This window comes from Babylonia areolata, chromosome 15 (genome assembly GCF_041734735.1).
Source record: "Babylonia areolata isolate BAREFJ2019XMU chromosome 15, ASM4173473v1, whole genome shotgun sequence".
In the NCBI taxonomy this organism is placed as follows: Eukaryota; Metazoa; Mollusca; class Gastropoda; order Neogastropoda; family Buccinidae; genus Babylonia; species Babylonia areolata.
Genome location: NC_134890.1, coordinates 30,247,581 through 30,382,969, shown reverse-complemented (window position 1 = coordinate 30,382,969; position 135,389 = coordinate 30,247,581). Strand labels below are relative to the sequence as shown.

At 42.2% G+C, this 135,389-nt stretch overlaps 5 protein-coding genes across 11 annotated transcripts in view; 2 read left to right on the top strand and 3 right to left on the bottom strand.

The window, feature by feature from the left end:
* LOC143290552 (membrane progestin receptor gamma-like) overlaps positions 1-5,810 on the bottom strand; it is a 56,738-nt gene extending 50,928 nt beyond the window's left edge. For both annotated transcript variants that reach the window (XR_013056415.1, XM_076600093.1), the window contains exon 1: positions 5,363-5,810. The gene's annotated coding sequence lies outside the window, so the exon portion shown is untranslated. The remainder of the gene's footprint in view (positions 1-5,362) is intronic.
* Positions 5,811-15,165: 9,355 nt separating this feature from the next.
* Positions 15,166-55,363, bottom strand: LOC143290551 (uncharacterized). Its single transcript, XM_076600092.1, has 16 exons — positions 55,271-55,363; positions 52,733-52,906; positions 51,097-51,221; positions 49,838-50,037; positions 47,725-47,934; positions 47,047-47,211; positions 46,042-46,251; positions 44,618-44,755; positions 42,253-42,885; positions 39,512-39,652; positions 38,912-39,098; positions 36,547-36,788; positions 35,303-35,475; positions 34,795-34,958; positions 34,180-34,252; positions 15,166-24,908 (listed from the first exon to the last, which is right to left on the bottom strand). Exons 2-16 carry the CDS (start codon positions 52,846-52,848, stop codon positions 24,671-24,673), a joined length of 3,015 nt encoding a protein of 1,004 aa, XP_076456207.1. The 5' UTR covers positions 52,849-52,906; positions 55,271-55,363; the 3' UTR covers positions 15,166-24,670.
* A 189-nt stretch (positions 55,364-55,552) lies between these two features.
* Positions 55,553-82,112, top strand: LOC143290550 (WD repeat-containing protein 37-like). 2 transcript variants are annotated; one of them, XM_076600091.1, is made up of 12 exons: positions 55,553-55,690; positions 58,395-58,636; positions 59,210-59,280; positions 60,570-60,689; positions 64,073-64,261; positions 68,119-68,306; positions 69,238-69,298; positions 71,986-72,174; positions 74,815-74,953; positions 75,974-76,108; positions 76,998-77,112; positions 79,246-82,112. In XM_076600091.1, the coding sequence occupies exons 2-12, from the start codon at positions 58,473-58,475 to the stop codon at positions 79,381-79,383; spliced, it is 1,509 nt and encodes a 502-aa protein (XP_076456206.1). In that variant the 5' UTR covers positions 55,553-55,690; positions 58,395-58,472; the 3' UTR covers positions 79,384-82,112. The 2 variants fall into 2 exon arrangements, with proteins under 2 accessions (XP_076456206.1, XP_076456205.1); XM_076600090.1 differs by having other exon boundaries at positions 55,597-55,836.
* A 6,896-nt stretch (positions 82,113-89,008) lies between these two features.
* Positions 89,009-102,761, bottom strand: LOC143290549 (chromobox protein homolog 1-like). Of its 5 annotated transcripts, none has more exons than XR_013056411.1 (6): positions 102,623-102,761; positions 101,827-102,001; positions 99,827-99,998; positions 95,658-95,758; positions 90,285-95,057; positions 89,009-90,218 (listed from the first exon to the last, which is right to left on the bottom strand). XR_013056411.1 is itself a non-coding variant. In XM_076600088.1 (5 exons), the coding sequence occupies exons 1-5, from the start codon at positions 102,666-102,668 to the stop codon at positions 94,910-94,912; spliced, it is 642 nt and encodes a 213-aa protein (XP_076456203.1). In that variant the 5' UTR covers positions 102,669-102,761; the 3' UTR covers positions 89,009-94,909. The 5 variants fall into 5 exon arrangements, 1 of the variants encoding a protein (XP_076456203.1); XR_013056412.1 differs by having other exon boundaries at positions 89,009-90,284; positions 90,353-95,057; XR_013056414.1 differs by having other exon boundaries at positions 90,353-95,057.
* An 11,214-nt stretch (positions 102,762-113,975) lies between these two features.
* Positions 113,976-127,656, top strand: LOC143290548 (heterogeneous nuclear ribonucleoprotein A1-like). Its single transcript, XM_076600087.1, has 9 exons — positions 113,976-114,116; positions 116,584-116,792; positions 117,920-118,040; positions 118,991-119,186; positions 120,512-120,583; positions 121,173-121,247; positions 122,643-122,738; positions 123,822-123,916; positions 125,398-127,656. Exons 2-8 carry the CDS (start codon positions 116,590-116,592, stop codon positions 123,881-123,883), a joined length of 825 nt encoding a protein of 274 aa, XP_076456202.1. The 5' UTR covers positions 113,976-114,116; positions 116,584-116,589; the 3' UTR covers positions 123,884-123,916; positions 125,398-127,656.
* The last annotated feature ends 7,733 nt before the right edge of the window (positions 127,657-135,389 follow it).

The window sequence follows — 135,389 nt, the reverse complement described above, 5'->3', positions numbered from 1 at the left end:
TGCTCATGGAAACAAGAGCTTTGTTTGCTTTCCACCCCCATGCATCAATGCACCCTCTTCATCCATCCATTTGCCTGCACACAGCATCTAATGCTCCTGGGCTCTCAAAGGCCGGAAGAGAACGAATTGCCATGTAGTAGGGGGAACACAACAGCAATCAGTGCACACCGCCCAGTCCATTAAGCCCCTTCTTTTTTTCCTTTTTTTTTTTTGGCTTTGTGGACCCGGGTCCCTATCGATTTTCCCTATGTCCCTCAGATTTGGGTAATTAAATCATCTCCCACTTACCAACCCTACCCAGCCATGATCATTACCCTGCACCATGTGTCACATACTGTTGACCTAGTGTCTTTAGGTACAAGCCATTTTGCTTGCTGGGTGTTACAGGGGTCATTTCAGAGCCAGACCTTGCATCACTGGCGTAGTACAGTCTTTTGAAAAATTACCTGCAAAACCGGGTCAGTACTACAACAGGGTGAAGTGATGTTTTATCAAGAGCATCAATGTTAATTTTAGAATTAAAATAATAAATAAAACTTTACATATTTTCATTGATACAAACTTGTCATCTGCTAGATCAAAGGGGGTGGGGGGGCTTATGCTACTCCCAGTAATGAATTCTTACCAGAGGCAATCTCATTGGTCCTTGTTTAAGTTGTTATGTCATTCTTGCGATGCCAGCCAATGAAATTAAGACTTTTCCCACAATCCACTGAAACATCTACTCCACACAAAGAATTAAAGATCATTCAGACACACATTTCAAGTATCCAAAAGTTTCAGAGAGACACAATCCAAATGTTCCTAAGACACATTGTCCAACTTCAACTTCGAGTATGCATGTAGAGTTTTTTTCAGAAAACAGACAGAAAGTGAGAGAGACAGAGACTGAGAGAGAGAGCACTCTGCAATGGTTAGGAAAATAACTATCAACTGGAGTGGCTTCTGCTCCTGACTTTCTACAATGGGTTAACAAGAGAGGCAAGGCCTTCAAGACTCACTTGTGATACACTTTTTTTTAAAATCCAAGCTTTTTATGTATTGAGTATAATGCATTTACTGTTATATTTATATTTTTTGTATTCTCTAAACTTGGCACTTTGATCTGATATTCGACCCAACAAAAGATCTGTCATTATTATCATTTTTTGTTCAAACAGGAACTTCTTTTGCTAAGCATGGAAGTTTTGTTTATTACAAACGTTTTGGTGCAGACAGTAAAATAAGGGAAATTACTCTGTAATTAATGCTAGGGATCTTTCTCATCTTAAACATTACATTTTGAAATTATACTCAATATATAAAAAGCTTGGATTTTTTTTTTAAAGTGTATCACAAGTGAGTCTTGAAGGCCTTGCCTCTCTTGTTTCAAAATGTAATGTTTAAGATGAGAAAGATCAGTTTAAAGCAAATTAACTCCCCTAGCATTACAGAGTACTTTCCCTTTTTTACTATCTGCACCAAAACGTTTGCAAAATAAATAAAACTTCCATGCTTAGCAAAAGAAGTTCCTGTTTGAACAAAAATGATAATAATGACTGCTCTAGCTGTTGGGTCAGAATATCAGATCAAAGTGCCAAGTTTAGAGAATACAAAAAATATAAATATAACAGTAAATGCAGTTTGCATATAATTAGGCTTCATTCTTTATTTTTTTGTGTCCATCCCAGAGGTGCAATATTGTTTTAAACAAGATGACTAAAAAGAACTGAATTTTTCCTATTTTTATGCCTAATTTGGTGTCAACTGACAAAGTATTTGCAGAGAAAATGTTAATGTTAAAGTTTACCACGGACACACAGACACACACACACACACACACACACAGACAACCGAAAACCGGGTTAAAACATAGACTCACTTTGTTTACACAAGTGAGTCAATAAAAATCAAAACCATACTTGTATTAGTGTGGGACTTTCTTCTCTTTTTTTTTCTTTTTCTTTTTTTTTTTAAAGTTTGCTTGTTTGATGTTTTGTTGTTGTTTTCCCTTTGTTTTGTTTTTGCAATATGCTCTTTACTGGAGGTCTGTGACCCCACCCTGGTGGTTTCATTCTCTCTCTCTCTCTCTCTCTCTCTCTCTCTCTCACACACACACACACACACACACACACACACAACACACACACACACACACACACACTGGACTGCCTTTTTAGGTAGTGTATACCTGAACTAATATATCAGTGACCCACAAAACCTGAAACTGATCCATTCAGAGGGTTCTAGAGAGGAACTGCTGAGCAACTTTTGGAGTTTCAGATGTGCCTAGTCCCTCTGTTGCACTTTTTTTTCTGAAACCATGCCATTTCTTTTCACAGCACCTTCCACTATCACTCTTTGTATTCAGAAAGCTGAAAGTTTCAAAGATGGAGACAACAGTTCATGAGTTACTGGAACAGATTGTGTAGATTTCTCATTTCTGAACAGTAAACTGCTGTGTCTGATTCCTTAAATCTCTCTCCCCTCTCTCTCTCTCTCTCTCTCTCTCCCTCTCTCTCTCTTTCTCTCTTAGTCTCTGCCAAGCCTATTTAAATCTAGTCTCGCTTACTCTAGTCTCTGGAACATATCTAGTTTCAATGTTCATGCAACATTACAATGGGTTGTTTGTTTGTTTTTTAAAAAGAAAGAAAAAAAATGTATCATGAGTATCTGATGGAAAACTTTGCTATTTCTGTCTATGAATTAAGAAATTCATATGATGGTACTGTTCTCAAAGATGTCTCTCCATCCTCCCTCTATGTCTCTGCTTTTCTGTATGTCTGTCTGTCTTTCTTTATTTTCTCTACATTTTTTCCGCACATATACGTTATTCTAAAGAGTGTGTTCGCATTTATGTGTACAATTTCCATGTAGTCGTTTCCATGATTTGTAATGAATGTGATGCTTTGATTTTTTTTCTTCCTTTCTTGTTTGATGTTGTGTGATGCAATTTGCAATTCATTTGTTTAAATTTTTTCCCAATTTTCTCCTTTAGGGGGCTGGATGAAAAAAAGGATTGTTGCTTATTCTATTACCCTCAGAAATAAAATTCATTCATTCAATTCATGTGCACATGGAATAGAGAGACTTTCAGTAATCAATATTAATTGAACTCACTTTTTTGACAGATTAATTTCCTCCAAAAATGTTATTACTTTTCAATCCCACTCTATATAGAAAGCAAGTATAAGTCTACTTTAATAGTTAATGACATGTGTTCTTATGATTTCAATTATCACATTGAAAAGAGAACACCTTTTATTTTCAAATATTATTATTTGTGACACATTCTCAAAACCTTTCATTAGAAAGAAGTCTTCATGACAGAACATGCGCATAAATACAAATGTACTCAAATGTCTGGGGTAAATTAATAAATTACAAGTGATCAAATTAAACAATGCCATTATGATTATGACACATCTGGTTCACATATAATGCATGCTGTGAAGTGAAGTAGATATGTAATCCCAAAGAAAGGAATAACCTCCCCAAGAAAAATGTCATAATGCATGCATGTGTTTGTGTGTGTGTGTGTGTGTGTGTGTGTGTGTGTGTGTGTGAAAAAGATAACATTTTCATGTTTGTCTAGATTTCTTGTGCATTTCTGTGTGTGAGTGACTGGGTGAACAGATTGTGGTCGGATTAAATTCAAACGTTATTACAAACAGTTCGATAACCACTCACTGCGCTGAATGCCCCAACCCCGTATCACAGAATCACAGAAATGTTTGGCTATAGGCTAAAAGCCTTTTGCCCTCATAATCAGTGTCCATTTATGTGCTTTTGGATCACTTGTTGTGAACAGACCCTTGTTTAAATCTGGCATAGTGTATACTATATTTATCTACAGCTCAATAAAGATTTAACTCTGTGGAAAATACATGGTTCTTAAACTTTTTGTCAATGTGATTTTTGAAGGCATTTACCGATGGTACATTGATGGTGTCATAGGAAAGGTTATTCCACAGATTTATGATACGGTTAGTAAAGAACTTGCGGAACCGGTTAGTTACGAAATTAGTTTTGTTTATTTTGAAGTTGTGCCCTCGAGTTTTATCGTAGTTAGCCATAGTAAACAAGGAAGAGGTGGTGCAAGGATCATAAATATTGTGCATGATCTTATATACTTCAATGAGATTACCTCTTAATCTTCTAAACTCTAGGCTAGGCATATTAAAAAGAGCCAGGCGCTCCTCATAACTAAGATCACGAGTACTATTAGTATTACTAGTTATACACTTGGTAAATCTGCGTTGAACTCCTTCAATCATATTTATGTGCTTTTTAAGGTAAGGGCACCATACTGAGTTTCCATATTCAATAATGGGTCTAACCAGAGCTTTGAACAATGGAATCATAATTTCGGGAGATTTATTAGTTCTAGTTCTCACAAGAAGACCAGAAATTTGATTTTCCTTTTTCACTATATTATTTATATGTGCCTCAAAGCTTACTTCTGGATCCATCGTGATCCCTAAATCTCTTTCCGCTGTTGTACTATCCATTGTTTGAGTTACCCCCTTTTCCTGTATCGTGTACTGATACTGTGGATTATTCTTTCCAAGGTGCAGAACTTTGCATTTCTCGCTGTTAAATTGCAACAGCCAAGTATTTGTCCATTTAACCAGATTATGTATACACATTTGCAAGTGATCTCTATCTTCTATATTTCGGATGGCAGAGTAAGCCTTGGTGTCGTCTGCAAAAATTTTTACTTTACAATCTACCTCACAAGGCAGATCATTTATAAAGTATATGAACAAGGTTGGGCCAAGAACACTACCTTGTGGTACACCACTAGTTTGCTTAACCTTTGATGATTTACTACTATTTACACTTACAAACTGTGATCTTCCATTTAGAAAGTCTCTGATCCACACAATAGTAGCTTGCCTTTTATCCCATAACCTCCTAGTTTATTCATGAGTCTGTAATGGGGAACTGTATCGAAAGCTTTCCTTAGATCAAGGTAGACTGCATCGACTGGTACCTTCTCATCTAGCATGACTAACCAATCTTGTAATGTAACAAGTAGTTGAGTAACACACGAGCAGATCCCCGTCAGAACTTTTCACTGAGATCATCCCCTACCACCTTCCACATACATCGGTTCCAACTCCTCTGCAGAGATTCACACACAAGTATCAACTACTACCCAAACACCCCTTTCTTTTCCATTAAGCTCACGATAGGCATTGTGGGGATCTAAAATCCAGATATCGGCAGCTTTAGGTATTCAGACTTTGATTTTGTGACACACATACAGCAAAGGCGAGCTCGATGTTCCCACGGTCGTAGTCTGCACCGTCACCCAGTCACATTCAGCGATCGATCAGCGCGGAAATTTCCATCAATGAACATCTCTAGACAGCCTCACCTGATCAGACAGACATGCGGTGCAGCGGTGTCGTCTGCAACCAATCTCAGCAGACGGTGGCGCCCAGTTCGTTCACTCAGTTGATCACTTAAAAAAACCGCTCTGTTCCTTTACCAGTAGTATGCTTCAGTCGTTGATCATCCACACTTCAGGCGTGCACGCGTTTTTTTCCCTAGCCAGAGCTTTAACACCTCTGAACCGTGTAGGTTCAAACTTGAATGGAAAGCTCTGAGCAGACGATTTTGTCGGCGCTGCATTCAGACTTGTATGTGTACTCAACAAACGGCAACTGTAAGAATAGCTCTAATATCAGTCCATAATTATCTCTCTCATCCCCTTTGCATTACATTTTCGAACAAGTGACACGCCCAGTTCGCCTACACGCTGAAATATTTGTCTGTCTCCAAGCGGCACAGTAGGCCAACATCCGGCAACACTGACTTGCCAAACGTGCTTGCAAACTTTGAGTGGCGGCGAAGCACGCTCTCGCGCAAAGCAGCGGGATTCATGTACCCGTTTTGAGTCTGTGTCTTGTGAAATTCTGTACCACTCCAGCTGTGATTTATCGGCGGGTGAGATGGGTGAATAGAAATTATGCAATATCATTTAAAGGGGGGGGAAATGATGGAGCCCACGAGTAAAAGGATAACTAACAAATAATGTAAGCATACAGAAAATTAATGACATATTGCGATTTGGTGGAGGATGAAAAGAGTTAAGTGCACGCAAACAGTAATTCAGCCGTCACTTTAAAAATTATTTCACAAACATATGCTTAAATTAGAGATGCTGATGAAAGGTAGGGATAGTAAAGACAGCTTAAATATCAAACAATTAGGTGACAGACAAAACAAGATTCGTTTATTTCAGGAAATATGAAAAAATAAATAAATAAAACACTGAACACGTCATCAATTTCCAAGCAACATTAAACTGGCAAAGTACAATAATAAAAAGACACGAAAAGAAGAAAACACCCTTTACGAAGGATTACACAACTGCAACTGCAAGCCTTCCGGACAAATCTCAATTTGTGAGGTGGGGTTTACTACTGGTGTTAAATGATGTTCGAAATTTTAACCGGCATTTCAACGTCTGCAGAAAACTGTAATCGGATATTTACTTCAGTGTTTGTCAAAAACTGAAAGAAAACTTTAAAATGTAACGATGTTCATCTTCAAGTTTGACATAGCTACACTTAAAACATAGAGTAATGGCGATTTATGCTTATTATTGATATGTAATATGATTTTGGAAGCTTCGGTCTGTGGTCAGCATTCACTAGATTAAACACACACACAAAAAACAAACGCAAAACACCTAGCATTCTGCGTCTTGCATGTATCTCATGTGAAACTTAGTCTTAGAGATTGAAATGAAATTTGATGCTGAACCGCCTCTCAAAGATAAGACTAAATTTCACATAGGCATAAAAAGAATTTGACCAGTACCTCGACTTTCCATTGACGCAAAATGTGTGTCGAACACACCGAGGGTCGTACAAGTTGACCTGGAAAAGGAGACGATCAGGGAGAAAATGATACAGTCAAAGTGAGAAGAAGAAAAATAAGAAAAAAAAGATAAATTTTAAAAAACCCACATGATAACGGGATCTGAGCTCATGCTGGCGAACAACTGAACTCAAGCGATGACATTTTTCAGTTACTTTATGGAAAAAGTCATCATGCATTGCTGTTTGAACGACTGGACTTTCAGGCATTGAATGATCGTGGGTGGTTGAGGGGGGGTTGGGGGGTGAGTGAGGGGGGGGGTCGCCCCGGAGGGGTAAGGGGCTTAGCGGGTTTGGGGGCGGTTGGAACACATTTAGGGCGGTTTGACCTGGCCTCTACGTGTGTAGATAGATCCATCTCTGTATAATATAATACATAATACAATAATAATAATATAATACACTGATTAACATAGTATAATACATAGTACAATGATATAACATATATTTCCGGCTGTGTGTGTTTGTGTGTGGGAGGGGGGTGCATGCGTGTGTGTGTGTGTGTGTGTGTGTGTGTGTGTGTGTGTCTATATTTATCTATCTGTCTATATGTGTTTGTGTGTCGTGGGTATGTGTGTCAGTGTGTGCCGTGTGAATCTATCTGTGTATCTCTCTCTCTCTCTCTCTCTCTCTCTCAAGTCTATATATATATATATATATATATATATATATATATATATATATATATATATATATATATATATATAATGTGTGTGTGTGTGTGTGTTTGAAGGGTACTCCTATATTACAGAAAATACACATAATTTTTTTTTAAAAACTATCACTGGATTATCAGTTGATTGCAAGGGTGGTTATCAGTCAATCACCTGATAAAATTCAAGCAGTTCAGATCCTGTGAAGAGAAGGCCCGCGGTCATTCATATGCTTCCGCTCAAACTGGCCGATTATACTGAGAGGAATATATATATATATATATATTTGTTCGTGAGATGCCACGAGTATGATCGCGTTTGCGTGCGCGCGCGCGCGCACTCTGTGACTGACATGCCATGTGTGTGTGTGTGGGCCGTGCCAGTGTGCCTCTGTGTGTGTCCGTGTCAGTGTGTGTGTGTCAGTGTGTGTCACGGTGTGTGTGTGTGTGTCACGGCGTGTGTGTGTCAGTGTGTGTGTGTGTGTGTGTCAGTGTGAGTGTATCGGTGTGGTGTGTGTGTGTACCAGTGTGTGTGTGTGTGTGTGTGTGTGTGTGTGTGTGTGTGTGTGTGTGTGTGTGCAATGTGTCAGTATCAGTATCGGCCTGTGTAATGTGTGTGGGGGGTGTGGGAGGTAGGGGGGGGGGGGTACCTTAGCGTTTGTGTACGTTCTTCTGTGTCAGTCGTATTAACACTGCATGGGGCGCGCGCATCAACGATGGATGGCCGCCGGGGAGTGCCACTGACCACTGAGCGCCGCGGGTAGCCCGGCCCAGTATAATTATGCATTATGTACAGGGATATATAATAATTATCATTGTGTGTGGCTGAGTATCCACTATGTGTGTGGCTATATGTGTGTCATGGCTGAGTATCCACTGTGTGTGTGGCTGAGTCAGTCAAAGTATATGTATGTGTAGCTGTTGGCATATACGGTGTTTTCGTGTGCCATACATATCGTGCACTGCCACTGACCACGTGACGCGGATCGAGGGACCGTCCCGCGCACGACAGAGTGACAAAGACTCAACAATTAATCATTCGCTTCGCAGAACACGGCAATTAAGACAGAGCCAAGCCCACACAATCACTGAAACTAACTTGAAAAACAACACTAAGAAGTTTTGCAGCCGGATATGAAAAGCCGGAATGCGAAGTGTGTCCGGAAAAACAACCGACGACTCCGTCCCGGAAAATCAGTCAGTAAGACGGCGATGGGTTTCAAGTCAGTGCCGAGTTTCTGTTTGACGTTTACGGCCTCGCCCCGGCAGAAAATACGCTTAGTTTTGTTCGGTTGTTGCTGTTGTTGTTGTTTTTTGAAATAGGCCCCAATGGAGCGGGCCGCTATGGAAAAGTCAGTATTTGTCGGCAGTAACTGTTACAGTAACAGTAACGGTGCTGTTACCGACTGAAGTGACGGTCACGGTGTGTGTCAGGGTCCGGCATACTAAGTACTGAAGTTTATTTACTGTAATTGAATGATATGGATACTTAAACACCGCCTATCCTCGGTCGGAAACCAAGCTCTAACTCTCTCCATACGAACGGCGAAAGAGACGACGTTGACAGTGTTTCACCCCAGTTACCATCATCAAAATATATCAGTGCAAGCGGAAGGCTCTTATACTGAAGAGGTGAATGTTGACAAAGAATACCACAATTCTGACGACGGAAGCTAAAGGTTGGGTCATTCAGACACCCACTGGACATCCGAGGGGTCTGTGTAGAGGAGAAGAGAGGACTGGCCGTACTGAGTGAGCTAAGCGCTTTACAAACACGGGGTCATTTGAACAACAGGCTGCAAACCTGCCAGTGGGTAGAGCCGACTGCATGACGGACGCTCATCATTTGTTTCCCGGCATGTGTCATTCAATCAGTGGCCAAGCAGATACTGCGGAGGAAGTGGGGCTGGATCGGACACACCCTCAGGAAGCCAGTGTCCAGCATCACACGCCAAGCCCTGACCTGGAACCCACAGGGGAAGAGGAAGAGAGGCCGGCCTGGCAACAGCTGGAGGCGAGATACCGAGGCAGAGCTGAAGCAGCAAGGGACAAACTGGACTGGAATGGCCAGAACAGCCCAGAACAGAGTGCGATGGCGAGGGGTCGTCGATGGCCTATGCTCCACCAGGAGCGATGGGCAAAATGAATGAATGAATGATGTGTCATTCAATCAGATTTCAGGCACGCACACATACACACTCTGACAAACATGTAATGTTTCACGTGTATAGTGACCATATTGTTTCTTTATTGTGACCGTGCCCGCCATGCAGGTAGTCACACTCCGTTTTCGGGGTCAGTGTGTGTGGATGGGGGTGCCCCAGTGGGGGAGGGGGTGCACATCAATGCTGGACATGTTCTTGTTTCCATAACCCACCGAAGCTGTAAGTCAGTGTGGGCCGATAGGCTATGTTCAGTTTTGCTTTGAGTTAGACACCGAAATCTAGTTCGTCTGACCATCTTTTAAGTCCCATATCCCGCAATAAATGCCACGTAATTGAAAAACAAAAAGGAAACACACACACACACTCACGGCACACACACACACACACACACACACACACACACACACACACACTGACGACACGGCACACGCACGCACACACACACACACACCACTGATGACACGGCACACGTACGCACGCACGCACACACACACACACACACACACACACTGGCACACACACTCGGTCACACACACACTGACACCGCCGGGCACACACACACACACACACACACACACACACGACACGGCTGACAACATGGTACACGCAACCACACGCGCGCGCGCGCACACACACACACACACACACACACACACACACACACTGACGGTGACACACACACACGCGCGCGCGCGCGCGCACACACACACACACACACACACACACACACACTCACACACACACAAACACACACTGACGGTCACACACACACACACACACACACACACACACACACACACAAACACACACACACACACACACACACACACACACACACCATGACGCCAACAGCACCTAAAGGCGTGGCATGTTGAAGTCAGTAACACTATCCTTTGAACTTGACGTCAGTGACTCAGTTGAGTCTTCGTGACACTTGAAGCGCGCCCAGTGGCACATCCCGTGTAATCATCCGTCGCCCACGTCAACGTGGTCCTATCACGCCATCAGGGTTGTTAAGGAAGAGTTCATTAATTAACGTGTGGGTTGTTTGCGTCAGTCATCGTCTCAGTTTTGGACTCCGCAGTGATGACATTGATAATCCTGGGCGCATCAACAGCTTACAGTGACCCGGCCTCAGTCGCTCAATAAACAATGTCTAATTGCTGTCTGTTTCTTGGTCAGCGTTTGCGGTGCATTAGCTCTTCTTCTTCTTCTTCTCTTATTCTTCGTTCGTGAGCTGCAAGGACAAATCCATATACGCTACACCAAATCTGCCAAGCAGATGCCTGACCAGCAGCGTAACCCAACGCGCTTAGTCAGGCCTTGAGAAAAAAAAAAGATAAAAAAAAAGAGAACTACTACTACTAATAATAATATGTATAAGGCGCAAAAACTTGATGAAATCAACTATAAGTGTACAAAATAAAATAAATAAAATGAATAGATATATAAATAAATAACTGAATAAATAAATAATAATAATAATATAATTAAAAAAATATATAAAAAAAAACCTCGCATGTTGCAAGCACTTCTCAGACGATAGCACGCTTATTTCCGAGGTCAAGTCGCGGCTTCTGGCGCAAGCTGCAGACTTCTTCAGGCAAGGTCTTCACAGCTGTTGAAAGCGATGAGAGAAGCGCCCAAGGTACAGCCCGTTAATGACAGGCCCATACACCACTCTGGATACAACACCCCGGAAGCCCTCCCCCTCCCCCGCCTATGTCCAAGTGCCTCTATATCCCAGTACCACTACGTCCCAGTACCACTTTTCCCTGTGCCTCTATATCCCAGTACCACTATATCCCAGTGCCACTATATCCCAGTACCACTATATCCCAGTACCACTATATCCCAGTACCACTACGTCCCAGTACCACTTTTCCCTGTGTCTCTATATCCCAGTACCACTATATCCCAGTACCACTATTCCCTGTGTCTCTATATCCCAGTACCACTACGTCCCAGTACCACTTTTCCCTGTGTCTCTATATCCCAGTACCACTTTTCCCTGTGCCACTATATCCCAGTACCATTTTCCCCTGTGCCACTATATCCCAGTACCATTTTTCCCTGTGCCTCTATATCCCAGTACCATTTTCCCCTGTGCCTCTATATCCCAGTACCACTTTTCCCTGTGCCTCTATATCCCAGTACCATTTTCCCCTGTGCCTCTATATCCCAGTACCACTTTTCCCTGTGCCTCTATATCCCAGTACCATTTTCCCCTGTGCCTCTATATCCCAGTACCACTTTTCCCTGTGCCTCTATATCCCAGTACCACTTTTCCCAGTGCCTCTATATCCCAGTACCATTTTCCCCTGTGCCTCTATATCCCAGTACCACTTTTCCCTGTGCCTCTATATCCCAGTACCATTTTCCCCTGTGCCTCTATATCCCAGTACCATTTTCCCCTGTGCCTATATATCCCAGTACCATTTTCCCCTGTGCCTCTATATCCCAGTACCACTTTTCCCTGTGCCTCTATATCCCAGTACCACTTTTCCCTGTGCCTCTATATCCCAGTACCACTTTCCCCTGTGCCTCTATATCCCAGTACCACTATTCCCTGTGTCTCTATATCCCAGTACCACTATATCCCAGTACCACTACGTCCCAGTACCATTTTCCCCTATGCCTATATATCCCAGTACCACTATATCCCAGTACCACTATATCCCAGTACCACTACGTCCCAGTACCATTTTCCCCTGTGCCACTATATCCCAGTGCCTCTATATCCCAGTGCCACTATATCCCAGTACCACTATATCCCAGTACCACTATTCCCTGTGCCTCTATATCCCAGTACCACTTTTCCCTGTGCCTCTATATCCCAGTACCACTTTCCCCTGTGCCTCTATATCCCAGTACCACTTTCCCCTGTGCCTCTATATCCCAGTACCACTATATCCCAGTGCCTCTATATCCCAGTACCACTATTCCCTGTGTCTCTATATCCCAGTACCACTATATCCCAGTACCACTTTTCCCTGTGCCTCTATATCCCAGTACCACTACGTCCCAGTACACGGAATGTGGCTGCCTACATGGCGGGGTAAATAAAGAAAAATGGTCATACACATAAAATGTGACGTCTGTGTGAGTATGAGGGCATGAGTGACTGAAACCTGACTAAATGACACAGGAAACGAATGATGAGTGCCCATTCGCAGCTGTCAGTCCACTCTGCACAGGTAGGAAGCCTGTTGTGTGATTTCACATTTGTAAAGCGCTTAGAGCTTGGTCTCTGACCGAGGATAGGCACTATGTAAGTATCCATATCATATCATTTTTCATATTGTCCCGTATTGATGAGCTACATCAGCTCCATTGACAGCTGGCACCCTGGACTTCCTTCACTTGGGCCTTTCAGCTCCAACACACATCTCTTCTTCCGATTCGCAGACCAATTCTGAGTTTAGCTCTCAGACTATTATAAAATTCATTACGGACCAAGTATTGTTCTAATGTCAAGTGCATATGCTTTAGTAACCTGACAACTGAGCATATAATTTTTCACTGTAGCTTGATGAAACCTTTTGTACACGAAAGTGTGTCTTCACAAGTGACTGAGAACGTTGATGTTTTTGACTTTTTGCATTCATTATCAGTTGTTTTGCTTGTCAGTTTAACGACTTCTCTTTTACGAAGTCCTTTAAGTAATTTCCTGTAACTGTATTTAGAGGGGGTTTTTTGTTGTTTTTTTTCTTCCAAATTTCACCCACATTTTTACCCTCATTTGCCCAGTTTCCCCCAAACCTCCATTTATCCACATCTCCCACCCCTTCTAACCGATAATATTCAGATGTATTTATAAATACTTAACAAAATGTCTTCAATCACCGATATGTGTGACGGGACATTAAACAAAAATTCCTTCTTCCTCCTTCTTCCCCTGTCCATGTTGACAGTCTTGTTCCTGTGTCAGTCAGCTGGGGTCAGACAACTTGAACTCCATATAACCAGTTTGTGTCTTCTTGCAGTCCGTCTTGTGCAGAGTGTTGTTTTGAACAGTCCCAAGGAATGATGATCGTCTTGGACAGAAAGCCACACATCTACATCTACTGGGCTGATCTGTTCCAGCTGAGCTTGATCAGTTTATAAATAAATGTGGATTTGTGGCATGATAGACTTAACATGGCACATATTCCTGTTCCTGTATAAATGTGGGAGATATGTTAAAAACGAAGTGAATGAAGAAGCATGGGAAAGACCTATTAATTCAAATGCTAGATGGATTTAGTGTGAGCTGACAGGTTAATTTTGATAGAATAAAAATGTCACCAACTAATAACGGGGCCCATCAGGTGTGCAGAAACCTGGGATCGAACTCCAGAAACTCAGGAGAAATTCCAGCGCTTTAACCATTCAGCCACTGCATGCACTGGTCTGTGTTCCCATGGTACACTCTACCTTGAACAGAAGCTCACCATGGGCCGAAAACTGCATGCACTGGTCTGTTCCTATGGTACACTCTACTTTGAACAGAAGCTCACCATGGGCCGAAAACTGCATGCACTGGTCTGTTCCTATGGTACACTCTACTTTGAACAGAAGCTCACCATGGGCTGAAAACTGCATGCACTGGTCTGTTCCTATGGTACACTCTACCTTGAACAGAAGCTCACCATGGGCCGAAAACTGCATGCACTGGTCTGTTCCTATGGTACACTCTACTTTGAACAGCTCACCATGGGCTGAAAACTGCATGCACTGGTCTGTTCCTATGGTACACTCTACTTTGAACAGAAGCTCACCATGGGCCGAAAACTGCATGCACTGGTCTGTTCCCATGGTACACTCTACTTTGAACAGCTCACCATGGGCTGAAAACTGCATGCACTGGTCTGTGTTCCCAGGGTACACTCTACTTTGAACAGAAGCTCACCATGGGCTGAAAACTGCATGCACTGGTCTGTTCCTATGGTACACTCTACTTTGAACAGATGCTCACCATGGGCCGAAAACTATTAGGTATATCTTTGTTTGGCTTCAAACATCAACTGTCTTCTTCTTCTGTGTTCGTGGGCTGCAATTCCCACGTTCACTCGTATATACGCGAGTGGGCTTTTACGTGTATGACTGTTTTTAACCCGCCATGTAGGCAGCCATACTCCAGTTTCGGGAATGTGCATGCTGGGTATGTTCGTTTCCATAACCCACTGAACGCCGACATGGATTACAGGATTATTAACGTGCGTATTTGATCTTCTGTTTGCGTAAACACATGAATGGGGTTCAGGCACTGGCAGGTCTGCACATGTTGACCTGGGAGATCGTAAAAATCTCCACCCTTTACCCACCAGGCGCCGTCACCGTGATTCAAACCCAGGATCCTCATATTGAAAGTCCAACGCTTTAACCATTCGGCTATTGCGCCCGTCAATCATCTGCTGTCAATCTGTGACAGTTTATCAAGGCCAGTTTTCTCTCTCTCTCTCTCTCAGCATCCACAGCATACACTAACCCAAAATCCATATCGACCCATCTTTATTTGAATCACAAATATATACAGATAACCAGGACAGCACAAAACCCTAAAGGTATATTACACCATACATTTCATCAACAAAACACCTAACACCAATAGTGTGGGGAAAAAATATACTGAGGGGGGAAAAAAAGTGCATGGCTTGTGGTTCTAATTCTGAGAATAATTCTAAATCGAAAGTTCCTTCAGCACATTTATGCCTGCTAATCTCACTCACCTCTCTCTATTTATTACAGTTTTATGGTTCTTATTCTGAGAAGATGAAATGAAAAAAAAAAGCATTTTACTGCTGTGTGTGTATGCTGTGCATGTTATCACACTGATGTGTATACATTTTACATAATGAATATACAGATATGTTGCAAAAAGAAAGAAATAAGAGAATGTTCAAACTTAATATAAAATCAAGCAATCATTGTGTTGTGATTAAAAAAAAAAGTCCTCACATTTGATAACATCATGGTTCAAATATTATTTGAACTTACCATTTATCCATACACCAGACAAAAAACAGTTCAACTTCTATGGTTAACAAAAATAGATGTTTAAAATTAAGAGACAATATTAAAAGAAAAACAAGTGTACATTTCACTGGAAAGATCCTGATTAAATGGCGTTTGCTTTCTAACAAGGCGCATGATTGTGTCTCAATGGCAACAAATTTTCAATCCATAAAAACTGCAAGAGGAAATGATCACAAACTTAAGAGATACATACTCCCTTTCTCTCTCACTTGTGTGTGTGTGTGTGTGTGTGTGAATGCATGCACGCATGTATATGCGTGTGCATGCATGTGTGTGAGTAAAATAAGTGACTGTGTGTGTGTGTGTGTGTGCGTGCGTGCGTGCGTGTGCGCGTGCGTGTGCGTGTGTTTGTTCCTAAAGATGCAAAACATTCTTTCTGTCATTAATTCTATGGTTATAAACAACCTGCCACACACAATGTCTACTTAAAGTAAATAACATTTTAAAAAGCATGGAGAAAATAAGTCACCCACACAAATATCTCACAAAACAAATTCAGCAACTTATTTTTCTTTTTCATAGACATACAAAAATGATCTTGATCCAGCGAAAATTTCTAAGAATGATCAAAACACTATAATGTAAACTTTCTACAGGCAGTAACAGTATGGAAGAAGAAACAACATGTTCAAAGAAATAAAGCAACCTAGCAAAGCCGTATGTGCTTTTCCTCCCTCTAAAAATCATGTCTGTGTATTCAGAACAGAAAAAAATACACGTTTTACATTATTTTAAAAATTCATTTTTTTACAGCAACCTCATACTTACACATCATTTGTGTGCATTTTCATTTGAAAATGTGCATCTCACTCATTGTGTATGCATGCACTCATATTATGTGCAAGTTTGTTTGTGTACAAGCATGTATGTGTATATATATATGATAGTCAGTCATGTCAGACTATGACCATCAGAACAGCAGAGGAGGCAACTGCTGTTCTGACTATTTGGGCTAGAATTTGATTATAGTGGAGAGTGTCTTGCCCAAGTACATCCCCACTCTCTCGGCCAAGAGGGTTTTAGGACAGTCAGCATTGGGATGGTTCCCAAAGGCCAACTAGCCCACAAGGCTGCAACATAAGAGCCAGCGCAATTTTGCCTCCTAGTTTGAGAGTCACAGTCCTTCACAAAAGACTAAACATGTATGTGTATGTGTTTGCAAATCAACATATGTTTTTAGTATAGTACAGCAATGCTCCAGACCATTATACTGATATGTCAACTCTCTGAACACTGAAACCAGTAACCGCTTTTAACTGCACACTCTGTACCCATCATCACGCATGACAGAACAATCGACACTGAGAACCAGTAACCACAAAAGTAACGGCATAATCTGTACCAGTCACACACGTGACAGATCAATCTGTCAGCAGCACCTCTCAGGCCTTCAGTTATGCAGGTGCAACACGACAGCATTTGTGTCCCAGTAATGTGGATGAGGCATAAACTGGTAATAATGAGAGCTCTTTTTTATTTTATTTTATTTTATTTTATTTTTTGTAGAATGGTTTCTAAAGTGGGAGCTCATTTTTGAAAGACTGTCACAGTGGCTTCCATCTTCTCTTCTTTTTGCACCAGTAGAGGAGGTTTTTTTTCTCAACTGGGTCTTCTACGTTTTTTCTTCATCCTAGTCCTGTGAATTTCAAACTTAGTACAGTTTTGTGATTTTGGTTTGGGGTTTTTTCTTTCTTTTTTCTTTCCTGCTATTGAATCTATTGAGATATCTAGTTGGTTGGTGGAAAAGGTTCAGTTGTTTTATTTTTTAAATATTTTTTATTTGATAACATAATAGAAGTTATGGTTCATTCTTTTCCCCTCCTCCATCCCACCCATTACCAGTGTACACTTCTTGAAAATTTCTTACATCGACATGAACACATTCAACAAAACGTCACAGTCAAATCAAGGAATGGGTATTGGAAATCTGTCAGGTCTCATGAAATGTAAAAAAATAGACTATATTTTATAACTTTTTCTTTTTCAGTATGAAAGCATTTTGCGGGTAAAATCTTTTCACACACACACAACCCCCCCCCCTAATCCCACACATACATGCATGCACTCGCATGTATGATATTTATGCACCAACTCCATACGCACTGGTTCACACTTTAACAACTGATTGTATAACTTGGCAAACGTTAACTGAAATTAAACTGATTCATATTAAACAAAATAAAGTGATGTCAATTATTTCTTTTAAAACTTGGCAAGATAAATAGATCTAAAACTGACATCTTCATGTCCAAACGTAACGAAAAACAACAACAAAAACCGAAAAGTAATCGTTAAAATAATAACTATGATGCTGGGTATCTCCACAACAGTCTGGGAAATGCTTTCACGACTGCTGACAAACGATGTGCATACTCACACTGACGGACACACAGACAAGCACATACTCTTGCCGGCTCGGATTGTTTTCAGATCATATGTCCAGCTCAAATTTAAGTAGCTGGTGCCACTTCCACCACAGGGAATGTGGTTTCTGTCCTGACCATTATCATTTTAACATCTTTCTCACATGCATTCACACACAGATTCACAAGTTTCAAAAAGAATCTTTTTATCTCAGTCATTCAATTTAGATTTTTTTTTTTTTTTTTTTGTTATTGTTTTTTGTTTATTTTTTTTCCTGAAATACATGAGCATGAAGACATGCCTACATTTATGATTCAAATATATTTGGCATCAGCGTTAAGTTTTTTTTTTTTTTTTTTTTTTAAACATATAACATTTGTATCATTCAAATATACTTTACATCACTGCATTTTTGTTTTAAATATAAATATGCAATTTTAAATTGTCAGATACATGTTGAGAAGAATCACAATCTTGCCTTCACACATGCACTCAGACTTTTCATGTTCATTCTTTCTCGTTTACCCTGTGACACGCTCACATATCTTCCTCAAACTTCTTGTCTACAAGCTCTCAACACTTACTGTGAACAGATGTTGAAACAATGAACAAACATACTCACAACAAACAGCACAGTAACATAACGAGCAAGCAAGCACACACACACTCACAAAGATAGACACATCAGCACAATAGCAAGTGCTGTAAACACACACACACACACACACGGATACACTGTCTCAGCTCCAAGTCACAAACTAACAAGCTACCAATTACCGCCTGACGAGCACCCGACACTGCAGTTTGTAGCATCCATCACACAAACCATGATCTGCCTTCAATCCAAATCAATATCTGCCAATGCACTTAGCTGCCCACTCTGGGAGAAGGAAGACAAGAGGGAGGGGAAGCTGGGAGAGTAATGTTCAAAGAGGAGGAGGAGGAGGAGGAGGAGAATGATGAGGAGAAACAAAAGCACACCTTCCTCTTTTCTAATGTCCATGTATGTAAGCACTTCTGTATGCTGTGCATTAAAAAAAAAAACCCAAGAAGTCGAACATTTATTATTTATTCCCCAATTCATCTCCTTTTCATTTATTTGAAAATCTGTATGCTGTGCATTTAAAAAAACAACACCAGGTAATGTTTGTTATTTATTTATTAATTTTTCTGCATTTCAGTTTTTTTGCAAGTCTGTATGACGTGCATTAAAAAAAGAAAAGAAAAAAAAGAAAGAAAAAAAAAGTGCAATATTTGTTGTTTATTTCTCAATTTATCTGCATTTCTCTTATTTCCAAGTCTTTTCTTCAGGTATAGGGCAGAGAGAGAGAGGAGGGGAGATGACTCGGTTATCAGTGGATACAAACGTGAGGAGCACATGCAGTTAACCCTTTCAACGTCAACACTATTTTATGTTCAGTGATAACTGTTTGCCAAGGGGATGTATTGAGCATGGGGGGTAATAAATTAAAAAAAATTAAAAATCTAAGATGCAAACTACTAAAAAGTAAGTATATACGACCAACACATTCCAAAAAAGGAAAATGAACACGCTATGTGACAACTTCACAAAGATTTACATGATCTTTGGATAGGAAGATTCCTACAATGATGTGGAGAGAAATTTCATTCCTTGGGCATGTTTTCGCACACCGGAAAGGGATGGAAATTTCCACTGAGGCACTCGAAAGGGTTAAAAAAAAAAATTCCATACAGTGTTGGTGGTCTGTAAAATGTTGCTTCAGTTCCATGATGACAGGCACTGGCTGGAAGTGAGACACAATGAGATAGAGAGACACATAGAAAGAGTAGACTGTGTTGAGTGCTCTTCCATTCCATAACTTTTTCTTTTTCAATGATCATTCTTCGACCTTCAGCATTGGAGAATATTGGGTGGTAGTATGTGTGCAACTGTGTGGGAGGGGAGCAGGGGGGCTGGGGGGGGTTAAAGAGTGAGCTGATTTGTGTGTGTGTGTGTGTGTGTGTGTGTGTGTGTATGTGTACGCAAGCAATGTGTGCCTGTGCCTTGGGGGTGGGAGGGCAAACTTTTTAAGCAAACCCAAAAAATCTACATGTGCACAGATATACCCAAGTAAATGGGTTAAGTGTGCATAATCCGTAATGGAAAGGAATCTGTGTATGCACCTATATATAAGAGATGTACATACGCATATGAATAAAGTGCCAGTATGTAGACACAGAGAGATCTGGGCATTGTGAACAGAATGACGCAAATGCAAGTGTGCCTATATTGCTACGTAGGGAATAGCAATGAACAGATGTCAATGAATAGAGATAGAAATAAAATTGTAATAAGTAAGTTAATATGAAAGTTGTATGAACCTATCCCGCAAGCACACACAAGTGTATACCGAGGGATAAGTATACATCTATAAGATAAATACATTTAGACAGATGCACATTTTGATTAAGGTGGTGGTCAATGTAAAGTTGTCAAGAGATAAAGGCAAACACTGAGAGAACAGAACAGATACTGTCAAAGAAAACTGCTAGCGAGGAAGTGCTGAAATCTAGTCTGCATGCAGTTCGAAGAAATCTGGTAGTGTAACTACCACATGGCTGAAGAAGGAACTTCATGGTGAAAAAAAAATCATTCTCACAATGTCAGAGCATGACCATAAATAAATGGATGGGGGAATAAGCAATGTTATGCAATTAAAACAAAACAAACAAAAAAACAACAACAAAACAAAAAAACAACAACAAAACTTATTCTTAAAAAAAAAAATCATTAATTTCTTTCTCATATTTCTTTATGCTCATAGCTGGAATGTAAAACTGCCGACACACACAGTTGTGGTAACTTATCCTTTACTTTCTTCTGGTAATAAAGAGTCTGTTCCTAAATCTACATCACTACATACCTGTTTTACTATTTTGCTCATTAGTTATCAAAAACACTTTAAATATATCAATATGTAAACCCATACAAATTACATTCAAAAGAATTCTTGTATCTGGAAAGACAAAAGAATTAACTGATGTTTGAAAATAGTGAACAGAAGCGTATAACTTATGCAAGCGGACCAAAAAATAAATGAAGAAATTTGCCAGCCAGAACTGGGCAAGTCACTGAGCATCATCACCTGGTCAAAATCCATTGCTGATCAATGGCTAAAAATCTGAACCAGTTCACTGGTTGGTTTGTATGTGTCAAACATTGCCAACACAGCGTCATGCATAGGAGAAGGGGAAGCCACTATGCACTTTATGACCTGGGTCCCCAAATGACACAACCGTCTTTCATTTGTCACATTTCTGGTTCATCATTTTGTGAGTGTGTGTGTGTGTGTTTTGTGTTGTGTCTCTGTGTGTGTGTGTGTGTGTGTGTTGTGGTGTGTGTGTGTGTGTTTGTGAGCACTGAATTTCTCAATTCTCTCATGCTGCACCATACAAGACAAACTGAAAAATTAATGTGTAGAAATTGAATCAAATACCAATGTCCTTCCACTTTTCACGAATTATTTGCATGCAAAGTATCGTCTCTGGTGTGTGTGTGTGTTTGTGTACACATGTGTACCCATCCGAGAGAATACAAAAGACTTTCTACATATATCATAAAGACACAAGTTACATATGCTATCTACATACACACATAAAGTGACACACCCAAACCTTTTAAACTGAAGTACATTTAAATGGTCCTCTTCTGCTACAATTAAGGAAAAAATAGTATTTGGTTCCAAACTCACACTCACAATTACAGCAAAAAACAAATCAGCTGGCATACATATACATCTACACATATAATATTCAAACCGGTATCAAGGAAACAAAAATAAAAGAAATATCAATATGCAGTTAAAAATACATGTAGGCAGCTTTATTCATTTCAAAAGAGGTACACAGATGGAAATGTTATAATCTCTTCAGTTGTTGTTCTTAGCGAAAAAACAAAACAAAAAAACTTCCAGCAAACTGGTGACGAATGATATAAACTATGCTACAAATCAAGCAACATTTTTTAATTTTTTTCCCAATGTTCAGATCAAGAGAAACATGGCTACATATGAATACACACAAATTGTATATGAAACCAGAAGAAATGAAAAAAGAACTAAATATGCATATATATGTCTATGGTTACCAAAGCACAGCACACAATAGCCAAAACAACAGAAAGAACACAAATTAACATTCAGTAACTGACATGCAGAGAAAAAGATTACAAGATACCCAATATGCTCAGAGAGCCTAAGATAATTTACTCCATTCACCGGCGTCACGAGTTTGTTCAACAACCATGATAATTCAAACAAAATAAAGAACATAAAAAAAAACATACAAGGGAAAAAAAAAGACAAAGTGAATGATCACTTTGATGATTCAAGTCAACGCAGGAAGAATGAGGAAAAAGTACTACACATGCTACTACATCTTCAGGACAGAATTTTCCTCGAAAAGACAGCTATTGCCATGATATTCTCTTGGAAAAAAGAAAAAGAAACAAAAGAAGAAGAAAAAAAAAGAAGTAATGGGACAAGACCCAGGGGAATTTAAACCCACACAATGAAAAATGCAGCAACACTCTGCACATTGGCTCAACACACACAAATACTAGTAATAAAAAGAAAGTCCCACGGGACACAGAACAAATTCTGAAGGTCACTGGTGTTCTAAATGTTCCCCTCATGTTCATTTGCTTGGTTTGGTACAAGCCTATGGGCAGACAGCATCCGTGTGTATGCCTGGAAGTGGGTTTGACTGTGAATGTGTGTGGACAGTCTCTCATAATGCACGTGTGATGATGATGACCAGTCTTGAATACTAGAGACAACAGGAAGGATATGCACTGTGTGTGTGTGTGTGTGTGTGTGCACGTGCGCGCGGGGGAGAGAGAGAGAGAGAGAGAGAAAGAGCTCATACACACGTTATCAAAGGACTGTGCCTTGAAGTTCAAACAACAAGATTATCAAATCATCTGCTTCATCACGGAGCAAAATGAAAGGAAGCAACAGCAGTGCAGACAATCAGCAAAATCACTAACAACATTGTCTTGGCATTCACTTAAGGACCTAGTATGTACATACATTTATTCATAACTTTATTTCAATTATACCTTTCAGTCTGGCATTTACTTTCAAATGTTTCACTCAAAGATTGAAAATATACGCAATTATAAGTTTATTTATAAAGTTTAATTATAGTCATATAACTCATTTATTGTACAATATTCACAGACAATAACTCTTGCCAAAATGAACTTATTACCAACAATACAAAATCATATTTCTAGAATGGAAAGAGCTGGTATTGTAGTTCCTCAAATGTTAAAAGTCTTTTGTTTTTCTTTCTTTCTTTTTTTTTTTTAAAGAATTTTGTTCATCACTGAATTGCTGGTATGTTCAGTACTGAAGGAAAAAGATGCAGAGTGTGTCCTTTTAGAGAGAGAGAGAGAGAGAGAGAGAGAGAGAGAGAGCGTCATTCTGATGCAGCAATAGGATCACAAACTCTTCATGATGTACATTCAACAGTGAAAGTAAAAAGTTAAAACAATCATTTTCAAAATGTGCACCTTATTTCCCAAAACATTCATCAGCTGAAATGAACAATCCATGAGTGAAATGTGTTCACCTCTAACAGATCCTTCTTAACAACCGTGGCCAACATGACATGACTGTCAACAACATGCTAAAACACCACAGCTCCACAGCCGCATTCAACCAGACAGGCGCTTCCCACCACATTCATCAAGCTCCATACACCACTGTCAGCTCCCAGCCATCATTTTGCATTCTGTGTGCACTGATACAGACAGTCAAATCACACTGATCCCAAGTTCACACCTTATCACTCTCTGAATATTGCACTCTATTTTCCATCACACACTTCCAACGAAAAATGTTGCCCTTGTGGTCAACTATGTTTCAAATCAAGAGATACATAGAAGTGTTGATGCATGGACTTGGGTTTTCTACACTGTGCAACACTCAGTGAGGAGACAATCCTGGCAGGAACATCGGACACTTACCTCCCCCCCCCCCCCAGCATGAGTGGAGTTTTTCTACAGAGAAAAACATCTTTATCTCAATGACAGTGGGTTTAATTTTTCAGCCACACGACAGGGACATTGTAAGACAAGTTACGAAACTTGGGGAAAGAGGGAAAATGAAGACAACCCCATCCACCACCTCCCTCAAATCATTATGCTGATCATGAGTGTGCATACATGTGTATGCGTGCATGTGTGTGTGTGTACTTTATACCGACAGTTGAATGCAAGTACAAACCTGTACACCAAAGATCCACGAAAAACCTTTGTCCAATGCAAGGATTGTACAAACGATCCACATCTGAATGCAAGTACAAAACTGTACACGAAATATCCACGAAAAAAAACAACAACCCAACAACCTTGGTCTTACGTAAGGGACTGTACAAAACGATAAAGCCCACATACACAACAACTCACGACCACACAAACCAAACAAAAAAACACGAAAGAAAAAAGTCACAGTGCTCTGCTCGCAAAAAAGCAAAGCAAAACAGCCAGACTGGTTGCTGCCCCCTTTTCCGCAGTGTGCGTGCATGCGGGGCAGGGTGGCTGTTGGTTGGTTGGTCGTCAGGTCATCAGAGTTTTACTGCGGGTGGGACTCCTTGGGGCCGGGGCCGGCACCACAGGCAGAGCCCTTGTCCAGGCAGCGGTTGACATGCTGCTGAAGCTGGTCGGGGCTGACGTTGTCATCGGCCTGCCGGCAGCACACGGGGCACATGCGACCCAGGTGTGTGGCCATGTGCTCCTTGAACTCGTTGGAGGCCATCACCGTGTGGTGGCAGAAGGGGCACACCATCCCTTCCTCAATGGCGTCCAGGAAGCTGCGACAGAGCAAGGGGGAGAGCACCGTGGGAGTCAGCATCACCCCCTGTGTGTGTGTGTCTGTGTGTGTGTGTGTGATCGTCAGTGTCACACCCACACACAATGAAGAGAATGAACGCTGGGGTGGTGGTGGTGGTAAGATAGGAGAGGTGAGATGAGGGAGGCAGGAGTTACTCAGACTGTGCTTCAAACCTCTGAGTCATTGTGACAGAGAGCAGATGGAGGAGGAGGATGGAGGAGGATGTGACATGCGTAGTGAAGTTGCATCCCCACAAGTGCACATACCTTCAGAGGTGAGCAAGGACTTTGTGTGTATGGAAGTGGTTTAGCAATGAAGAGAGAGGTGAAGGATAACAACAGATGAGGACTTTGTGCACGGAGGTGGTTTGGCAATGAATGAAGAGTGAGGTGAAGGATGACAACAGATGAGGACTTTGTGCACGGAGGTGGTTTGGCAATGAATGAAGAGAGAGGTGAAGGATGACAACAGGTGAGGACTTTGTGCATGGAAGTGGTGTGGCAATGAATGAAGAGAGAGGTGAAGGATGACAACAGGTGAGGACTTTGTGCACGGAGGTGGTTTGGCAATGAATGAAGAGAGAGGTGAAGGATAACAACAGGTGAGGACTTTGTGCACGGAGGTGGTTTGGCAATGAATGAAGAGAGAGGTGAAGGATAACAACAGGTGAGGACTTTGTGCACGGAAGTGGTGTGGCAATGAATGAAGAGAGAGGTGAAGGATGACAACAGGTGAGGACTTTGTGCACGGAAGTGGTTTGGCAATGAATGAAGAGTGAGATGAAGGATGACAACAGAGGTGCAACAAGCCATGTTGGGATGACAACAGGTGCAACAAGCCATGTTGGGATGACAACAGGTGCAACAAGCCATGACAACAGGTGCAACAAGCCATGTTGGGATGACAACAGAGGTGCAACAAGCCATGTTGGGATGACAACAGGTGCAACAAGCCATGCTGGGATGACAACAGGTGCAACAAGCCATGACAACAGGTGCAACAAGCCATGCTGGGATGACAACAGGTGCAACAAGCCATGACAACAGGTGCAACAAGCCATGCTGGGATGACAACAGGTGCAACAAGCCATGCTGGGATGACAACAGATGTAACAAGCCATGACAACAGGTGCAACAAGCCATGTTGGGATGACAACAGGTGCAACAAGCCATGACAACAGGTGCAACAAGCCATGCTGGGATGACAACAGATGTAACAAGCCATGACAACAGGTGCAACAAGCCATGCTGGGATGACAACAGGTGCAACAAGCCATGACAACAGGTGCAACAAGCCATGTTGGGATGACAACAGGTGCAACAAGCCATGTTGGGATGACAACAGGTGCAACAAGCCATGTTGGGATGACAACAGGTGCAACAAGCCATGACAACAGGTGCAACAAGCCATGTTGGGATGACAACAGGTGCAACAAGCCATGTTGGGATGACAACAGGTGCAACAAGCCATGACAACAGGTGCAACAAGCCATGACAACAGGTGCAACAAGCCATGCTGGGATGACAACAGGTGCAACAAGCCATGTTGGGATGACAACAGGTGCAACAAGCCATGCTGGGATGACAACAGGTGCAACAAGCCATGTTGGGATGACAACAGGTGCAACAAGCCATGACAACAGGTGCAACAAGCCATGTTGGGATGACAACAGAGGTGCAACAAGCCATGTTGGGATGACAACAGGTGCAACAAGCCATGACAACAGGTGCAACAAGCCATGTTGGGATGACAACAGGTGCAACAAGCCATGACAACAGGTGCAACAAGCCATGTTGGGATGACAACAGGTGCAACAAGCCATGTTGGGATGACAACAGAGGTGCAACAAGCCATGACAACAGGTGCAACAAGCCATGTTGGGATGACAACAGGTGCAACAAGCCATGACAACAGGTGCAACAAGCCATGACAACAGGTGCAACAAGCCATGACAACAGGTGCAACAAGCCATGTTGGGATGACAACAGGTGCAACAAGCCATGTTGGGATGACAACAGGTGCAACAAGCCATGTTGGGATGACAACAGAGGTGCAACAAGCCATGTTGGGATGACAACAGGTGCAACAAGCCATGTTGGGATGACAACAGGTGCAACAAGCCATGTTGGGATGACAACAGGTGCAACAAGCCATGACAACAGGTGCAACAAGCCATGACAACAGGTGCAACAAGCCATGTTGGGATGACAACAGGTGCAACAAGCCATGACAACAGGTGCAACAAGCCATGACAACAGGTGCAACAAGCCATGTTGGGATGACAACAGAGGTGCAACAAGCCATGTTGGGATGACAACAGGTGCAACAAGCCATGACAACAGGTGCAACAAGCCATGTTGGGATGACAACAGGTGCAACAAGCCATGACAACAGGTGCAACAAGCCATGTTGGGATGACAACTGGTGCAACAAGCCATGTTGGGATGACAACAGAGGTGCAACAAGCCATGACAACAGGTGCAACAAGCCATGTTGGGACGACAACAGGTGCAACAAGCCATGACAACAGGTGCAACAAGCCATGTTGGGATGACAACAGGTGCAACAAGCCATGTTGGGATGACAACAGGTGCAACAAGCCATGTTGGGATGACAACAGAGGTGCAACAAGCCATGTTGGGATGACAACAGGTGCAACAAGCCATGTTGGGATGACAACAGGTGCAACAAGCCATGACAACAGGTGCAACAAGCCATGACAACAGGTGCAACAAGCCATGTTGGGATGACAACAGAGGTGCAACAAGCCATGACAACAGGTGCAACAAGCCATGCTGGGATGACAACAGGTGCAACAAGCCATGCTGGGATGACAACAGAGGTGCAACAAGCCATGACAACAGGTGCAACAAGCCATGACAACAGGTGCAACAAGCCATGCTGGGATGACAACAGGTGCAACAAGCCATGTTGGGATGACAACAGGTGCAACAAGCCATGTTGGGATGACAACAGAGGTGCAACAAGCCATGACAACAGGTGCAACAAGCCATGACAACAGGTGCAACAAGCCATGTTGGGATGACAACAGGTGCAACAAGCCATGTTGGGATGACAACAGGTGCAACAAGCCATGCTGGGATGACAACAGAGGTGCAACAAGCCATGACAACAGGTGCAACAAGCCATGCTGGGATGACAACAGATACACCATATTCGGATGCCAACAGATGTAACACACCATGTTAGAATAACCAAAAGAGACTAAAAATAAATATCACTTGGTCGACTGGATAAGACAAGATTCACTGAAATGTTCACTCTACAGACTGGAAACCTGTGATTATCACTCAGTTATCAATGGATGACTCGATACCAATTGATGGCCAGGTACATGAAGAAAGCATGTTTAATTTTTGTGCATGTGTGCGAGAGACAGAGAGAGACAGAGAAAGAAATATGTACATATTTGTTACCGTTTTTTTGTCTGGACATCATTTCAGACATGATTTTCCGCTTTTGACATTACTCCTAATTCCCTGGTAAGAAACCCTACCACCTCCTGTTTTCAGACAGATTATTTCCAATACATGTACATGATTCTCTGCTTTGTTATACTGTTACACTCAATAACCTGAACAGGCACACACATACACACTTTAGCTCACTTCCACTTGTCACTGTTTACAGTCTCCAAAACTGCACTGCTAAAGCCTAAAGCCATTTCTGTGTGCAAGGACTAAAAGTTAAGACAAGATTGGCCAACAACAGGCTGATGAAGTTGGACAAAGCCCCTGATGGCGATTTTTTTTACAATTAACCCTTTGGCTGCCAGAGTTAACCCCGAGGCAAAACCCCTGATGGCGATTTTTCACAATTAACCCTTTGGCTGCCAGAGTTAACCCAGAGGCAAAGCCCCTGATGGCGATTTTTCACAATTAACCCTTTGGCTATGAGAGTTAACCCAGAGGCAAAGCCCCTGATGGCGATTTTTCACAATTAACCCTTTGGCTGCCAGAGTTAACCCAGAGGCAAAGCCCCTGATGGCGATTTTTCACAATTAACCCTTTGGCTGCCAGAGTTAACCCGGAGCCAAAGCCCCTGATAGAATTTTTTTAAATTAACCCTTTGGCTGCCAGAGTTAACCTGGAGCCAAAGCCCCTGATGGAGATTTTTCACAATTAACCCTTTGGCTGCCAGAGTTAACCCAGAGGCAAAGCCCCTGATGGCGATTTTTCACAATTAACCCTTTGGCTGCCAGAGTTAACCCAGAGGCAAAACCCCTGATGGCGATTTTTCACAATTAACCCTTTGGCTGCCAGACTATATGCACATCTCTATGAAAGGTAAGCAAGTAAGTACGCTCTAAATAATGAATCTACTTCTAAAGATATTAACTGACCCAAGTGGCTGCTTCATCAGCATGGGTTATTTACTAATCAAATACAGGATGAAGCAGCTGAAGGAATACTCTGTAACTGGCACAGCTCCATGCCAAAAATGATGGCTGAATATTCTGTCCACTGTCATCAAAAAGGTTAAAGGACAGTCCAATGTGCGGATGCATGCACACACACACACACATGCACACACACACACACATGCACATCAAACACAAAGTCAAGAATTACGCAAGGATGGATGACTTATCCGGGATGAAAAGATATGACCATTTATTGCAGTCTTGGCTACAGTGCCAGACAAGACACCACCATTTTACAAGCAAAAAAGAAAAAGAAAAAAAAAAGGGGGGGTGGGGGGGGGGGGGGGGTAACAAACCAATGGCAAGATGATGGGAAGATCAGTGAAAAGACAACTCAAGCAAAGAACGCAAGCGGCAGTGCACTGCCCTACATGCTGTCAATTACTAGCAGCAATGATGAACAGAACCAGTACATGTGTGCCTGTAAAACAACACGGAACAACAACAGCAGGGAGTAATAATCAAGAAAAACAAAACGACTGCGAGCAAACAAAAATACGGACAAAGAACAAATGCAGCAGTAATGATTAAGAAGAAAATCAAAAGTAACGATCAAGAAATGCTTGCACCAGCAATGATACAAGAACAAAAGCATCAGGGGATAATGAAGAAGAACAAAAACAAAGACGGCAATGTGCAGCAATTAAAACCAAACACAGCAGGAAATAATGACCATGAAGCAATGCAGCAGTAATGATTCAAGAACAAAAGCAGGAAGTAATGATTCAGAAAAAAACAACAACAACAACAATATAAAACCAGCAGCATGTGGAGAGATTCAAAACAAATGTAACAGGGAGTAATGTTCAAGAACAAAACAAAGACAGCAATGTGCAGTGATTAAAAACAAATGCAGCGATGTGCAGTGATTAAAAACAAATGCAGCAATGTGCAGTGATTAAAAACAAATGCAGCAAGGCATTATGATCAAAAACGATATGACAAAAGCAGCAGGAAGTAATGACTAAGAACAAAACAAATACAGCAATGCAGAGAGATTGGGAAGAAACGCGGCAAGGCGCAATTGATTCTGAACTTTAACAAGCAACAGTGGAGGTATCTGGTTGCAGCATTATGTGCCGCACAGCATACACATGAATCAACACAACATAATATGATAAAAAAGACAACATAAGAACAGAGAGAGAATTGGAAGATGAGGGCATTGGTGAAGTGAACATGTATCTTACTTCACACACATACGCTGACCCCTTCGGACGGACCTGGACTTCTCACTGTTTACACACATCCTCAGGGGTCAGCAATGTGCTTTTCTCTGGTCTTCTCTGATCCATACAAGAACACTGTGGGACTTTGTTTTGGGGTTTGTTTTTTTTGTTTTTTTCCTTTTATGTGTTTTTTTTGTTTTGTTTTGTTTTTTTACCCCCGTTTCTATTTAGCATTTTTGTCAACTAATCCAAACATCCATAAAAAAAAACTGGTTTAAAAAGTTTTGAGATTACCAAGTACACAAAGAAAAAACAAAATAAAATAATACAAATTGAGCATTTCGTCAGCGCTGATTTCAGGACTTGTCGACAACTGTTCATCATCCAGAGATGGAATGGACTCTTTCTTCCCGCTTCAGAATGACTTGTCGACAACTGTTCATCATCAAGACTAAATGGATTCAACAGGCCTTTTTCCTGCCTCTCTGACTGAACCTCAGTTCTCTTGAAAAGAGAGATTACAAAAAGATTTCCAAAAGATTTCCAAAAGAATGGCTATGATGAAAAGGAGAAGAAAGCCAAGATGAAACCTGCAAAGACCAAAAAATAAAATCATGACAAAAACAACAACAACAACAAAAAAATCAAAACAAATGATAAGGCAGGGACACATGATACACAAAAAACTTGCCGGAAAGCAACCAACATCACAAAATTAATGCTAAACTCTCCATCCATTGTCAAAGGGATTTCTATTAAACAAAAAAAAAACACTGACACGGACCTCGGAATCTTACACGTATGTTTGATGATCTTTCAATATGTATACAAGATAAGAAGACAGGCAGGCGTGCCTAAACACACATCGAAAAGAGACCGGGAAAATGTAGCCAACGTGTGAATAAAGATCTCTTAGACATACACTTATCACACCAACTACTGCCACGATAAATTTTGGCCGAGAAGAGCAAACAAACAGTTAGGCCTGGTTTGCATCAGTCTGACATGGTACAGTATATGACACCAAATACTTCACTAGCATACCTGTAATTATTATATTTATGTATATGGCTATCTTGACCTTGTCGCCAGTCTATCATCTGCAGTCATTACAAAGTGACCCTTGCAATCGTGATCTATACAGTGTCGCAGAGACAGTGATCTGTTGAGTCATTACAAAATTACCCTTGCAATCAAAAGATCTGTACACTGTCGTCACAGAGACAGTGATTCTTTCAGTCATTACAGAGACAGTGACCCTAACAGTCTATACAACCACGACCCAGATAATGACCCTGCAAGTCTTAAAGTAACCAAAGTGAGAAGATAGAGACAAGATATTGTGGACGATAATTTAGACCTAGTTTGCATCAGTTTGACATGGTACAGTATATGACACCAAAATTCCTTGTGACCCCAGTACAGTTGGTAATAAAGACATATTCTATTCTAATTCTACTAAGTATCATTATCAATTCAAGTTAGTTTTTTTGGGGGGTGTGGGGGGGGGGGGGGGGGGGGGGGGTATGTCATAATGTAAAAATTGAATAAAAATGTCAAAAACAACAACAACAACAACAAAAAAAAAAAAAAAAAAAAAAAAAAGAGAGAGAAGAAAATACACAAATAGTGACAAGCAGTCTATGATCTGCACAATGCCATCATTGAGACAATGACCCTAGTAGTCCAAAAAGTGTAAAACGCCATCATAGAGGCAATAACCACCACACCCACAGTACCATCAGTACAGTGTCATCATAGGAACAGTAACCACACCATCAGTACAGTGTCGTCGTAGAAACAGTAACCACACAGTGTTGTCACAGAAACAGTAACCACACAGTGTTGTCACAGAAATAGTAACCACACCATCAGTACAGTGTTGTCATAGAAACAGTAACCACACAGTGTTGTCACAGAAAACATAACCACACCATCAGTACAGTGTTGTCATAGAAACAGTAACCACACAGTGTTGTCACAGAAATAGTAACCACACCATCAGTACAGTGTCATCATAGAAACAGTAACCACACAGTGTTGTCACAGAAATAGTAACCACACCATCAGTACAGTGTTGTCATAGAAACAGTAACCACACAGTGTTGTCACAGAAATAGTAACCACACCATCAGTACAGTGTTGTCATAGAAACAGTAACCACACAGTGTTGTCACAGAAAACATAACCACACCATCAGTACAGTGTTGTCATAGAAACAGTAACCACACAGTGTAGTCACAGAAATAGTAACCACACCATCAGTACAGTGTTGTCATAGAAACAGTAACCACACAGTGTTGTCACAGAAATAGTAACCACACCATCAGTACAGTGTTGTCATAGAAACAGTAGCCACACAGTGTTGTCACAGAAATAGTAACCACACCATCAGTACAGTGTCAGAGAGAAATCTACAGGTTGTCATCATTGTCAGCGTCATCATCCCATGTGATATCTTATTAGTGTAATCATCCAAGGTGTTACCCCTCTAATCAACGGCATAAAACCAGCTATCAATCTCAGTGTCATCAACCCAGGTGGTATCCCTCTCATTGGTGACATCATCCGAGGTGGTATCCCTCTCATTAGAGACATCATCCGAGGTGGTATCCCTCTCATTAGAGACATCATCCGAGGTGGTATCCCTCTCATTAGTGTCATCATCCGAGGTGTCATCCCCCTCAATAGCGTCACCATCACAGGTTGTATCCCTATCACTAGCGTCATCAACCCAAGTGTCATCCCACTCAATAGCGTCATCATCACAGGTTGTATCCCTATCACTAACGTCATCAACCTAAGTGTGGTCCCCCTAAATAGCGTCATCATCACAGGTTGTATCCCTATCACTAACGTCATCAACCCAAGTGTGGTCCCCCTTAATAGCGTCACCATCACAGGTTGTATCCCTATCATGAACGTCATCAACCCAAGTGTGGTCCCCCTCATCAACCCAGGCGTCATCCCCCTCATCAGCGTCATCACCCTCATCAACCCAGACGTCATCCCCCTCATCAACCCTGGCGTCATCCCCCTCATCAACCCAGACGTCATCCCCCTCATCAACCCAGACGTCATCCCCCTCATCAGCGTCACCCCCCTCATCAACCCAGACGTCACCCCCCTCATCAACCCAGATGTCATCCCCCTCATCAACCCAGGCGTCATCCCCCTCATCAGCGTCACCCCCCTTATCAACCCAGGCGTCATCCCCCTCATCAACCCAGACGTCATCCCCCTCATCAGCGTCACCCCCCTCATCAACCCAGGCGTCATCCCCCTCATCAACCCAGACGTCATCCCCCTCATCAACCCAGGCGTCATCCCCCTCATCAGCGTCACCCCCCTCATCAACCCAGTTGTCATCCCCCTCATCATCCCTGGTGGTATCCCTCTCATTTGTGTTGTTATCATCATCAGAGGTACTATCACTCTCGCTAGTGTCGTCATCACTATCATCCGAAGAATCCTCCAGTGCCCTCTCTTTCACCCATCCCAAGAAATGGGAAATTTTTTGTCCCAAACTCTTCATGAAATGTGAACGAGCCTGACGAAACCACCTCTTCTTCTCTGACACCCTACTCCGTGAGGGGCAACCGGATCCAACATGCTCAGAGACAGAGAGGGGCACAGACCTGTCATCTGCGGGCATCGCTGAGGGGCAGTCCTCAAACACCTCAGGCACGCCTTCTTCAGCCACTGCATCATCTAAAACAGTCACAAAAAACAGAAGAAAAAGAAGGTTTTTAATTATTTGTGTGTGTGTGTGTGTGTGTGAGTGAAAAAACTTAGCTGTATGAAGAGCACAGGAACAGGAGTCAAGATGGCTGCCGGAAAAAGGGGGTGTTAGTCAGGGATACACAGGGGAGGTAACCTACTTTGGGAGGTTATCAGCTGTAGCTACTTTCGTTTTCACCGCATAGGCAGGTAGTAGTTTGCGCAGGACAGGAATCAGACCCCTGCCGGAGTCTGCACTAGTGGGTCAAGGTTAAGTATGTGTGATTAAAATGTAATTATGCATTTCATTATCACACTATTCTTGTATGTATATGCATTTTTGTTTGTGTGTTTCTTTTTTTTTTTTTCTTCCATATATGGCTCAATGTAACACAAAACGTAAGAGCAGTTGCTGGTTATTCAATTTACCATAAAGTAAGGAAATTTACTTTTTTCAACACTGACTCGCCCCCCCCCCCCCCCCCCCACCCCTATCCCCCTCCCCCCCCCTCCCACACACACAGAGGACTCACCAGCATCACAGCTGGCAGCGGCCCCATGGGCAGTCACCACCTCAGGCTCCAGGGGCGGGGGCAGCTGGTTCCCTTCTCCGGACGCCGCAGACATGGGGTCGGCCGACTCTGCCTCTGCCTCCTCCTCCAGGGTGGATCGGATGATGGTCTGCTGGCTGGGAGGTCTGGGGCGCAGGGTGAATGATGATGATGATGATGATATAGATACTTATATAGCGCCTATCCTCGGTCAGAGACCAAGCTCAAAGCACTTTACAAACACGCACACACACACACACACACACACACAGTGTACCTCCTCCCTTAGTTCCAGTGAATGGAACCAACCACCATGTGACAACACACACGCACACCACCATGTGACAATACACACACACACACCATGTGACCGTACACACACATACATACGCACACACACACATACATACACACACACACACACGCCTCTTTGCTCCAGTGAATGGAACCAACCACCATGCAACAGATACACAGAGAGAGGAACACTCACTCAGTGGCAGCTTCCACTTTAGGGGCGTACGGGTTGCCGTACATCAGCTGGACACTCTGGGCCTGTTCCTCCTCTTCTTCTTCTTCGTCTTCGTCAGTGTCCACCTCGTCCTGTGGCTGGGTCAGCTCCTCCTCCTGTGGTCTGCGCTCTGCCATCAGTTTGATCATCTGGTCCTGTTGACAGATGCACACACACACATAACACACACATACACAGACTGCTCTGCTCATTCCCTCAACTGCTAAGGTCGTTGGGGGGACATGAGGAAGATGTCATAGCTCGCCACGCCGTTCTGTTGGCAGCTGTCGTGAGGAGATCTGGCATCGTCATTTTGGTCCATTCCTTGACGTTGTCGGACCAGCTCTTTCTCTGCCGTCCCCGTCTGCGCCCTCCCTCTACAGTCCCTTGCAGGATGGTTTTGGAGAGGGTGTTATGTCGTATGACGTGACCTAACCATGCCATCTTCCGTCGTTTGACAGTCGCCAGCAGTGGTTCTTGGGGCCCAACAAGGTTGCTGACCAGGTTCCGCATTTTGTCATTGGTCTTGTGCTCCTTGTAGGAGATGTGTAGTAGTCTCCTCAAGCACTTGGTTTCGAATGCATATACAGACACACACAGCAAATAAACACAACCAAATACAGACACACACACACACATACACCACACACACACACACAACACAGACATACACACACACACCACACACACACAGAGCAAAAACATACACACAGCACAAACATACACCACACACACACACAAAAACAAACAGTGTTGGGACAATGTGTAAACACCATGTCTATGTGTTTCCCTTATCCCTAGAGGTCTGAATACCTGTAAAATCTTCTCTCTTTTTTTCTTCTTCTTTTTTTATTTTTTTTTTTTTTATCAGAAACTGCAGCAGTTTTCAGAAGTCATACACTTTTCAGTCACACAGCTTGTACAGAGATGGAGAGAGCAAGTGTGAAACAGAGACAGAGAGAGAGAGAGAGTGTGCGCGTCTGAGTGCGAGTGCTGAGTGTGTGTGTGTCTGTGTGTGTGTGTGTACCTGCGTGTGTGCACGCATGCATGCATTTGTGCATATGCGCATGCGCATGTGCGAGCATGTGTATGTACCTGCAAGAATTTGTTCTGGTTGCTCACGTCTTCAATCTGTGTGTGTTTGTGTGCATGTATGCATATGTGCATGCATACGTGTGTGCACATGTTCATGCATGTGCATGCGCCTGTGCGTGGCGTGCACATACCTGCAAGGACTTGATCTGGTTGCGCAGGTCCTCGTTCTCCTGCCTGTAGATAAAGTTCTCCCCCGCCAACTCCTGCAGCTGATCGTCCTTCAGCTTCAGCGTTTCCAGCAGGACCTCCTTCTCCTTCTTCTCCTTCTTATACAGCGACTTGTACTTCTTCGCACCATCCACCTCCACCATCACCACTGCGTCAGTGTCCGACAGGGATCCCTCAGGGCCGTTGTCCGAGGATCTTCGCACCTCTGTGGATGTTTTAAGCTACATTTAAAATTCTTTAGTATCACCTCTGTGGACGTCAAGCTACTACATGTAAAATTCCATAGTATCACCTCTGTGGAAGTTAAGCTACAACATGTAAAATTCCTTAGCATCACCTTTGTGGACGTTATTCTGTTAAGCTACAACATGTAAAATTCCTTAGCATCACCTTTGTGGACGTTATTCTGTTAAGCTACGACATGTAAAATTCCTTAGCATCACCTTTGTGGACGTTATTCTGTTAAGCTACTACATGTAAAATTCCTTAGCATCACCTTTGTGGACATTATTCTGTTAAGCTACTACATGTAAAATTCCTTAGCATCACCTTTGTGGACGTTATTCTGTTAAGCTACTACATGTAAAATTCCTTAGTATCACCTCTGTAAATGTTAAGCTATCATGTGTAAAATTCCTTGGTTTATGTATCAACCTACACACTGTCCAGAATCTTAATTTTGTGTCCTTTTTGTGTTCTTTGTGTTTGGTGTCCTTTGTGTTTGTATGTGTGTGTGTGTGTGACATCCATGATGAAAAATATAACTTCGAATTTGTTCACCTTTTTTTCTTTTCATCTTTTTCTTATCTCTTTAATATGCAGAATTTTATACAATACAGATTTGTCATATATTAATGGTAATATTTTATCACATGCACCAGACACAAAATAGAGGGCGCTAGTCAGGGATACACAGGGGAGGTAACCTACTTCAGGAGGTTATCAGCCGAAGCTACTTTTGTTTCCTCCGCATAGGCGGGTAGTAGTTTGCACAGGACAGGAATCAGACCCCTGCCGGAGTCTGCACTAGTGGGTCACGGTTAAGTATGTGTAATTAAAAATATGATTATGATTTAAACAAAATGCTAAAAAATGCTCTGTTCAACACTGATATTTCATACACAGTTCATGCCATCCACAACATTATATTTTAAAAGTTGCTTTTAGTATATAATGTTTTAGTCAAAGAAATCCGTACTTTGAAGGGAAAAAACATTGAATGTCTTTAAATCAAATGCATCTTCTCAGAATAATACCATTAATAGCAATGAATGTAATATTTTTCCCCATAATATTCAAAATCAAGATATAAAATGCAAAACGCATAACAAAATCTTACTATATTAGAAAGTAAGATTCAAAATATGAGTATCTGAATAGAAGTATGGTTGTTTTGGATAATTCCACTAACCAAACCAAACCAATTAAACATAATAACAAAAAAGAAACAGAAAACAAAAAATGCCGTGCTGATGAGAACTTCATGAAACTAAAAGATAAACTGTTTTTTTTCTTTATAAAGTCACATCAGCAGACAACCTAGCCTTCTATTTTGTTCGTGGGCTGCAACTCCAACATTCACTCACATGTACATGACTGGGGGGGTTGGCGTTGTTGAGAGGGCCAGAAGTAGAGGGCCCAGAGTGTCCGCGAATCGATTGCGATCGCGCCTTAATTTTAGCCTGATCTCCCAATCGAACCATATAATTATGTGACCTGGTTGAAGACAAAATTTGACCAAAAACAAGAACACCAGAGAATCGACAGACGGACAGAAAATACAAAAAAACTTAGCCGTATGGAGAGCACAGGAACAGGAGTCATAATGGCTGCCGGAAAAAGAGGGCGCTAGCCAGCGGGACAACAGGGAGGTTACCTACTTCCGGGAGGTTATCGGCCGCAGTTTTGTTTTCTCCACATAGGCGGATAGTAGTTTGCACAGGACAGGAATGTCAGACCCCTGCCAGAGTCTGCACTAGTTGGGTCACAGTTAAGTATGTGTAATTAAATGGGCTTTTACGTGTATGATCGTTTTCATCCCGCTATGTAGGCGGGGGTGTGCATGCTGGGTATGTTCTTGTTTCCATAATCCACTGAACACTGACATGGATTACAGGATCTTTAATGAGTGTATGTGATCTTCCGCTTGCGTATACACACGAAAGAGGTTCAGGCACCAGCAGGTCTGCACATATTTTGACCTGGGATTCAAACCCCAGACCCTCAGACTGAAAGTCCAACACTTGAACAACTCAGCTACTGTGCCTGTCACAGGCTAGCCAATCAATCATCCCCTGGCGTGGCGTGAGGAAAGAAGGAAGGACTCACTGCGCGTGGTTTCCTTCTGCAGGCGGCGGGCCAGCTTCTCCTTCTCCATGGCCTGGGTTTTGAACTCCAGCTTGCCCAGCTCCAAGCGGTTTGTCAGCTCCTCCACTGTCTGGGCCTGTTCCTCTATGAGGCTCTGCTGCCTCTGCACCTCCTCCTGTGCCTCCCGCACCTCCTCCCTCGCCTGACTCTGCAACGGTAAATACCACTGGTGAATAGGGGAGGAGGGATGGGGGGTGTGGGGGGGGGGGGTTCATGCCAGGTATGTTCTTGTTTCCATAACCCACCCAACGCTGACATGGATCATGGGTATTTGATTTTCAACATGCGTATATGCATGAAGGGGGTTCAAGTAACTAGCAGATCTGCACATCTATTGACCTGGTATTGAAAGTGGTGTTTGCAGTGTCAGTGTATTTGGAGCAAACAATGGCACATTTTGCACTCAAGGCCTGACAAGCACGTTGGGCTATGCTGTTGGCCAGGTATCTGCCTAGCAGATTATGGTGCAGCGTATATGGATTCGTCTGAACACAGTGATGCATGCTTCAGAAACAAAGTGAAGGCAAAAGCACAGAAGAAACGGCACAGCACAGCACTCACCAGCTCCTTCTCCCTAGCCTCCAGGCGAGCCTTGAGGGCGTCGTGGGCCTTCCACAGGCAGTACGTCGAGGCCTCCCTCTCCACAGCCTCCTCCTTCTGGGCCTTCATCTCCTCCAGGGCTTTCTCCGCTTCTTGGCATCTCTGCACACCACACCATGGCAGTCGGCTCTCAACACTCGCGCAGCATCTACATCTACTATCATCCACCTACAGCATTGCTCCTGGCCTTTTGCTTTGCTTTATAGTTAAACGATGATTGTGAATACAGGAAAAAATTTTTTCTTAAAATTACATTTATCTAACATACCTCACGTCAGCACTAGTGGGTCACGGTAAAGTATGTGTAGTTAAATAATTTTTTTTCTTCAATGCAGAATGGAGTATTCACATAAAATATATAAATAAACTCAAGAATCCAGAGAGCCACCAGCAACGCTGAATCCATGACTGGCACACAGGCTTCCCACCAGGACTATCTGTTTGCTCCTCTTGGCCAAAAATTTTCGCAGCAACTCAGTGTTAAGACATCTTGCCATTAGATCGACGTCTGCTAGCCAATGAAACGCCATTCCTGGCAGGAGGTAAATAATCATTCTAATGGCTGCCATTTTTCAGGTAAGTGACATTATCGATTTGCTCGGTCTTTGCCAATCTTTTATGCATTATACAGGAAATTTTTTAACTAAAATTACATTTAATCTAACATACTTACCATGACCCACTGGTGCAAACACTGGCAGGCGTCTGATTTTTAAAAATAAATTATGCATTAAAAATGTTATTTTCATGCATGTTTCAAAAAGGAAATTTTCTTCCTAAAATCATCACAAGAGGAAGCTAGTCAGGGATACAGAGGGAAGGTGACTTACTTCCGGGAGGTTATCGGTGTGACGAAGGCGTTTTAGAAGAGCTTTGAATTTGGGGGGTACTCCGAATGGAGGGGATTTTTTTTTTTTTTTTTTTTTTTTTAACCGCGAGTTCAGTTCCCCCATTTTTTTTTTTAGGAGCTCTTGCGGGAGTGAGAGTTTTTTGGTCAGTCGGTCGATTAACGTTCAGAGGTGAACACCCTTTTCAGAGACTGGCTCAAACGTACACATGCTACATGTTTTGTAGGTGAGTCCAGGTTGTTTACTTTTTGATATTGGGTTTGGCTGACGAAGTATTGTAAATGGGCTTTGGAAAAGAAGTTGGAGTTATTGGTCGTGTGGTGTTGTTCGCCGTTGCAGAGGGGTGAGTTTGTCGTTGGTAATAAAATCTTGCTTCGTCACAAAAAAAAAACCAGGTTGAAGTTGACAGGGAGCAGAAATTCACTGAAGCTTGTTTATTTCCAGTTCATTGTAAACTTATGGTTATAAATATGTTTTCAGCAGAGAGCCTTGGACGGGGCTTGCTTGATGCTGGCAGCTGGACCACCGGAAGAGAGGAACGCTGACATTCGGGTCTTCAACCTTCATAAAAGTTCATTCAACAGGGAGTGATAAATAAATTAAAAAAACTTTGAAGACAATGAAATAAAAAAACAAAACAAAAGGATCAAACATTATATTTACCTGCTAAACTTATGAGCAGAGGACATTATTAGTCTATGTTAAAAAAAAGAACAATCATTATATTTACCTGCTGAATTTGTGAGCAGAGGACACAAAGTTCTGTGTTGGGTGATGAAACATAATTTAGTTTTGTTGTTGAAGATGTATCATATGTATATTTTTTTGAGGTGGATGTGAATTTGGAAGACACTGCACAAGAGAAGAAAAGATTTTTGTTGTTGAGATTCTGCTTTGGTTGGAAAAGTGATGGTATGATAGATGAATCTTATTGAGTGCATGACTCTGCACTAGTTGGGTCACGGTTAAGTATGTGTAATTAAACTTAATAATTATTAATTAACATATGAAAATATATTAAGATTTGATGACTGAGCAGTAATATGTGGAAAATCATCTATGTTTTGTTTTGCTTGTGAAAAAAAATTAGAGTTGGCAAACACTACCAACCTTGTAGTGGACTTAATTTTGTAAATGAAACTGGAAGAGTGTGTGTGGTGCATAAGAAATACGAACATAACGCACGCTGAGAGTGCACACAGATTATTATATTCCACGCCCCATGTGCACATAACAATGCACAGGACAGGAATCTGACACCCTGCCAGAGTCTGCACTAGTGGGTCACAGTAAAATATGTGTAGTTAAAAGAAAACAAGAGAGGCAAGGCCTTCAAGACTCACTTGTGATAAATTAAGTCCCCTAGCATTAATTACAGAGTAATTTCCCTTTTTTACTATCTGCACCAAAACGTTTGCAAAATAAATAAAAATTCCATGCTTAGCAAAAGAAGTTCCTGTTTGAACAAAAAATGATAATAATGACTCCTCTTGTTGTTGTGTCAGAATATCAGATCAAAAAGCCAAGTTTAAAGAATACAAAAAATATAAATATAACAGTAAATGCAGTTTGCATATAATTAGGCTTCTTTTTTATTTTTTTGTGCCCATCCCAGAAGTGCAATATTATTTTAAACAAGATGACTGGAAAGAACTGAATTTTTCCTATTTTTATGCCAAATTTGGTGTCAACTGATAAAGTATTTGCAGAGAAAATGTCAATGTTAAAGTTTACCACAGACACACACAGAGACAACCGAACACCGGGTTAAAACATAAGACTCACTTTGTTTACACAAGCGAGTAAAAAAAACAGAAGAATGAAGAAACTGTGGTGCTACGTCGACGATCTCACCTTAGCGTACTCCTGTCCCTCTCTCTGCAACTGGTCCCACTTCGCACCCTGGGTGGCTTGGGCCTCTACCACCTGTAGCAGATTCTCCTTCGTGGTGCAGAGGACTTCTTGGGTCTCCAGCAGCTTCCTTTTTTCCTCCTGCATCGTGTCCGTCAGCTTGGCCACTTGCTCCTTCAGCTCCTCGATGATCTGCTTCCTGCGTGCTAGCTCCTGGTCCTTGTTCCTGATCTGCTGGGTCTTGTCCCTCAGCTCATCCAGCCGGCCAGCCACCTCCTTGTCCTTCAGCACCAGCGTCTCTTGCAGCTCGTCCTCGAAGCTCCGCAGCTGCATCTGCAGCGCCATCTTCTCCTCGCTCACCGACTTCAGCTGGGCCGTCAGGATGTCCAGCTGGCGGCAGATACTGGAGTAGTCCAATTTCAGCTTCTCGTTCGCCTTGGTGAGTCCATCCTTGCATGAGGTTTCCATCGCCATGACTTGCTCAAACTCGTTGAGGGTGGCCCTCAGTTGTTTGTTTTCAATCCTCATCTTTTCCAGCTCCTTGTCCCACTGGGCCAGCATTTTCTGCGAGTCCCTCTCCGCTCTCTCCTTGTGCTCCAGCTTGTCCCGCATGATGCGCATCTCCGACTCCTGGTCCTGGACACCGCACAAACACACACACCTGGTTCTGAACAAGGCACAAACACATACATCTTGTTCTGAAAACCAAACGAACAAACACACCTGGTTCTGAACAACTTACAGTCTGTCAACACACCTGGTTCTGAACACCACACAGTCTGTCGACACACCTGGTTCTGAACACCTCACAACACACCTAGTTCTAGATACCACACATTCTGTCAACACACCTGGTTCTAGACACCACACATTCTGTCAACACACCTGGTTCTGAACACCACACAGTCTGTCAACACACCTGGTTCTGAAACACCACACATTCTGTCAACACACCTGGTTCTGAACACCACACAGTCTGGCAACACACCTGGTTCTCAACACCACACAGACAGACACACTTGGTTCTGAACACCACACAGTCTGGCAACACACCTGGTTCTCAACACCACACAAACAGACACACCTGGTTCTGAACACCACACAGTCTGGCAACACACCTGGTTCTCAACACCACACAGACAGACACACTTGGTTCTGAACACCACACAGTTTGGCAACACACCTGGTTCTCAACACCACACATTCTGTCAACACACCTGGTTCTGAACACCACACAGTCTGTCAACACACCTGGTTCTGAAACACCACACATTCTGTCAACACACCTGGTTCTCAACACCACACAGTCTGGCAACACACCTGGTTCTCAACACCACACAGGCACACTTGGTTCTGAACACCACACAGTCTGGCAACACACCTGGTTCTCAACACCACACAGACAGACACACTTGGTTCTGAACACCACACAGTCTGGCAACACACCTGGTTCTCAACACCACACAGACAGACACACTTGGTTCTGAACACCACACAGTCTGGCAACACACCTGGTTCTCAACACCACACAAACAGACACACCTGGTTCTCAACACCACACAGTCTGGCAACACACCTGGTTCTCAACACCACACATTCTGTCAACACACCTGGTTCTGAACACCACACAGTCTGGCAACACACCTGGTTCTCAACACCACACAGACACACACACTTGGTTCTGAACACCACACAGTCTGGCAACACACCTGGTTCTCAACGCCACACAAACAGACACACCTGGTTCTGAACACCACACAGTCTGGCAACACACCTGGTTCTCAACACCACACAAACAGACACACTTGGTTCTGAACACCACACAGTCTGGCAACACACCTGGTTCTCAACGCCACACAAACAGACACACCTGGTTCTGAACACCACACAGTCTGGCAACACACCTGGTTCTCAACGCCACACAGACAGACACACTTGGTTCTGAACACCACACAGTCTGGCAACACACCTGGTTCTCAACACCACACAAACAGACACACTTGGTTCTGAACACCACACAGTCTGGCAACACACCTGGTTCTCAACGCCACACAAACAGACACACTTGGTTCTGAACACCACACAGTCTGGCAACACACCTGGTTCTCAACGCCACACAAACAGACACACTTGGTTCTGAACACCATACAGTCTGGCAACACACCTGGTTCTCAACACCACATATAGGATCTCTTATCTTCTAAGGGTTACATCATTCCTGACAAAGGTTGTCTCTCTTTCTCTAACCATGTTTCTGTTTCTGTGGATCTCTACTAAAATGGGCTGACAGATCGATCAGTAAATCATTTTGACTGGTAAAAAAGGGAAAGAAAAAAAAAGAGAGAGGAAAACTGTGTGATCCACTCACTTCGAACTTGCAATTCATCTTCTGCTGCGTCTGCTCATAGGCCTCCAGGTCACTGCTGAGCTTGACCTTCATAGCGTCGCAGGCCAACAGCTTGTCATTGGCATTCTGCAGTTCATGGGTCAGGTCATTGCGTCTCCTCTGTTCCAACACACAAACACCAGTGACAATACCATCACATCACCATCTGCGTCAACAACTAAGGCCACTACAAAGGCCATCATCTCAAGCATATGAGTGTGCATGGGTGTGTTAGTCCATGAACACTGAACAGTGGTGACCTGTGTTTGTAGTTTTCAGTTTAAAAAAAAAAAATAAAAAAAAAACATTGAAGAGTGGTAACCCTCTCCATTTACACGGTATGCAACTTCCAACTCATCACTGCTTATGCTACCAATTCAGCTAGCAGACAGGTAAATTCCAGGTACATTCCAACAAACCCAGCCTCTTCCTCAAAAAGGAAGTGCCAGATTTGTCCTTATACCAGACAAATATTCAGACTATAGATCAAATACATGGTGGCCTCAATGGATTTTTAATAATGAGGCTAGGATTAAACAATAAAGAGAGGTAACTCTCGCAATTTACAAGGTACACAACTCGAGTCAATGCTGCTTATGCTATCGATTCGGCTAACACACAGGTAAATTAAAGGTATACTGGAACAAACCCAGACACTTCCTCAAAAAGAAAGCTGCCGACATGACCTTATCTGAAGTGCACACAATAGCAGTGACAGAAGGAATGTACTGACACAAGTATGAGGAGTTTGCATTATGCTCCCAGTTGCAAGACTGGCATAGCCTTTCAATCCAGAATATGCTAAACAGAATATACAGACAATGCAGAACAAACACGTGGTGGTGTCGATAGATTTTTTTTTTTTTTTTTTTTTACTCAAAATGCAACACTAGTCTTGTCCGTACACTGATCATCTGACACATGCACACAGCAGCATAATGATAGAGTTACCATTCTTTACTGTTGTTTAATCATTTACTCTCCTCGCCTCATCATTCTTTCATTTCAGAACAATTTAAAAACAAAATTCACAAACAACTGTTTTGACAATTCTTTTCTTTTTCAATTGAGGAGAGAAAAAAACATTAATGTCAACAAAATTTGAATGAATAAAACACATTTTCATACTTTTGCTTCAAAGAAATCTTTTCTTCAGTGCCAACCTGGATAATTCCTTTCGTACATCTGTCACTAGTAGAGTGGACATAAGGTAGGAAGAAATATTCTGGGAATGTTTTATCTAAAACATGCATCACATTACATATAACTAGCAAACACAACCAGTTTGTCAGATTCTGCATCAAACAGTTCTTCAAAACTAAGTGCACTCCCTTCTCAGTCTAGACAACTTTCAGTCATACTCCCCACCCCTCCCCTAAATTTCTACATGAGGTCTGATCACTCACCTCTGCCTCAATTTTCTGCTGCATAACAGAAGCCAGATTATTGTCCAACTGTCGGAGTATCTCCTCCTTCTCTGCAACCTTCTTCTTCAGGTCTTCACACTCCTCCACAACAGTGGCACACTGGTTTAAGGCCTTCTCCAGCTCTTCATTCAGTTTTGAGATGGTCTTGCCAGTCTGTGTCACCTTCGTCTGGCTATCCATTACCTGAATCTGTAAAAAAGTGTCAATTGGACAGGCATGAGAGGGCCTGGTAACCAGTTGCCTTGGATCAGAATCAAAGTGTTTCAGTCCAAAATCAGATCTGCCAGCACCAAGTTGGGAGAAGAGTGGACAGACAGGTTTCCCCATCTCCAAGATCATGTTATGTGATCACCTATGATATAGCACACACTGCCTTCAAGTACACAATCATCTCTCTCTCTCTCACACACACACACACACACACATCTTCTAATATCACTTAAAGTGGAAGATGTTAAACTGAAGGCTACTACACACACACATACTGAGCCAGGTAATTATGTGACATGTGGAGATTTGTATGGATCCCTTTGCTTTTTGAATGCTTGTTACTGAAACAAGGGCAGATGTCTTGGCCGAAAAGAGCTCTTGTAAATATGTGATGTGCATACATTTGCATGACTATGTTTGTGGAACAAGAGACTGAATACACATACAAAAAAGGCTGAGATGTTGAGTCTTAATACATGTACTTTATGTGTAAACACTGCTACTTGCAACATGCATTCAGCACATGGACGAATGCTTGCAATTTACACACAAAGATTCCCAACATACTACCAAATAGTTCTTTACGTTAATGCTTGTAATTTACACACAAAGATCCCCAGCATAACAATAATAACAAAGGAAATTTTCTATCTACTACACACACACGAGAAACGCACTATGAAGACCATCCCCCAACGTACCAGCCAATTCCTCCCCCACCTCTCTCCACCACCACCCGCATCTCAGCCAGAAGCACCGCCCACAGACACCCACCTTATACGAATTCAGTTCATCTGTCAGACTCTGGTTCTGTCCACTAAGCTCATCCCTCTCCGACTGCAGGGTGCGGATGTTCTCCTTCAGTTGTTGGATCTGGTCCTGCAGGATCACCATGTTCATCTTCTCCTTGCCCAGAGCTTGCTCAATGCTGTCCTTTTCCTGGTTCACAGTCGGGTGAAACAATTATCATTTCACATATTCTGACATAAAAAGAAAAAAAACAACACCAAAATCTCAACAGGACAACCCCCCCCCACCCCCCCTTGATATATTGTTTCATTAAAACAATGCTATGTCACACATAAACATGCAAAACTGCAAGCGCATCTGTACATGCTTGGATGTAAACTTGTACAGACACACACAATAATACACACAGACTCAAAGGGTTCACCCACACCCACTCATATATATATATATACATGCCTGAATGCAGACTTGCAAACACACACACACATATAATACACACAAAAACACCTTCAACCAAAGGCTTCATTCAGCCACATCCACCCCCCCCCCACACACACACATATATACACAAAAGCACAGATGCAAACATATATGTGGTTCACCCAACACACAAGACACAGAACCCCAACCACCCAGCCGTCTTCCACCCCACCACACAACGGGCCATATGAAGAACCCCAGCAAGGCGGCCACTGAACTGACCTTGTGCAGAACGCTCTGTTTCTTGGTCAGGTCGTTGATGGTCAGGACCAGCTGCTTGTTCTTCTCCTTTTCCTGATCATCCTGCTCCTCCAGCAGCTTCACCTCCTTCTGCAGCTGGCAGATGATGCTGTCCCGCACTGTCATCGTCTTCTCCATGATCCCCACCTTGCCCTGCAGCTCCTCACGCTCCTTGCCCACCAGCAGCAGTTTCTGCCGGGACAGCGAGCCACCACGCCACTCTTACAGGGGTGTTTTTTTTTTTATTCTTTGGATGTAATTCACACAGCCACCGCACTTCTTTTACAGGGGTTTTTTGGGGGTTCAAAAAAAAAAAAAAAAAAAAAAAAGGAGGAGTTTGTATTATACTCCATGTTTGGTGTTACATATACTTACGATGTCAAACTGATGCAAACTAGGCCTATTGGTTTGCTCTGCTTGGCCAAATTTCGCGCGGCTAACAGTGAAAAGACGGGCCCGCCCGCTCTCAGCCAATCAAACGCCTCCAAAAAAAAAAAGAAATTTACACTGCCACCACACTGCACTTACAGGGGTGTGTTTGTGTGGATTTTTTTAATGAAATTTACGGACACTCCACTGCTCTTTCAGGGTTTTTTTTTGTTTGTTTGTTGTTGTTTTTTTAAATTTGATAATTACACTACCACTGCCCCAGTCTTACAAGGTTGGCTTTTTTGGGTGGTTTTTTTTTTGTTATTTTTTAATGGAATTTACAGGCACTGCACAGCTCTTACAGTTTTTCTTGCTGTTATTTTTTAAAATGAAATTCACACTGCCACCGAATTTTGGGGGGTGTTTTTTGATGAAATTTACAGACATTCCTGTCCTGTGCAAACTACTACCCACCTATGCAGAGAAAACGAAAGTAGCTACGTCTGATAACCTCCCGGAAGTAGGTAACCTCCCCTTTGTGGAAAATGGTCCTTTTAACATGACCCCTTGATATCGATATAAAATCACATATGGCAGTGCACTGTCTAGTCTACTAAAGTCGCCTATGGCAGCAGAAGAGTTTAAAAACACCATTATAACTCTGAAGACTTAAAATTTCATAATATCATGTTAGGAACTGTAAGGCCTGGTTTTGTGTTCCCTTGCATGAATCATCATCTACTGCACGGATGGGGTGATTTTTGGCAGAAAATCCTTTCAGAATCAGGCCTTTTTTCCCTTCCCCTCCATTTAATTTCAAATTTAATTCAGGAGGAACACTGCACTGCTGTGGTGTCATTTTTTCAAGAGGATAAAATATAATCATATAATTATACAGAGACCAAAAGCGCCCACAAAATACCCAAGGCACATACACAGTCTTTGCATATTCCCAACATGATAAAATAAGAATAACTTTATTATCTCACAAAGAGAAATTATGCCAGGTGCAGCAAAACAAACGTGGACAATTACTCAACATGGTAATATCAAACATTACTTAAAAGCAACACTGAACATGAAAGACATGCAAAAACATAAAAGCACTGCACATATTCTTTTTAAAACATTGTTGCTTGTATAATAAAGCCAAACATAACACTGCATACGTCTTATTGCACACTCACCCCACACACTGCCATACCACCAGCCTGACAATATCAAAAATAGATTATTCCAGAAAGTAAAACGAATCAAACATATTACGCATGCACCACACACACATACATGCCTTAAGAAGTGAATTAAATTTGGAACAAGTTGTCTGAGCTTTGGATTTCACTTTTAAAGTTCAGCAGTGTCATCCTGATAGCAGCTCATTTTTCTTGGCTAAAATATGGGTGTCAATGGTTGCTATCTGGCTGGCTTTCTGAATACTTATCTTCCATACAGTTCTTACATACTAATATGTGACTTGTTGCAATCTTCCACAGATACTATTTGGGCCTACTGCCTTCTTGGCATTCATTTTACAAAAATAAAGGTTCCATAACTTTTGCTTCAAGTTCCAAGTCCTGATTATCGTTTCTATCTTTGATCTTTCCCCGCAGCTATGATACCACACTATTCCAGTTCCCCTCCCAGACGGGAGCTGATCATGCCTTGAGACAACTGGAAAATGAGAAACACCACAGTGATCAAGACTAAGACTAAAGAGAAGTCTTACATGGCTCAGCTTCTGGATCTCATCCTGCATGACGTCCGTCTTGGGCCTGACGACCATCATGTCTTCACACTCCTCCTCGACATACTCCCTGCCTGTGGAGCTGCTAAACTGGAATGGGTCACTTGCACCACAGATGCAATTAAGTTGTCGGGAGATGTAACACAACTGATAGTACTCTTCATCTCGGGGTAGGACACCCGCTGAAAGAACAAAAAGGGAATGCATCCACACACACTCAGAGTCAAACAAACAATTTTAGAAACTAGTTATCTGACTTTCTGGCAACAAACTTAAGTTATCTTAAATATTTATTATTTTAAGAATTAAAAAAAAAAAAAAAAAGTACCAGTCTTTTAAAGAGAGAAAAAAAAACAACTCAGGGGTCAATGTTAAAATTACACACTGTGACCAAAAAAGCCAAAACCAATCACAACACAAAAACTGACTTCAATACTTGATGATACTTCTTCGCTTGTGGGCTGCTGTTCCCATGTTCACTTGTATGTACATGAGTGGAGTTTTAAATGTATACCCGTTTTTACCCCGCTGTGTAGGCAACCATACTCTGTTTTTGGGGGTGTGCATGTTCTTGTTTCCATAACCCACCAAATATTGAGATGGATTACAGGATCTTGTGCGTGCGTATTTAATCTTCTGCTTGCGTATACAAACAGAGGGTTCAGGCACAAGCAGGTCTGCATTTGTTGACCTGGAAGATTGGAAAAATCTCCACCCCTTACCCACCAGGCGCTGTCACCGAGATTGTAACCCCGGGCCCTCAGATTAAGTCCAACGCTTTAACCACTCAGCTATTGCGCCCGGCTATGATACAGATTTTGGTGTTTTGTGTTTTGTTTCTTTTTGTTGTTATTTTACCGTGGAAGGATGAGATACAAACTACTAATACACGTAATAGTTTTTACTCGAAAAAAATGTTTTACTCTCAACCATCAGCATCCACCCCAACCTTTTTTTTTTTTCAAACGACTAGTGGACTTGTCATGCCATCAATTTTTTTGTACAATATAATACTAAAGTCAAGTAAGTAAACAGGTCTAATTGGGGTGAAGTTCAAGCACATCACAACAGAATCAAACCAGAAAATAAATAGTCAAAGTTTCAGTCTGAAGTCACACATATGACTAACTGTTTAAGAACCATATTCACAAACAAATAAATATACAGGGAAAATGTATCTTCAGTCCAAACTGCAAAAATGACAGAATGTCATTTTTCGATGGTGATAATCAGTCACTTACCATCCCAAGTTATCTTGGAGAAAGCTTTTTTCCCTTTCTGGTAATCTTCTGGCAGAGACACATACTGGTATGCCACGTAGTCTTTTTGGGACCTCCAGGCAACTGGGTACATTCCAATCCAGTCCCTACATGCAACAGACCAGACAAGTCAACAGTGACGATACCTGTCCAAAGCAAAACAGACCTCTTCAATGTTGACCTTTTCCTTGACAAGCTGGAATATTGCGAGTTAAAAAAAATCTCTTATATTACCTACAATAACTTTAATATTGTACTGGTCTACTCCAAATGCAATGCACTTTCTTTTTTCTTAATCAAGATTGCAATAGTGGGTCACAGTTAAGTATGTGTAATTAAATCAGTAACTGAAACTGCCACACTACCATATTTGTATCAGTTCAATAATTCCAATTACCTCATAGTCTGAAAGTAATTATTCCTTCTTTTTTTTTATTTATTATAGTTTACATGGCAGAAGATTGGGCCCCACCTTCCTATACCCAGTCCTTATCACAGTGAAATAGAATATGATTTCACTGCCCCTAAGGATGTAAAAGGCAGTGAGACCTTCGATGGGAGTCTCCCATCGGACCAATGGATGAGTAGGCAGGCAGGCTTATCTGTCGGTGTGTGTCCTCATATGGGAGAAGAAACTGATTCTGGATGTGCAGCACTTCCCACAGGTGTTGCAAGGGAAAACGTCTCCAGAAGTTGAGCCCTGCTTCCTTCAATCACGCTTCTCCTCGATGGCCAGTGTTCTCTTGTTTTCAAACGTCTTTATACCACCAGAGCACAGCATCCTCCAGCGAGAGCTGTCAAAGGCATCAGTTTCCCAGGAAGCGATGTCTATGTCAAAGGCTTTGAGGTTTGTCTTCAAGGTGTCCTTGAAGCGCTTGCAGGGTCTTCCAAGTTCGCAGTGGCCTTCCTTCAGCCGACCATACAAAAGCACCTTTGGGATCATGCTGTCTGTCATGCGGACAACGTGTCCTGTCCAGCATAGCTGGCACTGGATCAGCAGGCTTTCGATGTTGGACCTGGAGGTTGGAGACCCTGTCTTGCCAATTTATGCCGAGGATCTTTCGTAGGCATCTCTGGTGAAACTGCTGAAGTTGTTGAATGTGACGGCGATATGTCGTCCATGTTTCAAAGCAGTACAACAAGGTGGTCAGCACAACAGCTCTGTAGGTTTTGATTTTGGTGCTGAGCCTGATGCCTTTGTTGTTCCACAGCCTGTTGCTGAGTCTGCCAAAGGCGATGCGCAGCGTCACTTCTGCATCAAGGGCTCCGTTGCTGCATAGGGTGCTGCCCAGGAAGCAAAACTTGTCGACTGACTTGATTTCTGTGTCATCGATCTTGATTGCAGCTGGGGGGGAAGCACTGGCGTTCTGTGAGCTAGCTGGTTGGTACATGGACTCAGTCTTGCTGAGGCTGATGGCGAGTCCAAAGCACCTGCAGGAGGCTGAGAACCTGTACATAATGAACTGCATGTCCTCATGGTGTGTGCAGCAAGTGCGCAGTCATCAGTGAAGAGGAACTCTCTCAACAGAGCCTTAATCACCCTGGAGACCTTAAGACTTAATTTATTAACATTTACCAGTACAGTCATCATTAGTTCTAGAGAAATCAAACAACTTACCATTTGTTTGCTTCCAGTGATTCTGTGATCTCAAATTCACAATCAATACTTGTATTTGTTGGAAAGATGTCCTTCTTCAGATGAAAGATCACAGTAGCAAACTGTGGTCGAGACATCGTGCACTCTTGGTTGTGCAACAATGATCACAATGTGTGGACACTTTTTGTCTGCGACCTGGGAGGAAACAACATGAAGGAGACCACTGAAATAGGTATGCAAATACAAACTAAAAAGTAATGTACAGATTTAATATTTGACACCCTTTTTGAGGAAACCAAGAAACAGGTTTATAAAAAAGAATTCAAATGTTGTTCTTACTAAGGAGTTAGGATATTTCTTCCATGAACTGCAAGTCTACAAGCTTTCAGAATGAAATGTATACCCGTCCTTTTCTACAGGCCCATTCAGCGTGCATATTTACATTTTGTACCACAAAGTACAAAGACCCAACACACACAAAAATAACAAAATATATATTTGTTTAAAAACCTCAATCTAAACCCCCAAAACTACTTTCGGTTCAATTACTCTGAGAATATTAAATATTTTTTCAGAAACGAACATTCAGAATGTTACTTCAAAATTTGAAACTACCAAAAACAGATCATTGCAAGCTGACCTGGCATCAGCAATGCATAAATACAGTGGTGTATAACATAGAAAGTCTCTTGTCATACACTTGGATTTAATGCCAATCACCCAATGGGCAGTTTGAGCATGACCTTTGCTCTTTGGCCCCTTACTCAAGATATTTCAGCTTGATTATTCAATGCTAGTCTTAGCTGCCATGAATCATGTGACCCCTGGTTTCCCCCCACAAATCATAGCACTTTGTCTACATAAAAGATATCATGGCAATAAAAGGATTGCCACTACCAAATTTTTAAAGAAAACTCCACTGGAACATGTGCATTATGCCAGTATCTTTGTAAACGGAATATAGAATATCCAGATTGGTGACTACTGACAGTACTGTTCAATAACTGTGCTAACATATAAGAATAAGATACTTTGCTATCAGATTTTCCACCATAGTTTGAATCAGTGAACAGGAAAGTCATGCCCTTAAATGTGTACGTCTTATCCTTTTTGCGACAAAAAGTTGTCAAAAAGTTCAAAATATTTTCAACATTACCAGTTAAACTTAAAAAAAAAAAATTGCAGATACGTATATCAAACTATGAAACTTGTCAAAATTTCCCCCTCCATTCGATCTTCTGTAACATTTCTTAGGCTTTCATTGTTTCAAACTCAAGGCCTAACCAGCACATCAGGTTTATATTTAAAATACAAGTCAGGCCCATTTTTCCCCTCATTAACGTGGTATGAGACTATCTATGCATATCAAAGAAAACCTGACAGCACATACACTTTTTCTTAAAGCCTTCTGCCTAAGTTGGTAGGTACAAATATAACTTATCTTTTGTATTATTACTGTTCACCATACCCATTCATTTTTTTATCATTTAATTTTCTATCTACATACAAGTTCCACAATGAAACAACTAGATATAAAAAATATATAACTTTCATAAGTGTAGTCTGTGACCAAGCTGCCGGGTACAGAGAAAATTCAGATTTTTATTTTTTTGTTTAACAAAATAGGTGTTGGTTTTCAAGGAAATTTTCTGTCAAGTATGTGTGATTACACTCTGTTTATATATATATATATATATATATATATATATATATATATATTGTATATTCAGACTTTAGCTTCTGAGAGTCACAACTCTAAGTGACTGACTGATCAAATGCTTCCCACTCAACAAACACCTGGTCCAATATGTTATCTATCACTCTACTCAATGTCATGTCTTTACTTGTACAGTTGATGCCCTTCCAAAGATGCTGTTTCAGTGTTTGCAATTCTGTCAAATAAACTACACAGCAACATGCAAGGCAGGCTTGCATGTCAGACATAATGTCATACTTATGATTTCCTTTTCAGTTTGCTCACCTGGCTAAACATTAAAATGATTAAAACTACTGCATTAAGTTACAGTTTCAGCCAAACAAACCAACAAAAACATATTGAAACAAGTACTAATTTGACATTTGCATTGTATAATTCATTTTGCTTCATGATTGCAAGAAACTAAGATCTATACAGTTTCGATAATATCCCAGCTTCAAAGACGCTATCTATCCAAAGGCTTCCAAAGTCGAAGTCCTTGTTGTGCTGCAGTCTGCCAGTTTCTCCAGGCTTGATGATTTGATCAACAGATTCATTGATCACCTTTCACTTTTTGCTACTCGTTGTTACCAACAAAACTTCTAGACAAGTGGCGCTTTGCTGGCCTACAACAATCCGTCCATTCACTAGGAAACAAAAACTCGAAAAGGCACGCCATACCAGGAAAATTTGGCAGCCATGTTTTTGTTTTCAAGTTTGGCAAACCATATTTTTCGCATGTGCTTTTCCATACATACACTGTCGAACACACTTTAAAAGGACGACAAATAGACAAACTTGTATAAATGACATATAACCACATGGTATGATCGGAAATATGTAGTAAAAATACTGCGATCTACCTTCTTCAATGTCCGGGTGGAAAGTGCTCGACCAGCTGAATCTGACAAGGGTTCTATTTCTGGAGCTTGATCAACAACAAAACAATGACGTAGAATGTTGTCATTTTAGGATCACGTGACATCCAGAATTCCCTTTTCTCGAACTTTTCATCAGAAACTAATTGTTTTTACAATTCAAGTGAACAGACACTGATTTAGCAGTAAAATGACGGATTAAGCAAGTTTATTTAGAAAAAATTCTCTTGGAAAATCCCCAAATGTTACCTAATGTCTTAATGAGCTCCCTTTTTCTACTGCTCTGAAAATCAGGAAAGATAACTGTGAAAGTAACAATTGGCCTAATTAACAAACGACTTTTTAGTTCGCATGTCCTTTTGAGCAGAATTACGAGTGAACAGAATGACATTAGGTTTCAAAATGGTATGACAAATGTTAAGTTATTTGTAATACGTTTCGCAGTGTGTTCATTTGCTCTGCAGTTCTTAAGGAAAAAGAATCAAAATGAAAGTTCATGGGTGTGTCGCCATTGATTGAACTTCGAAAGACAGACGAACTGATTTTCAGTGGTAACTGGAGTTTTCATATTTTCTCTAGGTTGTATAGTAAAGGCTTTTTCTGATCAGTTGAGAAAAATGGCGGAAAGTTTGAGCGTTACAGTGTGAAGAATGTTTATAGTTTTGGCCTTCCGTGGACAACCGTCTTGCACAGTAGCAGTAGTAGTAGGTTAGGTACAAAAACAAGCTTTGAAGCTTATGAACAGTCCCTTCTTTGATCTCATGACACATTTTGTTACAGACTTTAGACAAGGTTCGACGCTTCATTTACATTTTATTTATTTATCAAACTCTCTAAGAATAGTCAAGAATTTTGTAGAATTGTCCATTTCATTCTTAAATGACTCAGTTGATGGTGCTTGTTTTAAATGCAGTGGCAGTTGATTCCATACATTCGTCACTGAAGCAAAACTGTCTTGTGTTAGTATTTGAATGTTGTGCAATAATTTTTCCATCAGTATTTCTTGTGGAACTGTACTGAGGTGCAGAGAAGAACTGGTCCCAAGATACAACAACATGACCATTGAAAAGTTTATATGTCTAAATCAGATCACCACGTATCCTTCTAGTTCAACCCTTAAGGGAAAATGATTTTAGATTTATAAGTTAATCTATCATTATAAGACATGATGTACAAGCTTTGTGGCTCTTCTCAGTACCCTCTCAATTGCAATCGATTGTTGCTTCAGATAAGGACCTTAACGTATTTGTGATAATCCCAAGTAGAATGCAAAGATGTCAAAATCATGATGAATGATTTTCCTTTGTTATAAAAATGAATTATTTGTACACAGTTTGATGTGATGATTACTGTGAAAATACAAAAAACCAAAGAATGGAATGTACAAATAATGAATGAAGGTGCAACAATTTTGAATGAGTGAATTAGAGGATTGTTGACCAAGATCTGTTCTAAAAGCACGTATACAAGAAGAAAAAAAGAAATGTACCCCATGGATAAAGTGCACTGAAACCTCATGTTTGATAATTTGCTTGCAGAGACACAGCGAGAGATGTTCTTTTTTTTCAACAGATGTCTACCACAAGTTTGTAATTGCAAAAGATAAACCTATTTCCAGTGTTGATATTTAAAGGTTAGGACTGGATGAACAACAGTCAACAATCCAGATAATTTGTTTGCATGTGCTTTGACACACACACACACACACACACACACACACACACACACAAGTATTATATAAAGTCATGCAAACACACACAAGCCTGTACATAGGCTCATCCATACACTTTTTTTTATATTTGTGCACCACACACAGTGGAACACCTCATCCATTCAATAACTACTGTGTTACATCATAAATAAGAAAATCAACATCAACCAAGAAATTACTGATAAGTCCATACAGGAATATTGATCCTATTTATTGGTAACATCTATTTTGAGTCTCCTTATCAGTTGCCTTTGTCAGTTTGTAACAGCATCTTTGAAGACACAGCAGCTGTCTTTATTCCAGCTTCAAATTCTTGCCAGGAAAACTGTCTTTTCCATTTTCCTTTGAAGCATTCCACATTATGGACCTTTCTTAAGATAATTTGTCATGTCTGGCTCTTTCACTTCAACAGTCACTGAATTATATAAATTTTTAACACACATTTCAGTAACAACAGTTTATGACTCTGTTCTCTGTGAGTGTGTTTGTATACAGTCACAATGATCTATTTTGATATTAATCAATGCAAACTGTTGACATATCAATGGATGATCATTAATTCAATGGCATAACTATAAAAAAAAATATATATATATAAAAAAAGTTTGTCACTGATAGATTGAATGATGTCAACAGAAGAAAGTCAGAGACCTGTTAGAAGTACACTGTTGTGTTTTCATGGCAATCAGCATTGATTTGGTTGGTAAACTTACCAGGTTGTCAGGCTGATGAGGTCAATTGTTTGTGATCTGAATTACATGATGTAACTGGCACACAGGAGCCTTGCAGGTTGGAACCTGATTGTGGGAAGACATAGGTTTGACAGTTCAGAGTCAATAGTATCCCTCCTTCAACAAAAATTCAGTGTGGCTTTTGCAGTGAAAGGTCTTGTGTTGCCCAGTATGATATGCAGTTGATAAGAGGATTTGACTATTTTTTTCTAAATTAAAGAAGTCCATTGGCTTTTTTGCAAACTTTCATAGGGCACTTGACAGTGTAACACTGCAACGCTGAAAACCACTGTTCTGTGACCAGTATCTACTATCACTGTCATTATGTTTTTACTTGAAAAGTGTTAGTGTTTTAGTGGCTGATCAAGTGTAATTGGGATTGCGCTTTTTCATTCTCCAAAGCAATGGCCTGCATTTAATTTGCTATATTATGATAATATTTAGAGTGCTTAGGTTTTCCTTTTTTTTTCCACATGCAAGGCAACATTTTTCTTTCTGACTAACACACACACACACACACACACACACACACACACACACACAGATTAATATTAATTGATATAGTTACAATGCTTTTGTTGCATATCAGTACCTATACATGTAATGATGTATCTACATATCGATATATATGTGTAGATGTATATACATATTCATATTCTTCATGCAGTACTGACAACTTCATTGGCCGAACCAGCAGATCAGAGCAACATTAGCTGAGCAGCCAACACAGCTCAAACTCCCAAGAATGCCAATGGATGCATCAGCTTTGAAACAGCAGGTAAAGAGGAAAGGGGTGCCACACATGATTCGTCATCACCGAAGTCGCACAGAAGGTAGTCAGCCAGTTCCAGGGCTGAGCCGCTATCGAGATGAGCTAGAGACTGAGGCTGTTCTCCCACCAGTTATGAGGTGAGTGGAGATGGGAGGAAAGATAGTGGAGGAACAGTAGGAAGTAATTGACAGGATATATACAGATCTTTATAAGTACATAAATATGTGAATTCTTTTTGAGAAACGGTTTATGTGAATTATTTTTCAGAAGCAGTTTCTTAAGAACATTATATAAGATATGATGATTTCTCTTTTCAACTAAGTCAACTAAGCCGTCATATTTAGCATGAATAAGATCATTATCTGATTAGTTGATTGAAATCAACATGTCTACAACAATCTTCATAACCTAAAAAATATATATTTATGTATTGTTGTTTCTGTGCAGTGGCACTCTTTTTGGCTTTTTTTTTCTATCAAAGCTGTGTGTGTGATTGCTCAGTGCATGCATGTGTAAGTGTATGCATGTGTATATGTATGTATTAGAGCATATTTTATACATAAATATGTGCACATCCATGAATATGTGTGTGTCTGGATTTCTTTATGAAGATGCATTTTTTTCCAAAACTTGTGTAAATCATTGCATGTGTCCAGTATAGCTTCTTAAATGAAAATGAAATTGATTTTTAGGGTTAACTTTATTTGCAGGGAGCGGTTGTTTGACCTGTTTGCGCAAATAGAAAAGGAATTTGAAACTCTGTACACGTCAAATCTTTCATGTAAGTCCTTGCACTTGCTCTGCCCCAGCTCTATTTGTTTCTCTGTCTGTCTGTCTGTCTGTCTGACTCACATTCTTTCTGTATTCCTTCACTCTCTTTCTCTGCAACCTGTCTCACTTCCTCAGTCTTTCTTTCTGACTGTGTCCCTCTGCCTCACTACTCTTCCTTTCACTGCTTCTTTCTTTTCTTCTGTGTTTCTGGTTTTGTGTTTGCTACTAACAGCAAAGTGAGAGCTGTATTATCAGTGGTTTCTCCAGTCAATGGGAAATCATTTACAGCTTAGTCTTTTGTGAAGGACTATGACTCTCAAACTAGGAGGCAAAGTTGCGCTGGCTCTTAGTGCTGCAGCCTTGGGGGCTAGTTGACCTTTGGGAACCATCCCAGCGCCGACTGTCCTAAAACCCTCTTGGCCGAGAGAGTGGGGATGTAACTTGGGCAAGACACTCTCCACTATAATCAAATTCTAGCCCAGATTGTCGGGACAGCAGTTGCCTTCTCTGCTGTTCTGATGGTCATAGTCGGACACGACTGACTGTCGTATATATATATATATATATATATATATATATATATATATATATATATATATATATATATATATATATATGCTTGTATATGTGACTCTGTGTGTGTGTGTTTGTATGCAATGTGTTTGAACTGATTAGCTGATTTCTCACACACACAATAAAATATAGAATCCCCACAGCTCAAGCTTTAGTAAATGACACCATCCATATAGAGATAATTTACACCCCGTCTGTCATTGAGTCATTCCCATCCTGCTGAATGGGTGATTGACAGATCATCAATACAGTGTTAGATATGGGTTTATCAAGAAACTCCCTCTGTTCAGGAAATTTGAAGGCCTCAGTGAAAATACTCAAGAATCCTGTGAATCCACTAAAACCATTTTTTTAAGGGACACATCAAGAAATGTAAAGTATGTTTTGCTCAGCCTGTATTTACTCTTTGACAGTGTCCATCCAGTTTCATCTGCCATTTTATTGTTATTTGATTAAGAAGTACTCCGGTTGATAAGTTGTGTTTTAGATAAGATATGGTTGCATTTTGCTGTCAGAATAGGTTTTTTTTTTTATAATACCACAGAGAAGAAATAATCATTCATTTTAACGCCAACATGTAGAAACAGGGGAACACGAGAGTTGAAAAGCACAACTGTGGAAGATGTTTGAAATCTGATACATACTACTAACACTTGATTACAGCTGCATTGTGATGAACCCCAACATTGTCATGCCTGTTATCATTGAGCTATGTATTGTCTTCAGTGCAGGAACGTGTGGAAAACTTGACAGAACGCTTGGAGACCAGCAGCACTGCAGGAGATGAGAAACCAGGCCGAGAAAGGTCGGAAGATGCTTCAGACTATGGCGGCAAATCCAAAAGAGGTATGAAACTTGGCGTCAACTTCTTAAGACTTAAGCTTTGTTCAGTCCACTTCTGCATGTGATTATTTCCTCTGATATACCTTTCTTTCTGTTCTTTTCTTTCTTCCTGCATTTTTATTTTTTGGTTTGTTTGTACTTGTCCTTTGTGGAAAAACAGAGCCTTCTTTGTTAGAAGGGAAAACAAATAATTGTTTGCTTGGGGAAAAGTGAATGATGAGAAACAATGAAAATTGAGAGGTTCTTGGTTCTGTGAATAAAGTGAGGTGGGTTTGTTTGTTTTTACTGATACCTAATGCAAGAACACACAAACATTTGCTTCCATTTACAAAAAGAAAAAAAAAGAGACACGCACATATCAGCAAGTATATACAGCATGTGATAGAATGGCACATGTTCTTGAGTCGATGTTTATGTCCAGTATGTTGAAAGAAAAAGGAAAAAAATATGGGTAGAGAAAAGGGGGAAAACCTGAATTCCTCAAACATAAATCTCTTGTAACAGCAAGAAATACTTTTCAGTTTTGCACAATAAAATACAGCACACTGCAGCACAATATGACAATATGTACCAGTACAGTACACTGATGATAATGACAAGAAAAACACTTCCTGATTCCAAGAAAGAAAGAACAAGAGAGCCAAGGCCTTCAAGACTCACTTGTAATACACTTTAAAAAATCTATTTGTTAAAATGTGTTCTGTATTTGTTATTATAAAGCTTCGGGTTAAAAAAAGAAAAAAAAGAAAAAAAAACGTCCTGACGGCAGATTCAAACCCCGTGTTTTCGGGTGAGAAGAAACTGTCTTACCCATTATACTATCGTGGCTCCTTAACTGACATTCTAAAATTTAGCATTTAAACATGCTTTTTTAACCCTTTGAGCCCTGACCACCGCTTTACCGGTGGTAGAGAAAAATGACATAATGCCTTTTAATAATAATAATAATAATAAGTGCGTAAACACTTGTGTCGTGTTTTGCTATTGGTTGACTTATATTGAAATCGATCTTTTTTATCCAAAGCACATGCACAAAACACAGTGAAAAAGCGCGGCCATTTTGGTACTACGTTCGCTGACGTCAGAATATTACGGTTTTTCTGATTTTTTTCTGATTGGCTCTTCAATATAAGTCAACCAATAACAAAACACGACACAAGTGTTTATGCACCGCTCAACCGGTGGCTAGGCATTATGTCATTTTTCTCTACCACCGGTAAAGCGGTGGTCAGGGCACTCTTTTTATATCTGCCGTGACACATTAAATACCAATTATTTGCAAATTTTGGCTCAGGAGCTCAGGCAGAAGGGTTAAAATTGCTCAGGAACTCAGGGCTCAAAGGGTTAAGAGCGATAAATCGATTGCGGTATTCACAGTGAGAACGCTGTTTAAATTATATTATTCTAGTGTATCTTGGGCATTCAAAAAATCTTTAAGGGCAATTAAAAATTCTTTTTAAGTCCGCGGTAAAGGAGACGTGCTTATCGCCGCAATCACACTGCAACATTTAGCTGTTTTCTCTGGATCTAGATAGATGTACAAGTTTAGTTACACCCGCCGGGAATGTAGTACGACACGGTCGATTCAATTTTTCTTTTATGCTCATTCTAGTTTTATAGTTTTAAAGTTGATATGAAAATTGAGTATTTTGTTAAACTAATAACATGTAGAGCTAAGTACAAGTACTTCCTAAATGTCATATGAAGTGAAAAGGACTTCATTTTGAGAAAAGTCAAGACTGGAAATTTTTACGTTTCATCATGGTTTATTATTTTTAACTGTGAATTCCGACTGATTTTGTTGATATTTTTATGGCAGTTTGGGGCATAATCTAGTAAGTGATGAGGCGTTCACAAATCTTTCTCAGAATAAATGTGTAATGGTCTCCTTCTCCAACTTTCCATCACATGGTATCGCGTATTGTTGATTGAATATAGGATTGAACAGCAGAAACAAAACAAAATGGCATCCTTTGTTCGCGAGGAATATGAGCACGCGCTTTGAATATGTATAAATATGTGTATGCAATTGATTTTTGCCCATGACCTTCAGGGCTCAGCCCACAGATCTATAAAGTCCACTCGTAGTATTGATTTTAGTATTTTCCGAAAAAGACCACTTGGGCGAATAAACATGGTGAAAGCCCTGTACACTGACAGTAAAACACAAGCTTTTTATGTATTGAGTATAATTTCAAAATGTGATGTTTAAGATGAGAAAGATCAGTTTAAAGCAAGTTAACCCCCATAGCATTAATTACAGATTAATTTCCCTTTTTTATCATCTGCACCAAAGACGTGCAAAATAAATATAACTTCCATGCTTAGCAAAAGAAGTTCCTGTTTGAACAAAAAATTCTAAAAATGACTGCTCTTGTTATTGTGTCAGAACATCAGATCAAAGTGCCAAGTTTAGAGAATTTTTAAAAAAATGTAAATATAACAGTATAAATTCAGTTTGCATATAATTAGGCTTCTTTTTTTAATTTTTGTGCCTATCCCAGAGGTGCAATATTGTTTTAAACAAGATGACTGGATAAAACTGAAATTTTTCCTATTTTTATGCCAAATTTGGTGTCAACTGACTAAGTATTTGCAGAGAAAATGGCAATGTTAAAGTTTACCACGGACACACAGACACGCACACACACACACACACACACACACACACACAACCGAACACTGGGCTAAAACATAGACTCACTTCGTTTACACAAGTGAGTCGCACACACACACACACACAGACAACCGAACACCAGGATAAAACATAGACTCACTTTGTTTACACAAGTGAGTCAAAAATACAGGAAGGAAGGAAAATAGGAAAATGAGTTGTTTTCTCTTTGTAATGATGTTACATTCTAACAATGCAGCTGATGGTCATAATGATGATGTTAAAGAGTAGGATGCATCCTTCCAATTGTTGGTGGGACAGAAATACTAAAACTATGTACAAAGCTAATTGTTTATGATTACAATGATGTTAGTGACAGTGATGATGGTGATATCAGTGACATTGGTGATGACGTCAGTGATAGTGATGATGGTGATGTCAGTGACATTGGTGATGATGTCAGTGACAGCGATGATGGTGATGTCAGTGACATTGGTGATGATGTCAGTGACAGTGACAATGATGACGTTAGTGACATTGGAGATGACATCAGTGACAGTGATGATGATGATGATGATGCATGTAGCCTCTCAACAGTCAAGAGGAGCAGAAAGTGCAGACAACATACCAGATCTGTTGTTTATGATGATAATGATGATGACAGTGCAGAGGAGAGTGATGACAATAAATGTAGTGATGATGATGACAAGGATAGTAATGACGATGATGATGTGTGATGATGATGATGATGACCATAATGGTGGTGCCGCAGCCTCCCAGCTGTCGGTGGGCCAGAAAATCAAGACGACCTACAAGGCGTCCACAAGCAAACTGGTGTCCAGTTTCCGCGCCCCCAACGCCGTGTACACCTTGATGCACAGCTACAGGGGTCACCGGGACGGGGTCTGGGAGGTCAGCGTGTCCCGCCATTGTCAGCAGGTCATTGGCACTGCCTCCGCAGGTCAGCAGCTGTGTGCAGAGTGTGCACATGTCGCTCAGTGTGGACACAGTGTGTGTAATGGGAAGGACACGCGTTTGTTGGGAGGCCCTTGTCCTTGTGAATTATATGTGTGTGTGTGTTTGTGTGTGTTCTGTCATTGGATGAAGATCGCTGTAAGAGTGTGCGCATATCGTTTAATGTAGACGCAGTGTACAGTATGTAATGGGAAGGACGCAAGTTTTTTGGAGTCCCTTGTTCTTAAGAATTACATATGTTTGTATGTGTGTGTGTTCTATCATTGGATGATTACTTCAGAACTGCCTCAGGCTTTGTAGGTCAGCAACTGTCAGAGTGTGCGCATGTCGCTGAATGTAGACACAGTGTACATTATAGTATGTGATGCAAAGGATGCAAGTTTGTTACATGGGTGAGGTTGTGTGTGTGTGTGTGTGTGTGTGTGTGTGTGTGTGTATTCTGTCATTACATGAAGATTACTTGAACACAACTTAATCAGTGTAGGTGAAGTATAGTATCAGTGGACACAGTTTAAATATCCGTTGAAAATGGTTGGCTATTTTCTTCTAAACCTTGGTTAAGGGTCTAGCAGCCCAGGAAACTGGTTGAGCATATTTTTGGAAATCTTTTTTACTTGCTTTGATGGAACGTAATAAACGTTTTGTCTGTTTACATTTATCTCATTAATTGGGAAAAAAACAAAAACATAGTATATCACCAGCCGCCGTGGCGAAGTGGTTAGCGTCGCGGACTGACGGCTGGGAGGACGCGGGTTCGAATCCCAGCGGAGGTGGGTTTTTCGGCCCGTGGCCGGCTCCTACCCAGAGTTGAGTGTGCTGTGGGCTTAAATGGGGAGACTGGGACCACACAGTCGAGTGTCATCCGCTTCAAGGATGCGTCTTTGGGTGTGTTGCTCTAATTACCTGACCAACACCACAAGTGTCTGTATCTCTCGGGCCTGGTTAACGCCGGGATATCATTATGACAGGAAGCGTAGAGTACAGCCTTGTCACGCAGTCCCAAACCAAAATGGACCTCTATAGCAACATCGTCATCATCATCGTCATCCTCCTGCTCCTTCATCGTCATCAATATAAACAAAATAGTCTCAAAGTCTGTGGCCTTTCATGCCCTGCTCTCATGGTGACCTTAGTTTCGATACCCCTCCACTTCCGTGCTTGGGGTGAGTCCTGTCAATGTCGTCAGTGTCGGCAGATTCATGGGGGGCTGTTGTTTGAGGGACGTAGTGGCGGTCTCCACTCTGGGAGGGACGCTCACTCAGTCTGGCTCCGCGACTAAGCCATTATTGTCGTTAGTAGGGGGCTTAGTAGGTGGTGTCCTAAGTACGTTAAAAAAACAGAACAGGCACCACTGAACACCACCGAAGTGACTCAGCAGCAGTGCAGGGTCTCCTCTGGTGTGTGGCCTCCTGGCGACCTAACATCGATGGTTCCCTGTGGACTGCTGACGCTGGAACTGCGACGGACGAACCCTGGTGTGGCTGTGTATGGGGGAATCTAAATGAGCGGCGTGGGAGTAATGCCACTGAAACGGTGCAGATGATGGGGCAGCAAAAAAAAACAAAAAAAACAAACATAGTATATCTGTATCTTGTTTTTCTTTTCTTTTTTTCCACGTTTTTAGATATTGTATGAGGTATGTTTAATGACTGTGGTCATGCTTTTCCATGTCTACTTTTCTTCCCATTTGCCTTTGGCTACACTGCCAAGTTTCTTTGTGAAAAACACACACCAGCACCAAATATCTTAGAAACAAAGCTCTCAGTCACAGGCTTTGGTTCATGTCAGAACAACACAATGGACTTGTTCACTTCAAACTAGGTCAGGGGGCAAAGTTCAGTCATTGTTCTATTGGCAGGAAACTGCCTGCAGCTGTCAAGCTTTGTTACAGTGTGAAAAATGGTCTTATCAGCATGACCCCTCAATTTCCAGTCTAGTGGGTTTGAGAGTTTCAGAATTTGTTGGCTGTATTTTTGTTTGTGTACTATTTATGATTGTGTGTTATGACTTGTGTGCTTGTGTGTGTTGTTGGTGTGTTTGTGTGGGGGATGAATAATTTTTGATAATGTTTTGTATCTTGTGTTTAATTTTTCCTTTTTGATATTTACATGTGTGTTCTATTTGTATAATAATGATATTTTATTTTTATATAAAGCTATAATACAAGCATAAGCAAGCTCTAAGCACTTTACAATCCAGTACCTAAAGTAAAACAAGAAAGCATATAAAAAGTAGTTGAAACATAAAACAGAATCATTAATATTATAAAAGCACAAGGCATAAAACTCACAAAGTAACATACTCTCAATACTACAACTGTTACACTCCAACACACACACACAGACATACACATGATTAAATGGCTGAGATAACTGCAATTTTCACTTAAAATACATACATATAAAAAGGAGCATAATTGTAATCTGCATGCCATAGATTTTGTAAAAATTGTAAAAAAAAAATAAAAAAATAAAAAATAAATAAATAATAATAATAATAATAAAAAGTTTTGGATAGAAAAGGTAAAAGGGGTAAAAATCGGGTCATTCTCCCTTTCGAACCACACCACCACCATCCATCTACCCACCCCCATTCTCTCTACTCACCCATCACACACACTCACATTGCCATGGACCTGGGACAACAGCACTATTTGAGTAATGACAAGTATTTTTAAAGAGATAAGTTTTAAGATTTGTTTTAAAGGTAGACAGGTGAGTTGTTTGTCTGAGAGCAATAGGCAGAGAATTCCAGGTTGTTGGGCCAAAGACGGAAAATGACCTCTTTCCACAGGAGTGAAGGAAGTATCGGGGAACAGTTAGCTGGGAGGAATCAAGAGACCTCATTATTCTGTTTGGCAAGTACGGGTTAACAAGCTCAGAAAGATATGAGGTGTGGTGTCACAATTCAGGCACTGAAAGCATAGACAGGCAACTTTATATTCAATTCTGGCTTGAACAGGCAACCAATGAAGTGTCCGTACAAGAGCAGTAGCACTCTCTCTCCTCGACTTTTTAAGGACGAGTCAAGTTGCACTATTCTGTATTTTCTAGAGCTTGTAGAGTTTATCATTGGGAAGGCCAGCAAAGAGAGAATTGCAATAATCTAGGTGGGATAAAATGAAGGCAACAGCAAATTTGTTGGTAGCATCAATAGACAGGAAGGCACGGATTTTACTAATCTTACGAAGCTGAAAGTAAAGAACTTTACACAGGTGGTTCACATAAGTTTCCATCATGAGAGATGAATCAAGGTAAAAACCAAGATTTTCAGAAGGTATATTGCTAGGTAGAATAGTTAGGACATCCTTCCCTATCATCTGATTGGCCAAGCGAAACAGAACACTGGAGAAATCAGCGACAGTAATTCTGTCGCACACGTATTTCTTTTTCGCATCACGGATCATTTGATTTACAACATTGCATAAGTGAGCATATATCTGCTTGAAAATTTCCAGACCAGACTTGTGCCATTTTTGCTCAGCGGAGCGACGCTGCTGTTTTGCCATCTTGATTTCAAGAGACATCCAGGGTGCACATTAACAATCAAACACATCACGCATTGTGAGAGGGGCATGCTTATCAAGCAGTTCCTGGAGGGAAGCGTTGTAAAATGTGATCAGGTCACTGGTATACAGACTGGTGGCAAATACTTCTGAAACATCAGCTTTTAAAAAGATTAACATTTAAAGATCTGTAGTTGCGTGAGTAAACATTTTTCTTTATCTTTGTTTATTTTCAAGATTAGGCATAAATGCTCATAATAATAATGATGATAATAGTCAACAAAGGTCGCCTATAGCAGTGAAAGTGTTAAACATGTCTTTTCTTTCCTTGTCTCCAGACCACACAGCCAGAATCTACTCCATCGACACGGGCGCCTGTGTGTTGACATACCGAGGGCACCAGGGCTCTGTGAATGCGGTTCGATTCCACCCTGCCCAGGACTTGGTGCTGACAGCATCTGGGGACCACACGGCCCACATCTGGAGGGCCCAGTTCTCCCCCCCTTCACAGACGTCTGATTTATATGTGAGAAACATTTGATGGGTGTGGTTCAATTCTTTACGATGATGATGATGATAAGGATACTCATATAACGCCTATCCTCAGTCAGAGACCAAGTTCTAAGCGCTTTACAAACACGGGGTCATTGGTACAGCAGGCTTCCTATCTGGATAGAACTGACTTTCAGCTGCCATTTGGGTGCTCGTCATTCGTTTCCTGTGTCATTCAATCTGGTTTCAGTTACACACACATACACACTCATACAGACATGTAACAGTTTACATTTTTTACCCTTTTGTTCATTAACACCACCATTTAGGCAGCCATACTCCATTTTCGGGGGGGTGCATGCTGGGTATGTTCTTGTTTCCATAACCCACCTAACTCTGACATGGATTACAGGATCTTTAACATGCATATTTGACCTTCTGCATGTGTATACACACAGATGGGGTTCAGGCACTAAGAGGTCTGCACATAGGTTGATCTGAAAGATCAGAAAAATGTCCACACTTTACCGACCAGGCCCTGTTAGTGAGATTCTAACCCAGGACCCTCAGATTGAAAGTCCAACATTTTAACCACTTGGCTATTGCGCCCGTCATGTGGTTCGATTGTTGTTTGAAGAGTGATACTTTTAGAACACTATAATTGCTAATGGATTGTTGTGGTGTGGTTTGGTTTGCTTTGGATAATAATGCTCAGTATTAATGACACTATGATTTTCAGCAAAGTGTTTAGATGTATTGTCGGGTTCATATTTGTAATGATAAGGAAATCTAATAATTTGGGGACCATTTAGAAGTGAGGGAGACTGATGGATAAAGAATGTAACAGTCCATTGGGATTCCTCTTTTTTTCACCTAGTGTGACAGAAAGAAAGGCTTTTGTGTTCCATAAATTCAAAACTATTCATATGGCCTTTTGTTTTGTTTTGTTTTTTCTCTCTTTTCAGAAGTCGATGTCTTCAGGAGAGGATGATGTTGAAGCCTCAGAGAAAGAGGAGGGAACGGAAGGTAAGGAGGGCTGAGTCAGTCACAAAAACTCCTCTGAAAACAAAGTATGGCTGCCTGCATGGTGAGGTGAAAATGGTCATGCATGTAAAAGGCCATTTGTGTATATATCAAAAAAAAAATCCTCCAAAAACAGAGTATGGCTGCCTATATGGCGAGGTAAAAATGGTCATGCATATAAAAGTCCACTCATGTATACATATATATACATATATATGAGTGAATGTGGGAGACACAGCTCACGAACGAGGAAGAAAAAGAAGTCACAAAGATGGGGTCATCTGTGCCATGCTCACACATCTGGTGCTTTTATGTATGACTAACAGTTGCTTGCTTGATAGCCCATGAAACAGGGAGACGGTTCTGCTGCACAGCAGTGAATGTGGAGTCAGGGTAGTTATTTGCAGTGGACTCTTCCATCCTTTTTGACTCACTTGTGTAAACAAAGTGAGTCTATGTTTTAAACTGGTGTTTGGTTGTCTGTGTGTCTGTGTGTCTGTGGTAAACTTTAACATTGACATTTTCTCTGCAAATACTCTGTCAGTTGACACCAAATTTGGCATAAAAATAGGAAAAATTCAGTTCTTTCCAGTCATCTTGTTTAAAACAATATTGCACCTCTGGGATGGGCACAAAAAAAAAAAAAAATGAAGCCTAATTATATGCAAACTGCATTTACTGTTATATTTATATTTTTTGTATTCTCTAAACTTGGCACTTTGATCTGATATTCTGACACAACAACAAGAGCAGTCATTATTATCATTTTTTGTTGAAACAGGAACTTATTTTGCTAAACATGGAAGTTTTATTTATTTTGCAAACGTTTTGGTGCAGATAGTAAAAAAAGGGAAATTACTCTGTAATTAATGCTAGGGGAGTTAATTTGCTTTAAACTGATCTTTCTCATCTTAAACATTACATTTTGAAATTATACTCAATACATAAAAAGCTTGGGGTTTTTTTTTTAAGTGTGTCACAAGTGAGTCTTGAAGGCCTTGCCTCTCTTGTTTCATTGTCTTTTGATAGCAACACTTTTCAGACGTCGGGTGAGCAAAAAGTGGATAGTTAAAAAGTATTCATGAATATAGTTTTGTATTTTTTTTATTATCTACATATTTTTACGTTTAATAATTGATAAACATTGCAAGCGAAGTGGTGGACAGTGGTATGTCAAAAGAGGGCGCTAGCTAGCGGGACAAAGGGGAGGTTACCAACTTCCAGGAGGTTATCGGCCGTAGTTGCTCTCTTTTTCTCCGCATAGGCGGATAGTAGTTTGCATAGGACAGGAATGTCAGACCCCTGCCGGAGTCTGCACTAGTTGGGTCACGGTAAGTATGTTATTTAAACGTAATGTTAGATAGAAAATTCACAGGAATGCTGAGAGCACTTTCAGTACAAACAGTGTCTCTACCATCTGAAAATTCTGTGCCAGAAAGTTCCTTTTTTTCTTCTGCTCTTTGTTTCTTCCTTTCTGGATTTCTGCCTTGCTGGTCCATTGTCCATTGATGTGTATTTTTTTCCAGAGAGCCGTGAATATTTTTTCTCTTTTTCTCTTTTTTTAAGTCATATTTGGTAATTTCAGACTATGTTGTATCTTTTTCTTGTGCGTAGGACATGTGGGTTGCCTGATGGTCATTTCTGGGTTTTTCTTATGTCTGTTATCATGTATACTTTTGTATATTATGTAGAATAATGTTTATATTAGAGTTAGTTTTTATTAATCCTCTGGCAAGAAATTGACGGAATCATCAACGTCAGAGGTTTATGTGTATGGATATGACAGTACCTGTGCCTGAAAGTCACAAAACTGGGACAGTTTTGCTGTGGAGTTGGGAGGTGAGAATTGTCATGTCTCTCCAGTCTTTGCCCACCCAGGGCTGGCAGATTTCCAAACACAAAGCTGTGGAATGGGAATTTAGTGCAAACCTGACAAGATGGCGTAGAGAGCCTTGGCCAAAGGAATGATTCAGCGCTTATAGCTTTTAGAGGCGTTTGACTGGCTAAGAGCGGACCGGGCAAGACGGCTCGTCTTTTCACTGTTAGCCACACAAAATTTGGCCAAGCAGAGCAAACCGATAGGCCTAGTTTGCATCAGTTTGACATGGTACAGTATATGACACCAAACATGGAGTATAATACAAACTCCTCCTTTTAGTGCACTAACCACTAAGCTGTTGTCTTTTGTCTTCATGGAGTGTTGGCCTGGAGGTAACTTGTCCGCCTAGGAAGCTAGAGAATCTGAGCTCACTGGTTCAAATCCTGTTGTCGCCAATATTTTCTCCCCTTCCACTAGACCTTGAGTGGTGGTCTGTATGCTAGTCATTCGGATGAGACGATAAACTGAGGTCCTGTGTGCAGCATGCACTTAGTTCATGTAAAAGAACCCAAGGCAACAAAAGGGTTGTGCCTGGCAAAATTCTGTAGAAAAGTCTATTTCAATAGGAAAACAAATAGAATTGCAGACAGAAAAAAATACAAAGTAATGGTGGCGCTCTCAGTGTAGCGATGCGCTCTCCATAGGGAGAGCAGCCCCAATTTCACACAGCGAAATCTGTTGTGACAAAAAAGAGTAATACAGTACAATATGACACAATACAATGCTTTTTTTTTCCAAAATAGTTTGGCAGTACTCTGCATGTGTTAATAAGGTGTGTGACCCCCCACCCTGCCCCCTACCCTCTCCTCAGGTGAGTCAGGTGAGGCCTCCTCTACCTCCCTGGTCCAGCAGACCCCTCTCTTGGTGCTGACCTCCCACGCCAACGTGCTCATCGCTGCCGACTGGGTGGCCGGAGGTTCACAGGTCATCACGGCGTCCTGGGACAGGTCGGCCATCTTGCATGACGCCGAATCAGGGGACATCCTCAATGTGCTGATTGGTAAGTGTGACTGGAGAGAGAGACAGAGAAGGGAGTGTATGGTTTGTCGACAGGTGTGGATTTATTGGCAGAGAGAGAAGGGAGCATGTGGTTTGTCGACAGGTGTGGATTTGTTGGCAGAGAGAGAAGGGAGCGTGTGGTTTGTCGACAGGTGTGGATTTGTTGGCAGAGAGAGAAGGGAGAGTGTGGTTTGTCGACAGGTGTGGATTTGTTGGCAGAGAGAGAAGGGAGAGTGTGGTTTATTAACAGGTGTGGATTTATTGGCAGAGAGAGAAGGGAGCATGTGTTTTTTTCGACAGGTGTGGATTTGTTGGCAGAGAGAGAAGGGAGCGTGTGGTTTGTCGACAGGTGTGGATTTGTTGGCAGAGAGAGAAGGGAGCGTGTGGTTTATCGACAGGTGTGGATTTGTTGGCAGAGAGAGAAGGGAGCGTGTGGTTTGTCGACAGGTGTGGATTTGTTGGCAGAGAGAGAAGGGAGAGTGTGGTTTATCAACAGGTGTGGATTTGTTGGTAGAGAGAGAAGGGAGAGTGTGGTTTATCGACAGGTGTGGATTTATTGGCAGAGAGAGAAGGGAGAGTGTGGTTTATCAACAGGTGTGGATTTATTGGCAGAGAGAGAAGGGAGAGTGTGGTTTATCAACAGGTGTGGATTTATTGGCAGAGAGAGAAGGGAGAGTGTGGTTTATCGACAGGTGTGGATTTGTTGGCAGAGAGAGAAGGGAGAGTGTGGTTTATCAACAGGTGTGGATTTATTGGCAGAGAGAGAAGGGAGAGTGTGGTTTATCGACAGGTGTGGATTTGTTGGCAGAGAGAGAAGGGAGAGTGTGGTTTATCAACAGGTGTGGATTTATTGGCAGAGAGAGAAGGGAGAGTGTGGTTTATCGACAGGTGTGGATTTGTTGGCAGAGAGAGAAGGGAGAGTGTGGTTTATCGACAGGTGTGGATTTGTTGGCAGAGAGAGAAGGGAGAGTGTGGTTTATCGACAGGTGTGGATTTATTGGCAGAGAGAGAAGGGAGAGTGTGGTTTATCGACAGGTGTGGATTTGTTGGCAGAGAGAGAAGGGAGAGTGTGGTTTATCAACAGGTGTGGATTTGTTGGCAGAGAGAGAAGGGAGAGTGTGGTTTATCAACAGGTGTGGATTTGTTGGCAGAGAGAGAAGGGAGAGTGTGGTTTATCAACAGGTGTGGATTTGTTGGCAGAGAAAGAGGGTGTGGCTGTGCATGGGGGACTCTGAGTGAGTGGTGTGGGAGTGATAACACATACAGTAGACATGATGGGACAGCAAAAAAAAGCAAAAAACAAACCAAAGAAAAAAAAGCACCATTGTTTATTTAACTGGAAATGTGTGTATGCTTTTACTGTTTGTTTTAAATAATGAAATAATGTGTATCATTCCTTTTCTCGTAAGACCAAGGACTGTGACTGGGAAAAAAATCAAAGTTTGTGTAAATGAGTACCTATAATTCCTAGATAATTGACAGTTGAGCTTTGGTGTTTTTTTGTGGAAAGTGTGTGGTGAGAATATGAATATTTCTGTGCATTCATTTAAAAAATATGATTAGCATGCCTTTTGGAACCCACGTACAAGTATCTGTTATAATCTGCTGTCATGAATATTCATGAGCATTTCTTTTGTCCTCTCTTTGTGTGTATATGCTTGTGATTGTGAATATGTGTGTGTTGCATGAATGTGTGTTTATGTGTGTGTTTGGGTGGGGTGGGAAGTGTGCTTGTGCATGTGTGTGTGTCAGAGAGAGAGAGATAGAGAGGGAGAGAGAGGGATGGTCTGACTCTGAGCTCATGTATAAAATTAAAGAATGGGTTTACTGTGTCACCTAAGGCTGTTGGTTTGGGCAAAAAGACTCCTACCCATAGTTGTATAGGGGGTGAACAGTTTACTGCATGGACCTCGAGAAATGTATGTGGGCAGGCAGAAGTTGAACCTCAGTGCAAGGAGGTGTACATGTGGCCTGACCCGATGATTCCACTCCTGGCAAGACAAGGCGACAAACACCGAAGTCCTGACTCGCGCTGGCCTCCCGACCATATACCATGGTATACCATGCTGAGACAGCATCGGCTGCGCTGGCTGGGCCACGTTCGCCGCATGGAAGATGGTCGCATCCCAAGACATCCTTTATGGAGAGCTTGCCGTGGGGCAGAGAAGCATCGGCCACCCACAGCTGAGATACAAAGATGTTTGCAAACGTGACAAGAAGGCGCTTGAGATCAACACTGAGTCCTGGGAGGACCTTGCAGATGACAGCAACAGATGGAGAAGTACTCTCAAGAATCAGCTACGGATTGGTGAGGACAAACTGTCAGCTGCTGCAGCAGAAAAGCGAGCTCGCTGAAAAGGGACGGCAGCCGACAGACCAGCATCAGCTTACACATGTGATCGCTGCGACAGAGACTGTCTCTCACGCATCGGTCTCGACAGTCACAGGCAACGCTGCTTGGTCCAAACAGACAGCCCGATTAGACATTAGGTCGGATATACTCTATCCATGGTCAGCCATGACCAAAAGAGGCCTACCTACCTACTGTGGGCCAATTGGGAAATAGGTAGTTGTACTAGTTGGTCATGGTAAGTTTGTTTGTTAAACGTAATTTCAGGAAAAAAAAATTTCCTTTGTGTAGGTCACGACCAAGAGTTGAGCGATGTTCATGCGCACCCGAATCAGCGATTGGTTGTGACCTCGTCCAAGGACATGACCTTTCGCCTCTGGGATTTCCGCGACTCTGCTCTGCTTGTCAACGTGTTCCAGGGCCACACTCAGTGAGTGCTTTTGTTCCATTCTTGCTGCTGTCGCACACACACAGACTCTTAGGATTCTTAAATCAAAGGAGAGGTTGGAGAGAATTCTTCCTGTTACACTGGCATGTGCATTGGTGTGTGTGTCTGTATGAGTGACACTGGCACATGAATCGGTGTGTGTGTCAGTATGAGGGATTTGCAGCGAGTAAAAGGATTTGTATAAATGATAGATGTCTGTCTCAGTTATACATTTATTAGGGAAAAAACATTTCCTTTTATGCTTTACTTCTTTGTACATTGCTGTGGTCCACTCAATACCCTCCAAAGAAACAACACAGTCACCTTAGGTGGGTGGCCTGTTGGTGACCTTGTATTGATGGTTCCTGTGGACTACTGGTACTGGGACTGAGAGAGTATGAGTCAGGGTGCGGCTGTGTAGAGGAGGGAGGGTGGGGGGGCATTGGATGATTGACATGGGAATAATGCACATGGAAGATGTTACAGCAACAGAGATGCCCACTGTTACAATTTCACCATATTTTATGATTTTCACCATATGCTCGATCAGTTTGTTCTGACATTACGCCAACGTCAAAATTGTTCCGTGTTCATTTTCGACTACATAGCATAGTCACATGCTTTCCTGTCGTAAAATTACCTAGACGCTCTAGACCTATTGATCACGAGTCTAGGACAGTCACTACTAACCTTGGTCTCACATGATGATGCTCAGCTAATTGCGTACATGTTTACATTGTAACAGCATTGAGTGGACCAACACTTAATCGTAGTAGTTACACCGTGTTGCAGGAAACCCAAGTGTTTGTATGCCTTGTAGATGAAATGTATGTTTGCTGATGTGGCTTGGAGTCCATGCGTTCCTACCTAATTCAAAATGTTCCTACATGTTCCCTGATTGTTCCTACCAACACTTGACAGGGGTTGGCATCTCTGCAGCATCACAACAAACTGAACAAAGCTGCAGCATGAAAACGTTTTCACTCTGCTGCTGTCTCCATGGTGGTGTGTTGATTTCCCCAGGCCGGTGACATCAGCGGTGTTTGCCAGCGGTGACAAGGTGGTGTCTGGCAGTGATGACCGCACGGTGCGGGTGTGGGACATGCGGAACATGAGGTCTCCCATCGCCACCATCCGCACAGACTCCGCCGTGAACAGGTGACTTGGGACCAGAGGGAGATAAATGGAACACAGAGACAGAGAGGGTTTGAGTCTGTGGGGGGTTGGGAGGGGGTGTGGGGGGTGACGGAAGAATATGTATATGGGGGTGATGTGTGTGTGTATGTGTGTTTGTATCGTAGGTTCAGTTGTTGAGTTATGTTCTTGAAACCGATTTTTTGTATTGATATTTGAATGCTTTCATTTTATATCAGTGTGCACATACAACACACACATTCACACACACACACACACACACACACACACACACACACACACTCTTACACACACATTCGATTACTTGCACTTACCACAGCAAGACACAGGTCAATCATTTATTGCATTTATATTTAAATGCTTCCATTTTATATCAATGTGCATATACACAACACACGTGCACACACACACGTTCATTGAAACACTTGCACTCGCCGCAGCAAGACGCACATCAGTGATAAGTTCTGCAGCACACATGAATTATTTCCTGTATCGATCAGATAGTTTGCTGTGCAGAATTTAAAGTTCTGCAGCACACATGAATTATTTCCTGTATCAATCAGATAGTTTGCTGTGCAGAATTTAAAGTTCTGCAGCACACATGAATTATTTCCTGTATCAATCAGAGTTTGCTGTGCAGAATTTAAAGTTCTGCAGCACACATGAATTATTTCCTGTATCAATCAGATAGTTTGCTGTGCAGAATTTAAAGTTCTGCAGCACACATGAATTATTTCCTGTATCAATCAGATAGTTTGCTGTGCAGAATTTAAAGTTCTGCAGCACACATGAATTATTTCCTGTATCAATCAGATAGTTTGCTGTGCAGAATTTAAAGTTCTGCAGCACACATGAATTATTTCCTGTATCAATCAGATAGTTTGCTGTGCAGAATTTCAGTGTCTCCTGCCTCGAATATGATCGCCATTCCTCATGACAATCGTCATGTTCGTCTCTATGACATCAACGGTGTCCGAATCGGTCGTCTGCCACGCAACAACCGCCAGGTCTGTCTGTTGCTCAGTCTTTTTCTGATGTGTGTCTGTGTGATTTCCTTATCCAGTTTGATTCTATGTTTGTTTGCAATAAGAATGTGTATGTGAGAGAGAGAGAGAGTATGTGTGTGTGTGTTTCTTTTGACAGTGAATTTACTTACATGTATATCCTGACAGACTGATCAGTTACTTTAATTCCGTGTATGTGTGTATATATTTAAAGTGTTGTGCATGTGTGTACATGTACATAGGGTAGTATGATGACTGCATTAGTAGTCATAGAACATCAGTTTATTGGTTATGAATGTTCAAAGATTGTTTAATCACTAGCACCAGTTGTCCTTTTCAGTGCCATCTCTCTCTGTACACAGCTGTGAGTCTGATATTAAAAATGGAAAATTTGGGGGTTTACACAGAACATTACCCAAGAAACTACAAACCAAAGGTGTTTTGAGTACATGTACCATGGTTTACAGATTATAAAGTGATACATTTTTTCCCTGAACTTTGCCCCCTTGTGCCCTATGATACGGTGAGCCTAGTGCATAATCAGCAATCTGAATACGTTGTTGTGAATCAGAATCATGTCAAGGTCAACCTCTGAACCTGGAAGGCGCTGAATAAGAATGAAACGTTCCATTGAATCACAGTAAAAACAGTGCACGCACAAGTCACCAGGGGGAGCAGGGACAGGACAGACTCCAGAAGGCAGAGACCAACGGAGCAGAAAAGAAAGTAGATGATGCACCATGTAAAGAGAGCTCCAGTAATGACATCAAGGCTTTGGCATCACTTAGAGACATGGCTGCAGCAACAACAGCAAGTGACCCATCAATGCTGAACTTCTTGTTTATCATTTTGCTGCGCCATATGTATCTTAAAATCAGAAATTCTCTAAACTTTTTAGTATGCATCTTATAATCTGAACAACCCTGTAGTCAGTAAAGTGTTGCAGCGGGAGCAACAGCCAAGTGATTCAGTATGAGGGTCCCGTGTTTGAATCCTGTTCACGGCACCTGGTGGGTAAAGGTTCGAGATTTTTCCAATCTTCCCAGTCAACAGGTGGGCAGACCTGCTGGTGTCTGAACCTCCTTCCTGTATATACACATGATGATGATGGAGTCTCCCGTCTGGACCAACGGATGAGTAGGCAGGCAGGCTTATCTGTTGGTGTTTGTCCTCATATGGGAGAAGAGGCCGATTCTGGATGCGCAGCACTTCCCTCAGGTGTTGCAAGGGAAAACGTCTCCAGAAGTTGAGCCCTGCTTCCTTTGCTCACGCTTCTCCTTGATGGCCAGCGTTCTCTTGTTTTCAAATGTCTTTATGCCACTAGAGCACAGCATCCTCAGCGAGAGCGGTCAAGGGCATCAGTTTTCCAGGAAGCGATGTCTATTTCACAGGCTCTGAGGTTTGTCTTCAAGGTGTCCTTGAAGCGCTTGCAGGGTCTTCCAAGTTTGCGGTGGCCTTCCTTCAGCTGGCCATACAAAAGCATCTTCGGGATCCTGCTGTCTGTCATGCAGACATCATGTCCTGTCCAGCGTAGCTGGCACTGGATCAGCAGGCTTTTGATGCTGGGCAGGCCACTCCTCTCTTGGACCTGGAGGTTGGAGACCCTGTCTTGCCACTTTATGCCGAGGATCTTTCGTAGGCATCTCTGTATCTTTCGTAGGCATCTTTATACACATGCAGAAGATCAGATACACATATTAAATATCCTGTAATCCATGTCAGTGTTCGATGTGTTTTAGAAGAAAGAGCAGATGTCTGACCAGCAGCGTAACCAAACACTCTTAGTCAGACCTTGAGGGGGGAAAAACCCAAAAGAAACTAGATTTTTTTTGTTTTGTTTTCTTTTCCCACATTTTGTTTTATTTCATTATCTATCTTCTGTTTTTTTTATGATATCCGTTTATTTATTTATTCATTTATTTATTTGTTTATTTCATCATTATCGTTGTGTCCTTCTGTCTCGAAAAACACTGGCTGCACCAGAAATTTAGTCACTGCTGGGTGTTGCACTTCCTGCTGTGGCTGTGTTGGCCAGTGCTGGGAGTGGCAGTCTAATTTGTTTATCTATTTATTGATTAATTTAATGATGTACCCGTTTATTTGTTCATGATGTCTCCGCTGTGTGCACCACTGCAGGGCCACACGCGCATGGTGTGCGCGGTCAGCTGGGCGGAGGAGAGCACCCCCTGCAACCTGTTCAGCTGTGGCTTCGACCGGCAGGTGCTGGGCTGGAGAGTCAGCGTGCAGAACAAGGAACGCACCTCCACCTTGTGAGGGGGCCCCACAGCATGCGCCGGATTTGGGGGGAGGGGGAAGATAAAAAGAGTGAACGGAACCTCCGCAGGGTTAGAGAGACGGCGATGGGTCAGTCAGGGTGAATGTTGACGGTCCGAAAGGGGTTTGAAAGTGTCTGTGGGAGTGAATGGAATGTCATAGGTCAGAAAGGGGGTGAGGGGTTATGTGAGTGTCAAAGGTCAGAATGGAGGTGAGGGGTTTTTGAGTCAAAGGCTAGAGTGGAAGATAGGGGTTAATGTGTCAAAGGTCTGAAGGGAGGTGAGGGGGTGTGAGAGTGAGGGATTATGTGAGTGTCTGAGGTCAGAATGGAGGTGAGGGGTTGTGAGTCAAGTTCAGAGTGGAGGAGAGGGGTTTTTTATGTGTCAGAAAGGAGGTGAGGGGGATGTGAGAGTGAATTTTTGAAGGTCAGAGAGAAGGTGTGGGCCAGAATGGAAGGACTGATGTTGACATTCTACAGGGAGAAAGTGTGTGAAACCAGACAAAAACACCAACAATGACACTCTACAACTGTTGTGAAAATTACATGTATACTCATGTACACCATACTCAAGTACAAACATCCATGCATCGACAGGTTGATACACACACATGTACATGCATTACAGAATTGCTCATGCACTCATTGATGTGCACAGAAAACACACTCAAGTGCTCATGTGTTGTGTGTCAGTCACTCTTATATGAGCATATCTCTTGAGTAACAAAAATTCTTTATATGATCACATATTTGGGGGCAACAAGGTGCTTAGAATTCGAGTGTACACTCCCTGATTTTTAAAGAAATACTTTTCAGTTTGTTTTATCCATCCATACGGCACTTTTAGACACTAAATTATTCATGGCAGAATACATAACGACGTAATATTCAGTTCATGTGTTACCAAGGTAGGCATGCTAAATACAACAGAACAGAAAATGAAGCAGGAACTTGAGCTAATACGCAGTGAGAAGGGAGGTGTTACCCAAAGTTTGTAGTGTCTCTGTAGAAGTCACTGGTGCTGCCACCCCCCCCACCCCCACCCCCCACGCCCCCAAAGTTTCTCGCTGAAAACCCATGGCAATCTAGCTTTCAATAACAAACATGCTGATAAATTCTAGAACGTACTATGTCATAACATTTATCACCATCTGTGAAAGAAAACAAATCATCTGCTTGGTTGGTAGGGGTGGGGGTGAAAAGCTTTACCTCAGTCCTGTGGTTGTTTCTTTCTCACTCAGAGCAGCGCAGCTTTATTGAGTTACTGGTTCATTTCATTTACAAGCACCTTAAGTTTGAAATTATGTGATATTTGAATAGCACTGGACTTCATGGTTGTTGTAGTTGGTGCATTATTGGTGTTGTGAAGTGTACGTGTGTGCTGTCACTGTGTTTTGCTGGGTAGTGACTAATTAAAAATGCCTGAGGTATGTGTTGTAAGAGTTAAGACTAACAGCAAAGAAATTGTTATGAGGTTCGAGCACATTGAACAGAACACAGGGTGTGGACCAATACTTTGATCACGACAGTCGTCCGTGTAGACACTGACCTGATTGTAGACCTGTGTATGAGTTTATGCTCCTGCAGGTAGATACTAAAGTTGTTTTGGCCCAGTAAGGTGACCTGGGCTTTAAAAAAAAATCAATAAAGATCATTTTTTGTACCAGAGGGCCACAAATGATCCATGCAGCACAGTGTGGATTTACTGAAATTCAGGGTCACTTGGTATCCCTTCCTCTCTGGAAAACTCAGTTTTCAATAGGCTTGCGGATTTTGTTTTTGCCACCACACATGCACACACTTATATATGCATGCATGCACACAGAGACACACTCATAAAAAACTTGTATTACCATCCGTGGACATCGGCATGTTTGTCGTGAGTTTATTTTTGTCTTTGAATCAGCAGTATTTTGCAAAAGTCAAAAAAAAAAAATTTTTTTAATCATCAGTATTTTGCAAAAGTCAATATTTTAATTTTAAATCAGCAGTATTTTGCAAAAGCCAGCTGGATGATTGGAGACAGAGCTTTCTTACTGTTCATAGATGCTTGTTTCTGTATATACATGTGTACAATGTTGTGCGCTGTTAGTAAATGTACTGGCTGTGTTCGGTTGGCCAGAACATGCGGAGATAGATGGTAGCCAACTGCTTGGACACACATTATTTTCATGATGTTTGGTGGCATTGTTCCTTTATTCATTTTGCCTCCCACATCCATGTTACCCATTGTGAAATGTGTCTGTTTTCAGTTTGTACATCTTACAATGGGAATGATAATACTCTGAAGAAAGACGAGAACCAGAATATTGCATGTTTTGATTTCCTGAATTTTATGTATGTTATAGTCTTTCGATGGAGATAAATACTCTAAATTATTCATTGAACGCCAAGAACATGCTGTGTGTGTGTACATTGTGAGATTTTGTAAATATAACAGCTGCACAGAATGGGAACAAGAGCACACCTTGGGCTGGGGGCCAAGAGAAAATTGAACCATGAACTCACAACCCCAAGATCTTAACTCCTACCCAAAACAATGAACTTTACATAAACCCATGGTACAGATTGGACCTTACCTTGCCATTTTCTTAAACTGTTCCTTGGTTTTTGTTGGGAGACGTTTACAATGACGTGTATTCTATTTATTTACTCAAGACAGCTGTTTTTTAGGAGAGAAGCACAGCCTTCATGTGTTTGTACATTTGTCGTCAGTGTTGTATAACGACAACAGGGTCAGTGGAGTGCATGGGTGTGAAAGTGGGGCAAATACCTGAATCGACTAGCACATCACACAAGTTAAAACATTGTCCATTTTTCTGTTTCATGCTTAAAGAACCCAACAAGCACGACAGCAACCAACTATTCAAGACACTCGTAGCATCGAGAAAAGGGCAAATGAAATGTGTAGTTGAAAAATCATCCACTTAGGATAGGCAGCCCCTTCCATTGCATTTCACGTTTTCAGGAATGGATCCCTGTTGATTTTTACCTATGCTGCATCACATTGCAGCCCCTGGGAAATTTTCCAGAACAGCCCTTCTCTAGGAAGCCCCCGCTTGCAAACCCTGGGAGGCTAGAAAAATGGGCACAAAATCAATTCGCTACATTAATACCCAAATTTCAGTCACCGAAATCCAAAGCGTTTGAACAACTAATGGAAGTAGTAAAGGGAAGCCACCCGCATGCACATTTAGTTTGCCTACTAGTTATATGGCTGTGGTAAATCAGTTTGTAAATGAACTGAAATCATCCAGAAACTCAGATGTTATTTCTAAATCGGCAAACAACCAGCCCAGAAAAGGATTATTGATTGTCGACACACGACCCTGTCAAGAATGAACATTGACATTGCTTTCCGTCAAAAGAAGCTAATCGTTTGATGAAAAAGCATGTGGCCTCCAGTCCAACTACGGCATAGGTACAAATATAGGTTCAGGCAAGCCAGAGCTACCGAAGTACGCTTTTTCCCGTTACTTTTAATGTGTGCTAGCTGAATTGCGTAGCTTAATGCACATGAAGCGGAAGTTGTGCCTGATCGAGTCCCTCTTGTAACATACTGCATGCCACTTTTTGCTTCAGTGATCGCATCAAAATACATTGCAAGTGCGGTCCACAGAAAACAGGTACAAGTTTTAATGATCTGGAGTACCCTTGTTCTAGCCCCTGATGGAACAAGGTCATCATCATTGGTCGATTCTATCAAGGTTGCCAAGTTTGATCATGTAATCCTTGACAAAGTTTGCTTTGTAATTATCTAGACTAATGGTGAACATTTTGAATCCGAGTTCTGACCAAAAGCGTGGGCTTTCATTTCATCGAGACTGAAATTTTTGTTTCAAAGGACAAAGGACGTTATCTCCTGAAGAAATGAACGTTGGGTCAAGACATTGTGCACTCATGATACAGCTGGCACCAAGGAAATACGTTACAGAAGTTGCCTTAACACTACCGTGATAGGCCTCGTCAAGTGTCCACTGACCACCGCCCTTTGGATAGCAAAGATCAGGCTGACCTTTTTCAATGTCAAACGATAAAAGAGGATGCTCCTAAAGAAAACTAAATGATGGCAATATCAAGTCAGCTGAAGTTGCGTGAATCCACAGCCAAGCCTATTACAGGATATAAACTGAATGAAGAGTTCTCGAATTCTACAGACCACGACTAGTACCCCCTCTTCCAAACTCTAATGGATTTTTTTAATAACAGCGATTCTGTATGCCTATTTACTGGAAATTAGGTGTTTCTTCGAACAATAACACAAACTGGATTGAAGTGAAACACGCAGAATAAATGAATGTTGTACAAGTAAGAACAGTTCGCCCACCAGCTAGTTTGCACAATTGTAATGTGCTTCCGGTGTGAAAGAATTCCCAATGCTAGAAAATTGCACAATCTTCGAAAAGATTTGAATTCACAGTTTGAGTGGTAGGACAGCTACCTTGACTTAGAGGTGATGATTTAATGTGTTGTTTCAGGTCACTGGATAAGATCCCAGTGGGCAGACAAAAAAGCTTTGAAGGGGTGTTGGATCATAAAATGTCATGTCTTTATTACCATGCACATCACGACTAACCCATGCCCGCCTGTTAAAGAGAAAAAAGAATATTAAGATGACAGCTGTGTTGACTATACCATTCCAAACCTCTTCATTGCCAGCTTAGCTGCACTTTCACAGAGTTCGATTTTCAAGGCATGGGCACAACAGTGCATGTGGTAATGTACACGAAGGAAGAACTTAAACCAGTCCTGTAGAATTGTTGGAACATTGAACGGGATTTGTGCAAAGGCATGAGGGTTAATATTTCTTCCTAGTGTGAAGATTGGAGGGCCAGCACACACTGACAAAACTCACAACCTTTACCACTTCTAGAGCAAGCAAGTGAAGTGTCTGTCCAACAAAATACCACATAGGACCTCCTAAGACCCACAATCACGGTCTCATCACGCACGATATAAAACACACTACAGAAGAAAAATGAGCCCATATCTACAGGAAATTCTTTGAATCGCAGGCAAGATCTCGCCAGAGTCCATCTAAACGTGGTCCTACTATCGCAAGAACATCTCCAGAATCAATGGCTTTAGAAACAAGTGCACACTAAGTTTGTTCTCAACAGCTCAACAAATGTCGGACGAACAGACTTATGCGACTTCGTCGATTCGAAGATTCGACATCCGTAGCTGAAAAGGTCTGTGGAATCATAACGTCTAGATGCCCCCCAAAATCTCAGCATGGTCATCCACTACATGAGGAACAGCGTGGACAGGTCAGACACAGCAACGACCTTTCAGAGCCCTTCCCAATTGGAAATGGAGTGAAACAAGGTTGTGTCCTCGCGCCGACCCTCTTCACGATCTTCTTCAGCATGATGCTCCAACAGGCCACTGAAGATCTTGGCGACGACGACGGTATCTTCATCAGATACCGCACTGATGGCAGCCTATTCAACCTGAGGCGGCTACAGGCCCACACCAAGACACTGGAGCAACTCATCAGAGAGCTTCTGTTTGCCGACGATGCTGCCCTCGTCGCCCATACAGAAGCGGCCCTGCAGCGTATAACGTCCTGCTTCGCAGAGGCTGCGCAGCTCTTCGGCCTAGAAGTCAGTCTGAAAAAGACGGAAGTTCTCCACCAGCCTGCCCCACAGGAAGAATTCCACGCTCCTCACATCAACATCGGTGAGACAGAGCTGAAGTCGGTCCACCAGTTCAGCTACCTAGGCTGCACCATCTCGTCTGACGCCAAGATCGACAAGGAGATCGACAACAGACTTGCAAAGGCAAACAGCGCATTCGGCAGGCTGTACAAGAGAGTGTGGAACAACAAACACCTGAAGAAAGACACAAAGATCAGCGTGTACAGAGCTGTTGTACTGCCCACCCTGTTGTATGGCTCCGAAACCTGGGTCACCTACCGGCACCACATACGACTGCTTGATCGCTTCCACCAGCGCTGCCTTCGCACCATCCTCAGCATCCACTGGAGTGACTACATCACAAATGTCGAGGTCTTGGAGCAGGCAAAGACTATCAGCATCGAGGCAGTGCTGCTAAAGACCCAGCTACGTTGGGCAGGGCACGTGTCCAGGATGGAGGACCACCGCCTGCCCAAGATCGCGCTGTATGGCGAACTGTCCACTGGCCACCGTGACAGAGGAGCACCCAAGAAGAGATACAAAGACTCCTTGAAGAAAGCTCTCGGTGCCTATCACATTGACCATCGCCAGTGGTCCGCAGTAGCCGCTGATCGAGAGACCTGGCGACGCACCATCCACCAAGCTGTCTCCTACTTCGAAAACAACCGCAGGGCCAGCCTTGAGGACAAACGCAGAAGGAGGAAGAACCACGACGCTGCAGCCGCGAACCCAGACCAGACTTTCCCTTGCAACCGCTGCGGCCGACTCTGCTTTTCCCGCATTGGCCTTGTCAGCCATGAGCGTGCCTGCATCAGACGTGGACAACGCCCTTCCTAGATCTTCGTCAGCGAAGCCAGGCCATGAGTGTATAACGACAACAAAACAAAGGTAATGGTATAGCTGAGTTTATTGGATCCTTGTTTTACATTGTTGTCTGCAGTGTTTTGATAGTTTTCCCTTCATTGGAATTCCATGGGAAACGTTGTTATGTAAACAGGGGTGCAAGTGTGTATGTGCATGGGTGTGAAAGTGGGAGATGCAAGATTTTAGAACATAGAATTGTATGCTAGAAAACAAAAACAAAAAACACAAGAACATGAGGTTAAAACTACATTTGTCAGTACATTTTTTCTTGTACTTTTTCATGTACTTAAAAAAACACAAAAAAACAACAAGCACACGAGGCTTAAACTACAACAGTCAAGACAATTTTTTCTCTTAGCATCAGAAAAGATTTGTCAAACTGAAATGTGTATGTTGAAAAAATAACCATCCACGTTATCAGTGATTAAGGCAGCCCACTTTCTTTTTATTGGTTTATTTTTTTACTGTTTTAATATACAGGCAAATGTTGATCATACCTGTTGAATTTTTAACCTAATCCTGTCTATCACATTTCCAGTTTGGATATTTCAGAACATACATTGCATCTATGCTGAATGCCCCACGTAGAAACCCCTGTGGAGGCTAGATAATAAATGTAAGCGAGAAATCATTTCGCTTACATTAATACTCAACAAATTTATTCTAGTCACTGAAAACCACAGGTTTTGATTTTTACACTCAATGGACAGTCAGTAGTGGAGATGGGGAAGCCACTGTCATGCACAGGTTTTTGTTTTCTTTTTCTTTTGTTACTGATGTTTTTATATGTGCGTGTGTGTGTGTAAAATCAGTTTGCAATAATATGAAACTGAAAATCCAATCCAGAAAACTCTCAGAATGTTATTTCATAAATCGGGCAACAACCCAGCACACTATTGAAAACTGGATTTATTGATTGTCTGGACACACTTGCATCCCTGCTGGACAAAGAAAGAAATAGTCATGTTTGTTTAGTATATTCAGGATTTTAAAAGGCTATGCCAGTCTTGAATAAGAAGCTAATTTGTGTTGAATGAATAAAAAGCTAATTTGTGTTTGCAAATTTCCCCAGTCTTCACTGCTATGTGCATACGTCAAATGATAGGTATAAGGACAAGCCCAGAGCTTCCTTTTATGGAAGTATCTGGGTTTGTTCCTGTGTACTTTTTATTTACCTGTGTGCTAGCTGAATTGGTAGCTTAAGCAGCATTGAGCGAAAGTTGTGCTTTTTGAGTATGGAGTTACCACTCTTTGTTTATCATTTACTCTCCTAGCTTCATTATTCTTTCATGTTTGACATCGCTATAAAAATACAATTGTAGACAAATTGTTGCGTCAGAGAGAATTAAATCCAGTTGTAGCATATGCTTTCAGTGAATGATTTTCTTCTTGGATTTGTAATATTTACATTTTTCTGCTCCCTGGATGCGTGATACATGTCATGTTTGTCAAATAATTTTTGTTATTATTCTATCAAGTTTACATATTTGTTTTTGATCATGTAACCTTAGAACAAAAAGTTTCTGCTTTGTATTATCTTAGATATGTGAATACATTTTATGAAAAGATCAAAACAGAGGTTCTGACCAAATGCCTGTGGGCTGTTCATGTTCATCTTGGAGACTGTAATTTTTGTTTTAACAAAAGTGATCATAATTGTGAACGTTTTTATCTCCTGTGGAATGTGACGTGTGGGCTGTCATAAGGAGTCATTTGTGCTCCTCGGCAACAGCTGGCAACCAAGGCAAAATCACATTATCATTGTAATTTGTTGTTTTATACATACCTGATAGGCTCTCAAGGCCCTGACTACCACTTTGGGATATTGCAAAGATCAGGCATTGGATCCTGGTTTGTTTTTAGCAAATGTGAAGTATATGGATTAATCAGCATGGTTTGTCTCCTTAAAACTGAATCTGAAATGAAAATGAGAGTGATGAAAAGTTTTATTGCTGAAGTTGCTGTAGAATACCATTCAGAACCAAGCCATAACTAGTTACCTGTGCATATTTGAAACTGAAAATGAATGATGAAAAGTTAATTTGCTTGAATTTCTACAGAACCAAGCTGTAACTAGTTACCCCCCTCTTCCCAAACTTCTATAATTTTTTTTTTTTTTTTTTTTTTTTTTTAAGGACAGCGAGTTCTTGTTATGCCTATTTGTTAACTGTAACATTAGATCTGTAATTCATTTGAACAATTACACGACAGATTTAACTGAAGATGTGAAGTTGTACATTACACCGCAGAAAAAATGAAGTTGTACATAGTCAAGAACATTGTTGTCCTCACTACATAGTGTTGGTATTGTAAATGTGCCATTCCGTGTTGTGTTATTAAATTGAATTCCCCAAATTGCTAGAAAAATTCCAAATGCTTGAAAATGATTTTAAAGTCTTCATGTTTGAAGTATTGTCAGGATACAGCTTACCTTTTTACTTTTTGAGTGTGATAGATTTTTAATGTGTTCATGTTTCAGGTCATGCTGAAATACAGTTTCCTTTTCCACTTGTGTGTTCAAGAATCAAAAAATGTTTGAATGGGTGGTGTTGGGACATTCAAATGAATGTCTTTATATTACACATGAACACATTCATCTGTATCTTAACCCATTGCCTGCACTGTTGATGAAGAAAGTATGTAAAAAAATATATATGTATATGGAGCCCAGCTGTGTTGACATATATGCAGCATGTCCAAATACCATACTGTTTTGCTCAGCTTAGCTGTCATCTTCTACCAAGCAAGTTCTTGATTTTCTAAGGCATGGGAAAACAGTGGATGTGTGTGGGTATGTGACACGGAAAGGGGAAGTACACTTAACTTGTTCGGTCTCTGTGAATGTGTTGTGAACGATTCAACGGGAGTTTGTTATCAAAAGTGAGTGTAGGTTTAATGATGTTACTTTCCTTGTTAACATTGAAGGTTGTCATTTGCAGCACTGCTGACAAAGAATCACAACATATTTACACACTTCTTAGGAAAGCAAGCGAAGTGAGGTGTCTTTGTCCAACATTAAAAATAACGCACAGAATTAAAAGGTACCCATGGTCACACCAAGACTCAACAAATCCATATCGCTCGTCTCTTCACTGCCAACAGAATAAAACACACATACCAGAAGAAAAATGTAGACACAATTTTTATTCTAAAACATGAATATTCTTTGAATGGAGATATGGCAAAATTAAGACATCATGACACAGCATGGATCCATAGGACAATGAACATGTGTCATCTCTACCAATGTGCGAACATTTCATTTCAATGAGATATATTCAGGTATTAAAAGCTGCAACAAGCTGCCAACTCAAGCCAACAATGATGGTTTACTTGGAGATGAAGATACAGGGCTGCATCTCACTAATTGTGGACCAAAACTTTCCAGTCTCCCTTTCTTCCCCCCAAAAAATAACATCTCAAATTCTTGGACCTCGATGCATCAAACCAGTAAAAGACCAGGACAGAAGAGAACATTTTGTGAAGAAATAAAAACAGTGAAGTTCCGCTTCCAGTCTTGCAGACTAAGAGGTATTTGTCCTGCTCTAAAGATGCTTTTTTTTTTTTTCTTTTTTTTTTTTGCAGAAGCAGACGGACTGTAATTCTGAGCAAATGTAGACCCGATTTAAAAAGAAAAGAAAAATGCCCTCCTTACAAAATCTGGGCATTAAAAAATAAAATGCCAGGCAGCAGGTTCTAGTTTTGTGTAGTACACAACTAAGCTGATGAACAGCTAGGTGTGTATTGCTCAATGTTGGTATCTTTTCCACCAAGCCCAGTACCCCTGGTCAAAGCAAAACAATTCCATCCCCATTATCCTTCAAGCTGTGTACGATCTATTTTGTGATGAAATAATGCTGAACCTTAAAAAATTTCACAAGACTTGTTCACTGAAAATTTCTGGACACACAACACTGTTGTAGTTGTCAGTAACACAGACATTCATATGAGACCTGCCATCTGACTGCATCATCTGGTCCGAAAGAGAAAACAGGCAAGTTGAGAAAACCTGCTTCAATAACAATTGTACCCTGAAGCCGACGTTTCCAATCAACCCGTGACCAATTCTCAAACTGTACCCTGTGCAAAGCCCTTTACATCTTTTGTCCTGTGCAAAGCCTTTTACACCTGATGATGTTTCCCTCTTTGCCCCTGTTCTCAAAGTTTAAACTGAATCCTATGGAAAGCTCCTTCACACATATTGCTGTTTTCCTCTTTTTCCACCTGCATTCAGTGTCTGAACCATGCCCTGTGCACAACCATCATCCGTTCACGCCTGCTGTCATTTTCTCTCTGTATCCAATGCTCGATGTCCTGTCTAAAACCATATACACCTGCTGTCATTTTCTCTGTTACACTCTGTATCTAACGTTTGATGTCCTGTCTAAAACCATATACACCTGCTGTCATTTTCTCTCTGTTACACTCTGTATCCAACGTTCGATGTCCTGTCTAAAACCATATACACCTGCTGTCTTTTTCTGTTACACTCTGTATCCAACGTTTGATGTCCTGTCTAAAACCATATACACCTGCTGTCATTTTCTCTCTGTTACATTCTGTATCCAACGTTCGATGTCCTGTGCACAATCATTTACACCTGCTGTTGTTTCCTCTCTGTTACACTCTATCCAATACTCAATGTCCTGTATAAAACTATTTACACCTGGTGTCATTTTCCTCTCTGTTCCACCCTGAGATCATCTTTGTTGTCCAATGCTCTAATCATGTCCCGTGTAATGCAATGTACATCTGATGCAATTTTCTTATCTCTGATCCATCTGGAGGTCATCCTGTGTCCACTGCTCTAACCATGTCCTGTGTAATGCTATTTACACCTGATGTGATTTTCCCATCTCTGATCCATACAGAGGTCATTTTGTGTCCAACCCTCTAACCATGTCATGTGAAGTGATTCCATTTAAACCTGGTGTCATTCTCCTCACAGTAGGTGGAGCGAGGTGATGGAGAGACAGGGAAAAACTTGTCGAATGGAGACTGGTCCACAGCCGACGCTTGCACTAATCAGGAAAAAATCTGTCCTTTTTTTTGTTTTTGCGTAGTCCCCCTAACAAACTGACCAAGAATGAGAACAAACATGAGCATATAATTTTAATAGGACGATGTGAAAAGACAAAAAAAAAATGAAAGAACCACATGTATGTGAAACTTGGCAGGTGTTAGGGAAAAAAAAAAGAAAAAGTCACAAATCTTTCAAAAAGGGAGAACAGAGTAGGTACAAGGGAAACAGCAAATAGAAAAAAATCATCAAAGTAACACAAGCAACATTTTGTAGCCAAAACTGTGATGAAGATATACTCCATAACAATAACAGACATGGTAATTTATCTCCACACACAAACTGTTTTATCATAATTAAAGTGACATCAAAGGAAAGGGATTTGGGGGTAAGGTCTAACTGTGCAACATGTGGTCCTCACTCTTTCCTCACTACAGTAAAAGAAAAAAAAAGGGAGTTGAACTTAAAGCTTTCTTTAGGTAACTTTCAAATAAACTGGTAAAACAACAGAAAATACAATGCACAATAGTCAATAGTACAGATTGTTGCAATGAAATGTACAGAATCATTTATCATACATCATTAAATAACTTGCACAAGCATCTTTAAGTGACAAGCTTAGGAACTTGAGGAGAGATGACAGAGAGCAGACAGTTCACATCATATTGACAGAGAGGTGACAGCAGACAATTCACTGTACTGACAGAGGTGACAGCAGACAGTTCACATCATAATGGTAGAGAGGTGACAGCAGACAATTCACATTGTATTGACACAGAGGTGACAGCAGACAATTCACACTGTACTGACAGAGGTGACAGCAGACAGTTCACATCATACTGACAGAGAGGTGACAGCAGACAATTCACACTGTACTGACAGAGGTGACAGCAGACAATTCACACTGTACTGACAGAGGTGACAGCAGACAATTCACACTGTACTGACAGAGGTGACAGCAGACAGTTCACATCATACTGACAGAGGTGACAGCAGACAGTTCACATCATACTGACAGAGGTGACAGCAGACAATTCACACTGTACTGACAGAGGTGACAGCAGACAGTTCACATCATACTGACAGGGGTGACAGCAGACAATTCACACTGTACTGACAGAGGTGACAGCAGACAGTTCACATCATACTGACAGAGGTGACAGCAGACAGTTCACATCATACTGACAGAGGGGTGACAGCAGACAATTCACACTGTACTGACAGAGGTGACAGCAGACAGTTCACATCATACTGACAGAGGGGTGACAGCAGACAATTCACACTGTACTGACAGAGGTGACAGCAGACAGTTCACATCATACTGACAGAGGGGTGACAGCAGACAATTCACACTGTACTGACAGAAGTGACAGCAGACAGTTCACATCATAATGGTAGAGAGGTGACAGGAGACAATTCACATTGTATTGACAGAGGGGTGACACCAGACAATTCACTCAATTGACAGAGAGCAGAAAATTCACACTGTATTGGCAGATAGTTGACAGACAGCAGACAATTCACATCATACTGGCAGAAAGGTAGGCATGAGAGGACGACTTGACAAGAAAGCCATGTATCTGGAACTTTCTGACACAAAGATTTTAAATAAGTTTGGTTTTTTTAATGTATAAAAGGCTGCATTCAACAACAAAATCAAGACCAATTCTGATAAGCAAAAGCTTTCTCATATTCTCTGCCAGTACAAGTTTGTTACAACCTGCTTCAGAACTTTTTGTTTTTTGACAACCCTGCAAACAAAATTTGTACACAAATACTTATAACTCAGACAAGAGCAGTACAATTTTCAAATCCATTAAAGGTTCTCTACAGTGAAATCAAACATAAGATACAGGCAAGAAATTACAGAATTCCTTCACAATCAGAACGAGAAAAAAAAACAAAGGTTGTTCTCTCAAGAGGTAATGAAAAAATTTAGTTCACTTTTCAAACAATCCATAGATTTGCTATGTATTTTTGAATATTAGAGCAAAACTGATTCCATGTTAAAAGAGCACAGATAGTGCTCGCTTATTAAATCATTGGTACTGTATTACACTCACAAGGTGGTGGCTGGACAATGCTGAAGCTGGAAAATAGCCGTAACACATTAACATTCCAGCTGCTGCTGCTTTTTCAGAACAAAACAATGCAATTCCACTACCCATGAACGTTCTTCTGAGATTCCTCAGACAATTCTGATCCCCATATTAATCTCAGACATCCACGGCAGAGAATCAGACTGGGAAAAAATGTGCGAACAGAAATCAAGTAGGCGAATTCAGAAAGCACCCATAAGAAAAGGTAACACAATTGTAAAAAATAAAATAAAAACAAAAGAAAAGCTAATCTATAACTACCAGTGGTACGGGGAGAGTTCCAATAGAACAGTTAAGGGGTTTACTGGGGAAGAGGTGTTTGTACATTTTGATCTACTGGGCCACTCTTAACACAAACACTGAACACAATCATAGTTTTCAAACAGAGCTAGCTTAGCCTTACTAAACTGTCTGCCTTCAATCTTAAACTTTTCAAATCCAGTTAGACCATACAACACGGTTTATTTTCTTGCTTTTAACCTTATCTTTCCATCCTCAACATCCTTTCATTGTTTTAGAACAAATTTCACTTGACATGATTTTCATATAAATTTGGATATGTTGAATTGCTTTTACAGTTTAGCTAGGAAACACACAATATATTTGCCAAATCTCAAATGCAAAGAAAAAATTAACATCAAAGACAACAAATAAACAAGATTGTTTGGCTATACAAGAGAAGCAGCAGCCAAAGAATGCCAAACAAAAAAGGAAAGAGATTCTTTTCAATATGAAACAGGCATGGATGGGGCAGGAGGAGAACTGGACAAGATGAAGAACACCCCACACTGATGGCAGACACAGATGATCTCTGAATGTTGTGCTCCACTGCATCTCCAGCTGTCTCAGCGTACCAGCCAGTAGCAGCCTTCAAGTCATGGCCATCAGATACACACACTACTGCCCTCTGGCTGGACTCATAATTCTCATCTTGGTGCCAGTGATTCTCACAAGCTGCCATTTGATGTCAGAACATAAATTTCCTTTCTCAATTCTGGGTGAAGGGAAAGGGGAGGACAGGATAAATCTCACCTAGTTCTCACACATGGCACAAGTCAGTCAAGATGGGGGACCATTGGGACTTTCATAGCTGCACCATCTTGTATTTAAAGAGCACCGACCAACAAAAACACCTTCTACCTTTAAAATAAGACCAAACTAAAATTCTAAGTAGAAATTCCTTATTTGAAATTAATCATGAACGCCAGCAACTACTGTTTTTTATGCTTTGCGTGTCGGTCCCCATCCCCCACTCTCCCGAAAATCATGTTTCATTATCATTCAACTGAAATCAGAACAATTACCTTTCCTTACTTTCACTTCTCAAAATAATTTGATACGAAGTTAAGTGCCTCGTCTCAGTTCCGGTACAAGAAAATGAGAGAAGACAAGAGTTCCAACAAGAACAGGTACCATTCTAAGATCTTTTTACACAAGCAAATGCTGATAAAATTCTAAGCTCAAAGGTTCAGGGTTCCTCCAAACTTCATTTTATGTACACATCATAATCATGTTACTGGCTTAGCTGTGGAGACAGAAAGTGAAAAAACTTGTACACGGACAATTTGTGAAATCTTCCTCTGTCATCAATGTCCCAGTCTAGTAAATATTCTGTCACCGAAGCCTGACAAAGTGACTTGAACAGCTAAACGGTCAGACAGGTACTGCACTTCAACACTCTATCAACCCCAAGTTTACCGTCAGTTCTTTGCTTCAGCCAGTGCCACGCAGCAACAAGGAGGAACAAAAGCCAGTCTATGGGATCACACACGTTGTCTTGTTGTGTGTTGTTGAGCAGAACATGCTGCAGTCATCACTTCTCTCTCTCTCTCGTCCTTCCGGTGTCAGATGAGGCGTGAGTGCAAGTGTAGGTGTGAAATCAACGCGTGGCATGGCAGCGGCAGCATTAAGACTTGTCATCTTTTTTGTCGTCATCGTCAGCATCATTGTGGGTGTGCCAAGTGAGCCTCTCCTCGTAAAAAGCAATCACAATTTGTGGACACTTGATGTTGGCCTGTCGGGCAGGAACCAGGTCTGCCTCGTCACTGTCTTTCCTGCTCACATAGTCAAACATATATAAAAAATAATTAAAACAATAAATAAAACATCTTTTCACCATCATTCATAAAAACCAGCCGTGTTAGTTTATTAGGACTGTATCAGCACTCTGTCATAGTAAACCGGGCATTAATCACATTTCACAAAGTTTGTGAAATCAAAACTGGCATTAACCACATTTTGGTCTTCAGTCCTGGCACAATTCATAAATTTCACTGCATTATATTACCATTGCAATTTTTTCTTTGTTATAATGTAATCATTGGATGCTTTATTCCCCTGGTGATCACTGGCCACAAAACACTTATTTTTTGGCTCTGTACTTAAAACATATCTTTACGCTTAAGCTTCGATCAACTCCTTTGACATAATTAGTCTTAATGTATGCTGCATTGTATAATTCTTTTGTGTGGAGGACTACCATCCTGCTACGACTTCAGGGTTTATGAAGAGAAAAGGACAATTTTCTGTGCAATCAAGCATCGCCAAGGTAGGCATTCAAAACAAATTTGTCTCACGAGTATCCTCAGACCAACAACATGAAGTCAGTCAGCAAACTTCCCTTAAGTTCTCAAAAAAAGGGTGCAGACACTCACCATTTCATAAGAAACATCAACTCCCCACTGCTGTCTGTTGCCCCAATGATTCTCTCTGGCTGAAGGCCTCGGTCAAAGCCTCTGGGTTTGTTGTCATCTTCCTGAAACAGTTGCCATGGGAAATAGTAATACTCAATTCAACATAAGACTTAACACCTCTGCTACAATATTAGCAACTGTTCATTCATGCGATGCCTTGGGCTCTGGACTACAGCACTGCAAATAAAGATGGAAGTGCCATACTCCTGGGCAGAAACCAGACGGACATGGCATTTTTCTTATTACTCTATACTCCCAATTCCACCCTGTAAAATGGTTCTAGAGATGGGGTTTTTTTTCTGAACCCAATGAAAAACCGAAAAAACATTGTTGGTGGACAGCACGGGGGGCAGGAGTGACGTGCTGTGTCGGCGAAAGTAACTACAGCGTCAACAGCCTAGGTTACAAATGCGGAGTCGCCTCCATTGGCGCCGATAATCATCAAAAAGGATGGTGTCTTTCGAGCACATATCCCCTGGTGTGACATGTCTTTGCTGCAGAGGGAGGAGTGTCATGCTGCGTGTGAGAGTCCGTGGTTCGATGCCACTGTAACCCACATGGGTGAAAACAGCCGCAAGGGGAATAATTATAATGTCCCTTAGTGCCGTGGGCATCCCAACACGACTCGGTCGCCATCGGACGCGAGACGGTCGGGGCATGTGGCATGACGGCGCCGAAACATGTTTTGTATTCTTGGAATCATTTACCTTTCAGAAAATATATACTTTTATGGGTCTTTCTCCAATAACTAAGAGCACAAAATTTTTGAAAATATATACCCGTCTTTTGTGAAATAACCCTGGCAAATAGATTTCATTTTCCTGGCAGCAAAAGGGTTAAAGAAGAAAATGAATTTTAAAAACCAAAAAACAGTAACAACACAACAGAAGAAACTGTGTGGTGGTAATTAAATGTTCTATTCCTGAATCAGGCATGAAATTGGGAAATAGTGATTGAGTCTGAAAGGTGGGGGCCTGGGGGCGAAGCCCCCTGAAGCTGAAGGTTTTTCTTAATTTCAAACCATAAAATCTGCACTCATGGGCCACCAATGCTGCTGAGGTATTCAAACCCACAAGAGACAAAAAAACAGTCCAATTCTTCCTAAACTGAAGTGTTTTTGCTTTCAAACCTGTAAAACTAAAAGTCAGCCTTGGGGACATGATTTTCAAAGTTCTGTCTCCTGTGTGTGTGTGTGTGTGTTTTCAATGCAACTCTGTGTGTATGTGAGAAAGAGAGACAGGCAGACAGACAGACAAAGAGATTGAGAATGGGGGTCAGGAGGGACATGGGAGGAAAGAGTTAAAGTTTGTGCGTGTGCATGAATGTGAACTGTTTTAAATGCAACTCTGTGTGTGTTAAACTCTTTGTGTGAGTGAGTGAGTGAGTGAGTGAGTGAGTGAGTGTGTGTGTGTGTGTGTGTGTGTGTGTGTGTGTGTGTGTGAGAGAGAGAGAGAGAGAGAGAGAGAGAGAGAGAGAGAGAGAGAGAGAGAGAGAGAGAGAGGGAGGCTGGGGAATTGTCCAGGAGAATTTCCTCTGAAAATTGGCCAGGGTCCAGGGTGGCAAAGCCCATGGCTGAAAACGAAATCAGTGATTTTTAAGGTTTGGGGGGCCTCTCTTGTGTGTGTGTGTGTGTGTGTGTGTGTGTGTGTGTGTGTGTGTGTGTGTGTGTGTGTTGTTTTCAAGGAAAATGTTCTTAGCACACAAGTTTGCACTGTACCAATATAACTGACCAGCTGGTCCCTTCAGCTGCAGTCTCTATTCCACTGACAGAAATGTGTTGGCTGAGGAAAGAATGGAAAAAGTGGAATGACTGGAGGCAGGAGGGAGTGGGTCTGTGACTGGTTATATCACTTTCAGCAGTCAAGGATTCTCCGCTAGAATTGTGGTCAGTGTCTTGGCTCAATGCTGAAGTTGCCACAGTTATTGACAGTGGTTTTTATACCCCCCCCCCCCCCACCTTCCCTCACCACTGGCATGAGACTTAAGAGAGAGAGGGGTACCTCAGCAAATGAAAGTGAAGTGTGCAGGAGGGGGGTGGGGGTTGGAGAGTGACCTTTCCCCCCCTCTGAAATCAACTGCTCTTCTGCTGAAAATGGCAGATCGCTGACAGTTCCCCAGAATGGACTGTGTTTGTGTGTGTGTTCAACTAAACTGTGTGTGAGGGAGAAAGAGACTGCAAGCGAGCGCGAGTGCGCACACGCATGTGTGTATGTGTGGTTTCAATTCATGTGTGTAAGAGAGAGAGAGAGAGGGAGGGAGGGAGGGAGGGAGGGAGGCAGACAGACAGAGAGTGGAGATGGTGGGAGGAAAGAATGCAAGTTGTATTTGTGCATGTGTATGCACTGCTTTCAAATTCAATAGATCTCTCTCTCTCTCTCTGTGCATGTGTGTGTGTGTGTGTGTGTGTTCAATACAACTCTGTGTGTATATGCAAGAAAGAGAGGGGGAGAGACAGAAAGAGGGAGAGAGGGGCAGACAAAGCGACAGACAGATCGTGGGGAAGGTGGGAGGAAAAAGTGCAAGTTTGTTTGAGTGCATATATGTGCACTGCTTTGAATACAATTCTGTGTGTGTGTGTGTGTGTGCGCGCGCGCATGTGTTTGTGTGTGTGCGTGCGTGCGTGTGTGAGAGTGAGTGTGTGTGAGTGCGCGCGCACATGTGCATATCATTAAGCTCTGTGTGAGCGCTCATATGTGTACACATGTGCAAGTGTGAAGGAGAGAGAGAAAATAAAAAACAGAGTATGTGTATGAGTGCATTCATGTGATTTTTTTTTTCAAAGAGGAAGAGAGAGAGAGAGAGAGAGAGAGAGAGAGAGTTTGTGCAGGCATTCAATTCAGCTCTGTGTCTGTGCGTGCGTAACTTTGGTAATCTGGCTGTAGGTCTCAAATCTAAATAAACTGACTCTTGCCATGAACTGTCTATACAGCAGCAGCCTCAGATGTGTCAGAAAAAGCACTGACATCAATTGCTACAAAGTTTCTGTTTCCATGCAACAATGTTACTTGTGCATACAGTGGCAAACCTTTGCAGCTTTTGCTGAATGAACAGAGGGTCAAGCAGATGTACCCTTGGCCCTTGTGGCTTGACAGGGATGGAGATCGTGCGCACTGTGTCTGTGCGTGTGTGTGTATGTACACGTGCTCGCATGTCTGTGCATGTGTGTGTGATGGATCGCATGTGTGTGCATGAGTGCGTGCTTTTCACAGTGATATCAATGTGTGCCATGTATGGATCGTTATCAGCATTTTGACACTTCAATCGACCGTTAGGAAACTTTCTGACTTCAATTTTGGTGCTCTAGCAAGTTACTGGATCGCCTCTCAAGGGGTCAACAAACGACACTTTCGAAAGAGCATTCCGTTTTCATTTTTGGCAGATCATCTGGTCGGTAAACGATATAGAACTGACGGCCCATCGGCTTTTCTTGTTCTTTTCTTCCAGGAAACGGACGCTCCGTTTTTAATGTAAATCTGAAAACAGATTTCGTGCCTAGACTGAAGAGTTGCACCCATACAATCTGACACCAATCGTACTTGGCCTCGCCCGCGGCGTCGATTTTGTGAATGGCGTTTTCACGATCTCATCTTGCCAGGCCCAGTTCCACTTATTTTTCACTCCTTTATCAATCTCTGCTGCAAAAATCTTCTTATCCTTTGTGAGTTTTCTCATTCTGTCAATGATTGAAGACGACTGACGAAATCAAGTACCTCTGCAAGTTGTGCAGCCCGCGAGCGAACGTTTTGTAATCCCGACCGAATAGGGATAAGCTGAATGATGACAGAGAAGCAACAAAACACATTCTCAATTGGTTCACTTATCCAAACATGGGGCACTTTAGCAAACGCTGTGGGTCTGTCTTGACAATCGGTCAGACTATGTTCGCGCAACCTTCGTCAGTCGGAAAAAAACTCACCCCCCATCCCAACCCCGATTTTCTCAACGGATTTACACGAATCTCAAAAATGGCCTCTGGAACCAGCTTTCGGTCAGAAATCTGACTATAGTCGGAAAAATTTCATGCCTGTGAATAGTTTCCTTAGAACTTATAAGACTCTGAAAGCAACCATTCAAACAAAAAAAGTGCTGTAATAAAAAATAACTCTGACTTGCAAAACAAGCATACTTACTGTTGACTTGGTGTCTGCTATTTTCTTTTTCCGCTTTGCAGCTGAAGCATCTTCAAGTCCATTCTGTGACTTTCTCTTCTTCTCAGCATCACGTTTCTTTTTTTTGTCTTCGAATTCTGCAATCAAGTCTGGACAGTCCAAGTTCTCGCTGGGTTCCCAAGTATTTTCTGAGCTGAAAATGAGTTTGCAAAAATAAATAAATAAATAATTTGATATTCTACACAATATCTTCATCTAAAAAGCTACCCACTTTTGAACTATCCCAACAGAAATAACTTTTATCATAATAAATCAATAACAACGATGGGCTTTTATGTCTGCACTAGCGGGTCACGGTTAAGTATGTGTAATTAAAAGGGCTTTTATAATGCACTGAACCACCTTAGAACAAGGGCCAAGAGCTATCAATCAACATGTAGTGGAAAAAATGCTTACAAAAACCAGCACAACTGTGCATTACAGTTTAAAATAAAGACTTATCAACAAGACAAACAGATTTATCACTGACAAAGCACACGCAGTCACACACACACACATAAACACGCCAACACTTACTGACTGAAACATCCATGAAAGCAGATGTAAAAATGTGTCTTGAGGTTAAGATATGTTTTGTGGCCAAAATTAAAATGAGATTTTGCTTCAGCATTACAGATTTATATTTTTACTTTGTATTTCTCTTTCTTCTTTTTTTTTTTTTATCACAGCAGATTTTTCTGTGTGAAATTCGGGCTGCTCTCCCCAAGGAGAGCGTGTCGCTACTCAACAGCGCCACCCCATTTTTTTTTTTTTTTTTTTTTTTCCTGCACACAGTTTTTACTTGTTTTTCCTACTGAAGTGGATTTTTCTACAGAATTTTGCCAGGAACAACCATTTTGTTGCCGTGGGCTCTTTTATGTGTGCTAAGTGTATACTGCACACGGGACCTCAATTTATCGTCTCATCTGAATGACTAGCATCCAGATCACCACTCAAGGTCTAGTGGAGGGGGAGAAAATATCGGCGGCTGAGCCAGGATTTGAACCAGTGTGCTCAGATTCTCTCACTTCCTATGTGGACTCGTTGCCTCTAGGCCAACACTCCAAAGAAATGCAGCTGTCCTTGTCATTTCTTTATACAACATGAGAGACACAGAGTACATGAATCAGCAGATGACTGCCATGAATGGGATGGAACATAAGGCTGTGCAAGATCAGAGGCTTAGTGTGGGTTTTCTTCAAAGCCTTGAACTTGAAGACGAGGCAAACCACTGCATCCTGAACTTACTCAATTTTATCAGTCTAAAATTGGGGATATCCAGCAAGGAGAGATACAGTAGTCAAGGCTGGAAAGTAAGAAGTCGCGCAAGTATTGGTCACTTCAACAGTAAGGACACACAGAACAGAAATTCTTTGCAATTTAGGCTTTCTTGAAACAGTCAATCTCCTGATGTATTTCATGTCAATCTGAAATGTAATGTTTATCTGACTTCTAGAGCCTGACAATATTCAATACATTACCATCTACACAATTAATCTAGGATATATCTGATGAATCTGGAGATCTCAGCAGGTCATGGATATAAGAATGATCTTCAACTCCGTTGGATACGTTCCTGGGCAATGGCATTTAAATTTTAATTGTATAAATAAAATGAATAAAACAACAATGCACATGTTTAATGCACATGTTTGTATGAAAGACGGAGACAGTGAGGGCGTAACAAGTTGTGGACCTAAAAGACAGAATTCATAAAGATGACAGCAACTGATGTTAATATCAAACTGCCACTTGTTACCGTCACTCACAGCCAGTGTGCCCCGTTTCCTTTTACCCCCTTGTACTTATTCCAACTTCTTTGTTTCTTTTCTCTTCTTTCAAGGTATTATAGGTGTTTTATTCCGATCATTATTTTCAGTGTCTATGTAAAGCCATTTTATAATGACAGAAAACTTTTAAGTTACAGGTACTTACCAAACACGATTTTACTACTTACTACTTTATCACATTCATTTACTTACTCGGGATATCCTTTCCATTTCAGTAGGTATTCTTTCTTTCCTCCCCTTGTGCGTGAATCTACAACTTTTTCCACTGTATACTCCTCTTCTTCCCCATCATCGCCTTCTTCGTCTGCCACTTCATCAGCTGTGATGACATCATCATCGTCTTTCTTTGATCGCTTGCCCATGGTTCCTGTAAAACAAAATGGATAAGGCAATTTAGAAAATTGTCCGTCTACTCATCGAATGAACAACAATGACATGCGCTAAAAATGCACACATTTTATGGGGGGAAAGGGACAAATATCTGACAGTTCTTTAACACTCAAACACACTGAATGAAAATATCACTACAGTAAATCACTCATATCAATGTTCGTTGATTTCCATTCTCCACCCTCATCACATTCATCCCATTTTTTAAAGCCCGTGATTATGATTAAAAAAAATTTTTGTTCTGCTTTTTAATAAATAATGCCTTCATGGGCTTTACAAATTTTAGTTCATTACCACAACTGATTCAATTTAACGCTGTTTCTTAAATTGGAATATACGCAGTATTTATTAACTGGTTAAGTTGTTCTAAATGTTAACTGTGTTCAAAATTCCCAGCACTGACTTATCTCATATTTGATACTGGTGGCACCGTGCGATCGTACGCGCCATTTTGCATCAAACACCCATGGTGTGTTTCTCACTGAGCGAACACATAAATGGAAATGTGTACAAAAACTTCATGTGCTCAATAAGTAACCTGTCTCTGCACATTTATCAACAAGAATATTAACAATGTTAAATTTTCTTTTGAATATACCTGCTTCTGCCTGCCTGCTGCTTGACGTCTCTGCGCATGCGTACATTGAGTATATCCGGGCATGTGACAAAAGTCGCGGGAAAGGTCACGATAGGTCATTTAGCTGTGCGTCAGTTTTCGAGTTTTAGTTTCAGTTTCAAGGTACGTGCATGTACGCATGAAAGAACGAACATTATTTGTTGATGAAAAAGATTATATAGTCATGTGATTACGAAACATTTACGTATACTTCAGGGTGCGGACCTTTCGAGTCGCAGCTGAAGCAGATTCATAACCGTCAAACATTTCTCACGATCTGAACTCATTCCACACAGGCCGTTTGTTCCTCCACCTTTCCCGATCCCATCCCCCGTATGAGGTGTGTGTGTGTGTGTGTGTGTGTGTGCGCGCGCGCGCGCGCGCGCGTGAATGTGTGTGCATACGTCCATACGTCAGTCACGTGCGCGCGTATGTACGCTGGCATGACTGAGAACGTGCGAACGTGTCTGACTGTGTATGCCGGCCGCACGGCATGGATATTCCCACTTCAAGTCGTACAAAAATGTTATGTTTTCAGAGTCAACTTTTTTTCTTTCTTTTTTTTCGGTGAATGTTTGCTTAGTACGCGTGCTCAGTCGAGTGCAAATCAGTCTGTGTATGTGCATTACGTCACGTCAGTGATGATCTTTACAATTAAGTCTTTTTGCTGTCATTAAGTTCCACGGTCCATATATTTTTACGATGATCTTGCCCGTGTTCCCGTCAGTAAGTAAGGGGGCCTAGCCCCCTTTGAGTGTAAGGAGTGAAGCGCCAAAACACTTGACTGAGGGGGGGCCCAGTTCTTATCTGAAGACCTTGTACTGCCCAGCTCTCCCTAGAGTTCAGTTCTTCAGTATCCGTGACTACGATGATCTTGCCCGTGTTCCCGTCACACGAGTCACAATGATTACTAACGATTATGTGAAGCTAAGCTACACGCGGTCATCATAGCCAGTTGATCGCTCGGTTACGTATGTAAAAAAAAAAAAAAAAAAAAAAAAAAAAAACGATGAACTTGCCCGTGTTCCCGTCACGACTGTCACAATGATTACTAACGATTATGTGAAGCTAAGCAACACGCGGTCATCATAATCAGCTCATCGCTCGGTTACGTATGTAATAGGGAGGTAGCCTGCACATACTCGATCCGGCCGCCAAAGTTTTCACAACTGTGACACTGAGACCGCAGTGACGGGCAACTGAGTGTGTTGACAATACTCACTGGTGCTAAATCAGTCGGCCGGGCTGACCCCGGGCTCCGACTCATACTTGCCTGTCATAACATCACGCGCTGATCATGCCTGTCCGGTCACTGCGTGTTGTGTTTTCAGTGGGCAATGATAGACATAATATAGGACTGATTTTTTTTTAAAGGTATGCTTACAGACCCACACCGGCAACTCAGTGCCAGAGCCGCCGCGGCGTAAATATATTGCTATCAACGTAGGCGAATGTCAGCCGCTCTTGTGTGAAGTGTGTTTGAATGCAGTTTATGAGCTGTGTCATAGACACAATAGAACTGACACAGAATTTGCGACAATTGTGTCTCACTGAGTGTGTCACAGTGCCTGTCGGTGTAACTTCATACACGTTCACTTTGTTTCACTGACTGCAGTGGTGGCTTATTCAGGCCTCCATCAATGGAAGATTGAAGCAGGTAATCAGTTGTACCCACTGGCACGCCGCATCGTCCCTGACACAAAGAATAAGGCCCATCAGTACTCAGTGACTGGAGCCAGTGGGCCCACAAAGAACCTCAGCCCCAGCACCCCCTTTGACTACGAGGCACACACACACACACACCGTGGCACACACACTCTCTCTCTCAGCGACACACACACACACCGTGGCACACACACTGGCATACACACACGCACTCTCTCTCTCAGCGACACACACACACACACACACACACCGTGGCACACACACTGGCATACACACACTCACTCTCTCTCTCAGCGACACACACACACACACACACACACCGTGGCACACACACTGGCATACACACACGCACTCTCTCTCTCAGCGACACACACACACACACACCATGGCACACACACTGGCATACACACACACACACACTCTCTCTCTCTCTCTCAGCGACACACACACACACACACACACACTGCACACCGGCACACACACACACACTGCACACCGGCACACACACACACACACACACCAGACGGCCACTGAGCACGTACACACACACACACACACACACACACAAACAGAGAGAGAGAGAGAGGGGGGGGAGAAAGAGAAATGGAAATGATATTTTATGTTTATTCAGAAGACCATAAGCCCATAAGTTGTGGAGGGACCTGAACAAGTATGTTACAACAGTAACTGATCATGTAGCTACAGAGAAAAATAGTCTCATCACACAGTACACGATATTACTAACCAATCAACAGCAACTGCTTTGTATATATCTCAGTATAACAATTGATTCCTTATCTCTTTGTTGGATGGTGAAAACAAAAGGCTGGACAAAACTGCACATGGATCACTGTACTATTTTCTCAGACTAAAGTCTCCACTAAAATCACAGCGGTGAGTATGCATGAGGACGCAGAAACACAAAATGTAATTCCATTCTCCTCTGTGTTGACTTACACAATCGACATACTAACTGCAGTGCAGAACTTTTTACTTATCTTAATGAATGCTTACATATTGACGAAACTCCGAATCCGGCTAAATATAGTTAAATAATTCTATAAAAACGTGTTTACATTCATCATTGTAGTGTTGATCGATACGTCTCTCAAGGAGAGAGAGAGACGGACAGACAGACGGCAGACAGACATATTCAGACTGCCAAACACACACACACACACACACACACACACACACACACACACACACACACACACACACACACGTGACGTGTAGTGCTTTTGACAATCAGTCAGTTTAGTTATCATATCCACTGAGGAGAGGTGAGCCATAAGAAGCAGGCGGACTTGGCACACAACTCAGATACTCTCAGTTGTCATTCGTCAGCTTGGACAACAGGAGGAGTTTGAGCTGATAGCACAATATGGTTACCTGCTTGCCCCCCCAACCCCCCCCCCACCGACACCCTCACCCCCCTCGCCCTCTCGCACCCCCCCCCCCCCCCCCCCAAAAAAAAAAGGAAAAGAAAAGAAATTAAAGAGCATTTCAAGCCAAAATACTGCGCACACGCGCACGCGAACTCACGCGCACACGCACATAAGCATGCACAAAAAAAACACGGGCCACGCCGGCTCACACGCACGCACGCACGAGTACACACGCGCGCGCGCGCGCGCGCACTCACACACACACACACACAAACACACATACGGGACACACCCACCCACCGGTATGCGTGCATGCACACACAGACACTCACACACACCAAAAACTGTACACACGTGAGTACACGGTCACACACATACACACATAATTATCTATACCTACACACGCACGTACACACACACACACACACACACACACACACACACACACACACACACACACACACACACACACACACACACATTGACACACACTGATTGACACACGCGTATGCTGTGATACACACACACTGACTAACAGTGCGCGCACACATGGCGCGCGCGCGCACACACACACACACACACACACACACACACACACACACACACACACACACACACACGCACACGTGATCGTCTGATACCACACGGCGGCTGCACAAACGCACACACGCATGTACACATATACATTCACAACCAGATTGTCACGTCTTATTGTCTTATTCACCATGAATTATGTGAAAAGACATAAAATCAAAGTATTCTACTCAGTACTGACAATACCACTATTACTGCTGCTGCCGCTGCTTCTTCTACAACTACGACTACACGCACTAACGCACGCACGCACACACCGGACACACAGACGGATATATATATATATATATATATATATATATTATACTGATATATATATATATATATATATATCAGAGCTATCGATGTCCATGTCATATCAGTAGCGGACGAACTCGTGGAGACGTACTGTATGATCATATTTGATGGATCAAATGCCATTTTTATTTGGCTCTCCTGATATCGCGCCAAAACGCTTTGTCTTCTATAAAGAAATTGAGTTGCTCACGATCGATGACTAATAAAGAACGACTACAGCCCAGTTGAGCGACCTTTCATCGACTGATGCGACATTTCGTCGACACGTCGCCCAGCACTGAGTTTCTGATATCATGAATAATTGATCGCAAACATAATGTGACACTTAATTTAATCGTAGTTTCAACGAATAGATGCCCAGTTGACATGATCTTCGCCCACTGACACATCGAAATGCACGGACGAATGTCACTGCATATTGTGCATGATAACTGTTCACGTGTGCCAACTCAAGAACGCGACAGAGGCGCTCAATTCCCAAACTGGTTACCGCGATACGTGTGTGTAAACAGACAAAAAGGAAGGTGAAACTGCAGAAGACGCTGCTTTTACATTGACAGAAAGAAAAAGCTGGTTTTTACATCGACTAAATCTTACAACAGTTTACCATCTTTTAAGCATCGCGACACTTAAAAAAAAATTCTATCTACATTCATCGAGTTATACTGATAATCAAACTACCTGGTTTTAGTGTTCAGACATCGAGTGAATCTGATAACAATTTACCATCTTTTAAGCTTCGCAACACATTTAAAAAAACAACTATTTACATTGATCTATATTAGACTTCTCAAAAGCCTTTGACACTGTACCCCATGACCGTCTCCTCCACAAGTTGGCCAGTTACGGCATCACCGGCACCCTCCACACTTGGCTTACCTGTTTCCTAACAGAGCGTACTATGCAAGTGGTTGTAGAAGGTACTTTATCCAGCGCCACAACTGTCGACTCAGGAGTACCACAGGGCACTGTGCTTGGCCCCTTCCTATTCCTATGCCATATAAATGACCTCCCCGAAACAGTCAAATCCCAAGTGCGTTTATTTGCAGACGACTGCCTCATCTACAGGGAGATCAACGGCTTCCAAGACCACCACACCCTACAAGAGGACCTCAAGTCACTCGAGTCATGGGCAGACAAATGGGGTATGCGTTTCAACGCTTCAAAATGCTACATCATGAGCATCGCACAGTCCCCTGCCTCCTTCCACTTTTACTCCCTAAACAACACCATCTTATAGCAAGTCACCTCAAACCCTTACCTCGGCATCCAATTCTCAGCTAACCTCAAATGGTCTCACCACATCAACTCTATTACAAAAAAGGCCAACAGCACATTAGGATTTCTCCGTCGGAACCTCAGGGATAGTCCCACTTCCTGCCGAAGAAATGCCTACCTTGCCCTCGTACGCCCTGTCCTAGAATATGCAGCAATCATCTGGGACCCGCACACGCAGAAGGAGATCAACATACTGGAACGCGTACAAAGAAACGCAGTACGCAAAGGACTACCGCTCCACCACTCCAGGCTTTATAACAGGACTATTAAAGAAACATGAACTCACCACACTCCAGGAAAGACTACTCCAACTACGGCTAGGTTTCTTCTACAGGGTGATAGAGGGTCTGATGCCAGCATTCACTCCGAGTGATTTTATCACACCGCAGAAACCAGGACGACGCATCCGTTCCACGAGAGACAAGAGCACATACCTGTCGCAAAACCCTGTAGGGAACTATATTAGAAACAACGATAGATGCTACTGTGTCCCTGAAACAAACACCGACCAGTACCGATACTCTTACTTCCCAAAGACAGTAATTGAGTGGAACCATCTAGACGATACCATCGTCCACAAAAAGTCAGTGGATAGTTTTAAATCGGCTCTGGCAAAAGCCAGAAGCCAGTAACACCAACGTGCTGCGCACCCCCACCGTCGCGTTTATGCCAGTAAATGGATGTAGCGACGTATCGATCCAGATCCAGATCCAGATCGAGTTATACTGATAATCAAACTACATGGTTTTAGTGTTCAGTGTTTTCTCACTCGGTTCAAGAGGACCATGTTTTCAACATCATCTCACAAAGGGACACCACGACCCCGGCACTCTTATGGACAACACCGGATAAAGAACTTTGGAAAGAAGATCCAGGTATTATTTTACACCAATTTATATATTATATCACAACGTATATGCAGCCACATACATGTTCACAACACTTTGATAGCGAAAAATACACAATCGGGTCATTGTGTGACACGAACTTAAAGGAACTTTTCGTATGAAAATCAGCATGGAAATGATTGCATTTTCCCCACGCAAGTATGGCGGGTAGGATTGGAAGTAGGCTAATGCAGTAGTAGTTGCTGTTGTTGTTGGTAGTAGTAGGGACTGGTATTTTTGCCAAGGCCTCGCCGCGGACTCAATATAAACGTTCCCCCCTTTGTATCTTTTGGGTCTGCATTCCATGCTCCATTTTAGATATATCAAAGCAATGTTTCGTCAAATTTATAAAACGTTATTAAATTTTGGATCGCAGTCTAGAAAGTTCTTAAAACTGTTGGTATCTTTTTCAAATTTAACTGAAGGTGGTAGTGAGTTCCACATGTTAACAACACGAATAGCCGGAAAAGTTATATTTTCTTTTGTCAGTGCAAAATGGTTGAACAAATATTTTTCCTTCGGAATTTCTTGTTATGCTCGATTTTTTTTTTTCTCAAGGCCTGACTAAGCGCGTTGGGTTACTGGGTTACGCTGCTGGTCAGGCATCTGCTTGGCAGATGTGGTGTAGCGTATATGGATTTGTCCGAACGCAGTGACGCCTCCTTGAGCTACTGAAACTGAAACTGAAACTGGGGAAGAGTTAAAAAAAAAAGTTAGTACCAATGTCCTCAATGCTGTTAATAGTTTTGTGTCTGTATCAAATCCCCCCTAATCCTTCGTCTCTTCAGAGAGTGCAAAGTATCAATGTCCTCAATGCTGTTAATAGTTTTGTGTCTGTATCAAATCCCCCCTAATCCTTCGTCTCTTCAGAGAGTGCAAATCTAAATACTTTAATCTTTATCCATATGTCATATTCTGGCATTCCTTCAACATCTTTGTTCTTCTTCTTCTTCTTCTTCTTCTTTCCGTTACAGACCAACATCGACTTGCCGATGACTCTGTCGTGGTTCATGCATGCTGGGTATTTTCGTCTCCATAACCCACCGAACACTGACATGGGTTACAGGATCTTTAACGTGCATATTTGATCTTCTGCGTGCGTATACACACGAAGGGGGTTCAGGCACTAGCAGGTCTGCACATATGTTGACCTGGGAGATCGGAAAAATCTCCACCCTTTACCCACCAGGCGCCGTTACCGTGATTCGAACCCGGGACCCTCAGATTGAAAGTCCAACGCTTAAACCACTCGGCTATTGCTCTCCTTTGAACATTTTCAATAGCTATTGATTGATATTTCCATTTTGGATACCACTACACATTCCCATATTCCGAATGAGGTCTAACAAAAGCCTTATATAATTTCAAAAGGGTACTTCTAATAATTGTTACACACGATCTATTTTGTCTTCTGAAACTATGTTGACATTCGTCTCCATAACCCACCGAACACTGTTATTGTTCTGAAATTGTTTAACCATGTCATTCCGATTTAGAGAAAAACAAAAACAAAAAACAAACATGATATGCATGTTAAACTTACCAGTCTATAATTTCCAGGATCCATTTTTGAACCATTTTTTTAAAGATTGCTATCACCTCAGCCTTCTTCCAGTCATTTGATAATCCCCCTTGTTCCAGTAACATCTTAAGTAAATCGTGGCTTAACCGTTCTAAGTATGTCATATCTTAACTATCCTTAACTATTTTGGTGACTCTACTTTGAACTTTTTTTTCCAAAGCTACAGATCGTCTCTTAAGGCATAGATGAGTTTGCAATGTCTGACATATGTTTGATGGTCTGAGCTAGATACTCAAAGCATGCGGGGAAATCTGAGTTCACAGGAAACCTCCGAACCAAGTGACAGACGATGAACAGGCAACCAAAATAGTAATGCCGTTGACACGCCTTCTCAGAAAGGGAGATATCCAGCCTTTTTTCTTCTTCTTTTTTCTTATCTTTTTATTACACGTTTGTTTGGGGTTTTTTGTACTATAAGTTGTAGTATCTGGTTTATTCTGTTACCAACATCACGAACGCTGGAATATGTTTTAGTACCATCAGCCGGCAAAGATTATTATTTATATAAGTCCAGTATATCACTGATGGAAAACATTGCCCCACTGAACATTCAGAGCTGTCTGTTCGCATGTGACGCACAGCTTTCTTCTCGGAAATTAAGTTTTTCTTTCATTTCAACTAATTATTTCTTTTATTCTCACTTCTCTTCTGTTACAATATCTTGAACGCTGGGTATTAGTGCTTTAGTATCGCATGCCGCAGTGCTGCCGAAAAGATTTTTGTAAAGCACTCTGCAGTGTCTGCCATATCATTGAGAACCACAAAAAGAAAAGAACTGTCGAACGATCGTCTTCTAAGAAAGCACGAAGTTTTTTTTATCTTACTAGAATCAGTGCGCATTGTTGACTCTTCTTGAACTAAACAACTATACTAAATATAGTCGGCAAGACCCGGGCGTCGCCACTGAGAGGAAATATATTTATATGGGGTTCTATTGGCATAAAAAAGTTGAAAAAAACTAATCCCGGCATCTATAATCTTTAGCTCGGGTGTGCGTACAGTGCGCGCATGTGTGCGTGTGAATTTATCATTGGTGTGTGTCTTGTTGTGGTGAGTTCAAGCGTTGGTGTGTGTGTGTGTGTGTGTGTGTGTGTGTGTGTGTGTGTGTGTGTGTGTGTGTGTGAGCGCATACCATGCATCAGCATGTAATTATCCCGGCATGCTATGCCCCCACACCAGTCCAACACGCCCCGGGCCTCGCAGAACAACTGACCCTGTCCAGGCCGGGTCCTTCCCCGGACCCATACCTGGGGGTGAACTGGCACAGCCACGGGCCTCCCCAGATCAGCCACACGCAGGGACCCACGCAGGTACCCCAGCAGGGACGAACGCAGACCCTCGAGTTTCGGCAGCCCGGCACTCCTCGCAAGTTGTGCTTCTTGGGTTGGGTTCTATAAGAGGGTGTGGTCTTGTCTTGTCTTGTCTTGGCTTGTCTCCTCTCCTCAGTGTATGTTAAGAAATAGTCACTGGCTGGGTTTGGGCTGTGGCTTGGGTTCTATAATAGGGTCTGGTCTTGTCTTGTGTGATCTTTTCTCCTCAATGTATGTTATTAAGAAATAAAGTCACCGGTCGGTTTTTTGGCTGTGGTTGTGTAGTCTCCACATGCTTGCTGTTGGGGAAAGATGGGATAGGTCATGATTCAGAATGTGTGCAGTTATCTTAACAGCAACACTGGATATGAATCATACTGAGCCCATGAAAATAAAGTGTTTGTGGGAAGGAGTGCCAGTGTATATGTAATCAAAACTAGAAGTAGTTACGACCAGCTCAGACAGATGACATGGTAATTCAGGATGTCAAGGAGCAAACAGCAGACTATCAAGAGGAGGAGACCAACAGAATTCCGTTTGTTTTAAAGTTGACAAAGAGGGTTTTACATAAGCATGCAAAAGGGAGGTAATCATAAACTGAGGGAGCTCACTTGCCACACCTGATTTATCTGCATAAGTGAGGACAGAAACCACACCCCTGTCGGCGTCTGCACTGGTGGGTCATGGAAAATGATTTTAGGAAAGAAATCCTTTACAGTTTATTGTTGGCCAATGAAACATAATCTCTGACAGACTCAGAATTGTTAGGGACCCCTGTTGGAGTCTGCACTGGTGGGTCATGGAAAATGATTTTAGAGAAAAAGAATTCCTTTACAGTTAATTGTTGGCCAATAGAATGCAGCCTCTGACAGGCTCAGATTGTTAAGCAATAGAACTTAACCTCTGACTAGCACAGTGTGTGTTCTTTGAGGGGGAAATTGTTGCAATAAAATGTTGAAGAATGGAGGCTAACCTCTGAGTGATTGTTGCAATAAAATGTTGACAAACAGAACCTAACCTCTGAGTGGCACAGTTTGTGTGCTTTGAGGGGAAAATTGTTGCAATGAAATGGTGAAGAATAGAACCAAACACCTGACTGGCACAGAATGTCAGCTTTGAGGGGGAAATTGTTGCAATAAAATGTTGACGAATAGAACCAAATCTTTGAGTGGCACAGTTTGTGTGCTTTGAGGGGGAGATTGTTGCAATAAAATATTGACAAATAAAATCTAACCTCTGAGTGGTACAGTATGTGTACTTTGAGTGGAAAATTGTTGCAATAAAATGCTCAGTTAATAGAACCTAACCTCGGACTGGCACAGGATGTGTGTGTCAGGTCAGAGGCTCTTCTCTGCTACATGCAGCCATGTAACCTAGTACTACGTATCGCATGTGTGGAGTAAACCCAACATGAAAATCCGATCTGGAGAGGGATAGTCTCTGCCAGATTTGGCACATCATTTAAGATGGCTTAAGGAATGTGGTTGCTGGCCCCCGAAACAGTGCGCATGGCCCACCAATGTGTGGATACGCCCTGGCCCTGGCGCCCACAAACCAGCCCCAGTTGTGGGTCACGTCAACTACGAGGTCATCCCAACAGCGAAGCAGGCGGAAGAGGAAGCATCTGACACCAGGCGCATCACTGAGGCGTAAGGACAGCATGCTGTGCACAAGGCCAGAGCAGCATCCACTGCTGCGACAGTACCCACTCACTTGCCCCACATATGAGGGATCTTTCAGGGCCCGGGTTCGGTTGGCTTCCAACGGAATAAGAAAAGTCCTATCGAAGCATCATGACGCCAGGCGTCGGCGATCTTGATGCACGGCGTCAGACTCTTGCTGCCTGAAAACATCGCACACTGGGCGTTGCGCGAAACTTGCTGCTTGTCGCGTGAAACTCGCTGCTTGACGCCCCGTGTGCGATGGGCTTAAAGTTGTGTGATCGGGTGTCACCTTGCCAAACTGGGCCCGTCATTGAGTGGTCAAGTTCATTTGTCACAGTGTGTGTGTGTGTGTGTGTGTGTGTGTGTGTGTGTTGTGTGGCGTGGTGGTGGTGTGTGCGTATGATACTGATGTGCCACTCGCTGGCAGAACCAAATAAAGTGAGCTGGAAATTCCTTTCGTCACTATCATTCAGTTCTGTGTTTTGTCCAAGACTGACATATATTTTCTAAGGATATAACTCTTGATTACTTTCTATGCACACCCATCCCTACTTTCCACTACCGCCACCATCTTTTTGAACAAATAAACTATTATGTAAATTTTTGACAAGAACATGTTCCTATATAAATGAACGGATGTCGAAAACGTCTTTCCCGGAAGACTCTCTGCGCGGTTTGGTGACCACGTGACGACCACTAGGCACCATAAAAGATTTCAGCAGGCAGTTGAATCATTCTCTATTATCTTAGTTAGACACTTTTAGGAAGATCGCAGTCTGTACTTGCTTTGCCTTATCCGTCAATCACACAGGTAAGATTTAAATCCATATTTAGGTCTTGCTTGAATTTTGGTGGCATTAACCAGACCCCCATTTTCGGCATGTTGCGTGACTTCTCCGCCGCCATGATTTTCTTCAAGAAACTCGTGTTTTTTTCTTGGTCATAATCGTCAGATGATACTGTCAAGCGGTCAATAGAACTTGCTAGGTTCGCGTTTATGTTGTAAAGTGTAGTGTTGAATTAAAACTACGTCGATGTGTCACGTTCGTTTGTACGAATGTACATGTCAGTAAAATGCTATTATAAACTATACCGGCGTGGCATTTGCATTGGCACGCGGTTCAAGTGTCATGGCCACAAAACTGTTCTTTGCGCCTTTGCTTGGGTGGTATGGTTGCGCACTGTATACATTATTTAGCGCGGCCCGTGGCTCTTAGCTTTTGGTCCTTTGTTTCTTCATGTTCATGTCTATTCCCTGATCAGTAGTAGCAAAGACAGTTATAGCACCAGGCTATGAAATTGACACCCCACTCCCACCCCCCGTCCCACCAACCCCTCATGCCGGCTTGTGACAAACATGATCGTTTAAGATGTTGCACAATATTCATTGTATATATCCAGGAGTTGCACTGGTCGCTGTTTGCAGTTTTCGTTTGCAAAGTATGTTATACTCATTGCTCATAGTGACATGATAGAAATTCTGATAGTAAAATGAATTGTGCTCAGCGAAATAGTACTAAAGGCTAAAAATTCAAATAACCTTCTTGATAACTAGTTAACTATCATGATAAACAACAGTACTTACACTTTTTTTTCAATAAATGAAGTTTATTCCTGGCCTGTTTTTATAACTTCCCTAAAAGTAAAGCCAATCCACTTTTGAAATGCTTACTGTCAAAATGAAGTGAAAGTGAAACCAGTGCAAACTGAAACTGGAGAAGGGGCATAAAAGGTCTGAGACTAGTGAGAGGCCCATGGAATACATTCCAATTCCAAGCTACTACTTCATATGCTATAAAGAATGGTGTTTTTTAATTTTTGATTAAAAAATATGTAGTCGTGTATATGAAAATTTGATTTGGGATAAGATTGAGACCCATTTGATTAATTTTTTTACTGATGGAGTATTAGCAATGAACTTATTTGGAAACTGGAGCAGAAGTAGCACTGGAAAAAAAAGAAGACAAAACATGTATTTTGTGTATAATGAATAAAACAATCTTTAAAATGTGAATTCACATGCTTGAGGACAGTATCATATTATTTGGTTTCTATACCAACTCAAAGTTAAGTGAATGACACAGTGACAGTAACAGCTGATGTGTCAGTCATGTCATGGTTCATTACTGATTGCACTGCTGAAACTGAGCAGAACATGAGAAATTTGGTACTTGTTAAAAAGTTTGTTGGAACTTATATGACTACACAATATATACATTACATTCTACTGTTATAGATTGTATTGTGATGCTACATTTAGGTAGTATGCTCCCTGGTCATGTTATCAAAGTCTTTAATACTTTATGCATCTTGTTAACTGGAAAACTTTTTATATATTTCTTTTTTACTTTAGTCATATCCTTGTCAGTTAAATATTGATGATATAAAAATGTGAGAAAAGGTTTGAAATAAAGAAATAAACATACTTATAGAGCTGAACAACCAAAAATGAAAAAAATGGTTTAAATGATTATAAAAAATTAAAAAAAAAAAAAAAAAACAACTAGTAGAGTTGGAACAATATTATGTTTCAAGTTTACTCCAATACTCAGTCATACCAGCCATCTAGATCAATCAAGATTAACAGTAACTATTATTATTATTATTAATATTGTTATAACTTTAAATCAATTGATTTTGACAAGTTCATTGCCATTACTAGTTACCAAGTTGACTGTTCTCTGACCTTGGTAGAGTAGTCAAATGATTTGTTGCAGTCCAGTAGAAATTATAGATATTAGATAGTTTACAGAGCTTAGGTTTGGTTCAGGACACCATGGGGTCACCACAAAATGAATGGGTCATTTTCAAAATGAATGGGTCAGGAAAAACAACCGCTTGTTTCCCCCCCCCAGGACAATGAGACAAGCCAACCCCCCCCCCCCCAAATTTGTAATTGAATTTCAATTTGTACTTTGTGCATAACATTCGTTGGTACATTACAGTTCTGTGTGTGTGAGTGTAATATGTATGTGTGTGTTTGACGGTATATAGAGACAATGTGCTTATGTTTGGTGTGTCACTATGAACACAGAAAATAGAATATATACGCACAAACATTATAATGAGAAAAATGTCATTGCATGCAGAAATTAACACATTTGTAACATGATTTCTGACTTTGATGTTGGTCAGTTAATGTAAAGTCTGTCATTGCTGTCCTCTCACTTATCTCACTGTCAACTTATGTCAGCTGTAGAGCTTTACAGAGAGCAAGTGAAGCTGTGTTTAAACTGGGCTGTTACAACTGTGTTGACCTCATGTGTGTTCCCTTTCAGGGCACAATGAACTACCAGCAGTACCACCAGGGTCCTTACGGTAACTACAGACGTGGTCAGTTTGAGACGGCCCCTGACCCAGACCAGAATCGCAAACTGTTTGTTGGAGGCTTGAGCCCAGACACTGACGACAAATCGCTCAGGACCCACTTTGAGAAATATGGGGAGATCAGGGATTGTATAGTGCTGAAAGAACCAGCCACCAAAAGGTGGGTGATTTGGAATGCAGTTTCTTTGCTCTCTCACCTCCTTTCCAGACTCCCCATGTCTGGAACTAGGATGATAGTGGATTTCAGCATCTTGATTCTTTCCGGTTTCCACCACATTGATCATCATCTACAGTGCCACACTATGACCAGTGCAGTTAGCAGTAGCAGAATGCTAGGGCATGTTATTTGTGACAGGGAGACATGTATGTTCTCAGTTGTTGAGCTGTGACCTGGACTGATGGACATGCCTCAGCAACATCAGTGTCAATTTCGAAGTGATGCAGCCATTGACTTAAATATTCATAGTAGTGTTGAGCTTTAAAAAAATCTTTTGTTGACCGCTTCAAAGTTCATGCTTTGGAGATTGCAAGACTGAGCTTAGACACCGGCAAGGAAAAACAGTGCCGAAGGTGCTTGAATTTCCATGTGATGTGTCATTGATTTGAGGAAAAGTTGCGTGTTTGGAATGGTTTTTATTTTATTATTATTATTTTTTTTTTTTTTATTGAAGTTGGTTAATGAATCATGTTTCCAGCTATTCAGAAAAGACCCTGATGCTTTACCCATTTCTGGCGCTTGTGTTTCAACTGAAAAGGGTGGTCCACTGTGGGGTGGACAGGCTACTATGTTCAATAGTAATTACACCCCAGTTTTGAACTACCCACTTCTTGAAAGCAGTTTTCCTGTCATTTTGATTATTTTATGACTGCCTTCAGTTTTAAATTGAATTCCCACTTGTGCAACTTCTGTGTGCATTTCAACATCACTCCTAACTCTGTGATAGTTGGTTTCAAAATGACTGCAATGTTTTTTCAGTGTCAGTGAATGTGTGTGAGAAATTTCCCTTATGTGCAGGGCTTATGGTATTAGTAATAAATCACAGATAGGCACTAAATTGAATGGCACATTTTGAAATGCTATTTGAGTAATCAAGCCTCTGTTTTATACCTGCAACAATGGTGTGTATGTGTGTATTTTACACTTACAGTATACTGAAAATGGAAAGTAGTGAAATGCTCATAAATAGGTCTTTGCTGAACACCAGGTTAGACAGCAATATGTGCAGTGACCTGAGTTCTGGAGATGTTGAGATGGGCTGGTGTATTTGTGTGTGTACATGTCTGTAGGTCGCGGAGGTTTGGCTTTGTTACCTTCAAAGAGCCTGAAGGACTGGATGATGCTCAGAAGAACCGTCCTCACACTATCGACGGAAAGAAAGTTGAGACCAAGCGTGCCATGCCCAGAGATGTGAGTTAAAACTTTCCTTACTTGTTTCATGAAACTTGCATGGAAGTGGACATTTTTTTATGATACATGATTTCTCATTCTTTATAAAAGAAAAGAAGAAAAAAAACATTTGACTTGAAAATCAGTCTGAGTGTCTAGTCATTCCAGTGAGATGATAAACTGAGGTCCTATGTGCAGCACACACTTGGCACACTGAAAAAACCCATGGCGACATGAGCGTTGTCCTCTGGCCAAATTCTGTAGAAGAAATCCACTCTGATGGATACACAGAATGATGCATACATGCAGAAAAGGCCTAAGCGCATGGGGTCAAGCTGCTGGTCAAGCATCTGGCTAGCAGATGTAGTGTAACATATATATAGATATGTCCCAATGCAGTGATGCCTGCTTTACAAACTGCTAAAAAATTAATCAATTTTTAAATCAGCTGTGCCTACATCCTCTTGCCATGCTCCTTAGTGAACAGATACACTACATCACTTTAGTTTTAGCATGCACAGTCACACACATGTACTCATGTTCGTTGTCATACAAGCCACACATAGTGTGTTGTGGACAAAAAACAAGAACAAGAAAAACCCTAGATATTTCTCGCCATCCTCCATTACTGATATGATAATGTACATCAGAAGAAAATGTTGGACAAGAAGCTTGTGCACGTACCATATGCATTATAAACAGACATTGACAGTGATTGTGAATATGCCCTGATATTCTCTCTCTCTCTCTCTCTCTCTCTCTCTCTCTCTCTCTCTCTCTCTCACACACACACACACACACACACACACACACACACACACACACACACACACACACACACACACACACACACACATTCTTTCAGTTTCACACACACACTCACACCTCAGAAGAAAAACATGCAGGAAGCACTTCAGGGATGCAGCACCACTAAGTCTAACACAGAGCATTTCATGCATGTCCGTGAGCAGGACCCTCAGAGCCAGCAGGAGGCCATGAAGATCTTTGTCGGCGGCATCAAGGACGGCACCACGGATGATATGATCCGCGATGCCTTCAGCGGAAACATCACCAAAGTGGAGTTGATCAAGGACAAGAACACAGGGAAGCTCCGTGGCTTTTGCTTTGTCACCTTTGATGACAGTGATACCGTGGATAAGCATGTGTGTAAGTTGACAGTTTTTCTTCATGTGCAAGCTGATATAATTTCATGGATACACTGGATGTGTATTTTGGCATTATATCATGGATAAGTGTATGTGTAAGTCGATAATTTTTCGTGTGCAAGCTATTATTTCATGGATACCATAGGTGTGTATTTTAGCATTAAATCGTGGATACAGATCGTTTTCTTTTCAATCACCAAAGATGTGGAACAAGCTCCCTGATAACCTCCGTCATTCTGATTCCCTCGCATCTTTTAAATCTCGTCTCAAAACTCACCTTTTCCCTCAGCAGTAAGTTCAATTGTGGCAGGTCCGCTTCTTTTGCGTTAGCTGTGCTTGACTGTGTGTATACATATGTATGTGTACATAACTACATGCATGTATATGAATGTGTATTGTGTGTGCGTGTGTTTATGTAAGCTTGTGCCTGCCTATGTGTGCGTATGTGTCAGGGTAGCTGTTAGATACACATGTATGTTAAAATGTATGTATGCAGTGTGTGTGTGTGTGTGCGTGTGTGTGTGTGTGTAGTCACATTTTGGTGTGTGTATGTAACATAGATGTAATGTTTAATGTTAACAAAGCGTTTTTGTAAAGCACGTAGAGCAGATTCTGGATAGTGTGCTATATAAGTATCCATTATTATTATTATTATTATTATTAAGTATGTGTGTAAGTTGACTTTTTTTCCTCATGGATTTATAAATGTGTGTAAGTGGAAATTTTCATGGATAAACATGTGCAAGCTCATGCTATTTTATGGATACCATAGGTGTGTATTTTGGCATTATATCATGGATAAACTTGTGTGAAGTTGGCATTAAAATTGAGAAACTTGTGTGATAATGTGCATTAGCATTTTTGCAGGTTTCCTTGGCTGAAAATAGACGTGCTTAATGACATGGTGATGTGTTTATACAAGCTTTGAAATGAGTTTAAAGGAAAAAATGCAAATTTGACAGAGGCGTTTGTCTCCAAAAGCAGTCTGCAGTGTGTTGAACTAATTTTAATGGCTCTATCATGGGAGCCTTCGCCATAGCTAAAATAATTTTAACAGGTCATGAACAGCTGATTGGAAAGAGAATGATTAACTCATTTCCTAAGAACGGAAAGCAACAAGATTCAGATATCTTCACATGAACTTTTGTTTCTGTCAGGGTTCTTTCAAATACACAGAGATAAAAGGAAAAGACATTTTAGAGTCTGTTTTACAACTTCTCACCAGGATAAGTCAGCATTTAAAATCTAATGGGAGGAATTTGAGTGGCTTATTTTTCATTACCTCAAATGAGAATGCTGTTCTAAAAGCCTCATTTTTCCTTTCAGTGACCAAGTACTTTGACTTGAACGGGCGCAGGGTGGAGGTGAAGAAAGCCACAGAGAAAGATCAAGGATATGGTAAGGGTTACATTTGTTGTATGCATGTGTGTAGTAGAAATACCTCGAGTTGCACTGTAATTTTTATAAAGACACATTTTACTTGGATTTTGTAGTTGATATTAGGTTATGTGCTGCTTGTGTTTTTTGTGCACTAGTTTGCATTGTTACTTTTGTGTGATGTGATTGTGGCTTATACTGTTCACTGTGGGACATCTTTAAATCACAAATAATCACACTTGCATTGTGTTCACAAATAATCACACTTGCATTGTGTTCACAAATAATCACACTTGCATTGTGTGACTTCTGTGTGATGTGATTTTGGCTAATACAGTTTACTGTAGGACTTTTTTCAATCATGAATAATCACACTATCCTCTTTGGTTTGTTTGCCTATTTACTTTCTTTGTCTGTCACCTTTTCCTATCTTCTTCCCCACCTGATTCACCTTTATGGTGTCCAGAAATTCTCTGTCCATGTTCCTACCTGCTAGCAGCAATCTCTCGATACGTCACTGGACTGATGCCCAGTCACAAAAGTGTAGATGTTGTTGTTTGGCTGGTGCTGTTTCACCTTTTATGCCAACTGGGTACTGGGTTTGTTGCAGGCTATGGACCAAACTACGGTCCCAACTATGGATCTGGTGGTGGCTATGGCCAGTATGGGCCTGGACCTGGCCGAGGTGAGTAGTACAGGAGCTATGGAAGGCCGATAACAGTAATAATTGGGAGGGTGTGCAGGCCTGCTTTCATGGCTGACTTATGGTCGCTCGCAGAGTGAGAAGTAGGTCATGTGACAAAACGGGCAGCCCACCACCTTAACTAGCTTCTCTGAGTTGGCACTGCTTTTGTTCGGACAGCTTTTTGGCAGAGTATGAATGGATCAGGTCAAATACATTATGGTAGATATGACAAGAAATGCGCTCAGAATGAACATAGAAGACCAAAGCAAATAATGGGTGTAGTTTTTAAACCAAATGTATCTTGTAAACTTGCAAACATAGTCACTGAAAATGTTCAAAATCCTTTATATCAGAACAGCGATTTCCAGGATGAAATTTTAGCCTGTCAGTGACTTTGAAAAAAAGGAAATGAAGATGTGCGTGCACACGCGGTTCTTGCTAAAAAAATAACCAGGGAACCCTGACAAAACTCTAATGAAAGCAAACCTGCACACCCTCCCTAATGATGCCTACCAGACACGGAGCATTTACAATAAAAGTTGTAATACATAACCAGCCTCCATGTCACTGACTGACCCACGACTGGGAGGACATGGTTTGATCCCCATCAGAGGTGGTTATCTTTGGCCAGTGGATGACTTTTACCCAGAGCTGAGAGTACTGTGGGCTCAGAAGACTGGACCACACGGTCATGGGTTTTGCACTTCACACCAATGCCTTTTGTAGTGTTGCTCAAATTTCCAGACCAACATTGTAGGTGTCTGTATTTCTCACCTTAGTTTTCAGTTCGTTTTCTTTCCGTCACACAACCAACATTGACTTGCTAATGACTCTGATGCCTGTTGTGAGAGTACAGACTTGTCATGTAGTCCCAAACCTAAATGAATCCCAGATGTAGCATCTTCATCAGATCCATCTGTTTTGTAATATAGTTTCAAAATTATATTTAGACCTGTGTTCGCTGATGGCAAACTTTATGAAAATGTTTGTAGTGTCCAGCAGATAACAAACATTGGGGGGAAAAAAAGATGTTGCACGTGAGTGATTCTGTCCTAATTTAAACTACTTCACAATGTTTTTGGTTGGAGGATCTTTGTGTAGGTGACAGTTACAGGAAGACTGGTTACTGTCCATTGTTGACTTGGACTGATGAACTTAACATTCTTACCTAGATGTTTGATATTTGTGAGACAGTACTGTTTCAAACTTTAGAAAAGAAGAAGAAATGTTTTCCAGCATGAATGTTGATATACAACTACATGAATGGACACCTTGTTCCCTGTAACATGTGCTGAGAGGATTTCACTCTTTGATGTATGTGTATAGCTCTTCTGATAAACAGAAATTGCACACAGTTGTGTTAATGTCATGGCATTGCTGAATGCATGTGTGTAGGTGGCTACGCTGGAGGTAACTACGGCCATGGTCACTATCCTAACCAGGGCTGGAACCAGGGGCCCAACTACGGGGATTATGGATATGGTCCTCAAGGTAAGGCATTTATGGCCCACGTCAATTTCACACCCATTTTCTGAGTCAGAATGTGATAATGGTTTTTTTGGGGGGTCCTCATGCCCATTCATGGACTTTACACAACTTTGCATAGCAATTGCACCTTTCTTGCCGTTTCTCAGGCTATTGGCCACTGAACTTTGGGGTTCTTCATCCCCCCACACTTGCACACAGTCCTCTGCAGGCAACCATCCCCATTACCATTCTCTTCTGGTTATACACAATAACAGGAAATAAATCACAATATTTCCTTTTCCATTCTTTTGATTTCTTATAACAAAAAAAACAAAACAAAACAAAAAAAAATAAATAAATAAATAAAATAAAATTAAAAAATATTGTGTGTGTGAGTGTATATATATATAGATAGAACAAGAACAAGAACAAAATTTTATTCCATAGGCCTCCGGCCCCTAGAAACAAAAAGAACAATGTAGAATGCCTATTAAGGAAAAACGAAAACATGAAACAAGCCATGCATGCAAGAAAGTGGAATTTCCTAAACCTACAGATTTTCATTCAGTTATTTTCACAACTGACACCAGTACAGAGGGCATTACTCATCTATATTACCTACGAAATTGTTTCGAATTTTCAATGCATAAAAGATATAAATTCCTAGGTTCCTAGTTTTACGCATGCTGTCACATTTTAGCAATTGTGGAAGAGATTGTATGCTACAATAGTCCAGATATTTAGCTCTAATTTCGGAATACAGAGGACAAACACAAATTACATGTTCCTCATCCTCCGTGACTGCACATAAGCTGCAAAGTTTATCCTGATTATTGTTGAAAAATGACTTCAAAGTAGCTCCTTTAAGAGGTAATAGTCCCAAGCGTAATTTGACGATACAGTCTCTGAAACATTTTATGTTCACAAAATCAAAGTATCTTTCATTTTCAAAGGTAAATTTAAATGTTCTCTAGTAATTATACATATTTTTCTGCATTACGGAGCTTTCCCATTCTTGTAAGTAAATATCTGTTAGACGTTGTTTAAAACTGGAAGAAAAATATAATCTATCTTTGCCCTTAACAAGTACCACCTGGATTGTTGCAGGTGGTTATGGCAGTGGTGGATACGGTGGTGGAAACTACGGCCGTCACTTTTCACCATGCTAGCTGTGCTGGCCCTCATGTGGGACTCTCTTCAAGGTATGGGGGATGTTTTGTATCAAAAAAGCAAAAACAAAAGCGTTTCTCATTCATATGCCACTGGCACATGTTAGTCAAAACTCAGATCAATAAAAAAAAAAATTTTTTTTAAAAAGCAACAAAACGTTCTTAATTAATCCACATAGAAATTCATTTGTACATTATGACTACTGAGTGCAGCACCATAGAAGGCTGCTCTGTACTTGGTAGTTGCTTTTTTGTTATTCATGTTAGCGGATGAACTCGAGACATGAAGTGTGCTTCTTTTGGTTAGAAAATGCTCTCTTTTTTCATTAATGGTGATTTTGGAAGGGGGGGGGGGGCGCAAAATTAATTCAGAATGAATTTGAAATTGATAATTTATAAACTGCATTTAATTACTGTAAAGTTCGGTCTATTGAGCAGACTGGTATATAAGCCGCACCCACTAAATTTTGGACAAAATTTAACGTTATACATACATAAGCCGCACTGGCTTGTAAGCCGCACTTATTTCTGGTACCTGAACACATACTGATACCACAGAAAAGCTGTCAATACTGTAGGTTATGAAATAAACACAAGCGGGAACAACACAAAGAAAAGCAAGCGAAAATACTGCTAGTGCCCCAATAAAATAATAAACAAACAACGAAAAATAAGATCCATAATTTAGGGATAGTCACATTCAACGTCATCCTGCTCACTGAATCCACTGAAATCTTCGTCTTCAATGTCTGAGTTGAAGAGAACCAGCACAGCTTCCTCCGCCATCTTGTCACTGACTTCAGCCTCGCTTTCACTTCATGAACATGAATGCAAAGTGGAGGTCGCTGCTGGTTCGCCGCTTGCACCATCTGCCAGGTCGATCGCCTTCAATTTGAAGGCTGCATCATAGGCATTACGTCGCGTTATCAGCATGGTGAGGGTGTACGCTTGAGCAGAGTAGAAATGAATGCTAATCTGAAGGCTTTAATGTGTGGGGATTTGATTTATAAAACGTGAACAGTTAGCACACTATCCTGAAGCTCATCCAAAAATTCATGGACAGAAATCATGACGTAATTTTAGATAGAAAATTTCCTTTTTGGTGAGTTAAGGGCAGCTAAGATAAGACGAGAACGTGGCACTCCCAAGATGTTAAAATCCTCAAATAAGCTGCATCATTGTATAAGCCAAAGAGGTTGAAATCGTGGCTTAAAGACCGAACTTTACAGTACTGCATTTTGATCGTTTAGTTATACATGGTTGGTCTCCAGTAGTTGTGCACTGCTAGCAATGCTGTGTACTTAGCACACTCTTTTGTGATGGTTGATTAATATTGAAATGGGGTGATTTTATTTTGGCATCATTGCTATATTTCAAGTCCTGAATGATTCACAAGCACTGGTTTTGCTGAGGACTGAATGTTATCAGTGACTTTTCAATCTTGTTGAGTGGCAGAAGTTGTCTTTAGTTTTCACTTGGAGACTGATTGGTGGTTGTGTTATGTGTGCTTGCAGGCAGGCTCATGGAACAGTATGTTTGATGGAAAAAGGCAAAGCAAGCTGCAGCTGCAACAATATAACTTCACAGTACTTAGAAAGTCTTCACACTGAGGCGATCTATTGACATTCACCTGCTTTACACATGAAGACCCAAAACAAAAACCAAAGCAAAATGAACACAGCTAAGTTGAAAAAAAGACACAGCCCAACCAAACTGGATGTAGCTCACAAGAAGACCAGCATGCACACACATTCTGAAAAAAAGAAAAAAAAGAAAAGAAGAAATAAGATGGCAGCAAAAAAAAACCGGACGAGGAGGATTAGGATCGTGGAGAAGTGGCGATGATGAGTGTTCCTGCCTCTTACATCTGTGGCTGCAAACCTCGCGCTGGCCTTCAGTGCCATAGTGGTGCCCTGCCCAAGTGGACCCGCCAAACCAGTGACTCACATGGCAGCTTCATCAGCCTCTTTTCATCTTCAGGGACTTTGTGCAGGCTGTGTGCCCCTATTGGCACCACGGGAAAAAGGAGGCGCAACACTTAAAACAACAAACCATCATTCATTTTTTTCTCATGGACATGATGAACAAAAAGTGTAGATCAAAAAACATGGTTTATTGTTAGGGTTGAGGTTTTAATGCAACCACAAGATTTGATAATTCGTCTCATTTACATTTTCATGCCCATGTTTTTTTTGTTTTTTCTAAACAATTCACAATGTCTTTCCAGTCATGTTGTTTTCAGCAACTTCCTTGCATAAATATGGCTTTTCGATGTAAGGGGTATATGGTGTTGAAAACTATGTGACTGGCGAAAAGCCAAGCAGACTTAGTGAAGCGGATGGCAGGGGGAAAGTTACAAACAATGCTTTAACCCTTCAGGTGGAAGCCTTTCCACCCTGTCGTCACCTGCTTGGCGACGTACACACACAGACTGGGGCGGAACTGGGTGGGAGAGGGTGGGGGGTATATGATAAGAGCAGCAGCAAATAAGGTGGGTTTGGTGTCTCTTACAGCTAAGCTTGGTGATTGTTTTCCTTTGTCAATTGCAGACACTCCAACAAGGTGGGTGGGTGGTGGACTTGTTGGGAGTTAAGCTTTAATGCAGCATGTTTTAAAATTCAGAACAGAACATTTAGAACAAGACCCACTGTTTCCCTAGAAATGGGAGAAAAAAATAAGGGCGGGGGGATGGGGTGGGGAGGAAGGTCAAGTAAAAGAGGGAATAGGAAGCTTAGATTTTTTTTTTTTTTTTTTTTTCCTCTTTGGGCAGATTGAACTTTGTCATGTCAGGAGGAAGGGTGAGGGGGGGTCTGAGGGAGGAATTGCATAACAAATTAGCAGGACAATGGAAAAAGAATGCAAATGAAAATTGATCATTCAGCTCAATAGGATACCTGTCTGCAAGTCTCCTCTGGGGAGACAGTGGGTCCATTTTGCTATTCCTAAAACGAAAAGTCTGTTCCCAGGAGCCTCTTTAAGGGAGTCTTGTCATTAGATTTTATTTTCTTTGTTTTCTTTTTCATTTTTTTTATTTTGTTTTATTAATTTTTTAAAAACTGTACTGTGTAGTTGATAGGTATAAACGTTAGCAAGCTTGTTTGTATGTGGTTAACTGCTTTCTTTTTTATGTTCCATTCATGATAGGTATATGGACTAAAGGTTTATTTCATGATAGTTTGTATGGTAAATGGTGGTGTTTTTCTGTCATTATTTTTATGTTACTTTTTCTTTTCTTTTTTTAAAGTGAGGTACTGCTCAAGTTATTCAGAACTTCAGGTTACTTGAACCTTGAGCGCATCATTTAGTAATCATAAAATACTTACGTGTGACATATGTTAGAACATTTTTGAAGTTTTCATTTCCTGAGTGTTATCGTGATCTTAAAGATGTTTGGGGCAGTGATGGTGGTGGGGAGAGGTGTAGGGAGGGTGCTGAGACTGCATGTTTTAGATTCCCCAAGAGTAATGTTCAGGCTTCGTTGCTGGCAACATTCTCACACAGTTGGATTTGTTTGTTGCGGTAGTGGGGTTGGCGAGGGTTTTTATCCCCCTTGTGTGTGAACAGTTTAAGGTACTGCAGTGCGCATGCCGCACCCTGCAAAGAGGGTTTCCCTGGGTAGTCCCTCAGTTGTCAGTGTCTGGACTTTTTTTAAGGTCACTGTCATTGTGCCATTACTGAGGTGCAAGTACATCTTAGGGGAATGACAATTCAATGTCTGACTGGCTCATTCAGTGGCATTTACACCGGGAACAATAAAGGATGCATAAATGCCACCCTGGTTGTGTTCAGAGTGTTTGTGGGTGTGCATTGCTCATTACTTCATGGGCTTGTGAGTCTTTCTGACTATTTCTCTTGGGGGGGGGGGAGGGGGCATCATCTAACCTGACTGCCCAGTACAAGAACAGAATGTCATAATTATCTTGTTGAGTCCATTCTCACCAGATATCAGCTTCATCTCACTGAAAACTGATTAAAACAAAGAGAAGACACTGTGAAAGGAAATGGTTTGGTTCAGGATAAGTCATATTATAATAAAAGGGAAACAACATAAACAGATGTTCAAAGGTGAATGTATGATTGAAACCAAAGCATGGTTAATGGCCATTTCATCCAATGCAGACATTCCAGCCTGGTGATTTCTGGTTGTCAACTGCAGAGAAAGCCTCCAGCGCAAGCAATAGGTTACTTCTCAAGATTGGGAAACAAGCTCCCCAAATTGGGAAACAAGCTCCCCAAATTGGGAAACAAGCTTCAACATCTGCACGAGTTCAAACATATTTGTAAGTGTATCAGTCCTTCGAAGACCGGCTTGAAACATGAAAGATTAGTTTCAAAATGTCCTATCATAGGGACATATTGAAATAAGTGAAAAATGATAACCTTCCACTTGCAATTTCATCCCAGGTGAAGCTTTAGTTGGAGAAATGTTTGCTGGACAGGGACAAGGAAAATACCTACATTCCAGGACAGGTAACTGAACACCTGCAACAATTTGAAAAATAGGTAAACAAGTGGGGAATGAGGCTTGACATAGAAAATGCAACATTGCATTACAGATCAACCATTTAAAGTGTTTGATGGTAGATCCTAAAGAAGTACCAAAGAATCACAATTTTGTTATGTCTTCTGATCTCCAGTGACAGTGATAAACTTGTACCTAAGTCCCAAACTACCGAACACCTATGTCTTCTGCTTTTTGGTTAATTAAACACACCCGACAAGATTGTAGCTCCATAACTTACATCTTGTTCATCAGATCCATCCTTGAGAAGGATGCAGTCTAGGATCCCAATCCCAAGACTACCGAGTAAGAGCACATTTCATGACTCAAGACTGAGATACTGAATGCATATCCAAGATGAGAGGGCAGCTCCCAAGTGCCAAGGATACAGGTTAAAAAGATGAGGTCCCATCGCATTTTATGAGTGTTGAGACAGTGAAGTGATGGCCTGGAGGTAACACGTCCACCTAGGAAGCGAGAGAATCTGAGTGCACTGGTTCAAATCACGACACAGTCGCCAGTATTTTCTCCCCCTCTACTAGACCTTGAGTGGTGGTCTGGATGCTAGTCATTCAGATGGGACGATAAAGTGAGGTCCCGTGTTAAGCATGCACTTAGCAAGTGTAAAAGAACCCACAGCAACAAAAGGGTTGTCTGCCAAAAAGTCCACATTGATAGGAAAACAAGTGAAAAAAATATGAAAAAACATACAGATGACAAAAGTCAGCAAACCAGTGTTTTGAAGCATGAAATGCCAGCATGGACCAACCCAGGCATCAATTCTGGCAGGTACCAAATGGAACCATGAAATTTAAGTCATGCATACACTCCCCTGGCAATTGCACAAAAACACACTCATCTGACAGCGTCCTTGAGGGTCTGGGTTCAATCCCTGGTCTTGCCCCTTCTCCCAAGTTTGACTGGAAAAATCAAGCTCGGCGTCAAGTCATTCAGATGAGACAATAAACTGAGGTCCCGTGTGCAGTACGCTCTTGGTGTACTGAAAAAGAATCGACAGCAACAAAAGTGTTGTCCTCTTTCAAAATGCAGCCATATTCGTTTTCGGGGGTTGGCTTCCCATCAAAGCACATAATCAGTCTGAGCTTAATACTCTCAGTCTTCCTTCACCTGCTACCTGTGATCTGTGTATTTTATAATTTAACACCTGTTCACTTTGTGTGCTTTTAGACAATGATGCTGAGATCGATACTCGGCAAGAGTCTCCCAGGCCCGGAGCTCATGATTTCTCCTGATAGGGAGACGCAGATTGTGGAGGCGACACTCGTTTCACTACATGAAGGGGACCGGGGGGGGGGAAGGGGTACAAGCGTCGCCTTTCGAGGTGTCCCAGCGGGAGGCAGGAAAAAGGGGAAGTGGCAAGTCCTCTCTTGGAGGTGGGGGCTCGCGGCTAGGCACGAACTCTCAAGTGGAGGCCGCATCTGGCTGTTACCCTGGTCCCCACTCAGAGACGGCCCTCAGGGGCTCCATTGCTGTTCCCCCTCCTCCCTCCACTGACGACCCCCCTCCTCCACCTCCATCTGTGGGGGAGAAAGTTTTGGTTCCTGGGGGTGACCTCTACTTTGCCCAACCCGGTCAAAGCCACCCCAGTCTCCCCACAGGAGGGGATTCGGGGCGCGTGGCCACCTGCTTTGCAGGTCTTCCCGCTATCCGGCTGGTCTCCCCTCCTGGGGAAGGCCCACACGTGACAGGCGGTTCTGGGCAGTCAGCCCTCCAGTCTTCTGGCGGGACTGACACCCAAGTCGGATCTGACCTCCCTCCAACTTCATCAGGTTTTTCCCTTCATGGACGTCAAGGCACCAGTGATCCTTGGGGATGGGGTCACAGGATGGCTGGCGCCTATGGGTGGTTTCCCCCATTCTACCCATACTGGGGCGCACATATGGTGCATGCTGGGTTGCCGGGAGGACCAGGGGCCAATCCCTCATCCTCTTCCTCCCGGATCCAACACAGAACATCTCACAGGGTGACACACATGGCCTTGACGAGTGAGATCGACATCTTGTCGGTCAGGTTGAGCTCCTCGGCCAATATTGCCACTCAGTCCACAAATCGGGCCTCTGTCACCCCACAGGTGACCTCCACGGCCAATATTGCCACTCAGTCCACAAATCGGGCCTCCGTCACCCCACAGGTGACCTCCACAGTCACAACGGCCTCCTTGTCAGGACCGACGGCTGCCGATTTGCCCAGCTCAGCCCGGGGAAGTGTGAAGTTTTCACCCACCCAGCCCTCAGTCCTACAGGGAAATGAGTGAGTGTTTGTCCCCTCACAGCACTCATGGGTCCCTCTTGCATTCAGGGATGCCCTCATTGAGAAGGTGTGGCACCCACCATCCCAAGTGTGGTTGGACCTATGGTCCACACACTCCCCGCCCTCTTCAGCCGTCAATGAGGTAACAGCTGTGGCCATGGTCCCCGCTCGGGATCGTCCCAGCTCATCCTGCTGGGCTGACCACAGCTCACAGGATGCCCCAGCGGGTACATCCACTTGGGATGGCACCCAGCAGGGGATGGACTGGGAGCAAGAGTCAGAGCCTCTGTCTTCGGAGGAGGATGAACAAGTGGATGAGCACATTTCGCCCCAATCCCAGGGGGACAGATTGAGCCCACGCCTCCCTAGGGACCAGCCTGAACCAAACTCGGCTTTCGCCGAGCTTGAACTGACCCTCCCCAATCGGGTCACATATGCTGAATCGGTCCCTCAGGTTACATTGTTACCCTTGGCCCTCCTTAGGCAATGTGACTCTAACTCCAGAACCACCAGATGACTCAGAGTGCCAGAAATGGCGCAGGAATGGCTTAATAAGCCAGCCCGCACTGTCAGAGGTGCTGCTTCCATCCCTCCTCCAGGCAGGGAGTCCCTCTCTGACCCGGGCGCCTTTCCTCTGAGCAAGTTCCTTAAAGACATTCCAAAGGCGGGGTGTGGTCCTTGTACACACAGGACCACCCTGCCTACATGGAAGCGGAGCCCTCTGGGCAGGACAAGATGTTGGTCTCACAGCACAGCACCTTCCCCACTTGAGCTATTCTATCCTTTCAAACGTCAGCAGAGTGGGACAGATTGGCCCTCCGCTGCCTCCTTGAGGTTTCCACGGCTTATACCTTCTTCGACGCGATCCTCCACAGGGCAAATGAGCTGTGGGAACAGCGTCCGGTTAATCAGGACACGGGGTCACCTTCCTCTGTCCCGCCAGGCCTCTTCACCAACCAGAGGTTAAACACTTTTGGAAATAGGGTAGCCTGTGGTCTCACAGCGGCCACAGACACAGCTACCAGCCTTCACTTCAATACGTGCTAGCTCGGCGTGATCCGTTCTCCGCCTCTCCAACATTCCAGTAGAGGAGAGGGCTGCACTGCGGTCCATCCCGGCGCAACAGGGAGGTGGCTTCATATTTAGCCCACACCTACCAGGGGCACCAGGGTTCACTGCCATTGAAAAGACCAACCACCAGGGCCCCTCCATATGCCACGCCACATAAGTCAAAGCAGCGTGCACAGAATCAGCAGCAGAGGAATAAACCACCTCATGTTCGTCCAAGCCAACCGACCATGCACAAGGCCAGAAGGCAGCACTCCCAATGACTGGGCCCCGATTCAGCACCGCCAGTCATCCAGCTCCTCCAAGTCGGAAACTTGTCCCGGCATGAACATCAGTGGTGCGCTCTGGGACTCAGTGACTGGACTGTGTTGGTGCTAGAGTCCGGGTACATGCTGCCTTGGGCGGAGGACCTCCCCCCTCTAAGATCCACTCCTCCTTATGTGCCCAGCTCGGTGGAGCAGGAGAGCATCTCAGATACACAGATACTGCACCTACTCCTCATAGGAATAATATCTCAACTCTTGGACCTGGTCCCTGGTTTTTACAGCCGGTTGTTCGTGATTCCAAAGGTCTCAGGAGGGTGGAAACCAGTCTTGGACTTGTCCCCCCTCAACAAATTCCTCCCCAAAATCAAATTCAAGATGGACACACAGACGCAGATTCAGGAGGCCATTCATCAGGGCGATTGGGCTACCTCTATCGATCTGTAAGATGCTTATTTTCATATCCTCATTCATCCGGTGTTCCGTTGGTACCTGAGATTCATGTGGAGGTACAAGGTGTTCCAGTTCTCGGCCCTCCCATTTGGTCTGTCCCTTGCCCCTTTCCCGTTTACCAAGGTGGTGCGGGCATTGGTGTCCATCGTCTGGTCGGAATCCATTTGTCTCTGTGTGTACCTGGATGACTGGCTCATTCTAGCCCAGTCACAGGCCCTGTGCCAGAGGCATATGGCCAGACTTCTAGACCTTTGCTCCCAACTGGGCTTCCTCACGAACCAGGAGAAATGTGATGTGTCCCCAAGTCAGTCCTTCAGCTTCTTAGGGATGAGGTTTGACACACAGTCCATGATAGTCTCTCTGACGCCAGATCGCTGGGACCAACTGGTAGGCTTCCTCGGCCATTTTGCGCTGTTCCTGCCAAGCAACAGCGTGGACACTTTCATCTCTCCTGGGCATGATGGATTCCATGGCACCTCTCATCCCCCTGGGCAGGGTTCTCAAGTGCCTTCTTCAGAGGGCACTGAGGCTACAGTGGTCCCAGAGAACCCAACCATGGGATACCCAGATATGTCTGGGCAAGTGGTCCGTCGAGGTGACACCAGAGTGGATAACCACCCCTCTTCACACACAGGGGGTGCCCATAGCCCCACTTACACTTCAGGTGGCACTCTTCACAGACGCCTCCTCCCTGGGCTGGGGAGCCCACATGGATTCACTCCATGCAGTAGGGACTTGGACCCTGGAGGAGCGCCTATGCCACATTAACGTTCTGGAACTGGAGGCGGTTCGCAGGGCTCTCCTGCACTTCATGGGGGAGGCCACTGGCAAGACCATCCGCTTGTTCACGGACAACACTACAGTCGCATGTTACGTGAACAAAGGGGGGGAAAGCACATTTGGCAGACCTCTCCCTGCGGACCAAGGCTCTCCTCCGTTGGTGCCACAGCAAGGGCATTGCACTTTCAGCGAGACATATAGCAGGAAAAGCCAACAACTTGGCAGATGCACTCAGCAGGTCCAAGAGTGTCATCCACACAGAGTGGACCCTGGACAAGGACACCCTTCAGGGGGTGTGGGAGCAGTGGTTTCGGCCGATGCTGTGGACCTCTTTGCCACAAAGTTCAACAAGAGACTTCCCACTTATGTCTCTCCGGTCACCGACCCAGAAACGTGACGCACGTTCCACCCCTGGAACTTGAAACGAAACCTCATTTGCTGAGGCAGTCTTGTTTGGGGATTCCTCATTCCAATCCTCAACTGCTCCACCTGCACGCGTGGCTGCTGTGCAGTTGGAACTGTCAGCACCACCATTGAAGTCTTTGACCCCTCAGTCGGCCGCTGTGTCAGCAGCGCTTACCAAGGAGGGCGCCTCCTCTGACCTCCTCTCCATAGTCTCCAAAGCGAGGAGGGCAGGGACTGAGGCTTTGTATGACTTTCTGCTCCTCAGTTCTCAACCTGTCTGCTAGTTCTGTGTGAGGGCACAGGTCTTCCATCTGTACCACCATCAGACAGCTAGGTAGTCCTTCCTTTGAGATGGATTTCCTGCTCAGAGAGGTGGCTAGGGGCGCCTCTCTGAAGGAAACTATTAACCCCAGGAGAGTGCCCCTTTGGGACTTGGTTCCTGGTGCTTGATTTCATTCGAAACAACCCTTTGAGCCTTTGGGTACTATTCCTTTCAACTTACTCACCCTCAAGATCACTTTCTTTCTGTTGCTGGCCACGGGCTGTCGTAGAAGCGAGATACATGATCTTAGTGGAATGCCATCACCCTCCATTTCCTTCCAGAGTTCCTGGCTAAGAACCAAGACCCGGAGGTCCCTTCCCCCTCTCTGAGGGTCAGACCATTGTTTTAATTTCTTGCCCAAGACGATGAGGACAGGCACCTCTGCCCTGTTTGGTGCCTCAAATACTACTGGGATAGGTCTCGCCACAGGCGTTCTTCTCAGAGACGTCTTCTCATCTCCCTCAATTAGAATTACAAGAAAGACGTCGCTGCAGGCACCATTTCCCACTGGGTTTCCCAAGTCATTCTTAGAGCCTGCTCTCATTCTCACAAGGATATCAGCTGTCTTAATCCCAGAGCACACGAAATGTGGGCCAGAGCCACTTCAGTTGCTTTCCAACACTCAGTCGGTGCCACTGCAGCTTGTCTTGCAGGCAGCCTTCTGGCAGTCTGAGAATCCCTTTATCAACTTCTACTGCAGGGATTTCTGTATGACCAGGGCTGATGGTTCCAATGGGGATTTCCTTTGTCGCGGCTAACACTCTCGGTTACAAGGGATCCCCATGTGAACCAGTAGGTCAGTTTTGCCCTCCTCCATTTGCTTTAAATTCTGCATCAGTTTGATATGGTACAGTATATGACACCAAAAGGAGGAGTTTGTATTATACTCCATGTTTGGTGATACATATACTTATCATGTCAAACTCGAATGCCCGCCCGTCCTTGCCCGCATCTCTGCCGTGGTTCTCATGGGGCATTTTCTTGATGGCCACGGAATGATTCAGCGCTTGTAGTTTTTAGAGGCGTTTGATTGGATAAGAGCGGACCGTGCAAGACAGGTCGTCTTTTCACTGTTAGCCGAGTGAAATTTGGCCAAGCAGAGGAAACCGATAGGCCTAGTCTGCATCAGTTCGACATGGTAAGTATATTATGTACCACCAAACATGGAGTATAATACAAACTCCTCCTATCTGTCACAAGTTAGTCTGGACACAATCCTGTGATTTTAGACTATGCAGTTTATTTCGGGAGCATGTCGATCAGTGCTGACCCTATTTCATGCCGGTAAGAAAATAAAACTAAGGGGTGTGTAACTACCAGTTATATCTGGAACATGTCAATAATAATTATGTCGATTTATTTTGTTGTAAATCTTTATTATGTGTGCAGTGTGTGTGTGTTTCGGTTTACGTTGGACTGAAGTTGTGATTCAACATGCATGCA

What these genes read in the sequence shown, in the direction of transcription:
- LOC143290549 (XM_076600088.1), bottom strand. Translation starts at nt 102,668, where the DNA reads ATGTACGCATGCGCAGAGACGTCAAGCAGCAGGCAGGCAGAAGCAG. An exon ending in TAGCAGACACCAAGTCAACA is followed by an intron (nt 95,759 to 99,826) that starts GTAAGTATGCTT and finishes CAACTGTTTCAG; the next exon opens with GAAGATGACAACAAACCCAG. An exon ending in TTGATGTTTCTTATGAAATG is followed by an intron (nt 95,058 to 95,657) that starts GTGAGTGTCTGC and finishes CTATGTGAGCAG; the next exon opens with GAAAGACAGTGACGAGGCAG.
- LOC143290548 (XM_076600087.1), top strand. Translation starts at nt 116,590, where the DNA reads ATGAACTACCAGCAGTACCACCAGGGTCCTTACGGTAACTACAGACGT. An exon ending in AAAGAACCAGCCACCAAAAG is followed by an intron (nt 116,793 to 117,919) that starts GTGGGTGATTTG and finishes ACATGTCTGTAG; the next exon opens with GTCGCGGAGGTTTGGCTTTG. An exon ending in TACCGTGGATAAGCATGTGT is followed by an intron (nt 119,187 to 120,511) that starts GTAAGTTGACAG and finishes TTTTCCTTTCAG; the next exon opens with TGACCAAGTACTTTGACTTG.
- LOC143290551 (XM_076600092.1), bottom strand. Translation starts at nt 52,848, where the DNA reads ATGTCTCGACCACAGTTTGCTACTGTGATCTTTCATCTGAAGAAGGAC. An exon ending in AGCAGAAAATTGAGGCAGAG is followed by an intron (nt 44,756 to 46,041) that starts GTGAGTGATCAG and finishes GTGTTGGAACAG; the next exon opens with AGGAGACGCAATGACCTGAC. An exon ending in AAAGTGGAAGCTGCCACTGA is followed by an intron (nt 34,959 to 35,302) that starts GTGAGTGTTCCT and finishes CCTGCGCCCCAG; the next exon opens with ACCTCCCAGCCAGCAGACCA.
- LOC143290550 (XM_076600091.1), top strand. Translation starts at nt 58,473, where the DNA reads ATGCCAATGGATGCATCAGCTTTGAAACAGCAGGTAAAGAGGAAAGGG. An exon ending in GTTCTCCCACCAGTTATGAG is followed by an intron (nt 58,637 to 59,209) that starts GTGAGTGGAGAT and finishes CTTTATTTGCAG; the next exon opens with GGAGCGGTTGTTTGACCTGT. An exon ending in GTACACGTCAAATCTTTCAT is followed by an intron (nt 59,281 to 60,569) that starts GTAAGTCCTTGC and finishes TATTGTCTTCAG; the next exon opens with TGCAGGAACGTGTGGAAAAC.